The following is a 144,179-nucleotide window of genomic DNA, read 5'->3' on the forward strand; positions in this document are numbered from 1 at the left end:
AAAAGGGGTGGAGCCAAAATACGGAGGGAGAAAATACAAATGCCTTAAAAATGCAGAAAATCCCAGCATGTTTTAGCTTAAAAGTCTTACTGCCAGTAATGAAGCCATAGGAGAAGCATTTCAAGCATTTGGAAAGGGGAAAACATTGCACAAAAGCTGGGAAGCCACCAAAAGATGGATATTGAGAGGAGGGTGGCATTCTGGAGACCCCTGGGGGAGCTGGACTGGGAATCCCAGCAGGCCACATACTCACTCTAGGCAGAGTCCTGTGGCAGGGGGGTCCCTCCAGCCAGAGGTCCACTCAACCAGTCTTAGTCACCAATTCTTCAAAGAAAAATGGCACATTTTGCTATTGAAAAGTTCTACATTTTATACAGAAGAATTGACATGAGACCCAGTAGGACAAAGCACTAGGACAATCCTGCTAAGACTTGCAAAAGATGCTCTCTTGCTGAAAATAGTGGTGCTTGCCTTGAGGCAAAGACCTGGATGGCTCTTCCTCCCACAGCCATTTGCACAACAAAAGAAAGTACTTGGTGTAGATAGCTGTCTTAACAAGGTGTGTTAAGAAAATCTAGTCAGCATAGTTGGAGCCTATTGAAAGTCATTGGCCATGTTCAAGAGAGATAGCACTCTGTGTATGAGACATAGGCCCTACACTGGCTCTCCCTGCCCCGGATCATCCCTGTGTTAGCCAAAATTGCCAGGTTCTTTTCCCTAGGAGTCAGCCAAACTCTCCTAAGAATGCACAGAGTCCTTGGTCAGGTACAACATGTCTTTATTCTGGATATATTCAGCTGAGTGGGTGTCTCTCTCTAGTTCTGCACCAGGAAGAAAGCACACACTTTGGTTATTTTGCATCCCCTTATATAGTGCGGCACAAACAGCTTACATTGTGACATCATGATTTTACATTTCAGCATAAACAGAATACAGTTGCCTTTGTGATTAGCTCATGGTGAGGATTAAATGTCAATTTAGCATCTATTGAAAGGTTACAGAGTAGGGGCTTTCCAAACATAGGTTATACAGAAACTAATGGTTATATAATTACAGAAGGGGGACTTTCCAACCTAAAGGTTATAGAACAAAAATAGAGTTACAGAGAAGTAGAGTGCCTGCAGGTTACGGAGCGAACAAAGATGGAGTCACTCTGGCTAACACCTGGATCATCCCTGTGTGTCCAAATGCACAGGGGATCCCGGGAGCAGGGAGTGATGATCCCTCCATTTCCCTGGGATAACAAAGATCTCAGTTATCCTGTTTTTTCCCACGATCGAGGGACGATCTCGAGGAGTGCAGGTGGTGTAGGCGCCCATCCCAGCTTCTTCCCTCCTCCCCACGAGTAGCAGGGATCGGCAGAGGGAAGAAGCCGGGCCAGGGGGAGTCCAGGGATATTGGGGGTTGGGGGTGGAGTCAGGGCTTTTTTAAATGTACTTTTCCACTCAAGTGCAAGTGCACTCCAGCGCTGTCTTTTTTCAAAACAAAAATGACGGGCACAACATCCCTCTTCCCTTCCAGGATGCCATGCTTCCATATAGAGACCCAGGGATGATCCTGGAAGCAGGGAAGGCCGGGATCGTCCCCCCTCCCTCCCCCCTCCCCGAAGGCCCTTAGGTGTAGAAAGGGCCATACATAGCTTGCTTAATTTTACCCCCTCCTTTGCTTTGGGGCATATGCACATATGATTAGAACTTGATGATGCTTGACGTAGCCTTGCGGAGGTGACAGATCTTCTGTCTGTGTTTTACTGCCTTGCCCAAGCTGGGGGATGAACACTTTCAGCTTTCTGATTTCCAGCCAAGATGAGTCTGTTTGGTTCATTCTGGAACCAAGCTACTTGGTTACATTATGTAGGACTCTCTGATGTGTTGATTTCCTTGAGTGATGCTGCCCTCTGGAGGACATTTTATGCTTACCAGAATTCAAGGCTCATTTGATTTGTTTCCAGTCCCTCACACAAGTAATGTATGTAGAGTTGTGAGGGCTTTAGAAAATGGCCTAGTTCCACTTCAACAGATTTGGAGACTCTCCACTTTGAGTTGGATACTGAACGAGTTGGAGTTGAGATTCACAAACCTGAAGCTCTGTGCTTCCTATTGACTCTCATAGGATAATTTAAAAATAAAAACAGCTATAGCTTTTTTCTGTTTGGCATATGTTGATAAAAATTTGTAGCTAGAGTAGCGTCTTAGAAGAGGATTATGCCTGCCAAATTTCAGAAAACTAGATATTGGGTTTATTTATTTTATTTATTAAATGCATATAACCGCCCCATAGCCGAAGCTCTCTGGGCGGTTTACAAAAGTTTGGTGCAGAGACAAAAGCAGGCACTTGTGCTATGTGAGCAACCAATTAATAACTGAAATATTTATCTTTCTACATCAAGCCTATGTTTATAATACTGCTTGTTCCCCCTTAACAACAAAAACCCCTTCTTCTAACATTTCCATTACTCCAGACGGTGTACAGATGACAGATTTTAAAAATGCTATTATTTGGCCATCAAACTCCTAGGTGTTTGGCTACCGGAAGGTTTTGCACTACAAGGTAGTGTTGCCCAAGCAGACAAACACTATCAGCCTTTACTAAAAGCTCAACTGTGTGTACTATGCACCTTTATATCTTGATTATTGTTATTTTAAGGAACTGATTATTTCTGAGCAGAACTGGATGAAATTTTCAAGGATATATGCCCTTCTGAGTGAATTAGGCTTGCCAGGTTTTAGATTAAAGGGCCAGGGATTGCGCAAGAGCAGCTTTTACATTTTGAGGGTATCCAATAAAGAACATGTTTATTCCCCTGTGTCCGTTTTAGAACATTCTAATTTTGTGTATGTATGATGTGAGAAGAAGGAAAGCAAGTGACTCATCAGATCTGATATACATGATAAACTCTTATATACTAAGGGAAAAATAATTGACCTAGAGACACAAGGGTCATGTGCACAAATTTTAAAACCAAACAGGGTGATTCAGAGAAAAGAAAGACCGTATTTAAGAATTAAAGACATATAATTAAAGACCACATTTAATTCCTCCCCCCCCCCGATATCAAATCAAGAATGCTTACCAAAAGGGAAGAATTTAAGGAAAAAACTGAACAGCTGAGAAAATACCAAATCGGTGGGCTTTTCCATTTAATTTATTAGTCCATTATAAAGGTGTATTGAAGTACTTGGCCACATAGTGAGAAGACAGGATACCCTGGAGAAGAGGCTGATGCTAGGGAAAGTGGAAGGCAAAAGGAAGAGGGGCCGACCAAGGGCAAGATGGATGGATGATATTCTGGAGGTGACAGACTTGACCTTGGGGGAGCTAGGGGTGGCAATGGCCAACAGAAAGCTCTGGCATGGGCTGGTCCATGAAGTCACGGAGAGTCGGAAGCGACTGAACGAATAAACAACAACAACATAAAGGTGTATATCTATATCTCGAAAGAAGGAAGTAGACTGTTAAAATAGATAATAAAAGAACTACAGAAGAAATTTAAAGATAGGGGCGGGGCTATAGAGGGATTGAGACACAAGCAGTGGTTAGTTATAATAAGATCAAATCAAGATGATGATCGGGGAATGAAACAAGATAAAAGTAGGAGATGAGAAAGAACAAGAACTAAGCATTACAGACTGTGGAAATAAAAATGGATTCGACAGGGCGAAAGAACTCTTTAGTAATTTATTACAGGGATTTCTTGAGAGATAATAGAATAGAATAATGATAATTTTAATCAGATAATATTGAGAGGCCTAACAACCCCATTTAGAGATGGAATTGGATAAATAGTCTAATTTAAAATGGTTCTGGTATAGAAGAATTACAGCTATCAAGATGAATATCTTGCTTAAAATGAGCTTTCTTCTTTAACATATTCCGATAATAATGACAGAAAATAACCTACGAGAAGTCATGCCTGATAAATGCTTTCATTTGGAGACAAAAGAGTGCTGAAGTAAGTTTTATGTATTCAGGTCATCTTCTCAGGGCCCTCTCACTGGCCCACTATTAAGAAACCGTAAAACTGGTCTACGAGAAAGATTTCCTGTGGCAGCTCCTGGCCTGTGGCATTCCCTCTCAAGAGATATGCAGCTGGTTCCGCCTCTTCTTAAAAAACAGGATTTTAAAAACATATTTTTTCATAGCTTTTAATACCCAACAACAATACCTTTATTGCTCAATCCACAGATCATTGCAACACATACAAACTTGACATTTTACTATACTACATATGGAAAAAAATACATGTGGTTAAATTACAGAGCTATCAGATACGTAACATGCATTATTATTATTATTATTATTATTATTATTATTATTATATTTATTTGTATCCCGCCTTTTGCCCATTGCTGGGCCTCAAGGCGGCCTTCGTTCAGCATTACTGAAATGATAGTAAAATGGGAGCACAGCAGACATACAGAAACCTTTAATCACTTCTCAATGACATTTTATTTATATCTCTGAATCTTTATAACAACTCACACCAATAGTAACTAAAAACTTTGCTCTACATCTATTTGCTTTTACTGCAAATAGTGCAACCCTTTGTACCACATATGGGTCGGTTGAAAGTAATAAATAACTCAGTTTTTCCTTAGCACCCTTGTATTTCACTTTCTTTTAAAAAAGGCTCCAAATAACTTTTCCTTATATCTGTATATAAGGGACAGTCAAATACACAATGTGCTATGTCCTCTGGAACTGGATCTCCACAAACACATGACCTGTCTTCTACTGGTATGCCGTGGAATCTCCCCCATTTCATCATAGTATCCGTTTGTTCAAACCTTAAACATGTAAGGGTTTCCGGTGTTCCATTTTCATGTGTACTGATAGGTATTTCTCAAATGGGTGCAGATATTTTGTGCTAGCTAGCCATTTCGCTGTTCTTAAGGATGTGAGCGCTGTTATATCAGTTTTTAATAGAAAGGATTTTCTTAGATATGCTGGGGGGTTTTCTTACTGTTCTATCTTGTTTACAAGTAATTTATGATGGTGTGAACTTGTTATAATTGATAGGGAACCGTGTGTTTTATATTTTAAGCCATTTTAGGAAGACTGTAATTTTGAAAGGTGAATAAGAAATGTACTTAAATAAATAAATAATAGTAAAAGAAGAGGATTGGAAACCCCAGATTTAGTCCTACATTGAAGGAACTGTATATTTTAATCCTTGACAAGAGAAAATTGAGAGGGGACATCATAAACGTTTGAAGTACCTAAACGGTTGTCTCACAGAAAAGGTTGTCTGTCATCCAACACTGTAGGACACAAAATGACAGGCTTAAGTTACAGGAAGGCAGATTTCAGTTGACCATCAGGGAACATCAGCATGGACAGACAATGGAGCTTAGGGAGGTGGTGGGCTCTTCATTGCTGGATGTATTCAACCAGACAACCATCAGTCAGGGATGCTTTAAACTGAGCAAGTGACTGGACTCAATGGCCTAAATGCCCCCTTCTAATTCCATGGGTCTATTATTCTCTCAACCCCTGCTCCCTTTGAGGCATTTTCAGTTTGCCCCCAACTCCCATCAAATAGTTGGGAAAAGGGCCATCAAAAGCTTGGTCCAGCATTAGTTTGAAGCGTCTTTTCAGAAAAAGAAAACCTGTATAATGGTTATTATCCAATCCAACTGAAAAAGTAAGAGCCGTTTAAGCCTTCGAGCACAAGGACTTTGTGGATTCTTTTGCATTACATGGGGAAGTGCTTGAAACACACTTTGTTGTACTACCTTCCATTTTCAGCACAGCAGTACTCTCAACCTATATGAAGGAATCAGAGTCTGAGGACATGAGGAAGGAACTCATGAGTACAGGATGGAGATACTCTTTGCTCCTCATGCGTTTCAGCAGGTATTTCCAGAGATGGCTGAAATAGAGGGGTCCTTCCCCACAGTATCCTCAGGGTCCCAGGACTCCTCTACTAATGTAGAAGTGTCTGAGTTCTATCCTGGACCGCAATAGTGGCATCTATGCATCTTCTTATGACATGGAGCCCCAGTCCAGCCCTCTGGATCTTGAGGTCCACACGTCAACCAGGAATGCTGTAGGTCAGGGGTGCAGAACTCCTGTTAGTTAAAGGGCTGAATTCACTTCAGAAGCTCCTGGAGACACATTCCAGTCATGGGCAGGACTGAAGGCAAAAGGGGTGGGGCCCAAAATACAAATGTTACCAGAATAGTTTGGCCTAAACCTCTTACTGTCAATAGCTAAGCCATTGGAGAGGCATTTCTGCCATTTAGAATGTGGAAAACTGAAGAAAAGCCTGGAAACTACCAAATGATTAGTGACTGAGAAAAGGGGAAGGAATTGTATAGCCAATGCATCAGAAGAGCCATAAGTTGTCCATCCCTACAGCTAAGGAGCAGGTGCTGTTCTGTGTTACTAATGCATTCACATCATTTCTCTTTGATGATTGGAAAGCTAACCTATATATACATCGTATAAGTGAATATTTGAAAATGTCAGTCCATGTCCTGAATAGGAATTGGCTCAATTTATCAACAGACCTGATCAATATCCCACAGAAATATCTTGGATTAATTTTCCACAAATGTTGCTGCGATGCTTCAGGTTTCTATAACTAGGATGAAGAGGGGCAGATTGCAATCACCTCAGAGACAGACAAATAAATATTCAATGGTGTTTAGTTTGTTTAAGAATGTTTGGTGAATAATGCAATTAGTAGAGTTGGGAACTGTGGGTTGAAATCGAAGAGTTGGGAACCAAATACGTTCAACTTCAATTTCAACCCACAGTTCGCTGTGAAGAGCAGTGTTCTTGTTGCTGGACTGACAAGAGTGGCTTATCTCAGTTCTCTAGTCCTTGGTTGCCTGTCCCTGTGATAGACCCAGGGAGAGATTTCTTCTCTCTGATGAATGTCATGTGCCAAGGGTTAAAGATGGCTTCTCTGCCAAAGGGTGGCTACAGGTGGCTACATGCCAGATTTGCATTCCTTAATGGTGGACATCATGTCCTAGCAGACAAAGGGGAAAACTTTCAACCAGTAGAGCATCGAATGTAACCTATGACTCATTGAGATTGTGCACCTTAACTTGAAAATTGAATGTAACTTAACTTGCTAATCCAAAATTGACCAATAGAAAGGTTAGAAAGAGACTAACACCCTCTTGTAGTCAGGGCCTATACATACTGTAAGATTCCCTTATTCTTGGTGCCCCCATTTTGTGGAATCGGAGCGCAACCCCATACTGCAGTATCAGAAGTAAATGGATTAAGAGGGCTTCCACACACAGTCTTCGGGGTGCCCTGAAAGCACTTCAGGGTGCCCCGAAACTCCTAGTGTAGCTACCTGGTCAGAAGAGATGGAGGAAGAGCCGGCGGCGGCAGCGGCAAAAAGTTCCCAGGGCTCGGCGGCTTCCTTGCTGCCGAGCCCAACTCCCCGCCGGCCTCCTGCTGCCGGCGAAAGAGCCACCCGGGTTGGAGAGCTCGGCGGAAGAAGGCGGGCTCTTCCGCCGAGCTCTCCAACCCGGGTGGCTCTTTCGCCAGCAGCAGGAGGAGGCCGGCAGGGAGTTGGGCTCGGTGGCAAGGACTCACCAGAGAAGCCGCCGAGCCTTGGGAACTTTTCGCCGCCGCTGCCGCCGCCTCTTCCTCAGTCTCTTCTGACCAGGTAGCTACACTAGGAGTTTCAGGGTGCCCTGAAGCACTTTCGGGGCGCCCCGAAGACTGTGTGTGGAACCCCCTTATGTGTATTCTCCAGCCTCGTGTGTTTGATTGGCTATTAACGCGCCGGGATAATGGGCCTTTAAATCCCTGGTTGAGGGACAACACCTGGGTGAAGGTGCACTCCTCATTCAGCTACAGACAGTCTCTCCCTCACCACTTACATTGCTGGTTTGTGCATCATTTCTTCTCTTTTCTCCTCCTTCACTTTCTTTCTGCCTCTTCTCTGCCCCCACCCTCTTTTAACAGGCATTTTGCTCTCTCCTCTGGCCATTCCACACCCCTCCACTTTATACAAACCACATGCCAAGGTTCTTAGAGGCAGGCATTACACTGCACCTGTTTGGGCATCTTTCCGTGAAGGCCTGACCTTCTCTCCCTTGGTTTCCATGATGATGATAGCAGCTACTCTGCTAGGCTCAGCTGTTGTACTTAGTCATCCACACCAGTGTTTACTTGTTTTGTAGTAACAGAGATGTGGATATTGGGCCTCCAAGGCAGCAGGTTGTTGCTCATAGGGAACATAACTGCATTTGCTGAAAGTCAAAATCCCAAAGGACCCTTCATCATCATCAGCCTCCCACTGACCAGCTTCATGCCATGTTTCTTTGATTTCAACATCGTTTGATTGGATTTCATCATGCTCATCTCTGCATGACCTGCCAGCTGAATGTATCGTTCTCAGTGCATTTGAATTCTACTGTGTTCTATGGGATTCCCAGCCCCGCGCCCTGCTGTGCTTAGGATTGTAGTCTAACTGGATTTATGGTACATTATGTGTACACCCATTGTCTGGAAAAGGGCAATAGAGCCCCAGGATGGGATGGAGGGAAGCAAAACACTATGAGCAATATCCAATACTGTCCACACACGAGCTGGATTTACCAATAGTGCAATGGGGAGCTAGCGGCTCCTGAAACAAACAGAAGCGAGTGGAAAACACTAATTTTCAAGAGGACACAGATTTCCCAGAAGGGAGCTCTGCTAGCAAGTGCCATTCTGAAAACTAGTCTTTCTGATTGTTTCCAGGGTTCCATCTGGAAGTGCCACTTCCTGTTGTGCTTGCAGCAAGTCCCACAAGCGCAATGGAACCAGCAGAGATGGATTGACAGGATTGGATGCTCCCCTATTGCTGGCCATTGTTCCAAGCTTTTATGGGCCCTGTGTAATATGTTTATCTGTGCATGAAAATCTTACACAAGGAGCCTCTGAAACAATGAGTTATTATATTGAAAATAATTTCTTGGAGAGGAGAGATCTTAACAGATGTTATTGAATGAGTCTCGCTACAATAGGAATGGAGAACATTTCTCAGCCTAAATTGGTTCTGGGCAAGCACTTGGAGGGGTGCATGCTAGGGATGTGCTCCGCTTCTCCTCGAACTGGAGAAGCAGGAGCGGAGCGGGGGGCTTCGCCTACCCTTAAGGCAGAGGCGAAGAGGATTGGGGGGGCAGCGGATCGAAGCGAAGAGGATCGCCTCAATGGGTCCATCCCCCCCCCCAGCTGCAGAGATACAGATAATAAAAATTAAAAAGGGGTGTGGAAGAACGAGGCAGGCAGAGGAGGACATGAGGAGAGGGGGCAGGGACTCGGAGTGAACCACCTCTACTTCCTCTGGCTTCCTGTTCCTCCCCCCTTATTTATTTTTATTATCTGTATCTGCACAGCTGTGGATATACAGATAATAAAAACTTTTAAAAGGGGGGAGGAACAGCCCTGTTCCTCTCCTCCCCCTTTTTATTTTATTTTTACTTTCTTTGAAATTTTTGCAATCAGAAATGGCCACCTTAGGGTCATTGATAGTGTGTCCTGGTTTAAAATGTTACATTGAGATGTAGAGTCTCATCAGACAGGTTCAGGGTGTGTGTGTGTAATTTCTTTCCCTTCCTGTTGCTTTGCCTCCTGCTTCTGTCCCACAACAGATGAGCAGCTTCTTCTTTCTTCACATGGGGAAGAACCACCTGGCCTATTCAGTGGCTGTTTTATCATGCTGCTTCTCCTGCACACTGCAAGACATGGTGGCAGTTCTCATTATAGTCAAAGAAATTGGATTTTCCAGGTCTTATTTTTTGATGGGAAAAAAAGCAGAAGGAGGGGGGAGATGTGCGGGAGGCAGACGGCGCCATCAAAAGGACCTGCAAACATCTGTGAGTGGCCAGTAACAAGTGTGCTATAAAACACTCACCTGACGATGCTTGTAGAGTTATTCCTGGGACGTTGGGTTGTATCCACTGCTGGTTCTACTTAGAATAGACCCACTGAAATGAATGAGCCTTAGGTTAGACTAACACTGGAGACAACTTGTTGGGTACAACCCATCGCCTGGAGGGTAGACAATGGCTGGCTCCCCTGGCCGGTGAGAGCAGCCATTTCCCCAACTCACCCCCCGCCACACACATACACAATGCCCGTAGAATGATGTTACACCAATATATTTATTTATGTATTAGTAATACTTATATACCGCTTAATATGAATGAATGAATAGTTTATTTGTTTGTAGCACAAAGATCATTACAAAATACAGAATTGCTCACATGTAGCAACACACATTATTTAAAATATTCAAAATATTCGAGGTACAATCCTTTCTCAACCAAGGAGTCAGTCAGTGGGTCACTCTAGGGGTGCTCCATTTGTCTGCAGCACCCACCCTTTGCTATCACGATGGTGACATACATGCCAAAGTCACAAGAATAATTCCAGTGATTACATTATAACCTAAAATGCTAGCAGTCAATATCTGGCACTATCAGATAGGTGGGATTTCTGATGATAGTTTATACAAAACTATTAAATCAAATGGTCCCCCTTACAATCTACGCAGACTTTGTTTAGAGAGTTATTTCTGATTTTTTTGGGCTGCAGCCGCAAACTTTGCTACCTTAATTGTGATTGCTTTGCTATGGTCCGCCAGCAGATCGCAGATAATGTCTCTAGTGTGCCAACCCGCTCTTGCTAACAGTAGTTCCTTTAGAAAAAGCTCCCTGATTTCTTTGTACAGAGAGCAACACAGAAGATAATGCGCTAGGTCTTCGATCTCCCCAGAGCCACAAAAACAGATCCGCTGGGCATGGGGGACTTTTTTATACTTCCCCTCCAAGAAAGCAGAGGGCATTGTCTGAAAACGAAGGGCAGTAAAGGCCTTTCTTAGGGCAGGAAACGATAGGTCAAGCAAATATTGTGAAAAGTACTGTTCTTTCTTAATAAGACTAAACCATGGAGAGAAGGCCTGTAATTGACTAGCTATTGCGTTTCCTTGGGCATCAGCCTCATAGATTCTATCTCCAATACTCCTTTTGTTATTAGCTAGCAGTTCCTGCACCTCCTTGGCATAGAGCTGGGACATAGTTAACCAGTTATGTGCCCATCCACCCTTTTTCAACTGTTCATTGAAACATTGGGGGAATCCTCACGTCGTACTGAGGACGCTTCCATGCGGCCCCAGTGCACCCCGAAAACGATCGTGTAGCTTGCTTGTAAAAGAGACGAGGAAGAGGCGTCCTTGCCGGCGCCGGCGCCACCCACCTCCCTCCTCGCCGGTCGGCGAGGAGAGCTCAGCGGAAGAAGGCAGGGTGGAGAGCGGAAGAAGCTCTCCACCCCGCCTTCTTCTGTCGAGCTCTCCGAGCCAGCCGGCGAGGAGGGAGGTGGGTGGCGGCGCCGCCGGCAAGGACGCCTCTTCCTCGTCTCTCTTACAAGCAAGCTACACAATCTTTTTCGGGGTGCACTGGGGCTGCATGGAAGCGGCCTCAGTACGGTGTGTGGATTCCCCCATTGTTTAGCTAAGTTATTTTCAGCTAGAGTCATTAACTTTTTCCCATAAAGTATAATACTCTCGTGGATTCTTGACTTGAAGGAGGGCAAATCCACCTCCATTCTTAATAAGGCAGTGGGAACCCCTACTGGAAGGGCTAACAATTCCTTCAACACCATGTTCTGTACGGTCTCTACTATACTGCTTAATATAATAAAATCCCTATGCCGTTTGTATATAGATATTCTTGAAAATCACATTTCAAACACACCGTCAAAACAATTTCAACTTCAGTAACAATAGAAATCACATTTCAAATACATTATTGAAATGCTAACAATAACCAAATAATACATGGGACAGTAAGATGGAGCAGTATTTGATTAATTGTAATTAATTACAAGCCAGGGAAAGCCTGGGTGAACCTATGCATATTCAAGAGGCATTTGAATCATGCCACATTTTCTGCCTCCCGAACTGCACGGGAGAGGGTTTTCCAGAGGATGGGTGCCGCTACAGAGAAGGCCCACCTTCGAGATATTATGTGGCACCATTATAGTTGTTTTTAGATGTATGTCCTTGTGGAATGAGCTCCCCACAGAGGTTCGCCTGGCACCTACACTGTATTCCTTCCATCACCAGCTGAAGACCTTTTTATTTTCTCAGTATTTTAGCACCTAATTTAACTTAAATTTAAACTTGCTGTTTTAATTCCGTATTTTAATCTATAGCAATTTCTGCTGTGTGGTTTTATCCTGGTTGTGCTTTTTATATTGTATTTTGTATTTGTGTTTTTAGACTGTTGGTTGTTTTATTGTGCTTTTCATGGTTTTAATTTTTGTGAACTGCCCAGAGAGCTTCGGCTATTGGGCGGTATAAAAATGTAATAAATAAATAAATATACCGTACGTTTTTATAGTTTTAAATTTTGTATATTGTTTTAATCTTATGTAAACTGCCCAGAGTGCTTCGGCTTTGGGGCGGTATAGATGATATTATTATTATGTTGGTCACAGTATGACCAGCAATGCCTCCTCACAGGTCAGCTGTGTAAATATAGGGAAATCAGCCTGCTACATTACATCAGTGAGGGAGGAAGCAGCAGCCAGGCACCTCTCCACCGTGCCTGGGTCCAGCTCCAGCTGAGAGCCCCCTCCCTCCTGCTACCAACTGTCTCTGCAGAGGCCACCAGTGAGGGAGGAAGCAGCAGCCAGGCACCTCTCCACCGTGCCTGGGTCCAGCTCCAGCTGAGAGCCCCCTCCCTCCTGCTGCCAACTGTCACTGCAGAGGCCACCAGTGAGGGAGGAAGCAGCAGCCAGGCACCTCTCCACCGTGCCTGGGTCCAGCTCCAGCTGAGAGCCCCCTCCCTCCTGCTACCAACTGTCTCTGCAGAGGCCACCAGTGAGGGAGGAAGCAGCAGCCAGGCACCTCTCCACCGTGCCTGGGTCCAGCTCCAGCTGAGAGCCCCCTCCCTCCTGCTGTCAACTGTCTCTGCAGAGGCCATCAGTGAGGGAGGAAGCAGCAGCCAGGCACCTCTCCACCGTGCCTGGGTCCAGCTCCAGCTGAGAGCCCCCTCCCTCCTGCTACCAACTGTCTCTGCAGAGGCCACCAGTGAGGGAGGAAGCAGCAGCCAGGCACCTCTCCACCGTGCCTGGGTCCAGCTCCAGCTGAGAGCACCCCTCCCTCCTGCTGTCAACTGTCTCTGCAGAGGCCATCAGTGAGGGAGGAAGCAGCAGCCAGGCACCTCTCCACCGTGCCTGGGTCCAGCTCCAGCTGAGAGCCCCCTCCCTCCTGCTACCAACTGTCACTGCAGAGGCCATCAGTGAGGGAGGAAGCAGCAGCCAGGCACCTCTCCACCGTGCCTGGGTCCAGCTCCAGCTGAGAGCCCCCTCCCTCCTGCTACCAACTGTCACTGCTGAACTTTCCAACTAAGATTGTAGTGCCTGAATTTGCTTTCCTTTCCCCCCTCCTCCTCCTCCCTCCCAATCCCCTTTCCTTTTGTCTTTTAGATTGTAAGCCTGTGGGCAGGGACTGTCAAGAAATACTTTTGTAAGCTGCCGTGAGAACCTTTTTTGGCTGAATGGCGGCATAAAAATCCTCAAATAAATAAATAAATAAAAATAAAAATTACATGGCATCCTTACAGTAGAGGTATGGTGGGTGGGTGTGGAATGACTGCTGCCATGGTGGCAAACACTTCATTAAAGAAAAGAGGGAATAAGCTTGCTATAGTTACGTTTGCCTGTAAGCCCACCCGGCCTGATGCATCAGGCATTTTCTTTTTCTTCTTTGCTTGAATTGCCAGTCCCACCGTCTGTCAGCATGTGTGGTTATGCCCCTTGGTCAGCCTTGCTGTCAGTCCGACTTCTATTTCCAAACAAATGGAGCTTGGGATTTCCTTGCCTTATAGCAATGTTCAGCTCATTCCACAGTGTGATTTATAAGATCAGAAGCAGAGGTTATATAGCGGGGGAGCGGCTACTATTAAATCAAGTGTATTCCCATCAACAGATCAGCGCACCGTGAAGCCTACATCCTGAGGTTCAGAGCACTGACATTCACCCATCCATCACCCTCAGAAAAGACATGAGAGTATTAATGCTGTCCTGTACCATCGCCAGTGTTGCAGAGATACTACGGGTACATTAATTATCCATGATGCATGTTGCACGCCGCTGGTAAGAGCTGGTGTGTGCAGACAAGTTGCTGGCCAGAGCTAAAACGCTAGATGGCAGCATGACACCACACACCCATTCTTTTTCTAAATTGTCGTGTGTTGTGCTGTGGTTTTACCCTTGATCCAAACCACTGTGGTGCTTTATTTCTGGTGGGTTGGGCTGAATATGAGCAGAAGAACTCTGCTTACCTAAGTGTGTGTGTGTGTGTGTATGTGTATAAATCAAATTGTATCTTCATTCACTGCAGAAACAGGGCAAAAAACCTGTGGACATTTACAAGTTCCAGACTGCCCATATGGAAAATAAGCGCCAAAACTCCATCGCCTTCCACAGTGTAGATGTAAACAATTTAAGAAATGTATAACCATCTTTTTGGAAGAATACAAAGAAACAAGCAATTCAAGAAAATTCCAGCTAAAGTCTACTATTACGTCTAAAGCTGCAAAAATCAAGATACCCTGGTATCTACTGGTTCCTAACAAAATGGCCCCTTGTGACTTGGCTTCCAGGTTGCTGAAAGTGATAACACTATATCTGTTTTGCACATTTATACTCTGTAGGACACATGGTGACATTTCTTGCAGTATTTGGGATGATGTGGAATAAAAAGCAGGAAATAACACTATGAAAGTGGTATATGGCAGGGGTCCCCAACCTTTTTGGCACCAGGGATTGGTTTCGTGGAAGACAATTTTTCCACGGACCGGGGGGGGGGAGGGGATGGTTTTAGAAAATCCCCCCGCCCCGCCCCCACTCCAGCATCCTCGTTTTGCTTTGGCTGGGTGGGCACCCAGCCGAAGCAAAGCCAGGACGCTGGGGCGGGCGAGCGGCTTTGGAATGGCGCGCCCGAAAGTCGCTCTCCCAGAGCAGCTTCCGGCCGGGCACGCCGTTCCAAAACCGCCCCCCCCCCCGCGTCCTGGCTTCGCTTCGGCTGTGCAGGCAAGATGGCGCCGAGCTCTATGACCCGGGCAGAAGCCGGCGGTGGCTTCTTCTGCCAAGCTCTCCAACCCGGGTGGGCCCGGGTGGCTCTTTCGACGGCAAAAGGAGGCCGGCGGGTAAGTGGGCGGCAGCTGATTCCCCGGCGAAGCCGCCGGGCGCGGCAACTCTTCATCCCGTCCCTGCGAGGGGCGATGCGGGGCCTCCTCCTCCTCCTCCTCCTCCTCCTCCGCCTCTTCTTGGAACGGTTAAGGTAGGGTCTACATCATCGATTTCGGGGCGCCCTAAAGCACCTTCAGGGCGTCCCGAAGCCTGTGTGTGGATCTGGCCTCTTTCTCCCTCCAGCCTAACTCTGAGTAAATCTTGCTGGCTTCTATGTTTTGCCAAAAACAAATGCATCCAAATTATCTGTGTAAGAAGAAAAGCTTGAAACTAAATTGCATCACCAAAAGGTTTAGTCTGAGGCAGGGCTCAGTTATGAAATATATATCCTTTAAAAAAAAAAAAGCAGTTTTGAACATGTACAGAGTAAGGGCAGGTTTACTTACTACTAAGAACTAGTCAGCCTGCATAAATCCTTGTGTGGGCTATTTCTTAATGGAAACAGGGTTTTCAAGCATTCATCACACGTTGTTCCTACTAAACATGGGAGAGATAGTGTAGTGTAGTGGTTAGAATGCTGGACTGGGGAGACCAGGGTTCAAGTCTCCACTTACTCATGAAGCTTGCTTAGGTGACTTAGGACCAGTCACTGACTCTCAGCCTAACCTGCCTCACAGGGTTGTAGTGAAAATAAAATGGAGAGGAGGACCATTTAAGACACCTTGGGTTTCTTATAAGAGGAAAAAAGCAAGATATAAATGTAATAAATAAATAATAGGGAGGTAATAGCATGTACAACCACTTTCAAATCATTGATGTGCTGTGTATGTCAAATATGTGTCATTGCTGACAGAGAGAGGAAGTTTTAACAGCTATAAGCTATATCAGGAGTCCCCAGGCATTTTATTTACTATTTATTTATTTTTATGTATTGCATTTTTATACTGCCCAATAGCTGAAGGTGGTTCAGTTGGCACATTCTCGAATTTTGAGAGAATGTTGTGGGCACTTTCACAAAATGGCTGCAATGGGGGGGGTGCCCATTCATAAAATGGCTGCCATGGTGGGCACGGCCCACCATTCATTCCCAGAAGGAAACTGGTGTGACTTGCAGAAAAGGAACCTGCCCAAGAACCTAAGTGCAAGAGCCTTTTGGTTCCATATTGCCTCCATCACAAGGCTTCTAATACTAGAGGACAAGGAACAACAAAGGAGAGGACCAGGGAAAAGAGTTAAGCCTATGGCAGTATATTTGCAGGAAGCTAATGGTTGCCAACAAATTTTCATGGATTGAGTTGCCCTGACATTCTCAAACACAGTGGGTATGTCTGCTGAGGAATTTGGCACTTGAACTTCAGAGCTATATAAGAAGGATGGGATGTTCCCATGCAAGGAGCTTCTAGCCTGGGCTAAAAATAAGTAAGTGCAACATGGTATGGGGATTCCCTGTGCTGCTATATCCATGGATCCCGTGTCCCAGCTACAGATAGGCTGACGTGCATTTGATGCACTGACAGCCTGAGCCTGTACGTGTTTCCTTAAAAGCAAATCCCGCTGTGCTCAATGGGATTTGCTTGGAAATTAACTTCAATCAGTGGCAGTTACTTCCAAGTAACCATTCACAGGTTTGCAGGACATATGCAGATCTCGGAAAGATCACATCTTCCTTCTGCACTGTTTAGTTGATAGTAAAATTTCCACCATTTTGGCAAAACATTTGTGTGAAATAAATATTAGAACTCTTTCTAGAGCAGGGATGGGGAAATGCACGGCCCTCCAGATATTGCTGGACTGCAACTCCCATAATTTTTCGTCATTGGCTATGCACGCTGGCAAGAGCTCATAGGAGTTGCAATACAGCAACATCTGGAGGACCACATTTTCCTCCATCCCTGTTCTACAGTCATTTGCTAGCAATTTCGAACAGGGTCCTCAGAGTGAGACAAAGGGCAGGGATTTACTCTGGAAAACGCTGCCAGACATTCTTCTGCTGCAGTTGGCGGGGTTCTCCAGAGCACCCACTGTAGTGCTGCCTTGCTCCAGTAGGGGAACTCCTGGTGGTGGTGGTGGGGAGTACACAATTCCACAGCCCTCCTGCTCTACCACCTGAGGCAGGGGATTCACCCCACATCATGTGGGGTGACCTTGGTGCTCAGGAGCTCCACCACACTTGCCTCACATGTTTTCATTATAGCTGTAATCACACAAGCTCCTGAGGTGAGCCAGATCTAAAAATCATTGCAATCCCATCATGGTGACACTATATTCCTCTTGCCCTACCTTGTTGGACACACAATGATATCTGTTGTGATAGTTTTGGACAATGTGGAATAAAAAAGCAGGAGATAACACTATGAAAGTGGTATATGCGATGTGCCCGAACAATTATCAGAGCACTTCAATACCACTATAAAGCAGTGTAGATCCACCAATGCTGCACACCTTTCTGCCCCACTTGCTAAGAAGAAATCCCTAAATCCACACATTCTGTCTTCTGGCTGCCATTAGGAGTAATGCCTTGTCTATGCTACCAACTCTTTTGGTAAAGCATAGCTCTCTGTCCCTTGTTTAGCGCTTAATTTCCAGAGGGAGAGATACCAGGCTTCAAGACTGGCTTGGAAAACTTTGCTCCAACTAAGTATCCCAGATATCCAGCAACCTAGCTAGTTGTGGTTACACAGCAGAGACGGAAAGGTAGTCCGCACGTGCTCAGAGGCAAACATGTTTAGTTCAGAATTTCCAGGTCTGAACCATCGGTATTGAGAAGAGGTTCCATGGCTCTTCTCAAGGCTCAGGAAGCCTGAGAGATCTTGGCCTGGGTTCAAGCCATTATCTGCAAAATAGAAAGAACAGTAACTTACCATGCAAGTTTGTTCCAAACCAGACAAACACAGTTTTTAATTCTGTCCACACTCATCTGACATCAGAGACACTTATTTCTGAAAGAATACACATTATCATAATCATCCCAATCAGCCACTGAGGAGGTCCAGGAGAGACATGTGGGACCCCCTTTAACTTTACAACAACCCTATGAGGTAGGTTAGAGTAACAAAGTCACCCAGTGAGTTTCATAGCATGCTATATTTATTTACCATTTATTTACAACATTGGTGAATAGCACCTTTTGCCCAACTGGGGTGATATTCAGTGGCACCGTAAAGAAGACACCTTAAACCATGGCTTTAACCACGGTGGTTAAGCAGAAAGCCGGGCTGTGTTCAGAAGAAAACCTTAAACCACAGCTTTAACCTTATTCTCCGTGGTTGCAGCCATGGTTTAAGGTGTCTTCTGAACAGCCCCAATATGGGGCAGTTTGGGGGACAATTGAAATTAGAAAAACAGGATGGTGGAAATGGTGCCCCATAGCACTGCCGTTGGTTTGGGGTCCTGCAGCTGATTTGACCTTTGGGGAACTTCCCTCCCATTGGAAATCCAACCATGGATCTCCCTTCATCATATGAGTGAAGTTTTGAGACCTGGGTTGCTTCCAGACTGCTCCTTGATGCTACCAATCTGATAGACGTGTTTACTTCTTCTGTTTCTCTCTTTGTCCCTCTGTTTGACAGATTTTCTGCAGTAAGTACAAAGCCGGTCAAAGTGGTTGGAAAACAAGTGTGGGTTATGAGTGGAAAATGACACTGTCGACCTCCTGTAAATTCTATGGATGAGGCTAGGCACAGCAAAGCCCTGTTCAGAAGACATCTTAAACCATGGCTTTAACCAAGGTGTATAAGGCAAAAAACTGTGATTAAAGCCATGGTTTAAGGTGTCTTCTGAACAGGGCCCAAGAGAGTCACCTGGAAGCACCTCCATACTGTAGCCACTACAGCATAGTAGTACGGCAATCCTATACATGTTTATTGGAAATAAGTCCCACTGAATTCATTGGGGCTTAGTCCCAGGTAAGCTTGTATAGGATTGCAGCCTAACTCCTGCGGCCCCTCTGTCCCACTAGCCAAGAAGCAGACTATAATGTCAGTGTTTTTGCTTCATTGGTATCACATTCTATCCTAACTCCAGACTCATTCAGCACAAACCAGACTAGACTAGAAGGGGTCTATTTTGCAACGGAAAAATGAGCAGAAGGAGCAGCAGGCACGTGGGAGATGGCCGTCATCTAAAGGATGCGCAAACATCCATAAGTGGGCAGCAGCGAGCGTGCGATAAAACGATTGTCTGATGATGCTTGATACCTACACCTTGTGTCATATCAATACGATATCATTTTAGTGACGCTCCATCCCTCTTGAGCATTTATACCTTATAGCGCACACAATGGCATCTGCTGCAGCATAATACAGAATGAAAAGTGGGAAACAATGCTCAGAACGAAGAACTATGGACCCCGCCATAAAATTCTATGAATGTGGCAGGGCGATGGGGCAATCAAAGCCCGCTCGCCGTAAGCATCCTTTATCATCGCTATTGGGCAGTACAGAAATTTAATGAATGAATACATAAACTATCAGTCTAGATATATAGGACTAGAAATCTCTCTCACACACCTTTCTAAGAACATAAGAACTTCCCTGCTGGATCAGACCAAGGGTCCATCTAGTCCAGCACTCTGTTCACACAGTGGCCAACCAGCCATTGGCCAGGAATGAACAAGCAGGACATGGTGCAACAGCACCCTCCCACCCATGTTCCCCAGGAACTGGTGCACACAGGCTTACTGCCTCGAATACTGGAGACAGCACAAAACCATCAGGGCTGGTATCCATTGATAGCCTTCGCCTCCAGGAATTCATCCAACCCCCTTTAAAGCCATCCAAATTGGTGGCCATCACTATATCCTGTGGTAGTGAGTTCCATAATTTAACTATGCGCTGTGTAAAGAAGTACTTCGTTTTATTTGCCCTGGATCTCCCACCAATCAGCTTCATGGATGGCCCTGGGTTCTAGTATTTTGAGAGAGGGAGAAAAAGGACTCCTTATCCACATTCTCCACACCATACATAACAGTGCGCTCAACATCTAAGGTCCTCCTCCGAGTGCCTACTCCAAGGGAAGCGCGAAGGATGGCAACAAGGGAGAGGGCCTTTTCAGTGGTGGCCCCCCAATTATGGAATGATCTCCCCAACGAGGGTCTCCTGGCGCCAACATTGTTATCTTTTCGGCACTGGGTTAAGACTTTTCTCTTCTTCCAGGCATTTAATAGCATTTCACAACATATGCTAAGTGGGTTTTTTTTTAATGGACTGCAGAACTGTTGTTGTTTAAATGGATACTGTTGTTTTATATTGTTATATTTTTGATGGTTTTAAAATTTTGTATGCTTTTAACGTTCTCTGCTTTTAACTTTTGTAAACCACCCAGATAGCTTCGGCTATGGGGCGATATATAAATTTAATAAATAAATAAATACACCTCTATTAGCCTCCTTTTTTCCAAGCTCAACAATCCCCATTGATGTAACCTTCCCTCCAAGGGGAGACGCTCTCTATCGTAGTTCTGCTCCTCATTCAGATCCTGATACTACTTTGGGTGCGTCAGGCTTGCAAGTTGCAAGGTAAGGAAAGGAGGTGGAAAGGAAACCCAGCCACGTCCATATGCACGGGCTCGGATGAGCACGGGTCCCACTCGCCCCTTCTCTGCACCTTCTCTGGGAACTGAGACGGAGCGAGGCTTGCCCGGGCTGGGCGGGCGCGCGCACGCCTGGGCTATTTGAGAAAGAAAGTAATTTAATCCTCGAAACGGGCGGGGTCTCCGACTGATGTAACAGGAAGCGGGGATGTTTCCCTCCTGCTGCCGATCACTTACAATCTGACAACGCTTCCAATTCGATTCAGACCAGACCAAGCCGTCTTCTCTCTCGGTGGCAGAGCGGGCGAGCGAGCTCGTACCGTGTAAGGGCGTCTGTTCCCTGGATTGTACACAGCTCTCGGGATCACCCTGCAAATATATACATTTTAAAAAATAAATAAATCCACTTCTCTCCTGGTTTTTTGTTTTTTGTTTGGAGTGGGCAAAAAATCTTCCGAAACAGGGAAGAACAAATTTCAATTGAGAGTTTCCGATCTCATTTCTTAAGGGTATCACAGAAAGGAACAGCTCTAGGTGAGTACAGATCCGAATAAACTGTATTTTCTTTTCTTTTAAAGAATGCGATCTTCCTAACATCTGAAGTTTTGCTTGCTCCAAAAGGGTGTAGGGTGTTTTGTTTTTTTTAAGTGCCAGGAGGAATTTACTTGAGAAACAACAGCCTTGGTTTTTTTGGAGAGAGGGAGAAGGATGGGTGCGGAAAAGTCCCGTCCCCCCCCGACCCGCAGAAAAGAAAAGGAACTTAACATTTCGCATGTATATAAATGGGTGCGATCGCGTTGCGTGTTAGAAAACCGATCCAGGCTTGGCTTCTGCCAGCAGGGGATGCGTTCACTTTGACACATGCTCGTCATTCTGTCGGAGAAGCCGTAAAATAGAATATGGGAATGAATCAAGTTTCACTCCGGGCATCTGGAAACCTTCAGCGTCTTTAAAGCGTGAGAAATAATCCTTTAAAGCAAATTCTGAGTTTAAAAAAGAAAGAAAGAGAAATAAAAGAACTAGTGACCAGTAGAACGGATTGATAATCTTGAAAGTGTAAAGTCTTTTTTAGTTTGGTTCTCTCCTCCTCCCCACCCCCCGCGCCCTGTCTCTCAATCCGGATTGGTGGCTTCCTAGGCGTGAGAATTTGCAGCGGTGCGGTAGTTCCCGGGCCCCTGTTGGAACCACGATGCAATTGATACAAGAGTTTGCAAAAGAGAAAAAAGAAAAGGTAGCAGGTTTGCAGTCTCGTGTTGTAGATGTCAGATCAGTTTAGCGGGACTGAGTAAATTGATCCTTATGCACAATTGGGAATAAGCCCTGTTGAACTCAGTGGGGTTTGCTTCTGAGTAAGCTTGCATGGCATCAGGCTATAAAGTAGCCTAGTACGAATGCCTTGTGTAACTCCTGTGTCGCTGGCTGTTTTTGCTTTGAAATTAGCATCCCCCATTTGATTTCACTGGGATTCTCCCCCAAGTCAATATAGATAAAATTGTAGCCTTACCATAGGATTCTGGGCATGTTGAACCCAAAGAACGTCTCCTTGAATTAAATGGAGCTAACTCCCAGGTAAGTGTTTACAGCCTAAACTGCTTAGGTTTCCATGACTTTTGACGAAATGTGGTTAGAATGGCTGCCTCAGGTGGCAGTCCTGGGCACACTTACCTGGGAGTAAGCCTTGCTGAGTTCAGTAGCACTTCCAAGATCTAGAGCATGCCTATTTCGAAAGATCGCAATGGAATACACAGAACATAATTCTGAGTCCACATGGTTAAAATTGGGATACTAGTGGATCTTCCAGTCATGGGACAATATAGATACTGCTGCTTTTTCTCTTGAAACATCTTTCACTTAAAAAGTGTTGCAGTTGTCAAAATGTGGAAGAGTGTGACAGTGTACATCAGGAGTAGGCAGAAAGCAATTGGACATTTATGAGTAGGGTTTTTTGAGTGAGTTGAAATAGACTGGAAAGTATTTCTGATTCAGTTGTTTTAATTGTGGCAACAAAAAGTTGCTCCCCTCCCCCCAGTTTAATGCTGGAATGAATAAAGCTGTGGGCAGGAGGCACTGAGGAGGAGTGGATTTCTCTGTGGAAAGTCTTTGATAATAAGTCCCATGACACCGGGGGTTAACACGCTCCCTACATCGCTTCTCCACCCGTGTTTTCCTTCCTCAATTTCCTTCCTCTTTCCAAAGAGGAAGTACACAACGAGCACTCCGCGCTGCTTCTCCTGCACACAGTAGGAGAGAGCAGCCATTCCAAGTTTAAAAAAACATCTGACTTAATGAGGGTTTTTTTGGTTATTGCGCAAGGAAGGCCAGAAGGGGTGGAAGGCGCGCGGGAGGCAGAAGACATCGTGTGAGGGACCTGAGCAAACTCTGTGAGTGCCCAGTAACTAAAATGCTCCTTGGATGGAGCTTTAAGTTCTTGCACTCCAGACAAATTCCTGGGTTTATACCATTTTAATTCAAAGTGTGTGTTTTGCTCCTGGCTCCAGTTGGCAAAACTTTGGGTTCTAGTAAAAAAAAAAAACTCTGCAAGGCTGACATCTTCTCACCTCTGGTGTACTTGATGGGTTAACCCAGGGCAGCCTCCCTTTCCCTAGTGATTTACTTTTCTGATTTGGATGTAGTGTTTACATGTAAGTTGCATTGCCATGACAGTCAGCTTCGGCGCTTGACTTTCTGTGTGCAAGTAAGCAAGTAGGGTGGACAGAAGTGATTAACTGTTGGTGGCAAACATCCCAGGAAGATGCAAGACATTGTGAGTGGAGAACTGTCTAAGAAATGCCCACTTCTTGAGTGGTTGCCCAAACTGACCGGCAGTCCTGCAGTAAATTAGAAAGTAGTTCTTGGCCTCTGCATGGTTTGTGGGTACAGGATGTGAAATCCAAGGGACGCCTTCACTGTTATTTTGGCCATTGGGAATTCACCCTTAAGTGCCTGGGCTACAACTCTGCTTCATTTGGGATACCTGGAAGTCAATGCAAGGCATTTCAAGCAAGCCCACAAAAAATAGTTGGAGCTTGAGGAGTGGAATTAAATGGTTCGGTGAGACTTGGTTTTGCTAGTTATTGGAAAGTGCAAACAAAGCCCCTGAGACAAGACCAATTTTATGAAAGTAATGGAGTTGAGCTTACTTACTGATAATTTGATATGCCTTTAGTATTCAAGGCAGCTGTTACTCATTTGGAACTAAGTCGGCACAGGGTTAACTTACAGTCATGTACCTTCTGAGTTAATTCAGTGGAATCTTTGGGGTTTACGGGGCATCCTCAAGCCTAAAAGCTCCCAAGTTGCTTAATAAGGTGCTCACATTTCTTGCATATGCATATAAATTCCAGTCAATTGCAATAGTTAGAAATTGTGTTGCTTGCAAAGAGAGCCACCCTGTCACGGATTCTTGTTCTATATTTCAATATTTTTTATTTTTGTCTGTTTGACATTTGTCATATGCATGCATTATCATTTTTGTGTTTTAAATAATAGCTAAAAAGGAATTGGATGTTTTGCGATTCACCAAATAAAATTCTACTCTTCATTTTTATGATCCAGATGGGTGCTGACCAGTATCTATTTGATCAATTCAAGACAGCGCACTGAAGAAATTGACCCTGTTCTGCATAAAGTAACATTCAAGCCACTAGAAATTGCCCATTTAATAATCTGTAGCAATGATGCAACACCTAAACAGTAATCGTTACAAGCCTGTAAGGCAGGTCAGTACTATTAACTCCATGTCACAAATGGGGACCACGAGATGGAGATGGAGACTAGCTTATTCTCAAGAGCTGGGTTTGAACCAAGGACTTGCTGGGCCAGATGATAGCTCAAGCTCTTAACTACAATGCTACATTCGTCTTGTATTTCTTTATTATATGTTGTGTGGAATGGATGCAACCAATAAGACTATCCAAACTTTATAGCATGGAGCAAATGGAGTTTTAGTGAGTAAATATATTTCATGGTGTCACCCAGTTATTGCTGTCTTTAGTTTGGTATCTGTTAGTAATGAAAATAGAACTGGTCTCAAACACTGCTTCCTACCTCAGATAAAAACGTATGAAGAGCCATGCTGGAACAGATCAAAGGCCTATCTAATCCAGCAGTCTTTTCCAATAATGGCCAACCTTTGTGGGAAACCCACAATATTTGAATGCCATAGCACGGGTCTGCTCATGTTCCCCAGCAACTGGTGTGCGCAGGCATACTGCCTCTGATACTGGAGGTAACATAAAGCATCATGCCTAGTTGTCATTGATAGCTTTATCCTCCATGCATTTGTCTAATCCCCCTTTAAAGCAGTCCAACTTGGTGGCCGTCACTACATCTTGTGGAGGCAAACACAGTTTAACCAGTCCTATGCATGTTGACTTGGGGTTGGATAAATTCCTGGAGGCAAAGGCTATCAATGGCTACTAGCCCTGATGGTTGTGTGCTATCTCCAGTATTCGAGGTAGTAAGCCTGTGTGCACCAGTTGCTGGGGAACATGGGTGGGAGGGTGCTGTTGCACCATGTCTTGGTTGTTCATCCCCGGCCGATGGCTGGTTGGCCACTGTGTGAACAAAGTGCTGGACTAGATGGACCCTTGGTCTGATCCAGCACGGCTCTTCTTATGTTCTTATGTTGTCCATTGTGCTGAATGTACCTTACTCCCTACTAAGTGTACTTGGGATCACAACCATCCAGAGAGCTTCAGCTATTGGGTGGTATAAAAATTAAATAAATAAACCTAAACAGCTTCAACCTGCAAACTCTGGAATTCATTTTGTGGAGCTGAATTCAAAGCGCCACTATTTAATTGTTTCCCATAGTTAAGGATGCAATCCCAGACTTGCTCATGAAGGTGTAAGTCCTACTGAATTTAGCGGGACTTATTTCTATATAGACATGTATAGGATTTGCCCTGTTAGATCCAAATGTAGCATCATAAATTTGTCAAGCCACATGCAGCGTTATCAGCTTAAATCCATGTGTTTGCTTTTTCACACATGACGTATAAATCACCTTTCATTTACATCCCTCAATAATGTGAGTATAAAGCTACTTTTGAGAATAAGGTGGCCAGATGCAAAATAGGACAGGGCTCCTATACCTTTAATAGCTGTGTAGAAGAGGGCATTTCAGCAGGTATAGAATTCCTACACAACTATTAAACAATTAAAGGAACCTGGTCTTCTTTTAAATCTAACTGATGGAAATCAATATTTGATTCCCCTCCCCTGTCCTTCATTAATAACATTTCCATCCTGCTGGATCAGACCAAAGGCTATCTACTCTAGCATCCTGTTTCCCACAGCGGGCAACCAAATGCCTGTGGGATGCCCACAAGTTGGACATGAGGCAAGCAATTCTCACATGGCACAGGAGGGAAAGAGGCTCAAAGAGCATCTCATGGGAAAGTGCTGTATAGTGTGCTTTTGTGGTTAAATCCCTGGAAAAACAAGAGAAAGTGCAAACTTCAAAGTATAAATTGAAAGCAGTGGACAGTTCAAATGGGTGAATATAAGAAGTTCTACAATTCAGATTCTTGTGGATTTGTAGCTTGTTCTGCTCTCAGTTCTTATGTGGTATAGACAGTTGTGCTGTGGTATCCTACATCAGCCTTTCCCAATCTGGTGCCCTCCAGCTGTTTTGGACTTCAACTCCCATCAGCCCCAGCTAGCATGGGCAATGCCAGGAATTCTGGGAGTTGTAGTCCAAAGGGAATCAGGTTGGGTAAGGCTGCCCTAGAGAATGAAAGTGTTCGACAGCAGCCGTTGGATTAAAAATTGACCCATTCACCCGGAGAAGGAAGTTCAATAAAACATTTTGTAGTTATTTGGTTTAGTCATTAATACCACTGTACTTACATTCTTTGTGGTGGTGTCACTTTAATTTAAAGCAGAATATTTTTGAATATCAGCAATGTAGAAGTCAGTAAAACAATTGCTTCAAGCTTCTTCAGCCTGCTCAATTGAACGTCAAAATGTATAGCAGGTACCTCTGATCATATTTAATAGAATCTCCGTATGTGAGTAGTGCTTGATTCTCCTGAGTTGTCACAGAGAAATAATGGTGGTAGAATTATTCTTGAGTTCCCAAAGTTAAGACGATGTATATGGAGTTCAACAAAACCACTGATTGGAAATAAATAAGGTTCCCAAAGACAAGCCGTTTCTTTGACCCCTCTAGTAATTTCTGACAAGTTACTGACCTCTGTGTCCCCCCCTACCAATGAAGATTCTACATTTACTATTTTTGAAGAAATCTATGTTGCAACTTGCATCATTCATTATATTGTTACATTTATTTATTTATTTATTTATTACATTTCTTTACCGCCCAATAGCCGGAGCTCTCTGGGCGGTTCACAATGAAAGATTTCAAAACTTGTTGTGAAATGCACTATCTACTCGACATGCAGTGCACACAATGTGGTGAATGGACATCTTGAGTGCAGACCCCCTCCCATCAGTACACATAAATGCCACCTTAAGAGCAAAAAATTAGGGGAAATCATCATTAAAACCCACAGCACTTAATATATTGCGATGTTTGAGGCTCCATGATTGGCTTTGCATGGTGTGCTACTTGCCGGCTCCTTCAGATGATCTTTGAGTGATGCCTAGGAACCTGCACTGTTGGGCATGGACTGTGGAGGAGAGTAACGGAGACTGTGGATTGGTTAGATGCTAGTTTTAGTATCTTTGCTCCAAGAACCCTAGGCTGGCATGTTTGCCTCCCAACGATCTTGTGAAATAGGTGAGGCTGAGAAATAGTGTCTTGTCCTTCACACATGTTTACATCTACAAATTGTTTTATATAGACATTCCTAAATATGTAACGTATGAATGTAACACATAGGTTTCATATGGCATAACTAGGGAGATGGGGTTAAGTCTGAAAAAACTGGGTTTCCTACTGTATAATGTGTAACGTGGGTCCCGGTGAGCATCAAAGATGAGCAGGGATTTTACCCTACATCCAAACTACAATTAAGCCTTTGTATCACACTGGCTTTTAATCACTGTTAATAGCCGTAGTTTGGGGACAATCCTGAAAGCATATATATATATCGTAATTCCCCAGTGCAGTTGTGTTAACTCCTGTGGGAAAAGAATGTTTCAAAATGTTTATTTCAGTTTCAACTCAGGATTATACATTCAATGTGAGATATAAATATGCCTTGGAAGTAAATATTTCAACGCCATTTCTTTCCCTTCATATTCTGCTAGCGTTCATAATTTCTGAGTGAATCAAATGGGAACAAGTTTCTGTTTACAGACCTCACAGCGATTAGATCTGATGTTCTGGATCTCATTGCCTGTCTAGCTTTGGCACTGATTATAAAAAGCCCTCCCTGCTTGAAAACTTTAGACCTCCTGTTTTTTTGCGTTGAACAGAACAGATCTGTAGTGTGTGTTTAATAAATTAACAGGTTTAAATGACTGCTGTGAATTTGCGTTAATTCAGTAGGAAGGAAAGATGGGGTTGTCAGATGGCATATTTTATATTTTGAAGAGTTTGAAGAACCCAGATTGAAATTGGTGGAAGCAACAGATATACTTAACATCGCTACAGTAATTACAAGTGTTCAAAGAGCTTCATGTGTATTATTGTATTATATTGTATTTAGTGTTGTTGCCCACCTCAATCCAGAGGGAGAGGTGGGTAATAAATTTATTATTATCATCATCATCATCATCATCATCATCATCATCATCTATTTACAACCCTTAAAACAACCCTGCAAAGCAAGTCGATGTTACTATCCCCCCCCCATTGCAGATGGGGTGGGCTGAGGCTGGGAAAGAGTGATTTACCTAAGACTACCTGTTGAGTTCATGACAAAGGGAAGACTTTAATCGGAGACTTCCTACCACTTAGTCTTTTACATTACAATCCTATAAACATCTACTCAGAAGTATGCCCCATTGAGTTCAGTGTTGTAGCCTTAGCCACTACACTACCAAAATAAAAGTTCCCTAATTTTTGATGGTTTCATCTTATAACCATAACCTTCTCAGAAAGTCTGTTCCAATGCTACTTTTTTAAAATTTAGATCTGTGTAATTGTGTGCATTACATAAATTTTAGTAAGGAAGCCCAAATTTAGACCACTCCATAGCCAGCTGAAATAGACCACTCAATGCTGCAAAATAGTCCACTGCGCCCGACAGACAACAGGCTAACCAATGGTTGTGCAGATAGTCAACTCTGCAGAGTGTTGGTTATCTCAGTTGGTTATTTTGGGGAAATAGTCGACCATGGGGTGTTTTTTGCCTGACAGACAACACAATAACCAAATGTTGACAACTCAACTGATGGTTGACTACCTAAACCACCGTTGGTTAGTGTGTTGTCTGAACTCAGCCTGTGTGAGTGAATCACGAAATGTGTTTGAGAGGTGATAAAATATATTAATAAACCCAAAATTATTTAGCAAGACTAGCAACCCGAAGCTCTTGTAAGGAATTCACACCTTTGGCTTCCCTGCTATAGTATTCAGATCTCTTTTTAACTGGATGTAAAAGAAGTGTCCCTATTTTTGACTGTCCTATATTGGGACTGAGGAAAGGGAAGCTCCAGTTGATAGCATGAAAAGTAATCAGAGAAGAGGGGTTATATGGGTTCAGTGGTTGTTGCATGCTCCAATCTCACTCTTAAAGTTAAATATGCTATTCCAGATTATGTGCATGTTTCAAAACAGCACCAGTACACCTAGCTTTTAGGATTGGATCTCAATGGGATATTAGGTGCTTGGATTCAGATACAAAACTAAATGCACATGCCTCATAACCGTTGGGGTGAGGGATTAGTAAACAATTTTCTTGTCCAGATAAATTGAAGTGCCAATCAGAGAAAGCTTGGGCTTCAGTTTATGTGTACTTTCTAAAGAAAAGTAGCAATTTAATTGTACAAGGCCAATGTATTTTGTTTGCCGGATTCCATACTGAGTGCAAAATGCCCCTTTAGATTTTGCCCCTGACTTCAAGTCCTTACTACCTCCACCTAAATGTACTGTGCGATATATGCATTTTGGATCAAGATGCCAAAACTTTCCTTAATTATGTTGTAAATCTTGCAGATCAAGCTGTGATTATTAGTGTTTTAGGAAAAAGGATAAGGCTAAAATAGTTTTGTATAATGCAAAAGACATAAATTAGTTTTCTTTTACGGAAGTTGCACTTACTAAGTAATTTAACTCCAAAGACTTTGAACAAAGAGAAGAAAAAACATTGTCACAGCTCCAGGGTAATAATAATAATAATAATAATAATAATAATAATAATAATAATAATAATAATAATATTTAATGGTGGAAATAATATAATACTAGTAGTAGTAATAAATATTTCCCTAGAGTGGTGACTATTTTTTAAAAAATCTGTTCAAAGTCATTTGAGTTAAATTCTTCTTAGCTGCGGGACATTTGCTGCTGCAGCAAAAGAAGAAGAAGAAAGAAGCTATGTTTCTGTCACTCCTAATGGTGACCCTACCCAGAAACTGTTGGAGAAGTTCTTCTCCCTCTGGAAAAAAAAAAAATCCAGAAATGGTCCCCCTGTTCCTTCATCAAATAGGATGGAGAATTTCAAGAGGCCATTTGCTCACAGCTCTAGTTTTAATAACAGCAATAACTGAAATGGATCCAAGGAACTGTGAAACTAGTTTTACATAAGGGGGCTTTCGTCTTCTGTTGTTTCCTCCCACCCCAATGCTAGATAGTAAACTGAGAGCAGTTACAGAAGCAGTTTTGTGCTGTGATATGGAATTAAGACATACAAAAAATTCAGCTGGATTCCATGAACCTAAGCAGCTCTGTAGATCGCAGCTACTCCGTCTAGCAGTCCTTAGTACAGTGATAATGGGTTGGATCTAGTTGAAGTTATTGAGCTTGGGTCTCAGTGGAATCAATGGGACAAGTTTGACATGATTTAAATCCCACTGATTTCAACAGGAACTCGTTGCAGCTAATTTCATCAGGATCCAACCCACTGAAAATAGCTTTTTAAACTCCCAAAAGAAAATTTCCCTCATACAGTAGGTGAGTTATTGATATGCAGAAAACATATTGCTGAGCAAACAGCCTTTATCCTTACATGGAGATTCTGTGAGTGGAAATTTATTTCGTGTCTGCTTTTTGTCCATAGAATCCAGCAGGTGTCACTCTGGGGACTGAGATTTTACAACCAAGTGTGTTTGAAGACCAGCTGTACCGAAGTAATATATTTCCTGTAATTCATTCTTTTAAAGAATATTTTGATTGCCCCCCCCTCTCTCTCTTTTAACTTGGTATTATCACCTTCCTATCTGCTGCAGATTTTACCCAGTGCCTCCTTTGTTACTAACTGCCATAACTTTGATGTATGATCTACTTTAAGAATGAAACCCCCTCCTGTGGGGCTGCTGTTATGTTTGTCTCTGTTGATCCCAAGCAGCTGCTTTTACTACGCAAAAGGGCACAGTGGTTTCCTGTAGTGATTTTGGCTACAGTTTATACCTTTTATTCTGCATTACTAGTAGACAAAATAATACTGCCCCAGAATGGTAAGAGGAGTAGTTACGTCCTGAGAAACTTCAGCTACAAAGGAATGTACAGAGACAAGAACACTTTTTGTGTCTGATAGCAATAACAATGGGTACTTTCTCGGTTTGTCAATAATATGCCTATAATAGATGGAATTGTACTCTACAGGCATCGTAAAACAAGTTTGTACTGGTGTGTCAGGATTTTTGTGGGAGAGCGTGTTTGTTTGCTTAAATGTCTTGATACGATCTTTTGGACTCAGTGAGGAACTGATTTACAATGATGCTGAAGTGAGGAAGCCGTTCATTTCATGTATACAAGTAACTCACTTGTACTAAGAGGTACTGCTCTTGGTTGTTCTACAGGTCAATTTAGCACATTTGAGATCTGTTCCTTTAGCTAAAAGAAATAGCTTGTTAGCATGGCATTGCTATTATTGTTTTTAAACTATTGTGTGGTGTGGAAAGGGGATTACACAACTGACAATTTATGAAGATATAAGAAGCAACCATATTCTTTTTTTAAATAAATAAATGGATTATATACTGACAGAACTTGGATACAGCCAGGGGAAATACAATAACTGAAAACTAATGTTGATTATACGAGTCAATATGGCCCATTAGGTCAAGTGACTGAGTGAACACACGCTGGGTTCCATTGAACTCGTTGGAACCTACTTCTGCATATATAAGCATAGCATGTTCCGCTGAACACCGTTGATATGCATTTCCAAGGATATTTGCATATGATCTAGCTATAAGATCAGCTCATGCTCCTCCTGTTCTTTGGAATGAAACGTATCAAAGACTTGGTGTGAACTTCTAAGGTATATGATTACATTTAAAGTGGTACACCAAACACAAACAGTGCTGTAAAAACAACAACACAAAAATGCTTTCAGCTGGCCTAACTGTAATGTGGCTAGGTGATCTATGATACTCTGATACAATATGAAGATATTATTAGAAATTCGAACCACTCTGTCACCGAACTAGAGAGAAGCAGTAAATATAATTAATCTTGTGCATGCTTCCAGAAGTTGCAACCTCAGGCCACATAAAACATTCCTGTTTCCTTTCTTTCCTCTGTAAGTCCATCCTGTTCCTTTCTTATTTTGTTCCATTTCCTCTCCAGCGACAGTGTTGAATGACTCATTTTGGCAGGCGTTAAAAATGTGGCCGTGCAAATTTCCCAAAACCTTTAATCTGTACTGGTTTCAGCTATATGGTATCATCAGCACCACTTCAACCTTCTCTTAACATGTCTGTAACACTAACCTGTGGTTCAACCATTATTCTTGCACCTCTCCTCTGTTTTTTCCCCCAGGTGGGCTTCCTGCCTTCTAAATATTAAAAATATTAAAATACCACAGTTTGTTTTATTAGTTTCATCTACCAACATTTTTTTTTTTAAAAAAAATGCACTTACTTAAAACAGTGGCAAGTCTGCTCCAGGGATTTGGAGGCAGAGGTAAGCAGATTGGAAGTGAGGCAGGTGGCTACTAGGAGGAGGGTTTTCTCCGCTGTGGCACCCCGGTTGTGGAATGAGCTCCCCAGAGAGGTCCGCCTGGCGCCTACACTGTACTCCTTTCGTCGCCAGCTGAAGACCTTTTTATTCACTCAGTATTTTAACACTTAATTTTTAACTTAAATTATACTGTTTTAACTCTGTATTTTAACCTTATATCAATTTTGCTGCGTGGTTTTATCCTGGTTGTGCTTTTTATATTGTATTTTGTATTTGTGTTTTTTAACTTGTTGGTTGTTTTATGATGGTTTTAATTTTTGTGAACCGCCCAGAGAGCTTCGGCTATTGGGCGGTATAAAAATGTAATAAATAAATAAATAAATTGCGTGATGTCATGGGCATCTGCCAGTCAGTGCTATCCTAGGCAGGTTCTGATGCATATTTGCAGAACAGGTGCTGTTTTATTTTTCATAGCTCATCCCTGGAGAGCAAAGGGTATGTTTTTGAACATCGCAAGGATGATTCTAAACTGACTCTACAACTCTGTAGATAATACATCTGTCTTTTAAGGATTTTATCTTCTTTATCTTCCTCAGAGGCTTGGCCATAACTAAAGTGGAGATGTTTGGCTATTGCTAAGGTTTTACCATATTGTTGTTTTTAACATTGGTAAAGTTTTGATGGATTGGTTTTGTTTAACTGCTCAGATCTAAGGATGAGTCTAGATACTGGGCTAGGTCCAGATTTTTGCTCAGTGGAGTTCTACTCACCCTGGAAGAAGGGGACAGAATGCCAATTTCCACTGATTCCTCCTTCCCTCATTGCCCCTCTGTGCCCCTTAAAGAGATGTTTCAGACTGTTGTGCTAGGGGAATCACAAACGTCACTATCTGATTCTTTCCTCCTGTGGGGTATCTCCATGGAGGGGTATGTCTTGATTCATCCCAGTGACTTTTTTTTCATAATTTTCCCATGGGTACTTGTTAAAAATGTATGTAAACACGCAAACACCCAGAATGAAATTAACGATAAAACAGGAGAAATGCATCATTTCTTTTCAGTGATTTTCTTTCCCATTTCATATCTGAAAACTTTTTGATATATATAAGACAAAAGACAGCTCTTTTCTGTGCTTGTGCAGAGGAAAATCCTGGTATGGACCTGCAGAGCTGCACCTGACCTGTTTTATTTAAAGACCCAGAGATAAGGCTTCAAATCTGCTGACACACTAAGCTTCTCCTGGAGTCACATTACAGTGCATTGAAGGACACAGATGTAGAGACAGGCCCAGTTGGACAGTAGTAAAAACCTGCATAGCACATTTTCTACTATTGGCAAGCAACCGGTATCAGAGGCACCTGACTCTTTGGAAGAGTAGCTGCTGTTTTTAAAATGATTCTGGGGATTTCAGCATCTGAAAGCCCATGAATCTAAGCTCTGATTTAGACCTAGTTTCTAGTTAAGTTCTTGGCCTAAGAAATAGGTTATTATCAACCACAAGCAAAGCATGTGGTTCAGTGAGATCAAAAGGCTTGATATGCAACTTCTTGGAGAACTGGGGCCTTAGCTAGACCTAAGGTTTATCCCAGGATCATCTCAGGGTCATCCCTGTTCATGTAAATGACACACAGGATATCCCGGGAGCAGGCAGGGACAACCCCGGGACGACCCCGGGATAAACCTTAGGTCTAGCTAAGGCCTATGTCTTCTGTCATGATTTCATTTTTGAAAATAATAGAAGCCGATAAGGCTGGTGTAGGAGAAAATCGCAGTCAGGAAGAAAAATAACTGATCCTGGAGCTAAAGCAGTTTGTTTCTGGATGGGCCACTGCCAGAGAGTTGGCAGCTGTCTTGGCTCTGTGGGATTCACCATTGTAGTGATTCATTTTGCTATGGTTTGTAGCAGGAGTGTCGAACCTCTTTCAGGCCAAGGGTCAAATTCAATTTCAGAGATGCTCTTGGAGACCACATTCCAGTGGTTGGCAGGGCTTTTGGGCAAAATGGGGCATGACCAAAGGCAAAGGGGGGGCAGGGCAAAAATGCCAGCATGGTTTAGCTTAAACCTCTTACTGCCAGTAACTAGGCCTAAGCAGAGGCGTTTCAACTTCTTGGGCAGGATCTACACTACTGCTTTATAATAGTTTTTTGACAACTGTTGGGGCCCAGGACACAATCCGTATACCACTTTCAAAGTGTTATATCCTCCTTGGTGTAGAGCTGGCCGTAGAGTGGGGTGGGGGAACTCTGCGGGAAAAGTCGAGAAACTACCAAATGCTCAGGAGTCAGTGGAAAGAGGGAGGGGGAGGGGGAGGGGCATGGCTATCTAGGGAATCCTAGGGGGCTGAATTTGGCCCCCAAACAGATTTGGCCCCAAGGCCTGGGGTTCTGCACCCCTTGTCTATAAGCTAGTTTGGGGATTAGCGTGCAAGAGAGCAGTCTGAATCTGGTGGTAAGGATCAGACTGGGAATAAAGTGAGAAAAGTCATACTCCTCACAGTGGACCGGGTGGAATGTCAAGCACTGGGGTGATGTGACCAAAGAGATTCACCACCCCCTCAGATGTCTGGGATGGAATCCTGTTAGGACCTAAGAGATTCTGGAAACCACAAGAAAATCTAGAAAGTTCCTGCTGCTGCCCAGACCACATACACTGTCTAAAAATGACTTGTTTGTTCTTCTCTGGCCCTCTATACTCGGGATTTGGCATCCAACAGGGCTTTTCTGGGGAAGAAAGTGGTGAGGAATATATAAATTCAGTCCCGGAATCGATCATTGTAAAGGCCGTCTCCTGCTGGGCTCCTATTGAACCAGCTGCACTTAGCAACACACAAGAATTCTACAAACGTTCTTTCAAAATGCAAAGCAGTCTAATGACTTCTTAGGATGTGGTAGGCAATTTCAGTTAAGGGAACGGGACACCTGGTGTGCCCTGTTTAGTAAAGTCCTTTTGCTCAGGTTGTCAGGTATTCATTTATCAAGTATAGCTGCCAGCTCACTAAAACTCTGAATACTTATCCAGGACTCCTGTGCTTTCGGAGCCAATCTGTTTTTTAATTAAAAAAAATAAAAATAATGTTAGTCTATTTTTTTCTTCTTCCCATTTTTCTTCGTACTCTTCTCTTCAGGTACAAGCGTGCACTTTCCCCCCTCTGATTGCAAAGATTCGAACGACATCTTAGCACTTATTGGGTGACAGCAATTAGTGCAATGAAATACCTGGAGCTGTTTTGCTCAGATTATCAGTCGTACGATTAACTTCTGTAATTTCTTTTGTTTTTCTTTGTTGTTGATAATTGTATTGTTGTTTGTTTTATGCAAAGGCCATTGGCCAAAAGCAATAAAAATTTGACTGACTGACGGTAGCGTGTAGCGTACTTGGGAATTCGGCTGGGCTTGCCGTCTCCAAGGAGCGCTGAAGCAAAAGTTTGAATCTTGATAGCAGTAGAAAACTATGTCTGGGTGTGACCCAACACCACCATCTTTAAATAGGTGAGGAGTACGGGGGGAATTTTGTTTGGTTCGCATTTTGGTTAGAACTTAATACATTTGCACTTCCCAAATCGCCGTGTGAACTGCAATGCAGGTGTTCACCCTTCCTAGTCCGAATTTTGTGATATGTTTCTCTGAACAAAATGGGCCTGTTCAGAAAACACTCTAAGCCATATTTAGGCAACTAAATGGTGAGTGAATATGATTATTATTCTTACTATTATTTATTTATTGTTGTTGTTGTTGTTGTTATTATTATTGTATTTCTATACTGCTCATCTCTGGGCAGTTCACCACAGTTCACACGTAGAAAAAATATCCAAACTACAACATTATACAGCGTTACAACATTATAATAAAATATAGCCTAAAAATTGTTGATCATACAAAATTTAAAAACCGTTTCAATAGCTGTTACAGTTTTAACTTGGCTCCGAAAAGATGGCAGTGTTGGAACCAGGCGGGCTCATTCCATAGTCGGGGAGCCACCACTTGCAAGTCTTCGTTGTTGCCACCTTCCAAGCTTTCCTTGGAGGAGGCACTCTGAGAAAGGCCTTGGTTTTTTTTATCATTGTGTCCAGATAGATTCATGTTGGAAGAGGTTTCGGTCAGGTATTGCAATCCCAAGCATAGTAACTGGTGAGTACCAGTCACACATAACTTTAAGGGATTGATGAAAGAAGCCACAAACTGTCTACAGAAACCACGTTTCAATAGCCATTCCAGCCAATAATCCATATTCCACAAAACAAGCCATAACAGCAACTTCCATGTGAGCCAACTCAACCAAACTCACCAGGGTTAAACCAGAGTTATGTAGTTACCATGCTTAGGTTCACACGACATGCTAAGCCATAATGTTTTGCTCAAAGTGCTTAACCACCGTGGCTTAGCGTATTGTCTGAACAGGGCCACTGCTTATATTAAGGGAACCAGCACACAAAAATGCATATGTTCCTGGGTTGAATTGTTTTTAAGGCTTTTTGTAAGGGCAAATGACTTGTAAAAACGGACACATACATTTGGAAAAAATGGAAACAGAAATGCATATATTAGGACAAACGTGCATGAAAATGCCTATAGTTTTCATCTGTGTGTTTTTTAAAACCATAAACCAATACGGAACAGGGACAAAATGAACTGAAGATTGGAAACAATGAAAAACTGAGAGAGACCAAAATTGACAGACTCATCTATCCCTATCCTTACATTGTTATAATGATGCTACAGGGAGCTCTTCAGTTGGTGCTGATACTGGCAGGATTCCTTGGCATAGTATTGCTTACCTATCCAGGAATCAGAACCAGTGCTACAAATACGCTTGACCAATGCCGGGTACCAGGATTTCTTGTGCTGATAGCGCTTCCTTCCACTAGCATAGGGTTGTATCCAATGGTGGCCATCAGGCAATGCCAGAGAAACTGATGGCAGAATGGATTTCTCTTCCTCATTGCAAGTGTGCTCCAGAGGGTGGAGTGAGGCAGGGCATGGGGAGAACAGCAGGGAGGAAGTCCTGTTGCATGAATGAAAACTTGCCCGGGTGGCATTTAACCCATAATCTGCATGGGCATAGAAATGGAAAAGGGAAGGGAAGCCTTGGTCCTGGGAATCCACGTTCCAAGTCCCGCCTCAGTGGTTAAGCGGATTACCAGCATATTTTTGTTTAAAGCTCTTTTCCCCAGCTTTAGGAGAGGAATATCAACTGTTTAGAATGGTGGGAAAAACACGCAGAAGCCACAAACCATAAAACTGTCAGCAGTCAGGAGAAAGAGGCGTGGCCAGGGGAACTGGGGCGTGGCCTTCTTGATAAGTAGAGAGGACCAGGTTGGGATGCCAGGTGGGCTGGATTTGGCCCTCGGGCCTGAGGTTCAACACCCATGCTTCATAACGTTACCGAGAAATGGAATCTGGGATACATTCATGCCGATGGAGCTGACCTCAGTTCTTAATGGCACAACTAGGTTCTGTGGCACATGTTAAATTGGCTACATCTGGGCCAAATTTGGCAGGGAAGGGGGAGCATAACTCATTGGTAGTGTGTGTGCTTTGCCCACAGAAGATCCTAGGTTCAGTCCCCAGCATCTCCAGGTAGGGGTGGCAAAATTCTAGCCTGAAGCCTTGAAGGGCCTCTGCCAAACCGTGTCAACAATACTAGGCTAGATGGACAAGTGGTTTGCCTTGGTATGAGGCAGTTTTCTATGTTCCTAACTTCTCTCTCCCCCCCCCCCAATATCCCTGACTAATTCCTGCAGTGTGCAAATCTTCCTTCATACCTGTCATAATAATGGACATTTTACCAATATTGTAGTATGTCTTTTTTTAAAAATAAACCCATTGAATCTTTGGAGATTTAGCTGTCTCGTCGTCCCCCCGCCCCGCCCCCGGCGCTCCTTTGGACCAACCTCTGTAAAAGCATGACTCTTTGATTAGACAACTGTTTCATAAACAGCTTGGTAGGTTCCAAATGTTTGCTAGTTTGTATGTTTGACACTAGACTAATTTAATGGGTTTTTAATTGGGTGGAAACCAAGCTGTAATAAAAGCCACTTCTCACCTTCTCCCCCACACCCTCTGCCTACAAACACATAACTGGGAAAATGTTTGCCGCAGTTTGCTTTTATTTCAGACATTTCCATTCTTTTGTACTTCCTACTCTCAGGCCACAAATGGAAACAGAGCTACCAAAAGGCCTCGGGGGCAAAGCAAATGGCCCTCCCGCCCTCCCTTGCATTATTTATAGTTTGCTGATGATTATAACGTATAAAATATCTATAATCTTAGCAGAAAGGCCATTCTAATGAGTTCCCCATCCCGACTTTCTGGCCAAAGGCATTTGGAACGGCATCTCAAACAACGTCAGCTGTTCTACCTGAATGGAATAGAACCGCTGAACCCCACTTCGTGTCCTGTTCCCTGCCTGCTTCCACCCCCATCCCCCCACTGTCATTTTCCGTAAGATCTGCACATTTGCAAGGAAATGTCTTTCAACTTCCTTAGCTCCTGGGCTTTTACCCATGGACAAAACAGCTGTGTATACCAGCTTCCGTTTCCTTTCTCAGACCCCAGCTCGATAAGATGACTAACCCTTTCCATAAAGTAAATATTTTTTAAAAAAAGTCAAAGTTGAGGCGTAAATAAGTGTATGGTAGTCATCTGTTTCGGGGAACCAATTTCCAATGGTGAAAGGTGTGTAAATGTTTTAAGCTTTACCAAATGCTTCTCCGTTCAACCAGAAGATGTATATACTACAGAGAGAATAAAAACATACTATTTCTTTATCCATTCAACGACTTGGTAGGGTAAATTAGGTTGATGGTGGCAGCACTTGAGCACCATGCTAAACGATGGTTTAGAGAGATGTGCCTCTTCCTGGCCTTGCACGCTCCCCCTCCACTCCTCCAACACAGCTCGGAAGGAGTTGTTTGGATGCTTTTGACTATCAGCTGCTTGCCGTGTTGTCCATACCTGACCAACTGTGGTTAATCTGCGAAGGAGCCATAGCTCAGTGGTAGAGCACGTGCTTTGCATGCAGATTGCCCCAAGTTCCTTCTCTGGGATCTACAGGCAGGTTGGGCGAGGAAAGAATCCCGTCTGAAACCCTAGAGGGCTGCTGCCAGTCATTGTTGACAATAGTGGGCTGGATGGACCTCTGTCTTGGTTTAAGGCAGCTTCCTAGGTCTCTAACTATAGTTAGTTTCAAACAAGCCAACTTGAAACCGTGATTTATGAAACTGGCTTGTCTAACCAAGATTAAGATTAACAACAGTTCTATAGGGGGACCACATAAGGCCATGGCAATGCCAACCTCAGACACGTCTTGCTAAACTATAATGCCATTCAAATGCAATGAATGAGTTGTTGAGAACGCAAGAGCCTTTGTTGCATCGGACTAAAGGCCTATTCAGCATCCTGTTTCTTACAGTAGTCAACCACATACCTCTTGGGAAGTTGACATGACGGGCATGACGGCAATAGGCCTCCTCCACTGCTGCTCCCCATCATATTGTTACTGAACTTGATGGTAGCATATAGCCATCATTAGTAGTTGCCATTGATACCCTTGTATTCCCTGGAGTATGTGACATACCTACGGGTCCCCCATAAGGCCCTGGATCCTAGAGTCTCAAGCCCCCTTGTGACATATCTAGGGGTCCTCTACAAGGCTGTGGCTCCTAGAGATCTCTAGGTGGTTCACTGAGTTCCACCAACTCTCTCCAAAATTATCTGCTACCTCCTGCTCTGCAGGAAGACTTAATTTATATTTTCTGCTATGAAATTCAAAGCCAGGTCATGGGGTGAGATATGCTAACCTTAAAATCCATTTAGACCAAGTACTTTAGACAGTAAACATATATTTTATTTATGGAACATAATGTCCAGCATGAGTAGTCGTCTGATAAGGAACCATAAATAATGGTTCCATCTAATAACCTAACCTAGCTTCACTGACACCTCCTTACTTACCATTTCTCTCTGTGATCCCATTTACTCAGCTGCCAACGTTCTATGAATGCTGTTGTATATCCAGGACAATTTCTTTGGCCAAGCAGGGCCCATTTTATATATATTAATCTACAAGAGCCATGTTTTTGTTATTTCATCTCTCATGTTGGTACAGTCTTTGTCTTGAGACTTGAAACAATTCCAACAATTCCAACACAAAGTCAATGTATTCTGGAAAGCATTTTGTCAGCACATCATGTGTCCGTGTAACCACTATTATTTCTTTTCAATCTGCTTTCTATGCACTCTAAAGCAAGGATGTTAATACAGGATTTCTAGAGGGATGCACAGCAACGTTATCTATTTACAAGCACATAACTTCTCCTAGTCTCTTATGTAACACGATGTTTAATTGTGCTTCAAATTTTAAGTAATATCAAATTAGTCCAAATAAGTCCAAAACCAGATTTCAAGTTCTGTCCACTTAAGTCAGACTGTCCTTTGCAGTTTTTTCTCTCTCTCCCCCTCTCAAAACTCTCTCTGCTGCTTTATCTTGCTGCTTTATGGAAACAGGATGGATCTTTGCTGTACTCACTGCCTTTCCAGAACAATTTTCTGAGCAAAGTGGATCTGGGAGGGATAAGTGCCTATTTATTGGCCTGCCATTAACCCCTCCTCGTCCAGTGGCACCACTCTTAGTCACCCAATAAAATTGGGCACATCTCTTCCCTTACCCCGACCACAATTTCCTCCCCACGCCCAGGCTTTGCTGGGCATGGCAGAATGGCCATTTTCTGAGAAATGGGCTGCCGCTCATTCCCCCTGCCTGTTAAAATTAATGCTTCAAATCATTTATAACACAAAAGAACGCATCCAGAACAAACTCTTATAAAAGTTCAAATATTCCGCACATATAACCCATCCTAGGTTACACCAGACCCAATCCTGAACATCCTACTGGCAATAATAATTTTATTGATTTTGACCTTTTATACTGTTAGTTTTTCTCTCCCCTGTGCCTGTTTGGTGCATTCCCTTCCCTTTCTTATTATTTTATTAGAATGTAAGCCCATGTGGCAGAGTTTGGCTATTTTATTGTTTTACTCTGTACAGCACCATGTACACTGATAAATAAATAAATAAATAAAAATAATAACTTGATGCAACTCAGGAGCAGTTTGTAAAATTGGCATAATCAAAGTGGTAAAGGCTTTCCTGGACTATATCAGGGGGGATCTACACTACTGCTTTAAAGTGCTTTAAAGCGCTTTATAACAGTTTTGACAACTGTTGGGGCCCAGGACACACTGCATATACAGGTTTCAAAATGTTTTCAAAGTGCTTTAAAGCTAGGATGACCAACTGTCAGGATTTGCCCGGATTTGTCCTGGTTTTTGTTCTTTCCATGGTGTCAGGGGGGATTTTCTATAATTTTCAATAATGTCCTGGAATGACACACCTTCCCCTTTAAGGCTGCCATTAGCATGGCAGGAGGGAATGACATGCTTTCTTGAGGCACATCATTCCCCCACCCCGAGCTCCAATTGAGGTCTTAAAGGGGAAAGTGGGTCATTTGTGGACATTATAGAAAAGGCCCCAATTAGAGTGGATGGTGGTAGTGCAGAATGAAATCCTTTCCCCTCCTCCACTCCAATCAGGTTCTTTAAGGTGGCGGGGGAATAACGTACTTTCTGCAGGACTCAGAAAGCTGCTTCCCCACACACACACTAGGTGTCCTCTTTTTTGGTTTCCCAAATATGGTCACCCTATTTAAAGCTCCTTAAAAGCAGTAGTGTAGATCCCCCCCTCCAGTTCATTCTTCAGGCTGGGATTTGATTGTTTTGAATGGTTCCCCACCAAAAGAAAAAGAAAAAAGAAGAATCCTGCACATAAAATAAGGGGCAAGGCATAGGTGGGTCTTTCTGGATTATAAATTAGGCTAAGATATAAACACACACGGAAGTATGCTACCCTCACTGCTTCTAGGTTCTCTCTCTCTCTCTCTCTCTCTCTCTCTCTCTCTCTCTCTCTCTCCCTTTTTAAGGAACAGAGAGGGGATGGAGAGAGAAAGAAAACATTCTCTGATGTTTTTAAATTCACTTCCCTTAAATCTTATATTCGGTTACCCTTTATTTGACCTGCATGGCTGCAAATCTTACTAAGAGCAATGATATTAATCAGCACTATTTCTGAACCTTTGGTCACAGCAAGCTGCAGAGATGGGCTTATTTTAAACGTAGCATCCCAATGTCTGGAGGATCAAAGGGGCTGCCTAAATATCCATCAAGGTTTTGGTTTTCCGACTTCTTAGATTTTCTTTTGGATTATCCTCAGGCTTTTAATTTAATCTGGCTCCCTGTTGGTTATTAGTTACATTTTTATCTTTTGCTCTGATATATGTTTTTCTGTATTGATAGAATTACTGTTGTTTTTAGGGTTGATTTTTGTTTTTCTACTGATGTTAGCCTCGTTGGATATCTCTGCTGGAAGGGAAAATCAGGGAACACGTTTAATTTTATTTCTTTATTATATATGACACAGCACATCCAGTTTTTTAATTTAAATAATCCCACATCTTTAGCTGCTCTCTAAACTGCTCTCTTAGCTGCTCTCTAAGCCAGAAAAGAGCAATGTTCATAGAATCATAGAATAGTAGAGTTGGAAGGAGCTTATAAGGCCATCGAGTCCAACCCCCTGCTCAATGCAGGAATCCACCTTAATGCATACCTGACAGATGGCTGCCCAGCTGCCTCTTGAATGCCTCTAGTGTGGGAGAGCCTTACGACCTCCCCTGGTAACTGGTTCCACTATCATACTGTTCTAACAGTCAAGAACTTTTTCCTGATGTTCTACCAGAATCTGGCTTCCTGTAGCTTGTGCCTGTTATTCCGTGTCCTGCACTCTGGGATGATCAAGAAGAGATCCTGGCCCTCCTCTGTACGTCAACCTTTCAAGTACTTGAAGAGTGCTATCATGTCTCCTCTCAGTCTTCTTTCAGTCTCTCCTCATAGGGCTTTGTTTCCAAACCCCTGATCATCCTTGTTGTTGTACCCACTCCCACTTGAGAATAAGCGTGCATAGGAGACAGGTACAGATGACCACGTGATGATACATGTGACCAAGCTACTCTGGTTTGAGCTTTCTGTTATAATTCTGGGCCTCTCTGCAGATATTCACTGTGTGCACCTCTGCTTTCATGTTTGCTGTCAAGAGAGGCTTAGGTTGTCTCCCTCTCTGTTGTCCTTCCTCCAACAGGCAAAAACGTTTCTCTTCAAGCAGGCCTTCAGCATGTAAGCTGGTCTGTTTTCATTATGTAAGTTTTGTGCATTTCGCCTGAGTTTTTAATGTATTGTTATTGCTTTTAACTAAGGCCACAGCTAGACCTAATGTTTATCCTGGGATCATTCAGGGTTCGCCCCTGCCTGAGCACTGGATCCCCTGTGTGTCACCTCGATGAACAGGTTTGACCCCTGGACGATCCAGGGATAAACCTTAGGTCTAGATATGGCTGATGTTCTGGACTTTTTAAAAGTTTTTGTGACTGTTAGCTGTCTTGAGCACCATTTTCTCGTTGGAAAGGCAAAGTGCAAATCGAATAAATAAATAAATAATGAACGTTGGGATAAGTGTTATTCATAATGCCTGCTGTGCGGTCTTTATTAATTGTGTCTACAGTGTCACTGGTTTCATATACATAAATATATTTATGGTGAAGTGACAGTATGGCACATTATAACCAGCTGAGAACAGGAAGCTCTTCCTCGTTCGTCAATTGGCTTCCTGCTATAATTTATTTTTGACACCTTCTAAAATACTCACTCTTCTTTTCATTAGTAGTAGTAGCAGTGATGGCATTTATATAAAAAGCTTTTTTAAAAAGCTTTTAATAGCTAATGTACATAGTTAAATTGTTCTAGTTGTTTTTAATTTGTTCTAAATTTGTTTTTAGCTGTGTATATTTATTGTTTTATATTGTGTGTATGGTTTTATCTGTATGCCACCCTGAAATCCTTGTGATATAGGGCAGAATACAAATGTTTAAATAAATAAATAATATATACACAAATCAGACTAATGCAAAATAAACAACTACTACAAAAATATACAAGAAAAAAAATCCACCACAATAGGGGAAAGGAAGTGTATGGTCATATATTGTCCTGATATTTACCGCTCCAGAACATTGCAAATAATGTCCCTCTTTCCACAGACTTATTCTGATCTTGTGTCAGTTTTGATGGAACTGTAATGTTCCATGCTGTATTATACCAGTAATAATTCTGACATCACAAAAAAGTAAATAAACTCCTTTCCACTTGTGCAGCAAGTTATTATTTTTTTGCTTGATATTCTTTGAAGGCTCTCACAAAGTTAGCTATTCAGTTACACAACAGATCTGAAACTTTTAAATAAAATACATGATTTTGAATGGTCCTCCTAGGTTGTTAGGAAAGAATAATGATGAATGATGAGGCAGTCTAGGATCAGTAATTCTTTTTTGTCTCCAAACAATCTGAGGCCCACCAATTGGATTTTATCCTGGGGATCACCTCTCATTAGTACCTTCTCAGCTATCCATGCTATTCCGTGTCTCCATGCCTGTTGTACTGTGTACTGACCACTTCCCACTGGGATGATCTGATCTACCATTTTAGAATTGTTGCCTTGAATCTGGTAACTCGTCCCTCAGAAGGCTTTTGTTCCCCAGAAGCACCTAGTTCTGAGTGCTGATAGAAGATACATTGAACCACTCAACTGTCCTGTCTTTTGAAATGTTCTTTCTATCTATCTGTTTATATTCTAATCTAAAAGGCAGTGGACATTTGCTAACTTACAAGAGAAACTTAATATTGACATCATGTACTGGCAAATGCAATTGCTAGGACTGTTAAGTATGAAATTGCTATTCTTCAGCAGAACCTAGATTATTTTATTTTATTTGTAATCTAGAGTTACCTCCAAATAGCACACTTTGATTGATATCTATGGGAGCAATCCAATCCTTAGGTCCCATGAATGTGCAATGCCATGGGAATTTTATCAAAAGGCAAGGTATGCGTCTGAAATAAGGAATAAGGGGGGAAGGCTCTATGCATGCAAAATAATTATTGAACTGGGTATGTCGATTTTACTGAAATTTGCACCCATTGGTTCTAATTCTGCCCTCTGAGATCCAGTGTGGTGGGTGTAGTGGTTAGACTGTTGGACTGGAACGTGTTAGATGACCAGGGTTCAACTTACTCAGCCTTGGTCCAAGTTAGTAACATGATTCAAAATGTATTTATGCGAAATGTGGCTTCCTCCTGGGCATATATGCCTTATGTTTCCACTTCAAATAAATGTATTGCTGGAATTGAAGGGTTTTCTTTGTTCGTTTCAAATCAATGCAGTAGATAGAATAGGAACTATTTTGTATCTGCAAAGGAATATTTATTGCAGGATTTCACATCGTGATGCTGCCAAAACTCAAAATTAGTCAGTTTGTAAATTGGATCTTTTAGTTTTGTAATTTCAAAGGCATAATGAGGCTCAACTTCATTCCAATGGACTTGATTTTATTTATTTTATTACAGAATAAAGGCATGGGGAAGGGGAGGGCTACCCCCGCCCCCCCCCCCACACACACATAGGCCACAGCTAGACCTAAGCTTTATCCTGGGATCATCCAGGGTTCGCCCCTGCCTGAGCACTGGATCCCCTGTGTGTCACCTAGATGAACAGGTTTGACCTCTGGACGATCCAGGGATAAACCTTAGGTCTAGCTATGGCCATAAAGTCAACTATTGCTTGCTGAAGTTTATATAACACCTAGTGCTTTATATAGATTGCTTGTACACTAGGACCTTAAGTGCGGTTGTGGTATTGCTTTACTGAAGTCAAAAGGAAATGGAATTAAAGTATTGATTACACCCAACACTTAATATAGCACTACACCATCCAGCAATGCCTCTTCCCTATAACCCCAAATCTTGCTACAAGGCTGAACTCAGAAGTAAGTCCAGTTTAGCAAATAACCCCAAATCTTGCTACAAGGCTGAACTCAGAAGTCCAGTTCAGCAAAGCTCCCCTGCAACTTTAATTAGCAGCTTCCTCCTTGCACCTTCCCTCTTTATTGTTGCTTCATGTTCAGCAAGACAGCCATTTTACTGATAAGTAGCCTCTTATTTACTCCTAAATTAGCCAGTTCCAGGGATGAGGCATTATTACAAATTTCCTGTTTTGTTCACATTTTAAAATTGTAAAAAAAAAAAAAAAAAGTGTTCTTTTGTAATTTTAATAATGGGGTGAAAGAACAAGGGGAGATCTACTGGGAGAAAATCAATAATCAAAGCCCTACTAACAGTGCTTCTTTTTGTGGTTCTGGCCCGTTTCACCCTTCGAAACTCATGGAGCCTGCAAAGAGCTGTTTGCTCCTGAGTGTCACAAGCTACAGGGGGCTTACATAGAATTATCTCACCTTCATAACAACCCTGTAAAATACATTTGGCTGAGAAATGTTGACTTGCCCAAAGCCAATCGATGAATCTGAACCTGGGTTTCCCAGTTACAAACCCAGCACTCTTTTACCACTTCAATACAATATGGGTCAAAATGATTTCAACTGAAATAAGGCCAATTTCAGAATGTTAAATTGTTTCCGTTGGTTCTTCACATATTTCGAAGTAACGGTACATAACCATTTTGTTAACCTAGCCACCCAAGCACCTCTGTTTATAACTAAACAGAGCATTTATGCTATCAAGAAGGGTATCATTTGTATAATTATGTAAATATAACATGATGTCTTTACTAATGTTAGGAAACGTTGTGTGGTATGCTGCTCTGTAAATGAATGTATCTGTTTAGCAGGGGCCATTTGCAATGAAACCTTGTGGTAATGTTGAAAGAGAGCCTTTCATACTCCATGCAACTAGGGATGGAAGAGAAAGAGCCAGTGTGGTGTAGTGGCTAAGGTGTTGGACTGGGAGTCGGGAGATCCAGGTTCTAGTCCCCCCTCAGCCATGGAAACCCACTGGGTGACTTTGGGCCACTCACACACTCACAGCCCAACCTACCTCACAGGGTTGTTGTGAGGATAAAATGGAGAGGAAGAGGATTATGTACACCACCTTGGGTTCCTTGGAGGAAAAAATGGTGGGATACAAATGAAAATAAATAAAATAAAATAAATCCATTTAGTTCCCATTTTAATGCAAGCATGCCTAATTTTGCACTTTTGAACCACTGTGTGTACTTCCAAAGTTTGCAATGGACTTCTCCAGTCAAAACAATGCATACAAAAATGCATCTGTTGGAGGAAATAACATTCAAATATGCATTATATGAAGAAAGCTGCCTGCGAGAAATGTGTATATTTAGCAAAAATGCTTGCAAAAATGCATGCATTAGAGGAAACATACACAACAATTTCATGATTGTTCATGGAATCTTTAAAAAAAATAAAATCTCAGGTCAAACCAAAGTGAAGACTGGAGAAATTCTGAAACTTGAGATGAGCTGAATTTAAGATTGGAAGCATAAGAAATAGAGAGAAATCAAAATTAACAGATCTGTCCATCCTGTCACAACCACAACTATTGGGTGAGAAGGCAAGTTCCTCTGAACCTCTGATACATGCCTGGACCACATTTCTTCTTCCTTCCGTATGTGCCCTGTAGATGGTTCATTTTTCCGGCATCTTCAGTTGGCATGGTTGGGCACCTGATGAAGTCAGTACTCTAACAGGGAGCTCACCACCGAGAGCCCCCTAATGCTGTTTTCCCTCAATATTGCTGGTTTTTTGGCCCACCCATTCCCAGAGAAGATGAATGAGTAATGGCTGCCAAAAAGGAAGAGGAGGGTCCGCTGCCCTCACTTGGTCTTCTGCCAGCTCTCTCTCTCTCTCTCTCTCTCTGGCAGCAGTTGTGAGGAGAAGCAGCAGCAGCAGCCAATGGCAATGGGAGCAAGGAGGCAGTGGACCCAATCAGAAAGGGGTCCCACCTAGGGCGTCTACCCCAAGGTTCCCCAAGTCCTGAAGCCAGCACTAATGACAAAAAGAACATACTCTTCTTCCCCTGCTTCCCCCCTTTTTCTTTTTCATCTTCAACACAACATGGTCTTTAAAACATAGTGCTGCAGAGAGACACTATCTACATGAGACAAATCTAAGTGCACTTGGCTGTATTCCTCTGCCCTAACAATTGTTTTAATAGCTTGCAGCTGCTGGAAACCACACAGCTTAGGTTGCCAATTCTTCTCCAGATGTTTTCTGAGTTCTGACATCCCTCCCAGTCATGTTACTTCAGCGTCGTTGCTGGGCTTTCGCCGAAAACTTTCATAATAATATTTCTGGCTATTCTCGCCTGCTTGACTTATATTTTATTGTTTAGTTGTGTACATCAACCCCATTGTGTGTGTGTGTGTGTGTGTGTGTGTGTGTGTGGTGGTGGGGGCAGTTCTTAGATTTGTTCCTTTTGTTCTTTTCCTCATCCACATTTGTCCTTCAGGGTACATGGACATAGATGGAAGCTTCTGTCCTTTTACAGTTTAACACAGAAGGGATATTTTAATCAGTAGGGGCTAGCATTATGAGTGCTTCCATTAAGTGAGCCTGTAGAGTGACCATATGAAAAGGAGGACAGGGCTCCTGTATCTTTAACAGTAATGTAGAAAAGGGAATTTCAGCAGGTGTCAATTGAAGAGGGTGAAATTCCTGCTTCATCACAACAGTTAAAGCTGCAGAAGCCCTGCCCTCTTTTGTATCTGGCCACTCTACTATAGCTAGTGTAGCTTTAACTGTTGTGATGAAGAAGGAATTTCACCCACTTCAATTGACACCTGCTGAAATTCCCTTTTCAATACAACTGTTAAAGATACAGGAGCCCTGTCCTCCTTTTCATATGGTCACCTAGCCTGCTCATTTAACAGGTTATTTAGGCCGAAGAAGATGCTGATATTTCTTGATTCTCCAATAGGCTTCTCCTAAGATTCTAATATAATTCTCTTAATCAATCTTGATTAGCCTTTGTGCTGAAGGAAACATGCTGAGTATCATGTTTATACCGCACATAGGCCGTTGCTAGACCTACCTGATAATCCGGTGGTGAGGAGGTGCCAGCCTGCACTAGAAGTAGCACAGGTTGTCGCTCCAATCCACACGTCAGAAGCGATGGGCTGCAGAAAAGCCCCGTCGCGTCCCCCATTTTGTCTGTAGTTTAAAGGGCCAGGTGCGCAGGAGCGCACCAGCGGCAAAGGTAAGTCTTTTTTTTAAAAAAATCATTCTCCCTCCTCCTCCCCCCCCGGCGCCGATCTCCCTTTCCCCCGGCTCCGATCTCCCTGCCCCCCGGCTCCAATCTCCCTGCCCTGCACTGATGGCTGCAGCACTCCTGCGGAGTGCTGAGCCCCGTCTGTCACTTTTCCAGGCTACTCGTGAGTAATTGCAGTAGCCGGGAAAAGCGGCGGACTGGTCTACACGCTCGCGGTCTCGGGCTCAGCCCAAGACTGCAGGAAATACTGGGCTACAACTGTAGCCAAATACCCCTGCCAGGGTTACCTCTGCCTGACCCCGGGATCCCTTGTGCATCACCTGGACGCACAGGGGCGAGCCCAGGGTTTACCCTGGGCTAAACCCTGGTCTAGCAACGGCCTTAGTCTCACTAAGTTCAGTGGGATTTTAGCAAGTGTGTTTGAGATGACATGCTTATTTCAGCCTGACTTATGCTTATATCAGTGCCTGAATCTGTAAGTTGAATTTGGGTTGAGTTCTGTGTTTCTGAATATTCAGGATTATTGCTCTTGAAATAACCACTACCCATTGTGATCCAGTAAGAAACCTAGACGTTGCCATATTTTAAAAGTATCAAGGAGCATTCTGTAATGTCACCTGATTATAACCCTTGTGTATCAAATGGCCTCCTATGATCTAGCTCATTTTCTAAACCAGGGGTTCACAACCTGTGAATCCCCAAGGTCTTTACCGTGGCCTCCCATGGATGCCATGACCCTGCCACCAAATTTAGCCTCCTACCACTGCCTTGCAAAGACCCGTACACCGATCACTCTTCCCCCAGTGTTGCTAGCAGCATGGAAAGAGCAAGCTGGGTGTACATGTGTGCATCTGTGTGCATGCCCCCCATGAGCCAGCATCATATGTGACCCATGGAACAGAAAAAAGTGCACCCATGTTTTGCACAGAATAGTATTCTAGAATACAGCATGAGTTTGACCAAGTGGAATAAGGATTTGACAGTTTTATATTCTTAAACACCGTGGCCCAGATAAACTCTGGTTGTGCACTAATTGTCTTGTATAACAACCAATGGCTCTGAATTGTGATGTGCACTCTTATCCATATGAAAAGACACTTCCAGCCTTTTCACATCCAGTACATCCCATATGAGCATTGTAACATGGATGCAAATGCACACCCAGTTGCACATCTGTATCTGGCATTGGCTGTACAGCATTGGCTTCCACGCTCCACATCTGGATCTCCCTTGCTGGATCAGGGCGAGTATTTAAGAATAAGAATGCTTACCCATACTTGAAACATGCAGGCAGAAAAAAGAATAGTCCTATCAAATTCCAGTGCGTACTTGAAAATTCCAGATTATATCTTCTCAGTAGTTTTGGATGGATGTCATAGCATAGAGTTTCTCAGCATAATACATGTTTTTATGCAGTACCTCTACCCAGAACATGCTACTGTACATCTCTCCCCACAAGATTATTTCAGTGTTATGAAGAAAATTCCCTGCCATGTGATGTCTTTAGACAGACATCACATTTCTGTTATGTGCTCATTGGACTATCTCCTTGTTGATTTATTTTAGTCTTATTTGATCCATAGTTACAATATTTTTCAGAAACATACAGAATCCTAGAATAAGAAAGGACCTTGGAGGTTATCTAATGCAACCCCCTGCTCAATGTGGGATCTACAATGCAGTAGACATCTAGGGCATCCTTGACACTCGGATATCGCTCTGCTTAAATACCAGCAGTGAAGGAGAGTCCATCATTTCCTGAAGCAGTCTGTTCCACTGTCAAACAGCTCTTTCCATTAGGAAGTTCTTTCTAATGTTTAGCCGAAATTGTTTCCCTGTAATTTTCACCCATTTGTTTTAGTCCTGCCCTTTGGAGCAACAAAGAACTGCTCCATCTTCTGCAAATCAGATATTTGAGGAAAACTACCTTGTTCGCCCATCATTTTCTCTTCACCAGTCTAAAAATACCCAACTCTTTCAACTGTGTCCTTCATAGGACTTGGTTTCCAGACCCCTCACCATCCTGCTCACTCTTGTCTGGAGATGCTCCAGTTTGTCAGTGTTCTTCTTGCATAGTGGCACCCCAAGTTGGAAGCAAGTGTTCCAGAGATTCAGCCTGATCAGTCCAGAACAGAGTGGAATTCTAGCCCTATTCAGTCATGAATTAAAGTGGTAGAACTCACACACTAGCAGGAATGGGCCATACCAATTAGCCCCACCTGCAACATTGCATCACAACAGAACTCCTCCCATAGGCATCTGCACAAATGGCTGCAGTGAGGAGGCATCTACGTGGTTCCAAATGCCGATTGCGCAGGGTTCTGAATCGCATAGAAGCCTGCGTGGGTAGAGCTTTATGCGCGAAGGACTTCTTGCTGCAGGCGTTCACACTGTACACATGGGCACCAATGGGAAGAGTTTCATTATAACATGGCATCAGGGGGCAGGAGTATTCAGAGCACTCCATTCCTGCTCAGGTGGTGAGTTTCACCATTTTTAATCATGCCTGAATAGGGCTTATTACTTCCTTGTGATCTGTGCACCAAGCTTCTGTTAATACAACTTAAGCTTGCATTAGCTTCTTTAACAGCCATATTACATTGCTGGCTCAGTGTGGGTTGTATTATGTTTATATTTCTTCTTTTCTGCAGTTCCCAGGGAGTTGACCTTATATGTATGTTGCAGGAACAGCATTAAAATGGGCTTTTATGGGTAAGCCTTGTCATACTCTCAAGATTATATGCATTTTCTTTGGGAATTTTCCACTGTTTAATTCTAAACCTTTTTAGCTAACGTTCGCAAGGAGATTGGAGTGGGAGTAGGGAACTGTGAGGGAGGGGCATTTAGGAGCAGGTCACTGCAAGCAGTTGAATGTTGCCACCATTTCCAAAATGGTAGGCTGCACAGAAAGACCAGCGGAGTAATCTTTTCAACCGTGAGTTTTATTCTTCCATCCATTTTGATGCATTTTGTCCAGTTTCATCCAAACCCACTTCACCCCTCTTCAGACATTTATGCCACTCCTCGTGAATGCACAGATGGCATTAATTTTAATATTTATTTATTTGTACATTTTTAGTATAATATCCTAAAATCTTGAAGGGAGTTTATATCAACATACATATAATGCAATATGAAAACCCAATATGAAATAATAAATACAGTACATTAAAATGTTGCCACATGAAGGAAGGTAGAACAGAGCAGCATCATAGTTGATTATTTTAAAGCTCACCATACACTCACTTTTCAGCATGTTGAGAGATGTGTTGGCACATTGGAGACTTGCTCACGATGAATGTGCATACAGCAACCATGGCCATAGCTAGATGGGGCTTTATCCCAGGGTGATCCCTGGGATTGTCCCTGTGCATCCACATGAAGCACAGGGGATCCCAGGATCAGGGAGGGATGAACCCTCCCTTGCCCCAGGATATAGCCCTCCCCTTTGGACCCAGTTTTTCTGTGGTCCCGGGTTGAGCCTGAGACCGCAGAATGTGTGGCTGGTTGCCGTGGGAGCTGGGAGCGCTGTGTCCATCCGGGGTAGGGTGGGGTGAGCAGGAAAAGGAAGTTAAATTTAAAAAGGGACTTAATTTTTGTGCACAAGCGTTCGTGCGCTGCTGGCCCTTTAAAAAAAATGGTGGGCACGACGCCTCTCCTTCTGAGGTCATCGCGTGTAAGCAGAGGAGGGATCTCGCGTTAAACACAACACAAGATCTTCCCTCCTCTGTAGCGGGATAACAGTTAGGTCTAGCTAAGGCCCATAATACAAGCGTATGTTGAAAAAGGGCACAACGGCTTGGGTGCCTTTGCAATTAACTAGGTGCAGGATGCTGAGAGTTGTAGGACTTTTTTTTCTGCCGAAACACACATAGGATTTCACCTTTCTTGAGGTGTGGTCTCTCTGGGATAAAATGCTTTCTCCTGGCCATTCATGTGTATGTGTGTAAGAACGAGAGAATGAACGGGGTAAACATAGAAAGGCTTTCTCATTTTGACCACAAAGCGAAATCACGGGGAATGGAGGCAGTTGCTAAATTTTCCTATGTGTCGTGTCAGTCATTGGAGTTGACCTACAAATACTTCTGTGCACACAGACAGCATGGCTTCCTTAATCTGAACTAAGACTTCTTGTTCTTGTCCTTTTTTATAGCCGTCTAAAGGAATAATGCAAAGTACACCCGGGGTGGGGTGGGGAATGGCCCAATGCATTCTTGGTGTCTGTTGGTATTTGTGGTAGTTCTTCTGGCAAAATCTCTTCTTGACAGAGTATCTCTTGCACTGACTAATAAGGGCAGGTTTCGGAATAAGCAGCTCCTTCAAAAGTGCTTGAGTAATACTTGGCTAAGAACAGGCTTTTTTTTCTATTTGACCATTGGCATTGGGAACATGGTCACCTATGGTATATTTTAGAAACTCAATGTTGGTTTTCTAAACACACACAGACACACACAAACTCTCTCTTTCTCTCTTTTCTGTTATGTGTCCCAGACAGTACTCTTAGATCCAGACATTTGCCTTTTGCCTTTCCAACCCTCTGCTTCACATTTCCAATAACAGTAATAGCCAGTTTGAAAACTCATTTCAGAGGCAAAAGGACTGCTAGGCAAAGCAAATGTTTAATTCTTGTGTCCTATATTAGTATGCTTCAATAGAGAAATTAGACAATATTTATGCTGGAGATGTCAAATATTTGACTTGCTGACAAACAGCTTTTAAAATGGATTAAATTAGGAGAATTGGAGTGTTTTAGATACAACTTTAAATTTTAAAATTATTCAGTCCATGGTGAGTTAAGGGGCACATTATGTATTTCAATTTATTTTATTATCCTAATACTCTCTGGGTTTTTTATTGTGGCTATAGTATATCTGGAAATACTGTACTTTTCTAAATGCTAAAAGATGAAAATGTGCTGGTTATGAATTAATGTTTATGGTACTCTGTTATCTTGTATATAGGAACATGAACAAATACACATTTTGTCTACTCATATACATTAGGTAAATTTATATTCTGAGGTGTGCTATGGCATCTTGTAGAATCCAAGCCCTCCTTCAGTTTTATGTGAAGATCTGTAAAGATCACAGATATTCTCGCTTCTAAAAAGCAATTTTCCATAATTGAAAAAACACATGTCCGAGTGAACTTTTAGGATAGCTCTATGATCATGGCAGCTTGACACAGAATATCATCTCATTTTCTATAATGATTAATCCAAAAGCACTCAGACTGCTGACTGCTTCTGTAAATATCCCACTCCATCAGCACTGAAAGGAAGCTGATGATAAATGATAGGCTGTCACCTTAAAAAAAAATTGGCACGTGGTTTACCGGAGGAAGTGAATTCAGGAGAGCTTTTAGAGTTCTAGTCACATGGGATGAACATTGGGTGATACGTTTTCAAGGCCATTGATGATGAAAGCTTTGTTGTAATGTTCCCATCACTGCCTGGAAATTTTTCACAATTTCAGAAGGCTGCCAAGCTAGCAGCTGCAAGCAAATGTGTTGGCAAGTGGAATTTTGTATTGCATATGGCCTGTTAGATAACAGGAAACACAAATGCAGCTCTTAGCAGAAGTGAGGCTGAGGTAGGCCAATTCAGAACTTGGAACCAAAGGCAGCCATTTTGTTTCACTACGGAGCATTGGAGACAGCTGCGTAAACTCTAATACATAAAGGGCCAGCTTTGTTTAGGTCGAGGATGGTTTAAACAATATGGTTAGTGACCTCAGTCCTAGATTGGGTTTTCTTTGCTAATTTTCCTGACCAAAAGAGAAGGTAGGATCTCCTTATCTCTCCTGACATAATGTTTAGTCATGAAACACAAAAAAAGCAATGCTAAGGATGAACACAGGATGAATATTATAAGGATGAACACAGACATACCTACCTATAGAAGCCACCACCACTACCAACACAAACACACACACACACACCAGTGTCTTGCTTCAGGCACAAACTGCCTTCCCAATTTTTGAGTCATAATGAAGCAAAGGTGTTCCAGCCCTCATACCTTTTGTTATGACCCCCTTTAGCTACTCTTCGAAGGCTGCTGGGTGGGGGCATTATTTGGCTAAAATTGGCATAGGTTAAGGTTTGTGGATTTTGGATTTCATCAACTACCCTCCTATTTTCCTCCTATAATTCAAGCAGAGGCTTTTCCCACCTTTGATCCACTAATGACACACATACCTAGTTTTCAATCCGGTACTGATCCAGGCAGGCTCTCAGCTCAAAAAAAATTAATCAGGTTCCCACCATGTTTATCAAATAAAAAGTTTATTTATCATCTCCCCCTCCCCCCTTTTTTTTTAATAGCCAGTCAGGTGAGAGGAGGCTTCCTGGTTTGTCTGCATAGCTCACTGGGATGGGGAAAGAGAGATAGCCTTGTGATTGGCTGGCTCTTGCGACAATCATCATGCTACGCAGCCAGCTTCTGCTAGATATAGGAAGGACCTATTTTCCTAAGGTTGAATCACTGGGGAAGATTGTATATCTAATTAAAACGGGATGAGTGCTGCTCCACAGAGGGCTCACCAGTGATACTGTATATGCACCCTTAATATATAACACATGGTAAGTTGAAACAGACCAAAGGACCATCTAGTCCATCTTTCTTTCTCCACAACCAGACTGTGCTACAGATAGCCATCCCAGATGTTGTTTACTAACATCTAGAAATCAAATGAATACTGCCTCTGAAGATGGAGATTTCCTTTCCAACTATTACAGTTAATGGATTTACCCTCAATTAATTTGCAAAGTCTTTTTAAACATCTAACTGATTCACCAAAATGGCTCCTTCCAATGATGCTCCAGAATTGTTTGGCAATAGGCCCTGTGAGGAAAGAACTGGACAAGTCGCCCTGTCTAATCAGATCATCACCAGGTGGGAAGGAACTATGCAATGGCCCTGCCAACTTGGCTTTTGTAATCCCAAATGGCTTTGGGAGATGGCTCACAAGCCAGTAAAAGGTGAATTGGACCTAAGCCAGTGGTCATCACCACATCTTGTGACAATGAAAATGTTGATTGAGGGTTGCATGGAGAAATTCTTATTTTTTCTTGTGGATCTACCGTAAATCTTCCCCACGTCAAAAGCTTTTACATGCCTTCTCACTTAGTTCATCCCATCCAATAGCTCAGATCTGAGCCTCCCTGATGCCTGAAAATAAAAGGAGAGCCCAAGCCCTAAAAATTCAAAGGGAGAAACAACCATGCTATACTTCCCCATATATCATGTATTGCACCACTTTGCACTCTGTGTTCAGCTGATAATCCCATTTCTTGCACTGTACAGATCACCTCAGATAGGGTGACCATATTTTGGAAACCAAAAAGGAGGACACCCAACATGGCCACCCTCAAGAGGGCGTGCCCACCCCAACATGGCCTTGGTCACATGTGTGATTCTACAGCTCACAATTAAGACAAACCTGTTCTATATAGCTTAATGCTAAAATCACAGAAATAAAGAACAAGTATCTGAAATTAACTTCACTCGCTCCTACTTTTGCAGCTTTTGCTGTACTTTGAAGCTTTTGCTATGCTATATGTGGTACAGTCTCCCCCACCTTCAAATATCTTTTACCGCAAATCCTTCCCTGGATGACCATAGTCTCACCTTTCCTAACATTTAACAGACTTTCCCCACCACCTTTTTCATAGCCATTTTAAGTCAGGATCCTTACTCACAGATGCAGCACACTGCTGATACTTCCATTGGTCCACTTTGAGTTGTTTTTTCCACCACTGAAAGAATGTCCTGCCCAAGTTTCAAGAGAGACTGGCTACTTGTGTGGGATTCTCCGCTGAAATATTTGTCAATTGTTCATTTCCAGTTTCATGTGCTTCAATATTATTGTTTTGCATAATCAGGTAGTGCGACAGGGTGGAGTAATGCTAAAGGATATGGGGGGAAATGTGTGTGTACTTAAGAAGAATGCAAATTGGGCTTTAGGGACTAAGATGTACCAGACTTTCCCACGGCCACACCTTAAGCATGTGAGCCTGACCCAAATTCATCAGTGACAGAAGCTGGCATTCTGTGTTGCATGTTATGGAGTGGAGGAAACATTCTGTGTCTCCGCGTGGACGTGATTCACACATACATGTGTTCTAGGGCTGGGTTGGAAATTTCTCCCAGTTCTCCCCCCCCCCCAACCATTCTCATTCAATTGGATAGAAAAGAAATAGCTCTTGAAAAGAAATTCAGCGCAGAAGAAAATGTTGGAGAAATTCTCATGGGTTTCTTTTGCTTACCTTACTTAGGAGGTGACCAAGGAGCATTGAGCAAAAGGCAGGATACAAATAAAGATGATGATGATGATGATAATAATAATAATGATGATGTGTGTGATTTTCCTGTCTTCCACTGCTCCATCATCTCTTTGCAGCCTGCAGCCTGCTCAGCTTGCCACAATTCAATTAAAGCCCAGGGAAAGATATCATGAGGTCGTTCCTCCCAAAGGGCTTTTTCACATCAGGAAGCGCAGGCAGCCTGGGGGGCTACAGAGCAATGAAGAGATGTGTAATAGAAAGAAAATGCACACACAATGCCTTGGCTGTCTCACAGTGCTCCTGTAAGCTCAAAACCACCATGAAAATAAATTGCAAAACACCCTGATAGAGAAGCAAAACAATGGAAGCCTCTTTTGTGGGGGAAGAAAATCTTTCAGGAAATTGGAGGACAGATTTTGGCACAATCTTCTCTTCTCCAGGCTAGACATTGTTTCAGTCTCTCTTCATAGGCTTTGTTTCCAGACCCCTGATCATCCTGGTTGCCCTCCTCTGAACACGCTCCAGCTTGTCTGCGTCCTTCTACAACACACTACAGCCTTTGCTAGACCACAGGTTAGCCCAGGGTGAACCCCGGGTTCGCCCCTGTGTGTCCAGATAATGCACAGGGGATCCCAGGCTCAGGCAGGGGTCAACCCTCCCTTGTTCTGGGGTAACGGGCTCCAGTTGTAGCACAGTATTTCCCGCGGCCTCAGGCTGAGCCTGAGACCCCTAGCGTGTAGACCATTCCGCCGCTTTTCCCAACTACCACAATTACTCACAAGTAGCTGGGAAAAGCGGCGGATGGGGCACAGCGCTCCTCAGGAGTGCTATGCCCATCGGGGTAGGGGGAGAGATCGAGGCCGGGGGGGGGGGGAGATCACGGCTGGGGTGGGGAGATTGGAGCAGGGGGAGAGATTGGGGCAGGGGGGCAGCGGCGACATTTTTTAAAAAAAATACTTACCAGTTTAGTAAGTATTGGCACCTACAGGGACAGCAGCCCCTTTAAACAACAACAACAAAAGGCGGACGTGACGGGGCTTTCCTGCAGCCTGTCGCGTCTGACAACTTGATTGGAGCTACTTGTACTGCAGGCTCACCCCTCCTCCTGCACAGATTCCCAGGTAGGTCTAGCACAGGCCTACATGACACAGCAGGTAGCAATAGGATCCAGATACAGAGTTATACAGGGCATCGGTAGCCTGTATCAAGGCCATGTTATGTTATCAGTCAGCAGATAATAGGAATTAAAGTAATTTGCCCTTCGAACAAATCATTGGGAAACTACCTAATGCAAACTAGCATTTCGTAGGGAGAGTGACTGTTTTTTTCCATTTCTTTCACATATAAAGGGCAGCTCCTGCAAGTTTCTAATCCTTTAATCCCTTCCTTCGGGTTATTGATCCTTTGAGTATATGTAAGATTTTCAGTTAGTTTGAGTTAAGAGCCAAGGATGTACTTTAACATGGGAACAGTGCATTAGCTAACTGCTTAAAAGAAGCGATTGTGTAAACCACCATGTCTACAAGCATGCCTGCATTTAGTGCAATTAACAACTACAGAGGAGAACCAGACTGAGTTGGGTCAGTGGTGTCATTTCACCAAGCTGAGATCTTCCTCTAAGGCCTTAGCTAGACCTAAGGTTTATCCCGGGATCGTCCCAGGGTCATCCCTGTTCATGTAAATGACACACAGGGGATCCCGGGAGCAGGCAGGGATGACCCCGGGACGATCCCGGGATAAACCTTAGGTCTAGCTAAGGCCTATAGCAAACTTTTCAGTTCTCAGGTGTGTTCAGTATTGCTCTCACTTCCCAAAATCCTCTTTGTCTTCTTTCCCCCTCTTTATTTTTATTATTTTTATATTTTATTTTTATTTCTATTTTTATTATTTTCACAACAAACTCTCTTACCCATTTTGATGACAGTACAGTGCATCCTATCTCTGCATGATGAATGGAGAAATTCTCATCTTTCTTTGTGAAATTCAAGATTTGGTGGGGATGTGAACAGGCTACAAAGGGTTAGAATTTTCATAGGTGGCTTCAGGACCCATTTGGAATACAAGAGTTTTTTCGTCTGCATATCTGAGGTTACTGTCAAGCAATTTGCTTGACCGGTTATGTCAAACAAAGACCAGCTAGGAATGACCACGAGTGGAATTAAACGGTCATAGCAAATTTGAATGGAAAACTTTCATCAGGCATATTTCATTCATTCATTTAATGTGTATTTCATATCCATATATTAACTGAGAGTGCAATCCTTTATGTGTTTACTCAGAAATAAATCCCATTGGGCTGGTTCATACGATTGCAGCGAGAGAAATAAGCCACAATGGCTTATTTCCTCCACCACATATGCCAGGTGCCATTTACCATCTGGACATGGGTTGTCATGGCATCCAAATACAGGTGGTTTGCCTTTTTGGGGTGAGGGGGGTGGCAGCAACCCTCAAATAACTCAACAACAGCCCATGGGCTATTTGAGGTTTCCCACCTCCACAAATAAGACATGCTGCCTGGGTTCGCATGACACAGCAAGCCATTCCAGCAAGGATAATTAGGGAAACCAGACCAACATATCACCATGGCTTGTTAATCACACCACAATCACGTGAACTGGGTCATTCAATTCCCAACTAACATGGGAAACCATTTGTGAACTTATTCTACATGATGGAGGGTCACAAGTTTCAAGGTTAATAAGAAATCATTGTTATGTCTAAGTATTAGTTCTTGGCAGAAAGATTGCAAATACTAATACTAAACAACAACAACAACAACAACAACAACATAAAGAAAGAATAGCACCCAGAAAAACTAGACTTGAAAACTGGAGCGTTGGAAAGAATGGGAAAAATGTGCCCACTCTGGGTTTCCTGAAATTGCCTTTGGTTTCACTAAGCTTGGATTGCGAGGGCATCAAAAGATAACTTGTATGTGTGAATGCATAATTGTAGACCAATTGCCACTTTTGAAACACTTCACATCACTTCAAACACAGTGCTTCTCAGTGGATTCATAGTTCACACAGTGATATATGTGTATGTGTGAGCAAGCTCTTCATGTTAAAACATTCTTGACTACACTGCTTATTTTGTTAAAGTCTGACGAAAGTCTAGATTAGCCCTCCCCAGCCTGGTGCCCTGTGGATTTTTAGAACTCAGCTCCCATCCGTCCTGGCCAGCGTGGCCAGTGGTCAGGATTGTTTGGAGGTGTAGTCCAAAACATCTGGAGGGCACCAGGTTGGTTTGAATTGTCCCTCCTCACTCCCACCTGGCACATTTAACACAGGCCACAGCTAGACCTAAGGTTTATCCTGGGATCATCCAGGGTTTGCCCCTGCCTGAGCACTGGATCCCCTGTGTGTCACCTAGATGAACAGGTTTGACCCCGGACAATCCAGGGATAAACCTTAGGTCTAGCTATGGCCACAGTTTTGTGTATGAAGTGGTGACTAATCTGTGCTATCGATTTCTGAGGATGTGGCTTTAATTTGATTACATACTGGCCCTCATTGTGTTTGAGTACAAGTAAGACAAATCAAACAACATGAGGATACTTAATCACTTACCCTTGCTTAAGTTTATTTAAGAACAGGGTTGTTAATCATCGTAAGCAGATGTAATAGTGTTCATAATTCAGTCTGAACTTTTCTGGTTTCTTAGTCACATTCAACAGTTTGCTTATCTGACTTGATTATTATTGTTGTCTTTTTTGATAACATAGAACTCTATTTTGATGCTACTGATAAAGTCTTTGCCTCTGTGGACTCCTTTCCCCAAAATAACATGTTTTAAGCCCTTGATTTCAGTGAATTCAGCATATTTACTATTTCCCACATTTGATTTTTGTGTCTTCAAAAAGAAGATTGCCTATTTATTATTATTATTATTTTGTACTATCAAGGGCCTTGGAAACATTTATAATAGGTTGGAGGTCAGTACGCATCAATTTTAATCTTGGCACACATTCTTCCTCTGAAATCTTCAAGCAAGTGAATCCGTTCATAATAGACAGACAGACGGAGATTACCTACTTTGGGAGGTATTTTAATGAATATTGAAATATCATGGCCACCTTGCCCCTTGTGTTGAGCAACAGTCTGCTATTATAGAGAGTCATTCTGGAACCATATTTGCTCACTTTGGATTACTCCCCCCACCCCTTTGGGAAAGGAATCCCTTGAATTCTTCCAGAAAAGCAGTTGTTTCACATTTAACAAGCCGTATGATATTTTCAGATGCAAAGCTGTATATACAGACCTGTTATCTGTTCTCGTTGCTGATTTTCCTGCTCATCTGCCTTAACCCCCTTCCTGCTTTGAATTCTCATTTCTTAAGGTTGCCTTTCTTGTCATCAGTTTTACTTTCAATGAAGTGCCCTGGTCTGTTATTAAGGGGGTCCATGACCTGAAATTGTTGCATTAAAGCCAATCAAAGTGCATTTTGCCGAATAACGCTTGCTTCAATGTAGCAAGCTTGACTCAAGGACCTAAACAAGCTTTGAAGAACCAAGCCTACTGAGTTAAAGTAGAATTACTTCCAAGTTGTCTGCTCCTTTGTAAATTAAGATTCAGTTTTACTACCTTGCTCAGATCTAAAGTCTTGGAAATTTAGATCTTTTTGCACACAGGGCAGATAATATAGACTCTTATGTTACCAGCCATAAATCATAGCAATATGAAATATTTCAATCTTTTTACATGATTTAAGATTATGAAAAGAGTAAATGCAAGCATTCTCTCTCTCTCTCTCTCTCTCTCTCTCTCTCTCTCTCTCACACACACACACACACACACACACACACACACTCAAAACACACACACACACACACACACACACACACACACACACATTTTGCTTGGGTGGAGTACTTGGTGGAAAAATTTCAGAACGAGTAGTTCGAGGCTGTAATTCCCTTTGTTAGGGTTATAAAGAACTGCTAGGTATTCTTTTTAGCAAGTTCTTCTGGTGCTCACATTTATTTCCATGGTGTTTTGGGGGTATTTTTCCCCATGTGAAATGAGGATCTTATTTAAATGAGCCAGTTGGTTTTTTAAAAATCCCTTCTAAATGGCTGGAGAGTGAGATGGCCTGATAGTTAAAAGGTGTCTCTTTAGAAATTGACCCCTTTTTTGCCTGGTAATGCACGTGTGCTGCCTTTAGGAACAGCACATATTTGGGAAATGCGCTTTTGTACTGTTTAAAATCTCTCAAGCATGACGGTGCATTTCGTTTCTAACAGGTCTTTGTTTTACATAGTGTTTTTTTTTAAAAAAAATGCTTGGCACCAGGTTGTGCAGGAAAGAAAGTTATTTTAAATGTCTATTGAGGACATGTTTTTAAAACAGGAAAAAACACAGGGCTGAGTTGATAATAGTTCGCTGGAAAGGTTAGCACAACTTAAACGGTTTTGCCATCTCTTTTAGATGGAACATGATGTCCTAAATCAATGCTTGGTTAAAGTGACAGAGTAGGGGAGCAGGGGTTTCTTTCAGTAGAATTCTGGGTCCACTTTAAAACATATTTTAGCTCATTTGCCACTTGTGAGATCATGCTAAAAGAAAAGGCTTTGTAAGGGGGAATGATACGAAACCATCTTTAGGCGAAGAAAGGCTTGTTCTTTCCCAACAAAATGAAAAGCGATTCCACTCACTAAGAACAACGAAGAGTAAAAGTAAACAAATCTTGATACCCTTTAGAAAGAATGGCCCCGTTCAGAAGACACCTTAAACTATGGCTTTAACCACAGTGGTTAAGCCAGAAAGCCAAGCTGTGTTCAGAAGACACCTTAAACCATGGGTTTATGTACAGTGAATAAAGCAAAAAGCCTTAACCACTGTGGTTAAAGCCATGGTTTAAGGTATCTTCTGAATGTGCCCAATGGAAGCTTGTATAGCAATCCTTGCCACATACCATTGCTTGCATGAACATATACTTGTAAGACAATATTTTTTATGAACACTTATGAAAGCCCTTTCTAAACTTCAGCACCCTATCGCAATCTAAAAACTTCACCGTAGCTAAGCGCTTCAGGAATGATCTTTGGGCAAGCCTTCGGTTCATGTGCTCTCCCCTCCCTGCCATCCTCTGTTGCAGCCATGAGGAGAAAATCGGAATAGAAGGGCTATCAGTGGTTACTTGTCATGGTGGCTATATGCTATCTCCAAGGTCTCAGGTTGTTGGAGAACAATAATGGGAGAGTGCTATTGCCTTCACATCTTTTTTGTGGGCTTCCCATAGGAATCTCATTGGTCATTGTGGGAAACTGGAAGCTGGACTAGATAGGCCTTGGGTCTGATCCAGCAAGGCGCTTCTTATGTAAGCATTCGTTTCCATTTTCAAGTAACCATGGTTTGTTGTTAACTTGAACAAAAGGTGGTTAGTTTTAACTATGGTTGGTCCAAAGAAGCCTACTTCAAACCATGGTTTATGATGGTAGCTTACTCAGATAAATCATAGTTAAAACTAACCACAGTCCTTGGTTTGTCCATAACAACAAACTGTAGTTGGTTAAAAACTGAAGCAGATGCATCCAAATATCTTCCTTGTGGCCACAGCAGAATTGGGGAGGGAGAGTTGTGTGTGTAAAAACATGGCTCACCAAGTTTATTCCTGTGTTGCTATCAACCAGCTCTTTGTAGCCGCTTCACCACTATTCTAACTACAGTGCTATTTCTGTAGTATCAAATGCCTATTGTTACCTCACACCATCCCTCCTGCTCTGGTATTTTTACACTCTTCTCTCTGAAACATTTCACCTTTCGCCTGTGGTAACTGGGCCTACAGCCACCCAAAGAGTTTCATGGCCCCAGTCCATACAGTCAGTAATCCTAGGGTCATGGGGCCTGCACTTGGGGAAAATATGAGTTTTGGCTGTTGATAGACCTATTATTAACAGCACATGCAAAATGGCTTGCATCATTTTCATGGAGCGGAGTCACACACATTATCATCGCCACATTGATCACAGCACCACTGTGGGCATCTCCTGACCCCTTGGAATTTTGTTTCTGAAAAGGTTGCTTCCACCTCTCCTCTTTAGCCTATATTTTGCATGCTCAGTGTGCAAAGAATCCTAGTATGTGATGTGAGCTGCTGCAACCAATATCTGTTTTGGGAAATATATGCTAGAATAATGTAACCAAGTTGTGCCAATGGTGCTAAATACCACTGGCAGTAGACTATATAGTATGTGAGTTGTAAGAAATAGATTTTAAAAAAATATATGGCAAAAATAGCAGCATGACCACCAAATCATGAGAACATGTAAAAACCATGTTCATAGACCAGGGTTTGTTTGTTTTTAGTTTATGCTTATAATATTCAAACATGCAAATAAGGGAGCTGCATTGGGTTGGTCTTCTGGCTACATTGTCACTATGGCCTTTGACTGCACTGAGTGAGCCTTTTCTTTACTTCTGTTCTTAGAGGGGTGGATCATTTGGGAACTGTATTATTTATGAAAGGTCGCAGGCTTTCTAATTCAGTGTCCTTCTTTCCCATCTGTCTCAGCTTTCTGCCACTACTGTTTAGGAGGAGACGTTCAACAGTGTGTAGATCGACATACTTGATTTGTAGAGAAATATGTACTTTGAAATTAATAGTTAAAAATGAATTTGCAACATGCCATGGGGCCATAGCAAAATAGAAGCAGCCAGCTTGCTGGTTTGTGCAGTGCCATATTAGGAGTCTTCTGTTGCTTAATGTCAAAAGAAATGTAACTAATATCAAAATATGTCTTTAGGCATGGATAGACTAAGGTGCTGCTATTAATTCTGCAATGCCAGAATTATCTAGATTTCTATCTGATTTTTCAAAATGTTCTCAAAACATAAACAAGTCTGATAGATTTTCTCCCAGCAAAGGCAATTCTATAAATCTTGCCAGCTCATGATTTTTTTGAGCTCAAGAGAAGGTATCAAGTAAAATATTTTGTAAATGTGATCCCTTTTTCCCTCAAGCAGAAACAATAGTCAACCTTGTTTACAGGAACTATTGTGGAGTTATTCTGGATGCATTTTTGGTGATCGTATCTTTCTTTTCTCTGAACACCTTAAAAGTCAAGGAACTTGGTCATAATGAAATGGTAGATATTGTATTCACCCAATAGTAAAAGAAGAATACTACTGTTATGAGGGAAGGTTGTTTTTTAAAAAATATATAAATAATACTTTTGGGGGTATTTTCCATCCCTCTATATGTGTATGATATTCATGGAGTGTTGTAAGAGAATTTGGTGTTTTGACTTTGGGTGGTTGAGAGTGGGGTTGATTTTTCTTGATCATTTTTTATTGGTTTTGTGATGTACCTGTCTGGATTTATATAAAATGTGCCCAAGAGACCAATCATATGGGATATTTCACCTTCAAATAGTATTTTATTTGACACAGGAAAGTGTGTCTGTCATCTGTAGGAATCTCTACATGTTTGGATTACACACAAAACCCAATACAAGGATGTGGGTTGGACCCAGACTAACTTAGGGTTCATCTACACCAAACAGATATTCCACTATGAAAGTGGTATGAAAGCAGTATATAAAATGCAGGAGCCACACTACTACTTTATAGTGGTATTGAAGTCCACTGACAACTGTTGGGGCCCACGACACATACCATAAACTGCTTCCATACCACTTTCACAGTGTTATATCCTGCTTGGTGTAGTTGTGTCATAGGCCCCACCAGTTGTCAGTGCACTTCAGTACCACTATAAATCAGTAGTGTAGATCCTGCAGTGCATTTCAATATCACTATAAAGCAGTAGTGTGGCTCTTGCCTTTTATATACCACTTTCATAGTGAAATATCCTGCTTGATGTAGATGAGCCCTTAGCTGCACTTAAGACCCCAATGAAATGGGACAAGATAGCCATGACTTAACTGGATTGGGAACTAAATGCAGCTAACTTAGTCTGGAACCAGCGCTATGGAAATAGGTGTGAACAGTTGTGCCCACCTTGGTCATTAAAAAGCCTTTAAATCCCTCTTTGCTTTGACAAGATAGCAGTGCAACACTGTGCCAGAACTATAGAAATGGGCAATCAACAGCCCTGGACCACATTCCATCTCCATTTCTACTTGCTCTAGAAAAGTACCATGCACAATTTCAAGTGTGAAGGGGATCCAGAATACTAGTGCATGTGACTCTGCGGCCCAATGCTTGGGTGGAGTACTTGGTGGAAAAATTTCAGAACGAGTAGTTCGAGGCTGTAGTTGGCCCTTTAGTTTTAAGCGATGTCCCAAAAGTGAAGACAATGGGCTTCTCCTCTTGATGGCACTTGTGGGAACATGATGGAAACTGAATCTGACGTTTTCTTTAGCATGGTAAGTTTCTGGCATTTCACAGGATGGCAATTACTCCTGGGAGGAAAGGAAAAGAGTGAAAGCAAAAACATCTGTTGGTGCTGGCAGGGTGGCTCTGTGCAGCACCGGGAAGGAGAAATGCAAACATGTGTTCAAGCTGTCACACTAAAGTTTAGGTAGTATAGAAACTTTCCCCCATTGTTGACCACTGCCGTCTGCCATGGATGCCACTTACATTCTGCATGAGAAATGTTGCTAAGAGGAGTAGAGAAAAGAGAAACACACACATTTTTTTTTTGCCTGCACAGCCTTTGTAGTTAATAATGGAACACCAAAAGAAAACTCATAACACTAATCCAAACAAAATTTTCATTGCCACATTCAACTATGACTGGGTTCAGATGACACGATAACCAATGGTGGGTTAAATAATCAACTATAGGTTAAATAGTCAATGATGGGTTATTGTGTCGTCTGTTGGGACTTCTTCACACCATAGTTGGTTGTTCGGCCCAAATAACCAATGCAAATAACCAACACTGTGCAGTGTTCATTATTTGAACAACCATTAGTTATTGTGTCATGTGTCAGGCACTGTTGACTATTTAGTCACACACAGTTGGTTATTTTCGGCAACTTCAGAGGCCCCTGGCAAGAATGGCCAAAGTGGCAACTGCTGCTCTAGACCAGTTGGCAGAACTTGCAATAGCTGATGGGATACCACTGGAAGGACTGAGGGTGGGAGAGAGGGCAGGGGATGCATCAAACAAATATACCATTGACTCATAGTCAATTTGATGCTGGCCTTAATCCACACCATGGCTGATTATCGTCGTGTCGTGTGGGGAGTACCCCCTCGATAATCAACCATGGAGTTGGCCATTAACCCACCATTGACTATTGTGGTGTCCGAATGTGGCCTATATGTCAAAGATATATTTGTCATACATCAACTCTACCCTAGAATCATGCTCTTATTCTTCAATATCCAACATTTTTCTCTCTTATTCACTCCTTTGTTTTCCTCTTGTCAGAAGTATAAAATCATATAGTCAAGAAATCAATTGAGGGCAAATCAATTTTTCCAGTGTTCAGCTACTTGAATTTTGATCACAGATGAACACATTTAGAACCGCTACCCTCTGTGATTCCAGACAAGCGTGGTTCTTCAAATAGTGGAGAAATTCCAGCAATATTCTAAGCACCCTTATAACCTATTCCCCCAACAAAGACATCACTTACTTTGGCAATTGGCAGTTAACAGATTTCTCAAATCATCCTTGGTGTTGCTACCTTATAGCACAATCCTATACTTATCTACTTGAAAGCAGGTCCTGTTGAGTTCGGAGGTTCTTACTCCCAGTTAGTGGGTTCAGGATCGCAGCAACAAACCATTTGTCAGTTTATATACAATTTTGATCTTCCATTGCATGTGATTTTGGAAGCCATTGATTAAACAAACTATGCTATCTTGAACAATGCCCTTATTTGGAAATTGGCTAATAACAGTTTGCCATATCAATTCCCAAAGTTCCATTGAAAGTTGCCTGCCCAAGTCTTTTATAATTTCTCATCCCATCCCTATTTTGGACCAAATGCCAATATGTTTTAGACAACAGTTCTTTTCTCTCCTGCAAGAGGAAGGCAAAGTGTACACTGTGCTACAATGAGTGATAATTGGAAAAAGGGATGTTGAAATGTTCCCCTCTCCATTTTATTAACTTATTCCAAAGAAAGGCTAAGCTCTTGGCGGGGGGCAGGGGGAATGCTTTACATTGCAATACAAATGTGTGTCTAGTCCTGTACTCTTCATAGAGGTTACTCTCATCTAGGGCAGGATCTACACTATTCATTACACCGCTGTTTAAGTGCATTGTTGCGTCCTCCCTTGCTACGTTACAAAATGCAACTTGAGCCCAGTCAATCGAAATACCTTTTCTTCTATCGTTTTACCCCAGCACACTCTTCTTTAGACCGTTCTTCATTATGCTCATACCGGCTCTGAAGTAAACCTCCTTCTTCCGGTGACTCTGAGCTAGACCTGCCGGGATAAGCCGGCAGGGAGGCGGGGCGAGGGAAGCCCTGTAGCATCTTAAAGGGGCCATGTGCGCCCCGAAAGATTAGCGGTTTTTTTAAAAAATTAAGCCTCTGTCCCCTCTTTCACCGCCCTCCCTCCCCCTCCCCCTCCCCCTGGTCGCGTTGTGCCAGCTCTCCCTCCCCTAGAAAAGCCCTCACTTGTCCTAATCAGGAAGCAAAGACCATGGTCACGAGACATGACTTTGAAAGACGGCATTGAATACAACGAAAGGTTGGGGCACATTGTTAGTTTTAAAACGATTTTAACAGAAAGTGGAACGGTTTTAAAAGTCAGAAGAAACGTAACAACAACAGCATCACGTGACTGCTGACGTCATCTCTGCCAACTTGTTACGTTTCATCTAGACAAGTGTAGATGGGCTGCAGGTGTGTACAGGATTGCAAACCCTGTCATTCATTCTGAAATGCTGCATCTGACGTTGGCATTAATGCCACAGCCAATAATAAATTCACAATGCACAGAATAGTCAGGCCACCTTATTTTGTAAAACAAAAATACTTATCATATACTCAAATATGTTCTTATCAACCCAAGCACATTTTAGAACACTTTTTTTAAAAAATGTAACATTCTAATAGTAATATAGATAATTGCAATGTTGTAAATACAAATAATGGGCAGTATGCAATGCTGCCACTCTGCTTTTGCCATTACCATAGCACTAGTATAAGCAACCTCTAACACAATGCCAATAGCCCATGTGGTGGGTTTCCCTGAAAAAAGCATAGTGCCAGCATATGCTTTTGGCTTGGTGCTGAATCTTGCTCGTACTATTGCTATCAGTGAGTTCACAGGAGCGGCAGTGTTGGATACTGCCCAATGACTTTAGTAATGTCAATCATAGACATATATCAAACTAAGGCTGCAGTTCTACACAATGTCTACTTAAATCTCATGGACTTCAGTGGGATTTAAGTTGAATAATTTAATGCACAATTCTAGCCCAAGTCTGCAAAGCAAATCTATATGGATAAACTTGGAGTGGGACTCCAAGCAAACATAGTTAGAATTGAACTGCAAGAAATGCATTTTCCCCATTTTTCTAACAGTAATTTCAAAAAAAATGGATTCACATTTTTGATCAAATAAATGCCCACATGTTTTACAAGAGCTTTTATTCACTAAGCATCAAACATCTGACAGGTTTCTCTGCATTTGCCAGGAATCTTTATTAACAGCTATGTGTTTAATTTTACAGTTTAATCTGACTCATTTAACCAATCTTCATAAAGAATCTTAAAGTGTTGTGAGAGGTATCTACATATAACAGGCACATCTATAGACAATAAAATTAGTGTAATCACTTATGCACTTATTTGGACATAAGCCCCATTAAGGTTAATGGCACTTCTGAGTAAACATGTGTAGGATCAGGGACCATGCTTCATATTCTGACTCCAGTCTGGTGAGAATGCTATCATGCCTGTTTGTGGGGGGAAAGTTGTGTTTGTCAGAAATAGTATCCATGGAGTCAGTTGTTTGTTTACTGTCATAAATCTATCTTGTAGGTCATGGCTGTTGGAGGGAAAAAAGTCTGAAGATTAGAGGGAATGGAACACATGGGGTAATGCTGTTTGAGTGTAGACAGAACTGTACATGTAGGTATTTAGTTTTCCACCATGTAGGACTGGGTTAAAAAATGTAAAACAAGTTGTCAGAAAGGCAGAAAGTATGGGTAACCATCAGGCAGAAACACCACAACCTTGCTGACAGAGCTGGCATAAAGAGTAGGTATGGTTGGGCACCCTCAGAGGGCCCACACCTGAGTGACAGGCCACTGAAAACAGCCCCCGGAACTTGTTCCTTAATTATTATTATTATTATTATTATTATTATTATTATTATTATTATTATTATTATTAGACTGTGACTAGGTGTCCTGCCCAAGTTGCACATGCTGGTATTCAGTGGCATTCCATGCAGCCATCATGGCTAACTGATGTTAATAAACCTGCCCTCCATGAATTTGTATGATCCTCTTTGAGAGCAGTCTCAAGCCAGTGGTCACCATCAAATGGTTTCCTCCTTCACATAGATCATTTGTGAGCAAGCCAAAGAGCTGGGTGTGCTGGATTCTCTAGGAAAGGTGCAATGTCTCCTTCTGTGCTATTTTGGACTGCAGGGTATGGGAAGGGAAGGGCTCAGAAGAACATTGGAAAGGAACAACAGACTGTTAGTGGGGAAAGGGAAGCTGAAGGGAAGAAACTTGAGGGGTGAAGACTCTAAAGGAGACCTGAAGGAGGATAAAGAAAAAGAAGAGAAGAAAGTGAATAGGCAGGACATAAGAAAGTAGAGGAAGAGTCAACGTGGGCAGCAGAACTTTTTATGGCATGCAAGGACTTCTCCAGCTATGGACAGACAGCTGTCTTATAACTAATAGTGGTTTGTAGGTTGGATAATTAGTGGATGTTTTGTTATTCCATTTTAAAGTTGTTTGTTCATTGTTCATGTTAATCATTTTTAATCTATAACATTAATGGGTATGAACGATATTTCTTTACCTCAAGAGTGATTGTAAGTCTGCCTCTCATTGTCCATAGTTGAAAACTGTGTGCATTACAGATGCTTCACAGCTGGATGTTTGGAGTCACAGCAGAAAAAGAGGAGGCACCTTTCTATTGCCCAAGTGAAGCTCTGGCTGACAAAAAATGATATATCTGAATGAATTATCCCACTGGGCAGCATTTGTGTTCCTTGGCCTTACTTTTCTTCTATCCAAACATGCATAGGATTGCACCCTAAATGTATCTAGGGGCTGTATCTGATGGCTGAATTATACATAATTCATATGTAATTCTTGTTTTTATTTTCCCTAAAGTGGAGTGGTAGATTTGGATCAGTTTTGTGGCAATAGAGAAAGGGGGGTTTAGCTTGGAAATAGACTTGCCAGTGCAAGATGTTGTTGCTTGAGATATCTGGGCAACCTTACTTAGCCCCAGTACTTCTTTTGGGGTGGAAAAATCCAAACGTAATCATACCCCATCATTTTTAAATGCAGAGGCACTCCATTAAGATACCTGAAGTTTCCACTTCAGAGACAATATGAAAGAAGCACATATGGCTACTCCCTGTTGTTAATGACCCATATTTCCTGTAGTAACTGTCTCCCAATCTTCTCCAAAGCTTCCTCTTCAGAACTAAGGAAAAAAAAGAAAACCAAACAGTGGGTTAAAATAATATGCAGTTTGCCTATATTTAATTATTCTATCTAATAAAAATTTAGGATACAGTCAAGGCAGCATTGTGCATTTTTACATTTATTTATGTATTTATTTATATGCAGTATTTATATACCACTTCTCATTTGTTACATTGAGAGTGTTAACCACATACTTGAATCTTTCCCACTAAAATCAAGTTCAATAGGACTTTCTCCCAGGGAAGTGGGTATAGGATTGTAGTCATAAAGTTGTTGCATTTTTTTTTTAAAAAAAAACAACTTTAAAAGCATTGTAGTATGTATTCATTCTTTTGCTCTTACAGAGGAAACTCCCAAAAGATAAACAAAAGAAAACATTTCATCTTATATTGATGCATAAATACAAATAATAACAAAGGGTTTTATATTTCTTTCTTTCTTTTTAATTTCAGCTTCCCCTTACTGAAGTATAGCGCAAAACTAAATTTCATATATTTAGTGATGGAGACCTGTTGGATCACACAGCTGCTGCTTGTCCTAGTTGCTTCGTTGGTGAGTCCCACACTCTCCGCTCTGGAGTTGCTTATAAGAACATAAGAAAAGCCATGCTGGATCAGAGCAAAAGTTCACACTGTGGCCAACCACTGCCAACCAGGGACCCACAAGCAGGACACAGTGCAACAGCACCCTCCCACCCATGTCCCCCAGCAACTGGTGCACATAGGCATACTGTCTCTGATACTGGAGGTAGCACATAGCCGTCAGGATTAGTAGCCATTGATAGCCTTCTCCTCTAGGAATTTGTCCAGTCCCATTTTAAAGCCATCCAAATTGGTTGCCATCACTACGACTCCCAAGGAGTTGCTTTGAACAGAAATGTTTTTTAATTTATGTGTTTTTATTTTTTAATTATAAGTTTGCGTTTTATCTGTACTTTTATCGTTAGCCCTTTTGACACTCTTTCTAGTAGGAAGGTGTGATATAAACTTAGTTTAATAAATGAATTCATACATTCTAAGATCATGGCTACAGCTAGTGAATTTGTCAGGTACTGTATTAAAATGATTGACTTCTTCAAAATTCTGCTGCCCAGTTCGTTGGAGGGCACCCTTTTTTTTAATCACTCCAAACTGTTTGCATGAATTAATCTAATCAAGGAATCAACTTAGACGTTGCAGCCATCAGCTAGACATTGCTGTATATGCTGTTTTCTGTTCAGGTTTTTGTCACAGCAATTCCGGAAGAACCACTGAGCAATATGACAGAAGAAATGGTAGCAGAAGATCACAATTCACTAGGTGTAACTAAAAATAAAATCATGACGGCCCAGTTCGAATGCTACCAGAAAATTACACAAACTTCATATGAGAACGAAGGTAAATATATATATATGTTTTTGTTAATTTTCTAAATAAGGATGTGAGTAGAAGCAAAACTCTAGCTAGTCAAAGTTCTCCATGTCTGTTCTGTCTCATATCTGTATCAGATTGTGATCTCTGTTTTTTCTTCTTTCATGAAAATTTGTGCCTCTTTTTTCCAAGTGCACGCATCTATTGTGTGCCTCTCTGAAATGTGCACGTTCTCTTTAAGGATGGCATTGGCATCCGTTTGGGACTCAAGGCCCGGTGAGAAATTGCCAGCTCGGCCTCCCCATGGATGCCAGTCTGTGGATCCCCAGGCTTGTCCGCCTTGCCTCTCGATGGAGTCGGGCCGGCTTGTGGTTTTCCACCACCCGGCAACCCTTCATGCTCCCCTTCCTTAAAAGGGGAGCATGAGGGGTTAACAGGCAGCAGCAGGACTGTCGTGAGGGCTGCCAAACCCTTGCACTCTCCTTGCAAGAAGGGAACGAGGGCTTGGCTGGCAGCAACGAGAACTCCTGCTGCCCCCGCCCGCCCAAGTGTTCATGTTCTTCTTCCTTGCAAAGAACTTTCAGCAAAACCAATCCTTAGAGCAGAGGTGGACAGCATGTTGCCCGAAGGGCCTCACCATGGCATTTGCAGTGGCTTTGAAGCACCGCTGGCCACTACAGAGCGCCAAAAGGGTTACATTTAGCTTGAAAATCAGCTAAATTTAACCGTTGTAGCACTCTCTAGCACTTCGGAGTGCTACAGATTAAATTTAGTTTATGGGGCACTACAGAGTGCTTTGCCACTGGATTTCGGCAGCCAACTAGCGATTTCGGCCCTTTAGTGAGGGCTGCTCCGTGAACTATGGACAGCAATAGAATTCCGAGGGTGGGGGGAATGGTTCCCAGACCTCTGGAAGTTGCCCACCCTTGCATTAAAGCAAAGGAAATATGGGTGAAGGGCCTCCCTCTTAAGGAGAGCTGCTAATTTCAGGCAGTATGGACCTTTGAATTTCAAAACTCAGCATCCAATCCTCTACACTGTTTTCTGTTCCAAACTAAAAGACACCCACAGACAACAACATCATTGACAAAGGCTCCACTTTCTAAAAATGTTCTGACTTATGCAACAAGTGGACGTCGGTAACACAAAGAAGCGGGAGGAAAGATACAAGTGACCTGAAAGAGCCTACTGCTATGGCACACGGTGCACGTTCCAATTCCAGAATTAGTTTTGGAGATTTTGCTAGTTCAATTGGAATTTCGAAGGTGTTCAACCCAGAGGAAATCAAAGGAACAAAAAATGGAATGGGACTGGACTGGTAGCATTGGGAGCTACTGTGAATCTGCATAGCTCTTTCTTGCATTCTGGTTCTTGGTTAGCCGGGATGTAACACTAGAATGCACTGCTCTGAAATGTGACAATGGCCTTAGCTAGACCGAGCTTTATCACGGGGCGAACCCTGGGATCGTCCCTGTACGTCCACATGATGCACAAGGGATGCCGGGATCAGGGAAGGATGATCCCTCCCTTGCCCTGGGATAGAGCCCTCCTCTTTGGGCCCGCTTTTTCTGTGGTCCTGGGCTGCACAGAACGTGTGGCCCATTGACACGGTTTGACACAGCTCCGCACCCATCAGGTTTAGGGTGGGGGGAGCAGGAAAAGTAATTATTTTTTTTTAAAAAAACTTACCTTTAGTGCATGAGCTTTCGTGAGCTCCTTCCTCTTTAAGAAAAAAAAATGGCGGGCGTGACGCCTCTCCTCCTGATGTCATTGTGCCTCATGTGTAAATGGAGGAGAGATCTCATATTAAACACAACGCGAGATCTTCCCTCCTCCATCCTGGATTAAAAGGTAGATCTTGCTAAGGCCATGATCTTCAGTGCTGGCTCTTATATATGTAGTAAAATGTAGCACCATCAGTTGAAACTTGAATTGAACCAAGTGTATTGCGAGTGGAGTCTGTGGACATGTAGCCATTACAAATCTAAGGGATTGGATCCAAAGGCTTGCCTTCTTCCAATGGAGGTAGCCTTTCCATCAGAGGAAGCTCGTTCTGTCGAAGGAAGGGGTCCTTTTCCATCCAACCCATGGAAAATTCGGACCAAATAGTTGATCAAGTTCTTCTCCCTTCCATTCATGTAGGTCCTCATTGCAATAGAACATGGGATGGCTGGTTGTGCTGGGACGATACTGCTGTGGGAGAAACAGTAGTGCAGAACTGCCCGGATTACTTTCAGGACTTTGACCCCTCAGGTAAGTCTTTATAATTTCTTTATGTATTTATGGGCAATGTAAGTAGTTCTCAGGAAAACCATGAGGAAGATGCATTTGATGATGGTGCTTTCCTTAGGGTGACCATATAGAAAGGAGGATAGGGATCTTTAACAGTTGTGTTGCAAAGGGAATTTCAGCAGCACCTGGCAAAATTCCCTCTTCATCACAACAGTTAAACCTGCAGAAGTCCTGCCTAGGGACCAAATTTAAAAGAGGGCAGGGCTCCTGCAGCTTCAACTGGTGTGATGAAGAGGGAATTTCATCAGGTGCTGCTTGCTTACGAAGGATACCTGCTGAAATACCCTTTTCAATATAAGCATTAAATATACAGGAGCCCTGTCCTCCTTTTCATATAGCCACCCTGGCTTTCCTGTTATGCTAAAGATCACTCTTACACAATTAAGACCAGGCATAGGCCAACTTTGGTTGGCAGCAGAAGGAGCACATACAATGTGCTTCCCATTCCTCCACATCATCATAATGCGTGTATCCTCCTCAACAGGAATTACAAGCTCCTGTTGTGGAGATACTTCGGAGAGAGCTTCAGTTATTGGTCAGTATAGAAATGTAATCAATCAAATGTTCCCAGTGCTGCATTTCAAACATGATAAGGATCTGAAGGAACAGGAACTGTGAAGCACTTGGGGTTTAATTTTTGAAACTCTTTTGGAATTGTGTTGAACTGTGAAAGAGTTTTGTTTTGTTTTGCGGCCTAAACAGTTAATGGAAGAAAGCTAGAAGCCTGATAGTTAGCTTTGTAGATTGTAGTGGAGCAAGTAAAAGAAAAGCAACTTGTCCAAGAAGCTAAGCACAAGGCAGAGGTGGGCTCTGAGCTCCAAAATGCACCAACGCTTTGTTGAACCCAAATAAAGTTGCTGCTGAAGGACAGCATGGCAACCTCCCACCTATTTTTTTTTCTAAATAACCCCCCAAAAACAAATCTTAAAGAAATAAAATTTAAATCAGAAGGGGCACAGAGGTTGGTGTGTGCCAGTCAGGTGTCCGTAGGTATGTTGGTGCCCAGAGGCACCACGTCGGAGACCCCAGAGTGAGGAGAACCTAGCAAAATGCTCCAAGTTCCTTGAAGTGTATTGGACCCTGCAGGTGGAGGTGTCACGCAAGAAAGACTGATTTGTGAACGAGATTCACAACTCATTGATTCCTCACTCAGGTCACAGCTTGACCTTCTCGTCAGCAGCTTTAACAACATAGTTTGAACCTTATGCTTTAAGTCTGCACTTACTGAACTTTCTTGGCATTGAATCTATATTAGAAATAGTTTATTATTCAAAATCATTCTTACCGCTACAGGGAGCTTTCATTTTCTTTAAAAAGTTCCATGGGTTGTAATCCAGCATACAATGATGTTCATTTAAGCTCCATTTTAATACATTTCAATGTGAGTGAAGAGGACTTAACAATGTACTGGGTTGTTGGGACCATAAGTAATATTTTTTCACATAAATTTCCCAAGAAAAATAATCAGAGAGTAAGAACTCTTGTTGATATTACTGTGGACTTGTTCAAGCAACATGCTAAGCCATGGTTAGTCTGTTAACTCTTTTGCAGCAAATGGTGAGTGAACATGTTTAAACCGTGTTTATGAGCCACCATGGTTAGAAATGGTTCACACAACACACTAAGTCAAAATGTTTAGCTGAAAATGCTTTACCGCCATGGCTTAGTGTGTTGTCTGTGGTCAACATCTGGATGTTTTTCTTCCTTTGTTATTTTTTTTTTAATTTTAAGAAACAGATTATTGACCAGATGTGTGGTGTGTGTTTTTCTCCTTAATTTTCCTCAACAAGAAAAAGTTTTCAAGATTTGCGATGAAAATGGACACTGGTTTGTACACCCTGACAGTAATAGAACATGGACCAACTACACTAAATGCAGTTCAGGAGTAATTTCTAAGCTGCAGGTAAATTTTTTAAAAATGAATGTCATCCGGAAAACAGTGATTTTGAAAGCTGTGTAACCCCTGTCAGTTTTGCATCATGCGTCTTCTCATATTAAACCTTTATTTTTCATTGTCATTCCATTTGAATTTTAGTGAAGTTTAAAATGTAATTAGACATTCCAATACCCGCTTACCTGGAGTAATCCCAATTGAACTCAGTGAGACTTATGTCTGAGTAGATGTGTGTAGGATTGTGCTTTTAGTATTTAAGTGCCTGAACTACTATGTCTTTTCTATTGTCTCTGTTGTTTCTATTGTCTTTTCTATTGTCTCTATCCTCTATCCTATTTATCACTGCTTTAAGCCAGCCATAAATTGGGGTTCACAAACACACATGGCAGGTATAAACGGCTGGTGTGGGAAGTAGCCGCAGCATGTTGCTCTTTTGAGCAGGTTTCATGAGGGAGCAAATATAAACATATATTCAAAACATGTTAGGGACTTTCCAGTCCTGGCATCTGTTCTCTTGTGTTTACTGTTCTCTCCCCAGCAAATATTGGGGAGGAGCCAACTCCTTTTCCCTCTCCTTCCTCCCCACCCCACCCCACCCCCAAATCCTGGGGCTATTGCATCTTCTGGCAGCCAGCTAGCAAATACTGGGGAACTAAGACCGCATAGAAGCAGGGCCGGTGGCAAGAGTAGGCATAATTGGACAGCTGCCAGAGCCCCCAGAACTTGTTCTTCCTCTTCACCATTGCAATCTGCTTGTCCACCTGCCCCTTCCCTGGCCCAGACGACAAAGTTGGTGAGATGAAGGAGCAGTAGAGGACACTGCCTAATTGCTCCTTGGTCCTCTGTCTGTCAAGCAAGCAAGTGGTAGCAATGATGAGAAAGAGGTTGAGGAACCATAGCTGCTGGTGACCGTGGTGGTGAGAAGGGAGTTGTATTGAGGGAGGGGCCCACTGAGGGTGCCTTACCCAAGGGCCCTCAAAAACCTGGAACTGGAAGAAAGGGAGGGGGCTCTTGTAGACTGGGCTGCCCTAGATGGATGCCTATTCCACCCAACGTGGCATGCCCCTTTGATCCTCATGCTCACCTTCTCCATGGTGGCAGAAAACAGAGAAAGCTGCTATGAGGGCACTCCAGTGCATGTGCTCACTGAGCCTAGTGAGCCAAGTAGCCTTGCGACAAGGATGACAAGAGGACTTCTGAGTATTTTGTGCCAGCTTCAAGGAACTGAACGTGCTTCCTAGACTTCAAACCAAGATTGGCGGAACAGCTTGAAGATTAGGCTGCCAGGGGTGGGAAAAGAGCTTTACTCTTGCATGTTCATTGGCAGGATTCTTCCCTTGACAGTCTTCTCCAGTTCCTGCCCTCTTGCTAACTATTTCTTCTGATTCCTTCCTATTTGGGAGGAAGTAGTCACCACTTCCAAGACATTTCTACAACATGTGATCTCCTATCCTCGCGTCACATGAAATAGGCAAACGTGTGGCAGGAGCCAGGCAAAGGCCGATAAACAAGAGCCTCTGTCCTACCCCTTGTATGTTCACTTCCGGGGCAGGGGGAGCTGTTACTTAGATTGTTTCTTCCTTGAAACGAGACATGTACTGTGGCAGCGAGCAGAGCCGTTTGCATTGTCGACATGAGCAGCTCTCCGTGAAATTATATCTGCTCAGAACACATGTCTGGCATTATGCTTTGGATCAAGCAGAGACATGGTCGGTGTCTGGTGGAAGGTGACCTGCAATTGGTTGCCTTCCACCAGGAAGAGGGTGGGGGTGTCTCCAGTCCCTGGATGGCTGCCCAGAAACCCTGATCTCCCTCTGCTGCATTGAGTTTAGCTGACACCAACCCAGGGAAGGGAAAGCACAAGGTTTACGAGGGATGCAGTGCTAACTTGGCATGAGGGACGCGGTGCTAACTTGGCTAACCCCGGCTCCCCCTTAGAGCGTATCTGGGATGACTGAACGCAGATAGAGAGGGGATCAGGATCATGTTGGTAGTCCGTGCCCCCAATCTGTGTGCATTCACTATCTACACAAAGAATACATGTATCCGACTGTATGGAATGTACAGTTGGGAACCCTGTGCAGTCAGGAACCTTGGGAAAGCAGGGGAGTGACCTCTGCGTGTATAATTCTATATGTGTATACATTTCCCTTAGGCATTCCATTGCATGTGCGCAGGGCTGGGTCCAGCTCTTGCATGAGCGGAAGTCTGCCTGCACAGTGGGACTTCTGCTCTCACGACAAGACTTCCCTGACTTCACCTCCCCCCTGCAGCTCCCTGCACGTGGTCCAGACCAGAGCAGTTCTAGGGGACACATGGGGGGCTGCAAGGGGAAAGGGGAAATCCGTTCTGCCAGCAGCTTCCTCCCGCTGCTGGAATGGCACAACTGGATACAACCCATACAGCGCCCTTCTTTGTGTGTTGACTCAACCTGGGACATGTCGTGAGAGCACAGCTAATGTCCCTGGGCCTTTGTGATTCATGAAAAATGAGGTGGGAAGGAATAGCTAGCAGGAGGGCAGAAACTGGAGAAGACTGTCAAGGGAAGAATCCTGCCAATGAACACGCAAGAGTAAGGCTCTTTTCCCACCCCTGGCAGTCTAATCTTCAAGCCATTCCGCTGAGTGGAGCATGGCCAGCCAACATTTGTTTGAAGTTTGGGAAGCACGTTCAGTTTAACGACAGCTTGAGGCCCGCGAAGGTCCTATTGAATTACAGTGCAGTTGGTCGCATGGATTTTACGAAGTCTATTAATACAGGCCTTGATCACCCATGTGGCTCCCATCCAAAGGTGGTGGTGGTGGGGGAACAGTTTAACTTGCTGACTGCTTAGGATCCCTGAGTAACATGAAGGCCTATTGTGAAAGAAAGAATGGAGCAGCAGGTTGGGAATAATAGGCACATCTCATGACCTATGAAATTCACACACAGGCACCCATCCAGTCCATGTTTTTTGACCTGCTGAGAAATTGTCAGCAATCTCTCAGTGTTTAAAGCCCCGTCAGGAAGCAAAAGTAGGAGGCAGACTAGGTTTGGTATAGCAGGGGCAGCCCTGATTTAAAAGTTAATGCATTTTGAACACTCTGCTGTGCCTTTTGGACTTGCATCGATTGATCTCGGAAGCACACTTGGCTTCCTGTATGAAGGGCCAAAGCAACCATCCGTGGAATTGTATTTGTGCTATAATGCAGCACCGCCCAGAACTTGAGCTTCCCGTGATGTGGAGACTGAGCAGGCATGAGATTTCTCTCTCTCTTTCCTACCTCCTGCTCCAAATGCCCTCCCCCATGCTGAGAACCATGGGGGAGTCCTCTAATCATTCCGTGCCAGGCCAGATCTACACCAAGCAGCATATATCACTTTGAAAACAGTATGTGGAATGTGTCCTGGGCCTCAACAGTTGTCAATACCGTTATAAACCATTATAAAGCAATCGTGTAGATCCTGCCCCAGCCAGTCAATGTGTCAATGAGGCAGAAATGGCTGACAGACACAAACAAAGGCAAGCTTGACGCCTGCACGTTTATTTCAGAAATGTATTCTGATTTTTGTAAAGTCTGTCAGATAATCTCATCTGTATTTACATCAGCCTTTGTTTTGCTTCTCCTTCTCCGAAAAACCACTGGTAGGAAAATTAGCCATTCACTGTGTAGATTGCAGTTTATTTAGATGTCTTTCATATGCTGCTCTGGAATCCTCCCATAATACACATGGATTTCATAAAAGCACTTTTAGAAGCATGCTCATTTGTTGGGTGTGTTTAATAAGCCCAGTATGAAATGAATCAAGTTGGATACATAAATGTGTTTTAAAAAGCAAGTAAATATTAAGCAAGAGCAGGGGAGATTTCTTCTTCTTCTTCTTCTTCTTCTTCTTCTTCTTCTTCATCATCATCATAAAGTTTCAAGTTATGGAGTAGCCACATTATCCTCAAAGAGACTACTCTGCAAATAAGCAAAGCTGAACATTGGTGGTCCCCATGTTGTTGGGCTCCAACTCCTGTCATCCCCAGCTAGCCTGGCCAATGGTGGGGGATGATGGGAGTTGGGGTTCAACCACATCTGGAAAATGACAGGTATGCTTTATGGGAAACTCCTTAAGTCCATTGAGATCTGATTGAGCTTTATCATTTGACCCTACAACATACTTTTGTTATAGTGGTGGATTGACAGATAGTTAGAGATATATAGGTATAGATATATTAAGGGCAAGTCCTCCCAAGGTAGTGGGTAAGACCAATGTTGGAAAAGTACAATAAAACCACATAATCATTTACTAAAAAATAGCAGCAAAATAAAGCAGGTTAAAAAAAAACAGCAAAAGATTGATCAAAGGCCTGGCAAAAGACCTAGAAAGGTCCCTTTAAAATGAGGGAGGCAAGTGAATTTCTTGAGGGGGGAGGGGACTCCAGAGGTGAAGGGCCACTAGTGAAAAGGCCCTATCCCTGGTTGTTCTTCATGGTGGGCCAGTGAGCAAAGCCTCTGAGGCCAATTTTGGGCTCTAGATAGGTTCATAAGGATGTAGGCCAAGTTCCCAACAGCTGGTGCTTTCCAGATGTTTTGGACTACAACTCCCATCATCCCTGACCATTGGCCATGCTGGCTGGAAGTGGCAATCCAAACATCAAGAGGGCACCACAGTAAGGAGGGCTGGTTTAGGCGGTTACAGTAACAAGCTGAATTCTAGCTAGTGTTCTATTTTTGATTAGTCCAATCTTAGGTGGGATGTTTTTGGGGATAGAATCTGCATTGTACTTACTTCGCAGCATTTGAGGTTTCATCTTTATTTCTTCGCTTTCTTGCAGACAGCTCTGAATTTGTACTATCTCACTATCATTGGCCACAGCCTTTCCATCGTTTCTCTTTTGATTTCCCTTGGGATATTCTCGTATTTTAAGTAAGTATAATTCTTTGTATCTGGAACCCGCTTCTTTTGGTTCCAACTTCTATATGTAATTCCATAATGTTTGACATCTGGCATTTTACGTGGAATACTGAAGTACAGCAATAATTGGGCAGGTGCTATGAGTTAAATCTACCATAGGATTTCCCTCTGCAGACTAGCATGTGGCTCCCAAATCTGTCCCTGAGGACCAGATTTAGGGGTGCATGGGGGCTGCAAGGGGGGGAATCTATTCCCCCAGCGGTTTCCATCCCACTGGCAGACAGGCAATGTTGGATACAACTCCATGTGTTTTTACTGTATGCATGTTGAATAAGTATTGATACTATCTTATCGAAGTATTGATACTATCTTATCGAAGGCAGATCATCCATATGGTTTCACAGAAGCCAACCCCCCCTTTCTTTTCTTTTCTTTTCTTTTCTTTTCTTTTTTTACAATTTTGACATGGTGGGGGCCATAGCCAACGTTAAAACAAAAATAAGTTGGCCAAGAATCTAAGTTCAAGGCAGAAATGGAGCATGAGGCCCACAACACAAAGTCCCTCTTTTCAGCCCAGAAAAGATGGTGCCGGAACCTCCCAGTTTTTTGTTTTTTGTTTTTTAAAAAAAGTGTAATAAAAAATCTTAAGAAAAACATTGAAAATCAGGAGGGGCAGGGAACCTGGTGGATGCCAAGAGAGGGCACATTTGGAGGCTCCGTACTAAAGGGCTACGTAGGTGCATGGGCAAAATGCCTGTTTGTATCTTGGCTTATTAAGCCAAACTATGGTTGTCTGAACTGGATTGTGCCATGAGGGATTCCCCCCCCCCCCAGTCCACACAAGAGTGAACAGCAGTTTACTTTGCAAATGGCAGATCTCCCACTTTCCATTGCATTTGCAGCCACCAAAATATTATTACTGAGCTACTCATTGAATAGATGCTGTTGGACAGAGGAGATAGTCCACCGTGAGGTGGACCATGTTCTGCATCATCTGTCTGCATCAATAGGCCTATATTGCCACTTTCCCCAATCTTAGGCCCTCCAGATGTTTTGGATTACAACTCCCAGACGTCCTGGTCATTTAGCCCTGCTCGCTGGGGCTGATGGGAGTTGATGTGCAAAACATCTGGAGTGCACAATGTTGGGGAAAAGCTGCTATATTGTCAGCTCAAGTGATGGGACACTTGCCCCCCCCCCAGGCCCACAAGAGGAGGAGTCCAGGCCTTAGGGATCAGGAAGATGTCCGCAGCTGGGGTATGAATATTTTTGACAGGGATGGGCCACTGGATGTTGTGAATCCAGGCAGGATCAGGAACAGGAATTCTGTGACATGCCAGTAAACGGTCTCTACGCATAAGCCAAAGAAGCAGTCAGAAACAGAGGGTCATGCGGCACGCCTAATCCTGCCATAAAGTCAAACTAGGCAAAGGGCAGTACTGGAAAATCCATCCTTGGAGGACTCATGTAGGAAAGGGGAAAGCTGAAGAGGATGGATACGTACAATCAGGAGGGAGCCTAGCTGACTGAGATAGGCAGGAAGCAGGATGCTGATACAGGAAGGCAGAACACGGACAGCTAGACACAAAAGGAAGTTATTCATTGCACTACCAAGAGCTGGCCTGAAAGATCATGTCCAGCCAGTGCCATCAAGTGCTGGGGGTGGGGTGGGGGAGGGCGTTGGAATCTAGCCCTCCTAGGGTGACTATATGGAAAGGAGGACAGGGCACCTGGATCTTTAACAGTTGTATAGACAAGGGAATTTCAGCAGGTGTCATTTGTATGTATGCAGCACCTGGTGAAATTCCCTCTTCATCACAATAATTAAAGCTGCAGGAGTCCTACTCTCTTTTGTATCTGGTAAAGAGGGCAGGGTTCCTGCAGCTTTAATTGTTGTGATGAAGAGGAAATTTCACCAGGTGCTGCATGCATACAAATGACTCCGGCTGAAATTCCCTTTTAAAGATGCAGAAGCCCTGTTCTCCTTTTCATATGACCCCTGTAAACCCTCCTCCCTGTGTCCATCAAATTGGAATGGTGGCAGCAGCTAGTGAGAGCTTTTCTCTCTTACCCTGCAGTGATTCTCAAATGCAATCTGGATGGGACTAGGACATCTGTTTAACTCCATCTGAAAGCAAGTGTGGTGTATTTGGGTTGGGACTCGGGAGACCCAGGTTCTAGTCCCCATTCAACCATGAAGCTCACTGAGTGACTTTGGGCCAGTCGCAGACTCTCAGCCCAACCTACCTCGCAGGGTTGTTGTGAGGATAAAATGGAAAGGAGGAGAACTGTGTAAGTCACTTTGTCTTCCTTACCTGATGTAAAAAGACGGGTTATAAATCTAAAAATAAATAAATCTAAAAATAAATAAATTCTGTACCAAGAAATGTTAGGTGCTGTGGCCTGCTTGTCAGTGAATAGAAAGGAACCATGTTTACCACATAGAAAAAAAGACTGATGAGTACCAATAGCACGTTCACATATCTAGTAGCCAGAATGCCAATACAGTTATTCCAGAGGGCCTAACCTTTTCTAGTTATGAGTGAATCTGTTAATTAGCCGGTCTCCTTTCTAACTTTCTTCAAAAGGTCCGGAAGGAATACCCCTCTCTCCACGAACTGTTATAATTCATGCTATGTGTTTGCACTTCTCTTCAAGGAAGCTCAGCATGTTTGAGCTTGCTCAGCCGTTCTTCGTTTGGAGCACGTATTGGCACTGGGAGCTGCCACCAATCCAACACAGGAAGTGGCCTGGTAGTGGCCTGAGGACACAAGCCACCATTTTGTGCTCTTTGAGCAAAGGAAAGGAACTGGCAGAGAATCTCTCGACCACCCGCGTTAATTTTCTCATGTGTTTACTTTCAGGAGCCTGAGTTGCCAGAGGATCACTTTGCATAAAAACCTCTTTTTCTCTTTTGTTTGCAACTCCATCGTTACAATTATTTGTCTGACAGCCATTGCCAACAACCAACAGCTGGTTGCGGCTAATCCAGTAAGTGGGCATAACCTCCGGTTGTTTTACTGCTTCATAAGAAGCTCCATTCCAGTGAGGGAAACAGTAATGCAGGCTGCAATTCTACACACCCAGTTACCTAGGAGTAAGCCCTATTGAATTCAATGGAGCTTACTTCTGAGTGGAGATGTATAGGTTTCGCTGAAAAGAAGGGATATATAGTTAATAAATGATATATGACAACACCAGGGTTTGATCACAGGAGACGTCTTAAGGCCTTCCTAGACGAGCTCCCTGCTGTGCATGCAGACAACGCACAGGGGATCCCGGGGTCAGGCCAGGCTAAACCCTCCCTTGACCTGGGATAACCGGATCCGCTTGTAGTCCGGCTTTTCCGCAGCCCCGGGCTCAGCCTGGGGCTGCGGAAAGTCTAGTTAGTTCCGTGGCTTTTCCAGGCTGCTCGCTTATACCTCTCCCCCGGATTTTCGACTGGGTGTAGCAAGGCCCATACTCTACACTCATGTACCCGGATTTTCGACTGGGTCTAGCAAGGCCCATACTCTACATTCATGCAGTCTGGATTATTTCTCAGTCTATATTTCATGTGGACAACATCAGCTGAGAACTGGACAGTCACAGATACACAATCAGTAGTTGATCTCATGACTGAAGCAGCTATAAAATATGTCACTGCAACTGGGAATTCTTGCCAACTGTGCCCATGAATGCCTACTTGGCATCATATTTGTGTACAGAAATTTTTATTTATTTATTTATTACATTTTTATACCTCCCAATAGCCGAAGCTCTCTGGGCAGTTCACAAAAATTAAAACAGTAATAAAACAACCAACAGGTTAAAAGCACAAATACAAAATACAGTATAAAAAGCACAACCAGGATAAAACCACGCAGCAAAAATTGATATAAGATTAAAATACAGAGTTAGAACAGTAAAATTTAAATTTAAGTTAAAATTAAGTGTTAAAATACTGAGAGAATAAAAAGGTCTTCAGCTGGCAATGAAAGGAGTACAGTGTAGGCGCCAGGCGGACCTCTCTGGCGAGCTCATTCCACAGCCGGGGTGCCACAGCGGAGAAAGCCCTCCTCCTAGTAGCCACTTGCCTCACTTCCTTTGGCAGGGGCTCACGGAGAAGGGCCCCTGTGGATTATCTTAAGGTCCAGGCAAGTACATATGGGAGGAGGCGTTCCTTCAAATAACCTGGCCCCAAACCATTTAGGGCTTTGAATGTCAATTGGTGCCTAACATTGGTTGAGGTCTACGCACATGTAGAGAGAAACACCTCGTATGCATGATCCCTGTCTCAGCCGTAGAATATTTGAGCTCTGAACATTTTCATTCATTATAGACACAGATTGTGGTTGACACTTTCACATGCTGTTGCTTCAGAGGATCTAGGAAATTATGCAGTAGCAGTGGTGCAGCTATGGCCAATAGTGGGGCTATTGACTGAGAGTGATAGCCCCCCAGTCCAGGGAGGGAGGAGGCACAGAGAAGCAGGGGAAGGGGGGAGAAAGCCAGCATGGGCAAGCTGAGGCCCTTTGGGGCTGACGCTGCTTGCTACACCTTTCTTTCTGTCTTTTTGCTTATTGCTGCCCAGTAGTTTTAATTAAATAAATAAATACAATTATATGAGTATAGAATATAGTCTTGAGAGGAGTTAGCCGAAGCAACTACTATGGTACTTCACTCCCAAAAACCCGAAACGATGTATTTCAAATTCTCTAATAAACTCATCCTATTCCATTACATATGAGGAGCACCTAGGTAATAAATCTATTAGTAAACAGTAGACATCTCTTTCTTATCTAAATATAATTTTATTTTGATTACCAACTCTTAAGATGGGCGATAAATTAAAGTAATTATTCTGTTGTAGCCTCGCTGCTTGTTTAACTTGCCATGCTAGATCACAGACATTTGGGCCACAGCTAGACCTCAGGATTATCCTGGGATCATCCAGGGTTCGCCCCTGCCTGAGCACTGGATCCCCTGTGTGTCACCTAGATGAACAGGTTTGACCCCTGGACGATCCAAGGATAAACCTTAGGTCTAGCTATGGCCTTGCTTTTAAAAAATAATAATTTCATACTTCTAAAGCTTGATCACAGGCATTTGTGGGTAGTCTTTCTTTTTCAAGTTGGTAGAGGCTTTCCTTTGTAGTGGGTTTGGATATTTTGAATGTCCCCCCTGGTTGTGCTATGTTTCTAGAGGTTAAGAAGGAAAAGGAAAAGAAAAGACCCTTCATCAGGTTTTTTTTCTTTTTATATTGTATTTTGTATTCATGTTTTTAAATTATTGGTTGTTTTTATGCTTTTCATGGTTTTAATTTTTGTGAACTGCCCAGAGAGCTTCGGCTATTGGGCAGTATAAAAATGTAATAAATAAATAAATAAATCAGGGAGACTCCAGAAAAATGCAACAAAATGTTTATTTTAGTGCATATTATTTTCACTAAGGGTGCAATCCTATGATTAAGACAGATAAAAGTCCCAGCACGCCATACCCAACCATGCTGCCTAAACATGCATAGGATTGCATTTTTCTGTCTAAACATGCGTCGGATTGCACCCCAAGACATTGTTTTACGATACTATTACAACAATGCTTTTACATATATGTATTCCTCTACAATGAATTAAATGTGTCGATTTGTCCTGGAAAGATTTGCTGGGAGTCATAGGACTTTTTTCTGTCTGAACATGCATAGGGTTTTACCCTTAAGACTGAAGTTTATAGCATCAGTGTGACATTTTGAAGAGGGAATATTTCAAAACATGGCAGTTAAAAGAATAAAGTATTTCCCATCACATTTAAATTGTTGTTAAATCAATTCATATTTAGTTTAGTTTTGGGTTTTTTATCCTTAACCATATTATAGAAAGATACGCGATTTGAATATGGTATAAAGCTATGGCATTTCCCCCCCAATAGGTTGGATGCAAAGTTGCTCAGTTCCTTCACCTATATTTAATGGTTTGCAATTACTTCTGGATGCTCTGTGAAGGCATTTACCTGCACACTCTCATTGTGGTGGCTGTGTTTGCAGAAAAGCAACACTTACTGTGGTATTATCTTCTTGGATGGGGTATGTTATTTTCCTTCTCCCCCGACCCCACACATGTATTATCAATATGATGTGGTCACCAGTACATCTAGGCGTGACCACATTACACCAGTTTTAAAATCTCTTCACTGGCTGCCAATTAGTTTCCCGGCAAAGTACAAAGTGTTGGTTATCACCTTTAAAGCCCTACATGGTTTGGGTCGAGGCTACCTGCGGGATCGCCTTCTCCCGTACAATGCGCCCCACACACTCAGGTCCTCTGGGAAGAATTTACTCCAGCCAACAAAAACAAGGCTGACAACTACTACCCAGAGGACCTTTCCTTCTGCCGCTCCCAGTTTGTGGAATGGCTTGCCGGGAGAGACTCATCAACTTAACAGTCTTCCAGAATTTAAGAAAGCCATAAAGACTGATCTCTTCTGGCAGGCCTACCCAGTTGAATTTTAAGATGCCTTTTTTTAATAATAATGTGCTGCTTTTAATAATGTATTCGTTTTAAATGTTTTAATTAGTTATATGTATTTTATGGTGTTTTCATTTGTGTTGTACCCCGCCTCGATCTGGAGGGAGAGGCGGGTAACAAATTATTATTATTATTATTATTATTATTATTATTATTATTATTATTATTTGAGGGCACAATCCTGATGGTGTTTTAATTTAAGAGAATTTTGATAACATTGTTCTAGAAACCACGTCAACAGTGGGTTACCTCCATTGCTTTACTCTCATAACTAAGAAATAAAATACGAGATAAATTAAACATTATTCTTATTTGCCCCTTTGTTTATTCACTGGGGAATAAACTTTTCAGCATGTACCATTGATGCAACAACCTTATCTTAGCTAAAAGAGACATGCATTTAGTAGAGTCAGGAAGTAACCCCTCCTTTATGTAGAGAAAATAGCCTTCTATTATGGAACGGCAATAAAGGGTCATTACTCATTGTTTCTCATCTTGGAGGTGTTTATACAGGAATGGCTGTTTGTTTTCAAAGAGGTCTCGCCATTCCTAGGGTAGGAGGTCGAACCACCGTTTATTTTTCCAGCAGTTCCTTTTGACCTGCTTTGTTCGCCGAGCAAAGCGTACGCTACTTGAAATGAAAAACCTCAACTGGAGAACAGTACTGAAGGCAGCAAGCCGTTCATCTCTGATGTAGGCTGAAATTTTCTAGAGTTGATCCGGTATCGGGATTTTTTTTAAAAAAAGGTTTAAACCTGTTTGGATTGCCTTAGCCCTGTGAGAATGAACACTGGAGAATCCAATTCACAAAAGAGTTTCATTGAACTTGAATTTAAGATATTTTACATTTTATGGTCCAATCCTATGAGCTGCGGAGCTGAAAAAGTGGACCATAAATAAATAATAATATATTTCTTACCCGCCTCTCCCTTTGGATCGACTATGGTGTAGCAATGGCTTATGACACTCTCTGTGTGGATGTTATGATTTTTCTCAGGGGCCAACACAGCTTCCTTTGCTTTTTACTCACACAGAAAGCGACACACAAACACACACTTCCTGCTCACAGCAATTATCATCACCCCACTCTAGCAAAGCATATACAGGGACACAGCAGCAAGATGTAGTAGGGAGTAGCTTCACTTACAACACTATGTTTAAACCGATTGACATGGCAGGCGCCCAGGAACCCACAAGTGCTGACCCATTTTAGGGGAGGGGGCGAACCTTGCTTCAGATTCGGTTCCAAAGCAAGACAGCCCAGCCCCAAAGCACCCCGAGTTGAATCGGGGCCATTTTGGAGGCTCCGAAATGGCTTCCAAGGTGGATGGGCAGCACAACCCTACATTTTTGCTATAGTCAAAAATGTAACCTTAGTTTAGGGTGACCATATGAAAAGGAGGACAGGGCTCCTGTATCTTTAACAGTTGTATTGAAAAGAGAATTTCAGCAGGTGTCATTGGTATATACGGAGAACCTGGTGAAATTTCCTCTTCATCACAACAGTTAAAGCTGCATGTGCCCTGCCCACTTTTAAATCTAGTCACTCTAGTATAGCTCCTGCAGCTTTAACTGTTGTGATGAAGAGGGAATTTCACCAGGTTCTCCATATATACAAAAGATACCTGCTGCAATTCCCTTTTCTATACAACTGTTAAAGATACAGGAGCCCTGTCTTCCTTTTCATATGGTCACCCTACCTTAGTTAGATATATAGGCCCCACATGGTAAAGTTGTCATGAGAATCAGCCCTTACCTTGTATAACGTTTGGAACATCCATCTTAAAATGTGTGATGGGTTTCTTTCATCTGAATGATTTAAAAGTATTTAATGCAGACATGGCTAACAGCTTTAAGTTACGTACACAGGTAGATTAATGTCACTTTAATTAGACTCAGCAGGGATTAATATTAGTTTGATCTATAGTCTTAAAAAGTCAGTGTTGTTAAATTGTTTAACGTTAAATCTTTCTTTGTTGATAAAGTTTACTCTAAGCTTTCTTTGGCAATATTGATTCATTGTCCCAATTAGTAGTAAATTGTAGCTCAGTCACTTATAAGATAAGTTCCAAGCCAGGAGTGGGCAACTTGTGGCCCTCCAAATATTTTGGCCGGCAATTCCCATCAGCCCATACTATTAGCTATGCTAATGCGAGTTGTAAGCCAAAACTTCAGGAACACCACAAGTTGTCCATTCTTGTCCTAAGCAAATCGTGTGTGTGTGTATGTTTTAATCCTAGTATTGTAAATATATCAACAGGTAGATTTATATACCCAATACTAGGGCCCTTTCTACACCTAAGGATTATCCCAGGCAAATGGAGGGATTGCCCCTGCCTGCTCCCAGGATCCCCTGGGTGTCATTTGCATGCACAGGGATGAACCCAGGATGATCCTGGGATAAATGGCTCGTGTAGACATGCCAACAGTCTTATTCTCTCCTTGTTATTTTTCAAATATATAAAAAAATTAAGGTGCAAAAGAAATTAAAGTGAGACCACTAAGGAGACATGCCTCTGGCAATGTAGCCTGGACATTATAATGTTTCTTCTTCTGCAAGAGCTACCATCAAAATGTGTCAATTTTAGCATACTGTGACTACCAGTCACTGCCAGTTTAGGATTTGTCAATAATCTCATGGCATCCGTGGCCACCCACTAGAACCCTGTTGTATTCACTGCCTTGCACCCCCATCCTTTTAGTTCTGTTCCATCACAAAGGCTCAGGGGATTTGTTCTCTTTACCTGTTTCTCCAGCCACATGGAATTAATGCAAGTTTTAGTATGACTGGAATAAGGAGATATTTCAGGAAAAACAAATGCAAGAGTATGTTTGGACCATGCTTAGATTCAAGGCCAATCTACATTGACTTGAGTAAGAGCAAAAAGGATGACATCCAAACCGAAGCACGTGCATCTTTGTAATAACCTCCTAATGTCGGTAGAGCAGTTCACACCACATGCTAACCCACACTCAGTAGTTGAGTGTGGGTTGTTCTTGAACCATGAATTGTTCGTTGAACCGTGGGTTAGTGTGCTGTCTGAACCCACTAATTTTCTGCAAGGTGGCTTGTTAAATCATCCAATGTGTTTTGTTAACCACCCTGAAAAACACAACAACAAACCATGTTGGGTTGTCAAGGGGAGTTGTTTGAGAAAAATAAGCCACACCTCATGGTTAACAAGCCACCCTGAGGAAAATTGTCCTGGATTCAGACATCACACTAGCCTACGGTTCAACAAATAACTCACCGATCAACAACCCACACTCAACCACTGAGTGTGGGTTAGCATGTTGTGTGAACCCAGTCAGTGTAGCATCAAGATTTGGGCCCTTTCACAGATTCAGCAGTCATCGTTCGCCTTTCCCATCACTGCTGGGGTAGCAAACTTCAGGCCATTCGTATTTTTTGTGTGTGTGGTAGGAAAACAACTTTGAGGACAAAATAAGTTTCTTCGTGCTCTTCTTTTGTGGGCTGTATTCCAGCAAAGCACTTTAATGTTTGCCTAACTGCATGTATTTGGTGGCCTCCCTGTGAAATCTGGGACAATTCATGCCCTCAGCAATAGATTTTTTTAATGCAGTGGTCTTATACATCCAGCCAAGTTCAGGCCGAAATCACATTTTTAGTCACAAAGTAACAGAAACAGGCTTATTCAATCAAGCAAAGTTTGTTAACTTTAAGGATTCTTTGTGCCAAAATTGGATCTTGAACAAATAACAGCTTTTCCTTTCCCGAACAAAAACGATTTTGTGGTCCATTGACGAAATCCAGGAAGACAACTGTGGAGCGTAACCAACAAAGAGTCCTAGAACACCTTAAAGCAGCCTTGCCCAGCCGGATGTCCTCCAGATGTTTTGGACTACAACTCCCAGCATTCCTGACCATTGGCCATGCTGCTGGGGGCTGCTGGGAGTTGGTCCAACACATCTGGAAGGCACCAGGTTGGAGAGGTCTGGCATCGCATGACTTAGACGTTGTGGCCATACTTGCCAAACAGACTTATTTCTTCCCTTGAGGACGGGACACCACTATCCTAATTTTACACATCTGAAAATTGGAGATCCAGTGACACTTGCTTTAGTCTATAACTAGAGCCCCTGGTTGAGATGGAATGTGAAATCGGACAGGAGGCCATTGCCTAAATTTGTGACACCCTTTGGTTCATAATGACCCTTTGTGCATGCTCACCCATGCATGTGTGCACACACAATGATGATGCCTTTTCTCTTTCTCTTCTGACTGCTGCCTCTTGTGCTTTTTCAGGAGCCACTCTCAAAACTCCTCTGAGTTTTGGTTGTGATTTGTCAGGCAATTGAGGAGTCTGTGTTGGTCTACATGCTACACTAAATGTATAGCCTGTAGCTGATCCTAACTTCTTTTTTTACTTTAGCGTAAATGTGTGGGGCCCTAATCCAGATTGGGACTACTGCATATGTGTGTGTGTGTGTGTGTGCATAGGGACTTTCAGTTGCTTTCCACTTAAATCCCTCCATATCCAGGCAGAGAGTAAAAGAAAAAAAATCCATTGGGTGCCAATGGATTTGTTTTAACTCCCCCCCCCCCCGGCTCAGTAGGGTGATGAAAATGAATGGTTGGGAAGGTTTCCATCCCATACCCCTACACGTAGGTCCCCTTATGCTTTTTCTAAAGCTTTAAAAAAAAGCTACATGGTGCACTTTTAACATAGCTTGTAGGGAATTTGGAGAAATCAGTAACGTAATCAAATGAGTTCAGATTTCTATGAATCAACCCCTTAGAATCCACAGCAGCCTGGCTTTTCCCAAGTTGCATGGATTCTGGGGACCTGCGGACCAGGTTTTTTACTGTCTGGTAGTTTAGGCAAATAATAAAAAAGGGGGTCAAAAATGTGAATTCCCTCCGTAGGCTAAAGCATGAGAAATGTGCCGTTTGGGAGGGGGTTGTGCTTTGTGGGGGTGGATTAGTGCATTTTTGCAAGTGTGAATTTGTGCAAATTCAAATTTGCGCAAATTCGGAAACTGGGAAAGATCTGATTTCACCAGTGAACGGACGACAAAATGAAAGGCACCTGACAATTCAGAAAATGCCGAAGAAACTGATTTTACAAACTCCGTACATCCCTAGTGGTTTGCCGTTTGGCTATGCTGCGTGCATCGGGCTCATTCCACACAGGCATGGGGATTGCAGTCCTTCCTTTTGGCATTTTTTTCTGACAATCCAGAAGCTGAGGAAGCATCCCTGAAAACAGCAGTTAGATTTTCTTCCTAGGACACCCTTGCCACAGTGCCAGGAATTTAGTCTGCAGTTGCTCATCTGCTATGTGGACTGGCAAGGGGTTGTTCAGGACAAAATCCTTCAGCACGGCCTGAACTGCAGAGATGGGATAGGAACACAGGAAGCCAATTGGCTATGGTTGCCCAGGGTCTTAGGCAGAGAGAAGACTTTTCCATGATCTGCTACATGACCCGTTTAACTGGAGATGCCAGGGAGAGAACCTGTCTTTTTGCAGGTGAGGCATGTCCTGTGCTACTGATCTTTGTTCTGAATTAGGGACGATGGAGAAATCTGCAACAGAACTAAGTGAGTTTGGATTTTTATGAATCCGCCCTATGGATTCTGCAGAAGAGTGTTTTTTCCCCTTCTCGGGCAGAGTCTGCAGACTTGTGGACTATTTTCCGAACCTTCAGGAATTTCCTGCAAATTTTGTTGTAGAAAACTTCAGATTTTTTTTCCTTTCAAAAATGGCTATAAATGTGCACTTTGGGAGAATGCACACTTTGGGAGAATTTGTGTATGTGCAAATTTGCATAAATTCATATTTGTGGGATTTCATATTTGCGCAAATTCAAAAGTGAAAAGAATCAATTCCATCGATCGGTGCATGATGGAATTAAGGGCACCTGGCAATCTACAAAACAAAAACAGAATGGATTTTGCACAATCCATACAGCCTTTTCCTAAATGCATCTGATCTCCAAAATAAGTACTCTGCACATGGACCACCGGGCAATCTACTCAAACCACTGGGGCTGTTGCCAAGCTTCACCATTTTATTGGGTTGTTGCATTGAGTTAGTTACAATATCCCATTAGGTTTATGCTATCCATGGGGATATGATTTCCTTATTTTGGAATACCAACCAATCTAAATCTGCTTAATCTAAACTTAGGATCATGTGAAGCCTTCCAACACTGAAAAGATTTTTCTTCCCAATACCAAGTTTGATTATAGGTATTTGAAAAACTTCTCTTTGTTTCTTCTGGCTAAATACATAAAAATCCATCCCTAAGTTATTTACGTATGTATTGTATTATATTTGTCATCCTGCTTTACAGACAAACAATCTCTCCAAAAGCAACTCACATCAGTTACAATAATAATAATAATAATAATAATAATGATGATGATGATGATGTAGGCCCTGCCCTCAAGTGTACACATTAAAAAGGCAGGATATGCAAGAGAAGGAGATTAGAGAGGCAACGTAGAAAGGGGTGCGGGGAGAGATCAGTTTGACAATGCTAGAGCAAAGAAATATGTTGCAACAGGCATTTATATCCAATTTCGTATTGGTCAAAGCAGTCAGTCAATGGAACCAATGGCCCGGGGGGGGGGGGGGCATTTTCGTGAGCTGTCCATCCCTAAAGGTATTCAAGCAAAGACTAGATAGCCATTTGTCAGAGATGTGTTAAACTGAATTCCTGCCTCGAGCAGGGGTTGGATTCGATGGCCTAAGTGGCCCCTTCCAACTCTGTGGTTCTATGATTTGGGGCCAGGCTGGTTTTCCCTTGCTGGTGGTCTTGCTTGGATAGAGGTGCTGCACCTGATGCCCGGTGACAGAGGCCATGGTGTGCTTTCCCTCACTTCTACATTGCAAATGTAGTGGTTAGAGCTTCCTGGCTGAGAGGAGAGGGGAGCAAACTCTCTGCAGTTGTGCATTCTCTGGCCAGTGGCTGGGACCAGCGTGGGCTTCCCCTTGCCACAGTGTTCTTCCTGGGTGGGAGGGGGGTATAACTTCCCAGTAGTCCTTGATCCTGCATGAGCAGAGGCCCCCACCACAGTATCCCGCTCCTTGATTCTGCAGTCACAGAATTTAGACTTCTAAGTAAAAAGCACCTCATTTCCTGTTCACAGGATTCCCGTTGATTCCTGCCTGCATCCATGCTGTAGCAAGAACCATATATTTCAATGACAAGTAAGTCAAAACTAAATTCACCCTGCTCCCTTTAAAACAGTTCCTTGAAAACACCTCCTACGAGAGAGAGGTCAGATGATGATTTTTCTGCCCTAACTTTGTCTCTTTCTCCTTCTTCTTTTCTCACTTGCAGCTGCTGGATCAGTTCAGAAACTCATCTATTGTACGTCGTCCATGGTCCTATTTGTGCTGCTCTATTGGTATGAACGTAGACATTAAAACGAGGCAACCAGGCGCATTCAATTCAGTTTGAATTCTGGGGTTTCTTATGGGCTGGGAGTGTATGTTTTAATGTTTGGATTCAATGCTATAGAAGTCAAGTGGCTGCAATCCAAACTTTTGCACAGGTGTTGTATTCATACTCAGCGGCAGGCCTGGCACCAGCACCCAGCATAATTGGGCAAATGCCAGGGCCCACATATCCCAGAAGGGCCCACCAGGGCTGATATCTTGCCTGCTGAGCCCCCTGTTGGTGCTGCTAACACCAGTCTCCCCCTCCTCCACACAAGCAAGCTGAGTGGGAAACAAGCAGTGCCATTTCTATGGCTGACAACGCAGTGCCCGCACTGCAGGGAGGGGTGCTGAATGGGATTAATGGATCAATCCTATGGACGTTTAGGCAGAAAAAAAGTCCTATAACTGGGAAATTCTGGGAGTTGTAGGTCTTTTCCTGCCTAAACTTGCATAGGGTTGCACCCTAACGTGTTTACATGTTCTTTCAAAGCCTTCTACCACAAAAGCTCTCACAAAGTCAGCAGGCCCTCCTGAGTGATACTCTGTGAGGCTTGAAATTTCCCCCTTTCCCATTAATGGAAGAGAAACACTTCCCTCATCATGCACCCAGGAAAAATTGGGCCTCGGCAAAAAGTTATAGCAAGACCTGAAAGAAGACACAGCAACGGACAACAAAAATGTCTGGAGTTGTACCATATGAGGATTTTCAGTTTCCAAAAACAAAAGATGGCTGGCAGCACCACACATGTTTCCTAGGAAGTGCATTCCAGTGGGGCATCCCTCCAGCCAGGTCTGCATAAGACCATAACCTCAGGGGTGACGACGGAGGTTTATACAATTAAGATACAGACGCAGTGTTCAATGGTGTCAAATTTTGTCAAAACCTCAGGATGATCACACAGGGCATGTCTAGACCAGAGCCTGGAGGGGGGAGAATCTCACGATATGCTGATCGCGAGATCCTCCCCCTCAGTCTACACGCGGTGCACAACGTCCCGGGAGGAAGAGGACATAGAGCCCGCCATTTTGTTTTGTTTTTTATCGAAAATGAGCGCTCCAGTGAAAAGGTGCGGGGTTTTTAATATATATATTCCCATTCACCCTACCCCTAATGGGCACGGAGCTTCTCAGGAGCTCCATGCCCAGTTCCTGGCTCCTTGCAGTTACTTGCAAGGAGCCAGGATGAAACCGGGACAGAAGCCCACACCTCCCGTGGTATCAGGATCATCAGGAGACCATGGGAAAAGTCAGGATAGAAGTGTAGGGCCATATCCTGGGGAAAGGGAGGGATCATCTCTCCCTGCTCCCAGGATCCCCTGTGCATCATGTGGATGCACAGGGACGATCCCCGGGATATCGCCCCGTTTAAACATGCCCACAGTGGCAGGTTCTACATTACTGCTTTAAAACAGTTTATAACAGCAGTGACAACTGTTGAGGCCCTGGACACACTCCATGTACCATTTTCAAACCATTTTCAAAGTGCTTTCTCCTGCTTGGTGTAGAATGGGTGTTTCCAGCACTAGGAAAGCTCTTCCAGTCAAATTATATGGTGAAACTTTTCTGTCTTTCCCTCCTTAATGGATTTTTTTTTTTTTTTTTTTTTTGGTGCAAAGAAAAAAGATAGATGAAATAGTGACAGAACATGGGGTGGGGGCTACAAACGGAAGAGAGCATTGTCTGGACATCCCGTAAAATTGCATGAATGAGGAAAGGCAATTGGACCATAAAGGCCTCTTCTGGAAACACCCACCAAGCGCTGAGGTCATAACTGCTGCTGCTCAGACCCCGTTCAGACCCTCTCCTGTGAAAACTGCAGGACTGTCTTTTAAAAATATCCTTCTGTGACAACAATGAGTCAAAAGACCAAAATACTTGGGAGACCTCTAAAATACATGGGGTGGGGGGAAGAGAGAGAATTAAATCTACCAAATAACGACATGCTGCTAAATGTATACTACAAAATTAGGTGAGGTAGATAAGTGTCCTTGAATCCCATGTGGAAGAACTAAAGGTCTTGTTCAGCGAAACCACCTGAAATGTTGATCAAAGCTTTGGGGAGGCAGGAGATGTTGCTCCTGTATTTCTGGTGGCCAAAACTTACTTAGTTCAGGGTTCACACACACACACACACACACACACACACACACGCGTATGTCATGGCAGGATGAACCTATTTGAAAGTATGGAGTCATTTTCCTTGTCTCTGTGGGTATGCAGACCCAACTCCTTGCCTGAGTTTGTTTTGAGTAGCGATAGTCCCACCAGGGATAGTCCACACCCCTTTCCTGTATTTTCAACTTTTTTATATAGATATTCCAGTCCTTATATTCTTATACTTCAGGAAATATAAGGGACAGCATGCAAAGACTATTCTATCCAGTTGTTAAGTCAGAAGGAAACCTGGTCCCATCTTTCAGTGTTATGGCCAATGGGAGCAAAAGTCCTGTTGGTGGGTGGGTGTGTTTTTAAATGTTATTAAATAATTGCAAACTTATTCAAATATTGAGTTCAATTAATGTTAGTAACCCTCTTGAAAACACATTAGTCTGCTTGTATTTAGGTTTTTTACTGCTTTTCACAATAAATTTATTTATTTCATTTATTTATTTCATTATTTCATTTTTATACTGCCCAATAGCCGAAGCTTCCTGGGCAGTTCACAGAAATTAAAGCCATTCAAAGTATAGAACAAACAGTATAAAAACATGATATAAAATACAATATAATGAATTCTGGACACCCCACCCCAACCTTAGCGTAGTTTCAACTCCAACCCCGGACCGACACCAGCACTTCCTTCAAACAGGCCTGGGTGTTTGGGTTCGTGTTTGCAAAACAAAATCATCAGCGTTAACCCTATCCTTTTCTTTTTATTGTAGGTGAATCTCTTTTTCTTGTTGAACATTGTTCGAGTTCTCATAACCAAACTAAAAGTCACCCACCAGGCGGAATCCAATCTCTACATGAAGGCTGTTAGAGCCACCCTCATCCTGGTGCCACTTCTCGGCATTGAATTTGTACTGTTTCCGTGGCGACCAGAGGGCCGTATCGCCGAAGAGATTTTTGACTATGTGATAAATATCCTTATGCACTATCAGGTATCAAGCCTCAAGATGCCTTTGCAATTGAGAGTGTCTGGTACAGGAATGCTAGCAGAATGAGTGATAGGCACATTTTATTCAATTCTTTATCGAAACTTGTTTTCACTTTATTTCATTTTGCTTAAGTACTCTGCCGTGAATTCCCATGGTGAGATCTGCAGTTTAGTTCATTTATTTAAGTATACATACATGCATATGTGTTACCTTTCATTGGTGAGAGGACAATTTGTTGAGCATTTTCTGCTCCTTAGAAATGTATCCTTTTCTTGCAATTTTTCAAGAGCTATGAAAAGGAGCACACGTGTTTGTGTAGCTGAACCATAGCCCATGACACCCATTCAGCTTTTGGACAGTGGCATGGATGAGAATGAGCTCTCTGTAGTCCTTATTGGATGCTTCTTTGGAACTTTTTCGTTTGTTTTGTTTTTTAAAAAGCCCTTCTTCCTAATGTACAGTGATGTTAATATGTAGCCAGCTGAATTTGGCTTTTTGATGACATCATAGAGGGCAAGTGAAGCAAATTCAGAGTGAGGGCATTACTAGGAAGAAGAAGGGCATTTCTTAGCAATTTTTAAACATCACCAAAAAAAAAAGGCACCAAAACAAGGGCCAATCAGCAGACAGCCATTGCAAAAACGCTGGCATTTGGTATTTTAAAAACTGCTTTGTTTTTCTGCCAAAAATGTTCCCTCTAAAGCTTTTGGCTGTTTGAATCTGACTTTAAATGGGTTGTATTCAGAGAAGAGTGAACAAAATTTCATTTGTGCACCGCTGGTCCTCCTCCCAGTACACCCCCTATGTCCCTCCCAAAAATGCACACCACAGGATTGATGGACCCTCTGGAAGGGCATGGGATGGGGCCCAGGAGGCTGCAGTAGGACAGAGTATTTCAAAGAGTTTAGTGCCTTTCTGCTCACACAAGACATGTTTGGATCCAAGCCATTAAGTATAATATTTTTACACAACCGTGATTAAAGGCAATTAACAACTTCCTTTTTTATTCTGCAGGGCTTGCTGGTGGCAACGATTTTCTGTTTTTTTAACGGAGAGGTACAGCAACTGATTTACTTTTTTCTTTTATGAATGATTTGAGGGGGGATTGATTTTTTTTTTAAAAGTAGCTTAAAACTGGACCCAGTGTTTGGTCTGAAAGTAGGCAAACCTGTAGTACTGAAAGGAAAAGGGAGGTAGAACTAATCTGTGACTGAATGGGAGAATGCCAAGCTTTCTAAAATAAGGCTGTATATAATAGTATAATAGTAAATAATAACCAAATCAAGTCGATTGAAAGCAGGGTGGATAAAAATCAAATGACTTCCTTAGCAAGAAAAAGAAGGGAAGTTGGATATTTAAAGTTAAAGCTCTATTTTAAAAATTTCATCTGTTTTACAATCCAATCTGTTTAAGAGAGCAATCCAATGATCCTTGGGAGAGCATTCCAGGGATCATGGGATATTGCAGAGTTCCCCCTCTGAGGCCCAAGAAACGTCTATGAACTTGGGAGAGGAACTTCAAACACAGATGTTTCCCTCCTGCTGCTCCTCGCAGCCACAGGGGAAAATATCATGGCGGCATCCTCACCCAATGTCAGAACTCCAACCTTGGGTGAGGATGCAAATGAGCAGGAATGGGAGGCACTGAGAATCTGCGGGATCCTAAAGTCTCCCATGCCTGTCCACCCCTCCTGACTCCACTGGATGCACCCAAAAGCTCACTGTCACCTTTGACGGCAGCTAGGCAGGAAAGTACACAGCGGGGACTTTTCTGCAGAGGCCCCACATCTCTGGAATGGGTTGCCATCAGACGCCTGCTAGGCCACATCATTGCAGGCTTTTAGGAAGGCCCTGAAGACTTCTTTGTTTACCCATTTCTTTGGAAGGATGTTCCCCTGAATTTATTGGACTGTTCTGGTCTGTAGTTGCAGTTGTGTTGTAGGTTTTGTCTTATGTTGGTGTTGGTTGTTTTTTAGCAGTATAGAAATGTAATAAATGAAATTAAATGAAATTCAGTATAGAAAATGGATGTCAGTATGAGATGGAAAGTCACTAATCAAGAAGAAGGTGCAGTTCCTACCATTCACTCCCTTATTTATTTATTTATTTATTTATTCATATTTTATTTTTAATCTGCCCAATAACAAATGTCCTCTGAGCATATTACAAATAGTTAAAAGTCTAAGGGTGCAATTCTATGCTTGTTTAGATGGGGGGGGAATCCTACAACTCCCAGCATTCCCCAGCCACTGTTTGTATGCTATTTTAGGGTACAGTAGGATTGTGCCTTAAAATACTGTGCAAACAGTCAAAGGAATAAAATACAGTAACAACAGAATTAAATACCATGCCGTGACTCACAGAAAAGAGATAATACCATGGATGACCTATTATCAATTGATGGATTCATGGAATTCTGTGGCTTGGATCCTAAGATAAATTAACTTAAGGAAGTTCATGGAAGGAAAATTTCCTGTTCTCTCCTCTTCCCTACAACCACCTGTACCCTTCCCAAGAAGCCTTTCCAGAAGGTTTGGGGCTGCAAGGGGAGGAGAGGACAGGATACTTAGGATCTACACCCATATAACCAGCTTTAGAAGCACAGAGTTCCTGTTTCTCTGGAACTACTTAGCACCAAATAACGTGATTATCATACAGCAATGGTATTCAGGAGCTGATGACTTTTAAGCATGTTCTGCACCCTTCCAAAACCCCTTGTAACCTTTGACAAAGCAGATTTTGCAACATTTCACTCCTGATGTCAACTGCTCTTGGAAGAGATGGATTCCATTTACATTTCACCAAGGTCCCTAGTAAATCAAACTTCCTGTCGCACAGGTGGCCTGCCACATTGTATGAACGGAAACTATTGTAAAACAGAACATCCTTCCAAAGAAATGGGTAAACAAACACAGGCCTCATGTGCCTTCATCTATTTTATCCCATGTATTTTTAACCAAGGTAGAAAAGCACGCTGAACTCTATTCAGGAAACCGTTTTTCCACCAGCTTGATGGAAATGTGAATCAGGTTTACTTATTGAAAACTCCTGCCTGAGTAAGCCAACACATAACTTTTAGAAGGATTCAGTGCCTTGCACAGCCTCATGAGCATCTGACATTGACCTGTATATTTATGGAAAAATTATTATTTGCATTTGTATGTTACCCATCTTCATGGTTGCTCAATGTAATGTACAGAGGTCCCCAGGCAATCTCCTACCCAGAGATCACCAGGCCCAGGCCTGCTTAATTTCAGAGATTAAATTCTTAGGCCTGTATGTGCTTTCCTGCTTTATTAGAACGATTCTATGTTAGGCAGTTGTCATTGTACTTTCTGCATGTTATTTCCATCTGTTTACAATCCCCCCACAACCATGTGCGGTATGCGTGTGTGTGCATATGTCCGTGTAACTCAACATAACAAAAGGTTCTGGGAGAATAAATGTGTTCGTCTTTAAGGTGCCACAAGAGTCTTTATTGCTTTTCCTTCAATGGACTACCATGGTCACCCCTTTGGAAAATGGTTTAAAACCATTTCGTTTCATGTGGCATGGCAGCCCCTTTCTCCATGTGTCTATACCTGTAAGCACTGAAATAAAGGATTCCCTGAAATTATTGCAGACTGAGCCAAGAAGGGATGATTTGAGCACCCCCAAGTGTAATTAAATTAAAGGCTCAACTCGCCATGCTTGGTGTAGATTCTGACCCAAGGGACAGGCACATCTGTGACAAATAAACAGGGAAATGAACTGTGTGCCCATGACAGTGTTTAAAGTCCACAAGGAAAGAGGTCCCAGGGACTCAGTGTCAAAAGCCAGAGCACCATGACTGAGGCCAGGACAACTGTTATGGAAACATGCAGCTGTCCAAGTCTCAGGGCTGTAGGTATGGGAAAGCAGGTAATTGAGGGGCAGGTCAGCGAGGAAGTGACACCTCGCTTAGCAACTGGCTAGGCCTGCTTAAGGTGGCTCACTCCAGAGTTTGAGAATACTGGTTCTAAATCACTTGAATGACCAAAACACCTAGAATTGCAAATTGACTTCCCGAGCAATCAGGAAACACATTGGTTGACATACCATGGGGCAGTATTCCAAAGGGTCTGTAACTGAAGGATTTACGAACTCGGTAACCTGCTCCTCTTGAATGTGAACAGCAACAAGAGAAACTTTGGCAGAGCGCTCTCGCTCTCTCGCTCGCTCTCGCTCTCTCTGCCTTCATGCAGCTCAGCTGCTCACTACCATTTGCCTGGGGTCAGATCATAAGGGGAAATTTCTAGCCCTACCTCTGTTGTTGGCATTGGGGAGGGAGAGGACAGCCAGTAGAGTCAATGCTCCTTGAGCTCTGGCTCAACTAAACACATATTCAGCGTCATCAGACAAGCATTTTATCTCACGCTTGTGACTGGCTACGTATGGATCTTTGGTTATTTCAACGACGTAGTGATCCTACCACACATCTCTTGCTCCATTTCCCTGTTTTTGCATCTTAAAACAAGACAGAGAAAACCTGACTTTATTAAAATAAGTCAGAATTTGTTGGGATTTCCTGCCATGTGCAGGGAAGTTCCTCTATAAAGGGCACTGCCCCCATTGTTCTGTAAGGGCCATATGGTCTCTGCACGCTCCACTGTGTAATATGAGCTCGTCCCTAATGGGAAGTGCATCAGGGAGCAGAGCAACAGTACTTGATGGCAGAGAAATTCAATTTCCCCATCTGATAATTCTCATTACCTGTTAAAAAGAAGTTGCTGACCAGGGATAAAAGGGGCTTGTTCAGACAACATGCTAAGCCATGGTTAGGCTGCTAACCCTTTTGCAGCAAATGGTTAGTGAACAAGTTTAAATTGTGGTTATGTAACCACAATGGTTTGGAATGGTTCACACGACACGCTAAGTCGTGGATCACACAACACACTAAGCCATAGTATTTATCTCAAAATGCTTTACCACCGCGGCTTAGTGTGTCGTCTGAACAGGGTCACGATGAAGGAACTACACACGTTGTGCTTCCTTTTTTTCTATATTGCAAAAGAGGACCATCTTTTACTTTTGACTTATATTTATTCTTTGTTTCCCTCTTCACTGCAATAGGTCCAGTCTGTTCTAAGGAGGCACTGGAATCAATACCGTATCCAGTTTGAGCACAGCTTTGCCCACTCCGACGCTCTTCGCTCAGCTTCCTACACAGTCTCCTCCTCCCTGACTGATGGTCAGAGCTTCACCTACAATCATGACTGCAACAGTGAACATTTAAATGGGAAAAGCTTTCACGACATGGACAATGTCGTTTTTAAAGCCGAAAAGTTGTATGGTTGATTACAGAAGACTTTATTCCCACCCCCATAATATTTTGAGTGGATGACTACGTGAGCAGAGAGGACTTTTTTTGGTCAAGCTCTGGAGTTGGTTGTTCTTGAAGGATACAATGAATTTCAATGTCTTTCTCACATGTGCACATGCATTAGCATATCTTAGCATGTGGGTGTTCATGGTTGTTTGTACACTGGAGCTGGTCATACCCATCAACTGAAATTTGAAACTTCAACTTCTGGATTCCCCACATTCAGAGAAATACTGGTTGAATTTTTTATTGGGATCAATCATGCTCTAGCTATATGCATTTATATGTTTTGTACATATAAATATGTTATCAAGACAGATAAACTTTGCCTCTTCAGTTTCTACTGTGTAGACCAAGTGGGCAGATATTTTGTATGAAGGGAATCAAAGAAAAGTTCTGTATTTTTTCAGCAGTTTGTATGATGACTGGGTTGGCTTTGAGGCCATTTCGTTTGCTCACAAAAAACCCTGTAAATATAGTATTTATCATATTGTGTTGTCTTACGTGCAGCCAACAAGTGCAACCTAAATATTGAAAAGGGATGCAATAATTGCAAAAGCGCTCTTCATGTTGACTGTGCAACATTTAACTCTGACAAAGATAGATACAAATCCGCAATATTTTAAACTGAGCATGTTGCAAAGCCATTAGAAATCTTAGGGCAAGTATTTTATGATATAATTTTGACTCTTTTCTTCCAGCTCCTACAGGGAAGCTCTCATAAGAAAGAATGGATTAGCAGAGCCACATCCCACCAGTCTCTTGCAGGCACGGGGATCGTGATGCTTCCGTGGAGTTTCCGTGCTTGCATGAACTTCCCTTTCCTTTTAATGGGGGGGGGTCCATTTTTCCTGTGCATTGATGTAACTCTTCCAGTGAAGTGAATGCTTGTGCAGTAGCTCTGTGCATACATTGGAACACATTGTGAGATAACCTTCATGGGGTCTATACCAGCGGCAATGGTTGATTTGTATTGAATAAAGAAATTAGCCACAACTCACCTCAAGGACCTTAGATAATCAATAGATGATGATGATGATGATGGATGGTGACGATACAATTAATAGTTTCAAGCTGTGGTTTGTCTCCTTAGTCAGATGTTTAGTTCACAGCACAGTTTGAGAGATACTCAGCAGCCCAGTCTTCCTGTGGTACAGAAACCTAAGGGACTCTATACAGATGGGAAAGGCAGTGACCGGAAAGGTGAATGAACTTTGCTGACTCTGTGGAATAGAGTGGGTTTCCATCCCATATATAGGATGTGTATAAGAAGCCTAAACCTTTCATAGCCGACTCAGCAAAAAATAAAGTACAATGAAGTATCCAGGAGTTTATATCTGCATAACTGCTTACAATTATTTGGTTACTAAGAGGGTATGTAGAAGATTGAGCGGGGTGGGGGACTGAATTCATTATTTGACTACTTCCACTGAGTGGAAATGCACTTGTGGGGGGGGGGGCAGTTCTGGAAGGCAATGCTTGGCAGTGGTGGGGGCAGAGGAAGGACAGGGGCTGCATGGTGCAGGCCCCACACGTGGAGAGCTGCTAGCTACAGCCTCAGAGGCTGCAGTCAGCAAAGGCCCTATTCACAGAACTAGAAAACCGGGGCTAGAAGTGAGGAGTTTGCCCGCTTTTTGGTTCTAGCAATAATTCTGGTGTGAGCAGAGACCAAATGGTGACCAACTGATAATGGTTGGGACCGCTGTTCAAATACCTAAGTTAGAGAAGACTTTTGACTTGGGGGGGGGATCTACACTACTGCTTTAATGCGCTTTATAACAGTTTTGACAACTGTTGGGGCCCAGGACACACTGCATATACAGTTTTCAAAACGTTTTCAAAGTGCTTTAAAGCGCTTTAAAAGCAGTAGTGTAGATCCCGCCCCCCAGGATAGTGGCCAAGGGTTTGTTGTCTTCTTAGGGCTTGATTTAAAAGTAATTGGTTTCGTTTGCTATTCACCTGAAATCGACAGGAGCTTTGACTGAGATGTGCATATTACGACGTCTTGTGAAAAATTCTCAAGGGCCTACAACCCGCTGTTTGCATCAGAAAAGGTGTGCAGTGCCTTCCAGTCTTGTCTGAATACTGTCTGTGATCCTGCACAGTCAGGAATCCAGTGGAGGTCAATGGGATGCAAGTCAGACCAATTGTGTACGGGATTGCACCTTATGAAGTAAGCCTCTTGAGATTTTTACGTAATGGCTGCTTTATGGTATTCCTTACAACTTCACGTTGGCTGGCCTTACTAGGCTCCATTCTGCTGCCTCTGCTTACACTGAGACATTCTGTTGCTGTATTTTTAACTTATCAGAGTTGTGGATAAGATTCATCGTATAAAACGCTTTCAAGGAAGTCCAATAAGAATGTTTTTGAAATGCAGTTTGCTGTGCCTTTGTGAATTTTTTTGATTATTATTATTATTATTTTAAAAAAAACATGGCTTGCATAACGAAGCACAAACTAAAGATGTGAGAGTACATGGACTTACGTGAAATAAATTCCTGAAAAGGCCTAGGAAAGAAAGAAAAGATGTTTTCAATCTGTAGCTTATTTAATGTGAAAGGAGGACATCTGTCTAGTCCCGACCACAGTTGATACGATGTTCTTGTACAAAAGTCCTTCTGACTTGTGGAAGCCACTGGCAAGGGATGAAATGAAACTTCCTTCATCTTTCTCTGAACAATATCGGCTTCTTAAATGTTGTGGTGGAAGCTGAAATGTTGTACATTATCATTGCACAGACGTCTGTCAGTTGGCAGCTAATTTGTTAGCCTTTATGACACTTTGAAGGCTTTGAATGAATGGGTAGTTTTTTTAAAAAAAAATGATTGTCATCAGAATAATATCATAATATCAGGTGGGCAACATTAGGAAATGCTCAGAAAAATGCTTTTTTATTTTGCTCTTTCATTCAATATGCTCCTGGGTGATATTTGACTGGATAATGAAATGGCTACGTGGTGTTATAAAATTAAAATCTTTGAATTCCCAGCAATCAGGGTGGTGTGTAGGCTGTGATTCCATGGCAATGTAGAAAGTCTACAAAATTCTAAGGCTAGCTTTTTGAAAAATGGTCATGTTTTGATGCGAAAATTTATCAGAACCACAATCTTCTTTATTGTCCCTCAAATGGCTCCTCCCCAAGAATAGGAGTGGAATAAATGATGCAAAATAAGATAAATTGGGTAATTTGCATAGTGCATACAGGTCATGGAAATCAGCTTTTTTCATAGTTTTTTTAATAGCTTACTGTTCACATACTGTGCTGGCATCATCTAGAACCACATCTGGATCCAAGGCTGCACAACAAAGTGTTATGTTTTAATTATACTACATGCATCTTTCTTGGAGACATGACCCACAAACTGTGCCGTTTGCTCTACCCATGACATCACTGAAGGGGCGGATGTTTATTTTACAGCTTTTTTCCATGGATCTTTGGTCCTGGGTGTGGTACCTTAAGAGTTCCTCCCTGGCTTTCGAAAGTAGCACAAGATGAGGCCCTCTGGTGTATTGCAATGCTCTCGAATATCGTTCTATTTGTAGATTTTAATCTTGCCGTCGGATTGGTTGGCAGAAATCTGACAAAAAGTCAGAATCAGTACATTGCATCCAAGGCCAAGTTGTAGATTTCGGCACATGCTGTGACTTTCTTCTGTGAGCAGGGTACATGCAATGTGGAATATCTGTGTGCATCTGGAATATTTCTTTCATAGAAGACAGTGGAAATCATTGGGATCAGGACTGTGCCCATCTCACGCATCCTACAGCAGCCATTCCCATATTTATTGCTAAGGAACCCACTCAAACAATTATACCTTTTTTTTGAGATCCACCTAACATTTTCCTACACTGGCATGGGTATTAGAACCACTTTTAGTTTCGGTGCTGCACTGGCACCAGGCAATCAGTTTGGAGCTCTTTCAAACATGCATGGGCATTACATTGTCTCTCATCGCTGGATTCTCAGGTGAATATATGAACTATCGCCATTGGAGGGGGGGAATATTGCATTTGAGTGGATATCTGGTGATAAGAATGTTCCCTTTGTGGTGGTTCATTCCGATGTGTATGTCATCACTTGATATTGGAGTCACATGACAAACATGCCTGTGTGAGCATATAGTAGCTTTGAACCCATGCACCATTGCACCAACCAGTAGGTTCTAACTCACTGGTTAGGCAAACACTATGGCGTTGTATGGATGGTGTTGTATCTTGTAAATATGATTAGAGAAGAATGATCTTGGAATAAGGTTTTTTTTCAAGGTGCTTCAGAGTTCTTTTAAAGCCATCATTTCAGTTATTCGCTGAAAGTATGTAACATAAGGAGGAGCCAGGGGAAAAAAGGAATGTTTTGTAAGGCTCTCACCTTACTTTTGGTATTTAATAAAAACAAATCTGTAAAATGTGATGTTGATGGATGTTACTTCAAATGAACGAGTATCTATTTCCCCCCCTGTTTTCATTCAAGTCAATAGTAATGACCATTTTGTTGTGATCCCTAAAAGGCTGTTGGTGACTTCTCATCTTCTCCAAAGTTTGCATACACTTCCGTCTTTTTTTCTTTTTCAAACTTTCATTCCCATTCCTAGTTCGGTGAGGGCCAAACTAAACATTACACTAATCACGTAGTGTGTAGCTGAGGCTTACTCTCGTGCAAGTGTCTCTGATTCCGATCAGGACCATGGCAATCCAGGAGGGGAAGGTTAACCCTTCCCCCATCTGTTTTTTTTTTCCTTAAGTTGCCCCACCCCACCCATGAGGTGAGGGAGTTTAAAAAAAGGAAAGAGCCTCCACAAGTCAATGGAAACTTTATCTTTTTTAAATCCCCGGTGGGGGGTTTTGTGGGGGGGGGAAACAGGTGAGGGAGCTTTAATCTGCCCCTCCTGGAGCCCCAGGGCCATGATCTGAATTGGGACTGGTGCACTTACACAAGAGTAAAATATAAGACAATCCTCAGTTACAGATTATGCCATTACCGTAACATAGAGTAATCGCGCGGAGCCAGCTCAATTATTATTTTTATTTATTTATTTACTTATATAGCACCATATATTTATTTATATAGCTTAAGGCGCGGCAACGGTGGGCCCAAAGTGTAGGGGCTGTATCCTGGGACCAAGGAAGGTTGATATCTTCCGGATCCGCTGTGTGTCATCTGGATGCACAGGGATGATCCCAGGGTTCACCCTGCAATAAACGCTGGTCTAGGTAAGGCCAGAGTGAGGCTGTCAATGATGAACAGATTGTGTTATATCCATTCCATCCATTTCGCAGTTTGTCAGGCGCCTTTGGTTCCGCCATCCACTCACTGATGGAATTGGAATTTTGCATAAGAATTTCATTCCTTTGCAGATGCACACTTGCACTTATGTGCATGAATGCCAGTGTGTGTATTCACGAACGTGTGCATTTTCAAATTAATGAAATTGCTAAATTCTGCCCACTCAAGTAAAAAGAAAGAACGGTGGCGGTGGGGAACTGGTCCACTGCAGATTCCACAGGTCAAATTCACAGAAATCCAAACTCATCTAAATCTGTTGCAGATTTCTCAAACATCCCTAGTCTCAATGTATTTATTAACAATATTTATATACCACTCCCCATCCAAAAATATCAGAGCAGTGAACAAAAAATAGAATAAAAGAATAAAAACCACCATATTAAAAATTACTATTTTTAAAAGAAGTTCTGATAAAACTCCCTAGTTCTGGTAAAACCACAGCCAGTCATTCAAGGAAAGCTTCCTGAAACAATGATGTTTTCAGGACGTGCCGGAAACAATGTTGGTGCCTGCCTGACCTACAAAAACAGGGAATTCTATAGGAAGGGGGCCACCACATGGAAGGTTTTTCTCCTGGTAGACTCAAATCAGACCATAGGTCCATATGAAACCACCAGAAACATGCCCTCGGATGACTTCAGAGATTGGGCAGATTGGTACTGAGCAGGGGGTTGGACTCAATGGCCTTATAGGCCTCTTCCAACGCTACTATTCTATGGTAAGGGAGAAGGTGGTCTCCCAATGTACGCACTCTGGTTCAGTTTAACCTTTGCAGCACTGGAATCTAAGCTACTGTGGGGGAAATGTAAAAATAAGAGATGGTAGGGCAACATAGCTTAGATCCAGAGAAATGCCAGCAGAAGGGGGTGGACAGAAGGGTGATGTTCCCACACCTTCCTCTGTCTGGGAACTCCCTGGAAGGAGACCCTTCTGAATGGTGTGAATTGTGGCATGGGACATTGAGGGGGAATCGCCAAAAATTGGGCCGAGGCACCTTGCACGAGTGGGAGCTCTGCTCATTGAAGATGTCCCTTCACCCGAGGTTTCACAATCTCCCCCCTGTTCCTTGGAAAAGGCGTTTCCAGTACAGCAGTACAACTAGCAGGGGGAAAATGCCTACAGAACAGGCTTGGTTTGTTTGATGACAGTAATTACTGCCTGGAGGCACATTGAGATTTGGGATTTTGTAATCAATATTGTTCCAATAGTACAAATTCAGCCTTTAATCAGAAAAAAATATAATAATAAAAACCAAAGCTTACCAAGGATGCTTCCAGATGGAGGGCTCCTAGCACTAATCATCAACAGGCATCATTCCATCTTTTCATCCTTAACAGATGTTTCCCAGTAAGAAAAAAGATGGAAGGAACCATGGGGAAACATGGGAGGGCTACAAACTGGAGACAATGATGTCTGGACACCTTTGCATCCCCAATCCTGGGAACACTGAAATGTGTGTGTAAGCAACACAACAGAAATTAGATGCAACACGAGAACTTGTTTGAATACACCTCATTTAGGGTGTAATACTCTGCATGTTTAGACAGGAAAAAAGTCCTACAGCTCCCAGCATGTCCCAGGTAGCATGGATGGCTGGAGTATGTTTGGAGTTGTAGGACTTTTTTTTCTGTCTAAACATGGAGAGAATCGCATTCATAAAACACTCACATCCTGTTGATGTTTGCACAAATGAATGAGCACATCTATTATAATGGTCTTCCTTTCTGACTGATGGGAAGTTTTCTTAAAGCCTGAGTATAGAGTTCATTCCTTTTGGAGGAGAAACGGCTGGAGATCTTGTTGTGCCTTTGTAAAAGTCTCTTTATTTAAAGATGCACCAGATAAGAGATTTATAGGGTTGCAGCCCACAAGAACAGGTCGTGTCAGTTCCAAAGCAACCCTTCCAGGCATAAAACATAAGAGGCTCAGCATAGGAGGCCAAAAATCTGCCTCTTGAGCCCTTTCTGACCAACAGCTAGAACCAAAAACATACATGTACACATCTGCAGGTCCTCTCCAATTTCCAGGGAAACCATGTGAGTCATATGGGATGGTCAGTCTCAAACAGGTAATAATGGGCAGCATCCCACTAGGTTGCAAAACTATGCACAAAAGGAGAGTCCAACTAAACTTACATTTGCGACAAGCACATGAACAGTAGAATGATTTGGTGAAGCCCCGCTAGGACTATTTGAATTTGCAACATGACACCATTGGACTCTCTCTTTCTTCTGTCAGTGGCTGTTAAATAAATCTCTATTGTCAAATTTAATACATTCACATTGTCCGTCCATTAGCATAAGGTGATGTATCTGGGTGAAGATGTTTGCTTGTTTTTAGTATAGTTCTTGTTTTTAGTATAGTTTTAGTATGCTTCTTGAAAGTTAAAGTAAGGAAGAACTGCTGAAGAATTGTCTCCACTTTTCCATTGAAGTCACTTTCTGCTAATCGGCCAAATGATTCTTTTAACAAAACAAAAAACAAAAAACGCACAAGAGCTTGAATAATCCAGTCTTTTTGGCAGGTCACAGAGATGGGCTGCTTTAACACAAAGACATTATTTGTTGATTCCTTCAAAACAATAGAGCGGCATCTAGATGAAAATTAGAGATGCACTCTTCTGCTTTTACAATTTATATTAAGTGAGAATATGTTAGTAGGATGTCTCAACTTTGTTACTCAGTTGGATATTGCAAATGGGAGCCGAACAAACTAATAGGATCAAATATTCACTTCTGCAGTCCTGTTATTAGTAATGGGACGAGTGGCTCAGTATTCACGTTTCTATAAATATTACTATATTTTCCTCACTTTCCTTTCATTAAATTTGTAGATGTGGCAATACGGAAAATATTAAGTTCAAAATTATAGAAACAGAAAGAATATAAAGGGTTGGATCCAGAGTTGTGCAGAGTGGGACTTTGCTGGCAGAAAGGGGGAGGCATTTTCTGTTAATTCTCTATGTCTCCTAAAGCCTCAGCTGCCCCTGAAAGTCTGCTCTGGAGGATGGAGGAACTCTCTGGAACAGTGTAAGTAAGGTAGCTGCAGGGCCAAGGACATATCAGCAAAAATTGCCATTCCGTGTTTTTTCCTCCAGTGGGAGACCTCCAAGTCACCCTGGTTTGCTTTGCCAGCAGGAGTCTTCCAGTCATGGAGAGACAACTCTGGATTTGACCCAATATATTATAAAAGGCAATGATAGACGTATAAGAAACAAATGGGAAGTATAACTATACTACAAAGGTTGATATACTCTTAACTGCACCATATAACTGTATCTATTTATAGATGTGAATAACTAATCTCGAAGTTAACACAAAAAATCTCACACACAACGTTTACTAATGCCATAAGGACATATAAGCATAGTTCTGTCCCAAAACCATGTAATGAAAAGCTTCCTCTCTGTTTAGAAAAGGGGAACAAAACCTCAGGCCCAGAGGGCAGGGATCCGTCTCTCCTGCAGTCCCAGTCCAGCTTTCTGGGATGGCCCTTCCCCTAGCTACAACTGCTTTCCTCCGATAGTTTGTTGGTTTTCTACAGGTTTCCCCTCATTTCAGATTGAAATGCCTTTCCTAAGGCTTAGTTACTGGCAGTAAGAGCTTTAAGCTAAACTATGCTGGTATTTTTGGTATTTTGGCCCAGCCCACCAATGAAATGACACACACACACACCCAGCCTCTCGAAACTGAAATTTGATTCTTGGGCTGAAGGAGATTCAACCTCCCTACTTTAGGGCTTTCAATCTATTTTAATATATAGAAACAAATGCAATCTTTTTGTGCATGCAGTATGGCACTCTACTGAAAGGAATGGGGAACTCCACCCATGCCGGAGCTTTCCATGTGCATTGGAGCATTTATGGAGCTCTGGATCTGGACAAAGTAAAGGCCACTGAAATCCTTTCTAAGGGCCTTGCTAGACGAGGCCTTAGCGCGCTTTGAGACCCGGTTTCCCTGCTGTGCGTCCACATGACGCACAGGGGAATCTGGGCCCAGGCCGCACTGAAGCCTGCCTTAATGCGCCATAAGTGAATTCGCTTATGGCACGCCTTTTCTGCAGCCCCGGCCTGAGGCCGGGGCTGCAGAACGTCTAGCAGGGTCCATGGCTTTTTGCGGCTACTCGCTTACTCATGAGTAGCCGGGAAAAGCCACGGACTGGGCCCAGCGCTGAGCGCTGTGCCCATCGGGCCAGTGGGATCCCGGGGGGGGGGGAGATAGGGGGGGAAGGCCGGACCGGCAGGAGAGGGAGATGGCGGAGGATGACACGGGACACGAAGGGAGATGGCGGAGGATGACACGGGGGACCCGGAGGGAGATGGCGGAGGACGACACGGGGGACACGGAGGGAGAGGGAGGACAGGCGAGACGGGACACGGAGGGAGAGGGAGGACGGGCGACATGGGACACGGAGCAAGAGGGAGGATGGGCGAGACGGGAGCGAGACGGGACACGGAGCGAGAGGGAGGACGGGTGACACGGGACATGGAGCGAGAGGGAGGACGGGTGACACGGGCGACACAGGGGATGGGGAGGGAGGGCGGGGAAAGAGTAGGCAGGAGGCATGGGAAGGGATCAGGACCAGATGGGGGGGTTTCAGTAAAAAAAAGGCTCTTACCTTCTCTGGAGTCTTTGGGCGCACGTGGCCCCTTTAACAAAAAACAAAAAAATGGCCGATGCTACAGGGCTTCCGGAGTCCTTGCCGTCAGCCGTCTAGGAGGCGGGGCGGCGTGCGTTAAAGTTAGCGCACCGTTGCCCCGCCTCCGGCCTGGTCTAGCAAGGCCCTAAATCAGTAGGAAATCCTTTGGGACAATTTCAGTGGGTCTTAAATGAGATTCACTCTCCATTCCTGTTACTTTTTCCCCCTGTACATACCCCAAATAAGCAAACTGAACCAACAGGCGAACCAACACTAAGTCTTGAAGGTGAAGTGTAGGCTTACAACTTCTCTGATGTAACCACTTCTGCAGAAGCACCGCTGCTGGATTGCCCGTAAAATGCCATTTGCAGGAATGGGAAACTTGCAGCCCAAAAACTGAACTTGAAGGACATCAGGACAGGTAGTCCTAATTCTGTTCTGAGTGGGAAAACCAACGTGTGCTTGAGTTTGTGGCACGGGGTGGTGGGCAGGATAGTGTCTCCTATGCCGGCATTTTGTCCAATCAGAATTGGTATTGAAAAAACATCCCGTTAATACTAGCCACTCAACTGGCTGATTTTCCTGAACAGCCATGTAGGGGGCTGAGGGACAGGAAGGAGATGAAGTGGCAATGGAGGGAAGCCATGACATGAATTGTGTGTTTCGCCCTTCCCTGCTTGGCTTTTGTTTATGAAATAGCATTTGTTGGTATTCTGATCTAAATTGGGATTGTGGCACAATCCTTTGCCCTCAACATGATTCCCGTCCAGATCCCACATATGCTTGGCTGCTGTTTACCTCAGGAAGGAAAAGTGCCACTGACATTGATAGTAACTTTTCTTCTGGTCCGTGGGGGAGGGAGGATAACCCAGAACAGGAGCACCGGGGGGGGGGCAGTGTGGTGAAGGGTTAAATTCCCTCAGCCTACACCATTTATTTGATGCAACACACACACACACACATAACGTATGCCCACTTCCCTCAGCGGTGCAAAGAGCCTCAAATGCCATGTATGGCAGAGATATTATAATATGTCTGAATCTTTCTTGAAAGAACCACAGAACATTTTCTGCTTTAATTTTATGCCTTTTGGCACTCAATCCCATGTGCATCATTAAAATGTCTGCATGCATCTGCCGTCAAAATGTAAAAGAGAATCTAAAAAACCAAAACAAACAATAATTCCGTTTCTTTTTCTAACTTCAGTAGCATTGCCTTTAGGCAAGGCTGCTTAAGCATTTCTGTTGGTGGCAATGCACTGCTTCCCACCAGTTTGTGGAATATAACTTGCTGCAGCATGAGTCAATGAGAGAGCCTATTCCTAGACATGACTTACCCCAAGTCAGACCTTCTAGCTCAGTAGGTGTGATTTTTCAGGCAGTGAGTCAGCGAGAACTGAAGCTGAAATCTTTCACCACTCTCCCACCTGAGATCCTTTTAACTGGTGGGGCCTCCTACATGGAAAGCTAGGGTGGCCAGGTGGCCAACTTAACAGAGGGCAGTCCTCTATTTGAAGGTGTCCTCTTCTTAAAGAGCAGCTCAGCCCAAGCCTGGTTTAAAGATAAACACCCATAATGAGGGAGAGCTTAAAACAGCCTTGAAGTTGCCCGTCAGCTATTAGGACCTGGATTGCAGATGGAGCAGGCACACGGGCCATCTGGTCAGCCTCTCCCAGCATGATGAGATATACCATATTTCTATCTAAATTATAGAAATTATTTCTACATTTGCATCTATACATATCAATCGGCACACACACTTTTGGCGCAACCATGCACTCTCTTTTTTTGCTGTGTGTAAAATAAAGCATGTACTCTATTACGCGTGAACCAGCTCTTCCTCAGGCACAAAATATCTCTACACATCTGATTTGAATGTGTTACTCCTTATGTTCACCTCTCTAGAATCTGTTTTAGATATGGAGCGGTATGCAAAATTTGTAAATAAATTAAATAAATAAATAAATAAATCAGTTTATCAGTCATTCCCACGGAACCCCAACAGCTAGAGGGTTGTGATGGTTTGTGTGTCTGAGAGTCTCAAGAAGGATTGTTTCCTTCTTCGGTGGTTTCATAGAGGATATGAATATTCTATTTTGGGTTTATCTGCACCACACATCCTCCAAGCAGTTTTAGACCACTTGGAGGATTATGCTGTCTGGCAAAGAATCCTGAGAAATCTGTTAGAGATTCCTACATGCACACACACGTGTACAAACACATACACACACACACACCAGAACTACAGTTCCCAGGCTTCCCTGCTGAGAGGAAATTGCTACTACACCCATCTAAGTCTGCTGCATAGATACACTGTATGCATTTCCCAAGCCTTGTTATGTTTGGAAAATGCCTGCCTTTTTTTCTTTCTTCTGATCCTCACAGGAAGACAAATCTGCAGCATCTTCCAATATTTCAACTATTGTTCTATGTGCCTGTTGGAAACTATTGTGTGATTTTGTTCCAGGAACTGGCAGGAGGACTGGTGGGAAATGTATGAAAAAGTATTGACACAGCAGAAGTGTCTCACATTAAGAGTGGTGCTTTGAATATTAGAACCGCTAACTAGACAGAAACCTTTCATATAACTACATGTAGCAGTGACTTTGACACTTCTTTATTGCTTTGTGTTGTTAGGTCAATAAACCTCTGCGGTTATGTTTTGACATCCACCAAATCCCAAACAAAATGTCCTTCTTTATTCTTTGCCACATTTTCATAATTAAGTTGGTAGTATCTTGGCTTTATGCCTCAAAGCTCCTGGGTTCTGTTTATTTGCTTTTAATTGGAAGATGGCATTCAACTGATAGCAAAAAAAGAGGGGGGGGAAGGGAGGAGTTCTGTATTTAACTTGGAGTGCTTGAATATGTACCAAAAGCAAGAAATACTAGTCTCTGGATGTGTTGGGAGGACAAGAGCCTCATTATAAAGGAGAAAGAACAGCAATGTTACTAGCTCATGATCAGCAATGCTAGAGAGGTTATTCTGATGCATAGAAACAACTGAAAATAAATCCGGATTTAATTCCTGGTTTAACTAAATATGAAGCAGTGTCAATTGTAGTGATCACCTATTTCAAAAAATATCTCAGTGGGTTCAATCTGGCAGACGTTTATCTAAATCAGTTCAGCAGGCCTTTTCCCCCAGTAAATGGCAAAACACGAGGTGGCACCTCCCTAAACCATGTACAGAAGTTAATTGGACTGGTAATTGGAAATACTTTAATGCTGATGGTAGGACACTAGGACAGCATCTTTCGCAACATCTGTGGGCAACAAGCAAGCTTAGAGGTGTAGGGTAGGCTACTTCGCAACACACACAGCTCTGCTCTCTAACACCTCACTGCTGCTCCCCACTCCCCAGCTTCTGCCGACTGAGGCAGCTGCCTCACGCTGCCTAATGGTAGGGCCCTGGCACATGGAGATTACAGCAGGGACAGGGAACCTCCAGTCCACTAGCCTCCCCCCAGGCCCCACCCACTTTCCTCAGTCCCCTTACAGAGAGCTTCAGCTATAGGGCAGCATAAAAATGTAATAAACTAGGGTAGGGTGACCACATGAAAAGGAGCCCAGGGCTCCTGTATCTTTAACAGTTGTATTGAAAAGGGAATTTCAGCAGGTGTCATTTGTATATATGGAGAACCTGGTGAAATTTCCTCTTCATCACAACAGGTAAAGCTGCAGGTGCCCTGCCCTCTTTTAAATCTGGTCACTCTAGTATAGCTCCTACAGCTTTAACTGTGGTGATGAAGAGGAAGTTTCACCAGGTGTGACATGCATGCAAATGACACCTGCTGAAATTCCCTTTTCAATACAACTGTTAAAGATACAGGAGCCCTGTCCTCCTTTTCATAGGGTCACCCTAAATAAATAACTGGCTCAATTAGATCCATCTCTATAGTAACCTTAGAAAGCACAGGAAAGCCTTTCAGACAGATGGTTTATCTTGACATTGGTCTTTGCCCCAGGGTGGCTCCATATACGTGCTGCACCATTTATATGATGCAGCAGCAGATTCAAAGCCACCCTGGGGCAAAGGGGCAAAGACTTACCCCAAATTTTCCAGCCAGAATGAGGTCAGCCTGGCTCTTCCGCTGGTCTGTCCTTGCTCAGAGCCACTCCAGGGGCATTCCTGGGTGGAAGGCAACCTTCCTGGGTGGAAGCCACAGGAGGGGGAGGGGTGGGCCTTGCAAGTGTAATGGCCACTGGAAAGCCCGCGCTGCCTCCCCTCATAAGGGCAACTTGCCATCATCATGAACCAACGATAGTGCAGGGTTTGGCGGCGCAGCGGTGACAACCTCACGCTGTGAAGACAGCCCCCAGTTACCCTGCTGTGTTTACAACATGGCTGCCCATTCCAGGCACAGGAGTTCTGGTGTATGCATGGACATACAACTACCTGGAGTTATCCATTCATTTTTAGTGGAGGCAGCTGATCAACCTATTCCTCAAAGACCAGAGGTTTTCTTCAGCCAAGGTTCTGCTCCATATATACAAGACAAACACACAGTGAATGCATTTTTTAAAAAAGTAGTAGCAAAGCTGCATACCTCTCTATGTAGCCTCAGTATAGCATGATCCAAAGTTTATTATTGGTCCTGAAGTACACTGATAACTGTTGGGGCACATTACACATTCCGTATACTGCTTTTCTATTGCTATTTCCCACTTTTTATTCCATAGTATCCATAATACTGCAACAGATGTCATTGTGTGCCCTATGAGATATGAACACACAAAAGGGATAAAGCGTCACCTTGATGGGATTATATCAATAAGACATGAGTTGTAGATATGGTCTTGGACTGCAAATGTGCTTCCTTCACAGCACCTTTAAGTTTACAAGGTGCTTCCTCTCTTACCATCTTCTCAATTGTAGAGAAACTCATTTTTTATTTTTAGATCCAGTCATGAGAGACTATAACTGAATGTAGACCACGAAACTGAAGCAGCTCTAGCCTGCTGTGGGTACTGCTCTACGATCAGGCTAAGATCCTACCATTTCTATGAGGCCAATTCAACCCAGAAGCTTCATATGTGCTGGAGAATTACAGGAACTAATGTTGCACACCACTACTGAGAGGCCTGAGAGGTCTCCGAGTCTCTCTAGCAGACCATATAGGGCTCATCTACAAGCAGGATATTCCACTATGGAAGTGGTATGAACGCAGTATATAAAAGGCAGGAGCTACACCACTGCTCTATAGAGGTATTGAAGTGCACTGCAGGATCTACACTACTGCTTTATAGCGGTAATGAAGTGCACTGACAAGTGTTGGGGGCCCATGACACATCTACACCAAGCAGGATATAACACCATGAAAGTGGTATGTAAGCAGTATATGGTATGTGTCTGTGCACTTCAATATCGCTATAAAGGAGTAGTGTGGCTCCTGCCTTTTATAAACCACTTCCATGCTGCTTTCATAGTGGGATATCCTGCTTGGTGTAGATGAGCCCATAGACTGTCTCACCAAGGTAGGTAACACCACAGGATTTGCAATTCATGATGGTCCTTTATAGAACAGAAATTATGAAAGCGAGCCCTACTGCCATTACTATTTGCAGGGAATTCTCAGAGAGTCTCCACTGTTTAATTTCTAGTATCCCATGGGCCAGTTTTGTGCAATGCTTGGAAGAATCAAAATAGGGGAGTTCAACTGAGGATGGATTCCCCCCCCCTTCCTTTCCTTTCCTTTCCTTCTTTCTTTTTTTGTAAAAAAGGAGAAGCTGTTACTAGTTTTGGCACTTACACATGACCTGACTAATGTATCTTTGCTAATGTTGAGTAATAGTATTATGAAAAATTGTAGCAGATATTGAGACAATATGTTTTGAACAATTACTTTTTGGAAAGCATTTCTGTATTTTTTCATTATAAATGGGGTGACAAACCAAACTGTAACATTTATTATGTAAGTGAAGGGGCGTTCTTCTTGTGAAATAGAATTGCTGTGTATAATTTCAATTGCCTGTTGGACAAAGGAGAGTGCAGACATCACAAATAGGCAACAGGCTAACTCTAGCTAGCATTTACATGGTGCCTTCCAGTGACATTTGTTTCCTTCTTAAATTCATAGAGTACCTAAAACAATAGAAAGGTTTCTTTTTGTATTTCATCTTTAGCTGACCTCTAGTATAACTGTAAGATATTGAAAAAAGATCATTCATGTATTGAGTTAAATGTTCCAACAAGATTCTCTCTTGATGCAAAATTTTGTTCACTGAACTTTCTAAAATGTCGTTCCTACCAATAGTCACAACGGTTTATAATGGTTATGACAACTGTTCAGGCCAAGGACACATTACATATACCGTTTTCATAACATTTTAAAAGTGTTATATCCTGCTTGGTGTAGATCAGGCCCCGGTTACAGCTGTAAAATCTGAGGGGCTGAAGAACATATTGGATTTATTAATTGATGGCTTATCAGAAACCAATGTTTCAGAAAATCTGTGAGATTTGGACACCAATGGTAAAATATATCACAAGGATTTCAGGAATTCCAAATGTAGATTTCAATACTGATTCTTTTAAAGTTTGTTGCAAAAGTGATGTAATGTAATTATTATTATTATTATTAGGAGGAGGAGGAGGAGGAAGAGGAGATTTTTAGAGTGTGTTCAAGGTAGCAGATGCAATTTGTATTTTTCTATTTATAGAAAGAAAGAAAGAAAGAAAGAAAGAAAGAAAGAAAGAAAGAAAGAAAGAAAGAAAGATTTTTTAAAGTTTGCAGCATAGATATAACCTGAGTACAAAAGGGTACAAATTACTATATGTGCATATTTTTGGCAGGGCAAAAACATTTGCAGAAAGCCATACATAGCGTTTTCTTGATGTCTGGCAAATTTTCAGTTCATCATTCTTTTAAAAATGTTATAGACACACACACACACACACACTTTTTAAAAAAGAATATTTTTCTCTCTTAATTATGTTTTTTTCTCAGTTATCTCTTTTTCCACTCTTAATTATCTCATTTTCTTTCTAAGGGCAAAAGTTCACAACCAGCAGGGCTATCCCATCTGTTTGCAAGATGCCAGTTTCCTTTTAGTTTACATAGTTTTAGCTGCAAATAAATTCCTTCGAGAATGCAGTAATACGGTTTTACAGATAACTGAATCTTCCTAACCCCAACCTAACCTTGGCACAGTACTTCATCATTGTGGTAGAGATTAGCAGAGCTTAAATGGCATTAACAACCGCTGACCTGATGTTAGTGAGCTAAGTCACAACGAAAGGTGTTATAAGCAGTACCATGCACTGCAAGGAGCTGGATGACTCCACAAGCAGTCACGGTTCAACACTGGTGAACTGAACAACCACGTATGGCAGTAGGCTGTTATACATTGTAATGGAGATCCCTCTACAGTGTTTGATATTCATTAAGGCCAGATCTACACCAAGCAGGATATAAATAACACTTCAAAACTGGTTTGAAAACGGCATATGGAATGTGTCATGGACCATTATAAAGCAGTAGTGTAGATCCTGCCCAAGACTGCAATCTTAAACACAATTATTTGGGTGTAAGTGCCAAGCTACACGTTACTGTAATTAGGACTGCACACAGTTACACTAGATTGGCCTGGTTCAGACGACGCTCTGGGCTTTGTGGTTAGCCTAACCATGTTCAACTGTGGTTAATGCTAACAACATGCGGAATGCTTGCAGACAACACTTTTAACCCTTTTGTGGTTAAGTTTTCCTTAGTGAGCCTAAGCACAATGGCCCCGTTCAGACAACACACTAAACCATGCTGCTAAATCACAAAATGGTTAACGGAATGCATTAACCTTAATGCATTCCATTAACCATTTTGTGGTAAGGATGCATGGTTTAACGTGTTGTCTGAACGGGGCCAGTGTGGTTAACAGAGCAGATGGTTAGGGAAAACGTGTGTCAGACGACACCGTAAACTATGGTTAAGCATTCCATTAACCATTTTGTGGTTAAGCAGCATGGTTTAGTGTGTTGTCTGAACGGTGTCAATAAAACAAATCACAGCTGCACGCTACATGGTTAGAGTGGTGTGTAGTTTGGCTCTACGACCCATGGATCCTACAGTGGACTCTACTTCTGAGTAAACACCAGTGGGATGGTGCTGCAAGTTTCTCTACACATCTGCCAAGCCTAGGGTGACCATATGAAAAGGAGGACAGGGCTCCTGTATCTTTAACAGTTGCATAGAAAGGGGAATTTTAGCAGGTGTCATTTGTATATATGGAGAACCTGGTGAAATTTCCTCTTCATCACAACAGTTAAAGCTGCAGGAGCTATACTAAAGTGACCAGATTTAAAAGAGGGCAGGGCACCTGCAGCTTTAACTGTGGTGATGAAGAGGAAATTTCACCAGGTTCTCTCTCTCTCTCTCTCTCTCTCTCTCTCTCTCTCTCTCTCTCTCTCTCTCTCTCTCTCTCTATATATATATATATATATGACACCTGCTGAAATTCCGTTTTCAATACAACTGTTAAAGATACAGGAGCCCTGTCCTCCTCATATGGTCACCCTACCCAAGCCTTTCTGACAGAATCACTTGACTGATGTCATGGAGAAGGCAGGTACTACTCTGTGTTTCTGGAGCCTTTTGACATTTCACTTGGGAGGAAGACACACACACACACACAATCTCATGCCCTGCATTCATTCATTTCATGCATTTTTATACTGCCCAATAGCCAAAGCTCTCTGGGCAGTTGACGAAGATTAAAAGCTCATCAATATGTTATTTAAAAAAACCATTTACATAAAAACAGACAGCATGCACAGAGACACACATATATTTTAAACAATAAGGGAAAAAAACAGGACCTGATTAAAACCGTCATCTGCTGCCAGATGTCTGCAGTGGGTAAATCATAGTGAAATAGTCTTAGAGCATCGTGAGACAGGGAGGGGGGGAATCGTGTTTCCTTACCATCGCTTTCCCCCCGCTTCTGTCTCATGATACGTCCTCTTTCTTCACACAGGAGAAGAAAGAGGATGTAAACCATGACCATGTGGCCCAATCAGTGACCATTTTTATTGCGCCCCTTTTCCTTTGCATATGGGCCTAACATGCTCGCCTATGTCTTATCCACAGTTTAGGCCTCCTCAAGCGAATTCTACTTTATTTTTGCATGTGATGAAATGGATTCTAGTCCACAAAATCATCAACGTTTAAGTTACCTTAACGTTGAATTAAGCTTTTTTAAGCTGGTTGAGCTTTTTTATTGTATTTTATATTATGGTTTTATACTGTTGTTTTATATTATGAATGGTTTTCATTTTTGTGAACCGCCCAGAGAGCTCCGGCTATTGGGCGGTATAGAAATGTAATAAATAAATAAATAAATAAATAAATACCTCATGAGTACTTTTTCTTGCCTTTAATAAGACACATAGTAGCTGAGAGGGATCACTTCAAGTCACTGTCATTGCCTTTTCAGGGGAAACCAAATGTGGCAAATAAACCCAGCCAAACCTTTAAACATTATCTTTCTGCATTTGAACTTTTCATCAGTATCTCTTTTGCCTCGTGGAGCTGTTCTGTATGAAATGTCTGTATCTAGTGGAGCCAGTGAATTATAGATGAATGTGGCAAGCTAAAATTGAGAAGAAAAAGCAGCATCAACATATTTCCCCCCTGAAAGCATAGCATTTGCAATGGTTCAGAATTATCTCAGAACGTAACTGGCTTACCTCTGGGAATCACTATTTTTGCTTTGTAAAATATCCCTGCTTTCATTTGGTCAAAGAATAAGTGCCTTTCAACATAATCTATTCCCTTCAAAAAAAATACAGCAGGGATATGAAATGTGAACAGTTCTTATGATAGGGAAGCATGCTATGTTCAACAAGATTAATCACCAATATGTGGGAGATATTTGAATATTTGATATTAGTATTCTCTTACAGCATTTTTCAACACAAGAGTTACATAAATGTAGTTAACACCATTATTATAATGTTGCAGTTTTTAATTGCCCCCATGTTGATTCTGGGAATATTTGAAAAGGAGAAATACTCAGGACTTACATTCTGTAAACCTTATTTTGAAAACAGAACAAGGGAGTTCTCTCTTTAGAACACTATAAAAATATTACAAGCATGGTTATATTGTAGTACTAATCTGAAGCCACCAGGTGGTGTTAAGGATGCTGCTAGAAAAAAGAAGGCTTCTTTCAGAAAATGAAAGCCCAAATGAGGAAAAGAAAAATGAACATACACTTGCACAAAGGAAACACAAGCAGACATTAAGGGACATAAACCATGCCTCCCATGCCATCCATTTTATGGATGTATCCAGGGCCAGATCTACACCAAACAGGATATAACACTAAAAGTGGTTTGAAAATGTTATATGGATTTTGTCCTGGGCCCCAACCATTGTCAATACTGTTATAAACCATTATAAGGCAGTAGTGTAGATCCTGCCCAGGACATTTTCTTAAATATCTGAATGTGCCCATGGACCCAAAACATTACAGACACTAGTTCCAGGTTCTAGCCTATGTAGCAGTATGGAAATACTATTCTTTTCCTAGGCGCATAAAAACAAATTAAAATTCTTCAAAAAATGAAATTATTACCAACAAAAACAGATGTATAGAATCAATATCGGTTTCACATTTAGAGACAATGGGATGAATCTCCTAACAGACTTGCACTTATCATGCATTTCTTATTTGACTGTGGAAGAAATGATAATGGGATGTTTACACGCTCCTCTTCTAATTTCAGCCATGGAGTTTCTTTGTTATTATTTTTCCAATACAGAATGGACTTTAACACAGCTGTTTAATAATAAAATTTGAGATTAGGAGCTCATAATCCACCCCACCCACCCCATAAGTAGTTCTCCTAAAGTACTTGCCTTTCATGACCTTTGAGTTTTTTATTTTCCCAATTAAATGTCAACTGTGTGTTCTGCCAACTGCTCGAACTACTTTCCATAATCTTCCCAGGAACGTTTTAAAAGAGGAGAAGACATCTAGAAATGATATTCATTTGTATTGAGGCGATCCTCCCTTGTTACAAAATGCAACACTGGGCTGAGTTTCCTGCACACAGAAAGTGACTCTGCCCAATTTCCCACAATCTCTGCCCAATTTCCCAAGATCTGTGCCCAATTTCCCCACGATCTCTGCCCAATTTCCCCAAGATCTCTGCCCAATTTCCCCACGATCTCTGCCCAATTTCCCCACGATCTCTGCCCAATTTCCCACAATCTCTGCCCAATTTCCCACGATCTCTGCCCAATTTCCCACGATCTCCCTCTTCTCCCTCAGCTCCCTCCTCAGCCACAGCACACTCCATTCACCAGGATGCTCCAAACCTTGAGGGAGCATTTTCAGGCAATTTGGGGGTGGGAGTGGTGGGGGTGCCAGAGAGAAGAAGGTTTGTAAACGCCACTTTCCTCTCAGCCCCTTTTGTTGGCAGTGATCTGAACCCAATTCACAGAATTTAATATCTTGCCACTGACCTAGAAAATGCTACATGGTCCACTTATGTATTACCATGTTGTAATAAGACCTTCTGTCACCGAGACCTCACTGTAGCTAGCACCATACACATCCTCGCAACTGTAGGCACATGGAAGGGGTGGAGACAACCTAATTTTTCCTGCTCAGTTCACTGTGAATATACTCCCACCCAATAAGAACATATTTCTGTGACAGTTTCTAAGCTTGCATAATGTCCTAAACGTTAGTTGCATATTTTTTTAAGGGGACATTTAATTTTCATTGGGCTCATTTCATGTGTCATGCTCATTATCAGGTAATATCCTCTAATTAGCAAAGAAGAATAAAAGGAATTTAAATTTTCAAATCTGTGGAACAAGAGAGAAAGAGAGAGAGAGGCCAGATCTACACCAAGCAGGATATGACACTTTGGAAACTGTATATGGAGGGTATCCTGGGCCTCAACAGTTGTCACTGCTGTTATAAACTGTTTTAAAGCAGTCGTGTAAATGCTGCCTGAGAGAGAGAGAGAGAGAGAGAGAGAGAGAGAGAAGTGTCATTAATATGATCTTCCTCCTGAGCTACAAATTATAACATTGTGATGCTTTGAGACCACCAGCAATAATGTCGGAAGTGAATATCCTCTACTTTAATAACACAAATAAACTGAGAAACCACACTATGTTAAGAATGATTTATAGATAGTGGGTTTTGGACACCCAAGGAGAACCAGCTTTAAAATGTTTGTTTTTAAGAATGCATCCCCCTCTCCATTATTCTTGTCATTCATACCTCTTGAAGACCTTTGCAGACTGATATCTCCCATTACCCCAATCCAAATTCCCAATTCCAAGAGGAGGAAGAACTCTATATCTATCTATCTATCTATCTATCTATCTATCTATCTATCTATCTATCTATCTAATCTATCATCTATCAAATAAATGCATGGCTTGCACCCAGGCAGCTGGGGTGATATGCAATAAAATGATAGTGAAAACCATTTCCAGAAAACAACAACAACAAGGAAAACAGCAGTTAAAACATTCAATCCTCTAACATTACAGAGTGACAGCAAAGAGCAGCATAACACAACACAAAACACCACTAAAAGCCTAGCAAGACAGTCTTCACCTAAAGTGTAATAGAAAGGTCATCAATCTCACATCTCTAGGGAAAAAGTACCAGAACTGGAATGCTCCTAGAGAGAAAGCCATCTCTCAAGTATCCCACCACCCTTTACTATCTTTCCTATAAGGAATGACTGAAAGAACTAGTCTGGAGAAGAGTGAGGGAAGACACAATAGCACTCTTCAAATACTTGAAAGGTTGTCACACAGAGGAGGGTCAGGGTCTCTTTTCGATGCTCCCAGAGTGCAGGACACAGGCTCAAGTTACAGGAAGCCAGATTCTGGCTGGACATCAGGAAAAACTTCCTGACTGTTAGAACAGTATGACAATGGATCCAATTACCTAGGGAGGTCGTGGGTTCTCCCACACTAGAGACATTCAAGAGGCAGCTGGACAGCCGTCTGTCAGGTATGCTTTAAGGTAGATCCCTGCAATGAGCAGGGAGTTAGACTTGATGGCCTTGTAGGCCCCTTCCAATTCTACTATTCTATGATTCTATGAGTGTATTTTTATGGGGGGTTTTCTAATGACCAGAAATTGTTTTGAAGTTGGGTGGGTCCCAAGTGGTCTAACGGTTTCCTTAATCAAATGGGTTACATTATTCCCACAGATGTGGTAATATATACCTAATGGTAGGACAGGATATTTGTTTATATGCTGTGTTTCCCCTTGTTAACCTTTACTGTTGAAACACATGGCTTAAGCCCAAAAAATGAAAAGGAAGATTAACAAGGCCTAGGTTGTATCCCTCATATAATGAATGTGAATGGGCCCGGTATCTTCTTAATGCTTACAGTGACTAATCTAAACCGTACAGACTACGAACAAGCATTTTGCTCTGAAATGGATGCTTTCAGCCTATTAAACACAGCAGTTGCCAGTGTTACAAGGTAGCTTCTGTGAGCAGTACTGACTCCATTTTGAAGCGACACAAAACCCCACCTACAGACTGAGAGCATTCACAGAAAGTCTAGGTCAAGTAACCATTTCCTGATAGACTTCTTCAAATACATTCCCCAGAGACAAAGCTAGGGGTAAAACTAAGCAGAATATGAATGCTGGATGGCAAGAGTTTTACCTGGTCATACACATGCTAATGTAGCCCTGTTGCTGAACTCCAGGCTGCATCAAGTACAGCCATCATCCCAAATCACCCTCTTTTGTTCCCATAGCAAGTAGATCTTTAGATAAAGATCACACACAAAAAAAACCCCTCAAGTTAGGGGGAAGAAAAAGGCTAGCTAGCTCTGGCTCCCTTTTGAACCAGAAGCACAGAATAGACTACACATTCCAGCTTGCGAGAGCAAGCTGTCATGGGTGAGTGCTTTGCCTCGCTGTCTTCTTTTCCTCTTCACCTAAGACTAAGAGTTGCAATGCTCTCCAGTTCTGGTCTACAGGAAAGGGCTGCAGCCCAAGGAAAGGTATATTGCCTTTAAAGATTCCCTCTACTCTTTCTCCTGCTGTCTCTGTGTGCATACTCTTAAGTCTCAAAAAGTCTATTTTTCAGTCTTGAAACTGCTTCTAAGCTTCTACTTGCTCAGCTAATTTCCCCAAAACTAGCTTGTGCCTTTGTATTTGTTTCAACCTCAATAAATGTGCCATTGTGACATTATCCCCTTCAGTGCTGTAAGTTTCTTGAGTAAGGATCGCCTTACTTAGCCACAGACGCTCTATTGCCAATGTCAAAAGATTCCTTATAAGTGGGTGTAAGTCTCATTAGAACGTGTGCAAGTTTGTACATAGGTCTAATGAGAGCACATCACGTAACAAGGCTGTTGGCTCCAATTTCGTTGGGACTGTAAATCCATTCTGGGTTTCAGTCAGAACCAGCCCGAACTCTAAACGAGCTAAACTAGCACGGATAGCTCCTTTAGAGTTCTGGCTGCTTCTGACTGAAACCTGGAATGGATTCACAGTCCTACCGAAATTGGAGCCAACAGCCTCTACTAGCAGGTGCAATGCTATCCATCCCTCACTGAAGCCAATGGATATATGGAGCTGCCTCACCCCAGATCAGAGCATTGCTCCATCTAGGAGAATCGCCCAGTGCTGTCTGATCAATGCTGTCTTTCCCCTCACATACCACTACCAGATCATTTACCTGGAGATGCTGAGAACTGCCGTTGGTACTGTTTGCGAACGGAGAAGGAAGTTACAGAAATAAACACACGGACAACAGAGTATGGGATTAAATAGGGCCTCTTTATTTACTCATGGAGATTCTCCCCTCCGTGGATCTGTGCGTGACCGTGCAGGAATTAATCTTAAATTTTCAGGCAACTAGCCTGACCCCAGGGCGAGCCACTCTGCTGAAACAGGGGGTCAGATAATCCGCCCCCCTTTTTCCCACCACACTTGCGTGTTTGGAGAAACCAACCTGCATCATCTCCACTCGGGCTGCACAGGCGAGTAGATGAGACAGGAAGATCCCCAAAGGCAAACCATATACTGGCACATGAGCTGCGTAGTCCCCGAGGAGCAGGCCTCTGGCTTGCCAGTCACCATAAAGATGCCCGAGTGCTCACCATCCCTATCCTGACTACCCAAATTTCCACACAACCCTGCCATTATAATCCACCTAGTTAACCTCCAAATCTAATAATCAGCTCCAGTATAGAGTAGGCGAAAACCTGCAGATTCCTAAATGGCAGGGGAAATTCCTACTCAGCCCCTTCTGCAAAGAAGATGACTGGATATTCCTACACTGGCTTATTGGGAGGGAGGGTGGGGCCGAAAACGAAGGAGGCCAAGTGCCTCGTGGGGGCGAGCCTTTAAAGCCTCGGCTCCGCCCCCACCTCACGAGGCAGCACATGCGCTGCTCGAGCAGCGTTTCTTTCTGCCTCCTCCCCGCCCGCAAAAGCCGTCCGCCGCCCAAGATGTTCCTGCTGGGCGGAGAACGGGCTTGTATGCAAAGCATCTGCTCTACTGCTGAGCTATGGCAAATCTCCCATTCATTTGAATGGAGCTTAATTGCATCGCAGCAGGGTTGAATGGGAAAGTGAAAGCTGTACACCCTGACCTGGGAGCGAATACCATTGAACTCAGAGTGAATTATTTCTGAGTCGACACGCTCAGGATTACACTGTAAACCTTGTTTATTTTTGTATATTTTATACGTTTATATCCTGCTTACTATAGCCTTGGCTAGACCTACCTCATAGTCCACGATGGAGGAGGGATGATCTCGTGTAGTGATGAACGCGAGATCCCTCCTCCATTTATATGTGAGGCGCGACGACCTCAGGAGGAGAGGCGTTGTGCCCACCATTTTTTTCTTAAAGGAGCGCACGAACACCTGTGTGCTAAATGTAAGGTTTTGTTTTGTTTTGTTTTTAATTACTTTTCCTGCTCCCTCCACCCTACCCAGGTGCAGCTCCTGGCTCCGTGCAAGGAATCGTGTGGAGCAGGGTCAAACCGCAGCAATGGGCCACGCATTCAGCAGTCTTGAGCTTAGCCCGGGATGGCAGAAAAAGCAGGCCCAAAGGGTAGGGCTCTATCCTGGGACAAGGGAGGGATGATCCCTCCCTGATCCCAGGATCCCCTGTGCATCATGTGGACGCACAGCAACGGTCTTGGGGTTCGCCCCGGGATAAAGCCCGGTCTAGCTAAGGCCTATATCTAAAATATACATATTGAAGTGGGACACAAAGCAAGAATTAACACACACATTAAACATTGAAACCAAATACTCAGAACACCCATAATTAACAACCAACCAGGGCAGCCCAACCAGTCAGGAAGTGTGTGAGCCTGGTAGAGTCCCCCAACATGCTGGAACTGGGAGTTCTCAGAATCGGGCACCACCCTCATTTCCCATCTACTACATCACTGATCATGATGTCCCAAGGTCACTATTGAATGGTTATTGAATTATACAGTTAAATGAGCCTAGTATTAGCTATGCCAGGACATTGTAAGAAAAAGAAAAAAGAAAAGAAAAAGGAGTGTGCCTGTTCATATTGCATTTGATAACACTGTTGCAACTATAGCACACCATTTTAAAATACACTAACCTTTGTCATTTAACCTTGAGTGTATCCAAGGGGGCTTTTGGGTGTTGCTGATTTTAGTCCCCTGCTAGCTAACATCTAGTTTTTAAATAATTGAAAACGTTTTTTAAAGTGCTTTTAATTAGTATGCATGTTGCTTTGTATTGTTTTTAACTGCTGCTGTTTAAATGTTTTGACTTTGGATTGTGTTTTTTTACTGATAAAAGATTAATTGTGTAGTGTTGTTTTATGTTTTTGATGTGAGCCACATTGGGAGAGTTTTGCCTCAAAAGGCAGAATACAAATTATCTTTTTTAAAAACCAACCAGTCCATCACTAAAGACTGTCCCCTTGCTTGATGGGTCTTGATTTATGTATTTATTACATTTATATCCCACCTTATTTCTTCCAAGAAATCCAAGGTGGCGAACGTAATTCTCCTCCTCTTGTCCATTTTATCCTCACATCAACAACCCTGTGAGGTAGGTTGGGCTGAGAGTCTGTGACTGGCTCAAAGTCACACACGGAATTTCCATGGTGTGGGAATAAAAACCTGAATCTCCTGACTTCCAGTCCAACACTCTAGCTACTACACCACACTGTTGACCGAAAACAGTATCATCTCAGGGGTGACTCACAAAGTCAAATCCTTCCTCCACATGAAAATGAACAGAATGGATGTATTCCAGTCTGGCCAAACTCTGGGTTTGTTTGTTGTTTGTTTTTTAACTGGTACATGGAATATAAATTTGATAAATAAATAAATAATATAATTATTTCTTACCCGCCTCTCCCTTTGGATTGAGGTGGGGAACATCATTAGTACAATAATACAATATAAATGAAATCCTTAAAATTAATTAGAAGAGCATTTAAAACCAAGACAATATCAAACAACAATCAAGACATCTTAAAATTCTTGTTTTAAAGTTCATCTGGGTAGGCCTGCCAGAGGAAGCTAGTGTTTATAGCTGTCTTAAACTCGGAGAGGGAGTTAAGTTGATGAATCTCCTCCGGCAAGGCCATTCCACAGTCTGGGGATGACAGAAGAAAAAGTCCTCTGAGTAACAGTTGTCAGCCTAGTTTTGGCTGACTGAAGTAAGTTGCGAGCAGAGAATGAAGCCTAAAAATAAAACCACAGACATCAGAGCTTGGGATAAACTGGGGCCTCTTTATATAAGTAGGGTAATTCACCTCTCCCTGGATCTGAGCGTGAGAGCGCGGGAATTGTAATAGCTCTTTCTCCAGGCAACTAGCCTGCCAATAAGGGTGAGCCACTCCACTGAACACAGGGATCGAGTAAACTCAGCCCCTTATTCAAGCTACACTTCAGTGTATGGAGGGACTGACTCCACTCAGTGCTACACAGCTCCAAGTAGACGAGACAGAATGGTCCAGTCCCCAAAGGCAAACCATATCCTGACATGAGAGCAGGACCTCTGAATTGCCAATCACCATAAAGATGCCAGAATGCTCACCATCTTTATTCTAAACTCCTGAGATTCCAGCACTACCCACCACAGGAGGGAGCCAAGCTTCAGCTTCAGCTTCCTACCCCCACCTGTCCAGGATGAATTCCATCAGGCTCCCACGCAGATCATGGGGGGAAATATCATTCCCTGCATCAGAGAGGTGAACTCCATCTGCCCTATAAAGATCCCCTCTGGAAGGGATAATAGCAGGATGGGGAATGACCATTTCCTGTAGATCCTGTAAGGAAAGCTGACTCTCCTTGTTTACATTCTTGACCACCCTATTTAAACTATGGGCATCCCATCCCTCTCGCCACTGGCATCTAGAGGCCAGGATCCACTCTGAGCCAACCTATATAGGCTTGGCCCCGCCTTCGCCTAAAGCTACACACGTGTTTGACACGTGTATAGGGTTTATCCAGCTCATTCCTTCCTGCAACTACAACCCCCATCCAAGCCATTTCTGCTGGGAAGGCATCGGACTTCTCCCCAGAAGACCTGAGCATGTGGGGCTGATTGTATGGGAGAAAGCAATGCTGTAGGTAACCTGGACCCAAACCATGTAGGTAAATAAATAAATAAATAAATAAAAAGGCATAATGTCACAACTAAATCAAAAAAATGACATTGACAATTGTGTTATTTCCATGATACAAGAATGTTTCATATGGATAATACAAGTTTGAAATACCGTTTCAGCCAGACAGTAAATGGATTGAGATATCTAATGCAGCTCTGTTCAGTGTTTATTTATATGAATTAATAAGGGGAAAATGTGCTGCATGACAAATGGCTTATAGCTTTGTATACACATACCATTGCAGAGGAGATTTTTACCATTGGAGTGTGTCATGCAAGGGTGAAATGCCTTCTTCTACATCGACCTTTCCCAACCTTGTGCTCTCCAGATGTTTTGGATGATGTTTGGAGTTCAAGAGTGTTTGAAACCGTAAAAAGGTTACCTGTGGGTGGTGTGTGAGACTGGTAGAGTCCCCCAGCATGCTGGAACTGGGTGTTCTCAGTATCAGGTTGCTTTTGAATGTAGAACAAGAGAGACGGCACAGTCCATCTAAGGCCCTAGCTAGACCTAAAGTTTATCCCGGGATCGTCCCAGAGTCATCCTTCTTCATGTAAATGACAAACAGGGGATCCCGGGAGCAGTCAGGGACGACCCCGGGACAACTCTGGGATAAACCTTAGGTCTAGCTAAAGCCTAAGGCAAAATAGTAGGACTTGACTGATAGTCAACAACTTTATGTTCTTGGTCCATATGGTTTTCTGCCAAGCATTCTGCTCTTCTGTGTGCCCAGATCAAAACAAGTAGGCAACTATTGTATGCTAAAGGGGGCTAAAAGAAAAGAAAAGGTCATTCATACCTAGCTTAAACTGAGTTATCTCTACAGGCTAAGTGCATAATATCACTGCATGGTATCAGTGACAGATGCTTGTTTGTAAAAGAAGGTGTTCACATGGATAAACAGATTTATTTTAAGATTCTGGTATATTCTGGTGTTCATGGTGCTTCACAAAGTAACATAACTTTCCATGATTTGTACTCTCTTTTCTCTGGACTGGATTTCTTATGTTAGCGTTCTCAGAAGAAAGAAGAAGAATATAGAAAACTTGGATATCAAGGACCATGTGCCAGAGATTCCTTGATTATTGAATAAATGAGGGGGGGGGCATGGCCAGTGCACGTATCAAGAGCATAATCTCCTGACATGGGAGGGGGCAGGCTAGCCTGCCTGGTCTGTAATCCCAAACACAATTACTCAGGAGAAGACCCCACTGAACACAGGGGCCTACCCAGTCGAATTTTTAAACGTCTTAAAAAGATTTTGAGATTTTAATAATGTATTGGTTTTATGTTTTTAATCAGTTTTATGTATTTTATATTTTGTATTCGATGTTGTTTCTCACCTCAATTCAGAGGGAGAGGTAGGTAAGAAATATATTATTATTATTATTATTATTATTATTATTATTATTATTATTATGTATCAACGTGCATGGGGTTACAGAACACATTGCATCATATAATTGTCTTTCCTTTTAAAATCAAACCCTGGCTTCACTGAAATATCAAGAAAGCTACTGAAAGCAAAAGAGAACTAAGCTGAAACTGTCAAGGAATGAACTCTGATCCTTAAAGGAAACAAGAGTGGGAAAATATAAGAAAACCAACATTTATTTATTATTTGTGATATTTATATACCACTAAATATAATAAAATCCCTAAGCGTGACAGCAACAGGGGTTGTCCAATTGTATTACTTCTCATTGAGCAGTTGGGTAAAATACTACCTGTGTGCTTTTTCTTAAATCTCCGCAAGTAGAAGGCAGCGGTGCAGGTAGGTAATTTTAGACCCTGGACTTAATTTGGTGGGAGGGAGGTGGAATTTAGTCAGTCATGTGTGAAATTTCAAATGTACGAAGCACACCGCTAGTATTTTTCTTCCCAGCCACAATCACCAGCCTGTGATTTTAAACTGTATCTACATTCCTGATATGTTACAACAACAATAACAACACTGTTTGTCATTCCCAATTTTTTTAAAAAAGGGGCTCTGGGGGCATGTGCTTTTTTGCATCTTAAATTCACTTAAAGCAGCAGCAGCATGACTACAGGAATGAAGTGAGGTTTGCTTCAGCTGTCCTGATGCCCTTATTGCCCACCTCCTTTTGGGCCCCCTGCGCTGCAGAGCTCTAGACTTTGTTTCCAAGGTCCAACCCTGGCTGTGCACCTGGTTGAAGAGCTAGGGACTTATGTTTAAATGAAAGCCAAACATTCCAGGATGGGGGAGTGAGAGTGATGTTGGGAATATTGCAACTTCGTCTGCAAGATACTGGATGGGGGTAGTGTTGCAGTTTATCAGGATTTTGACCACAGCTAGCCTTAGGATCTCTATAGCCTACAGTGAGATTTCCTGTGATTTCTTCCTTTTGCTCCTCTCCTTCCTCTTCTCTCCTCTCTGACTTATACCTTTGCTGGAAGCATGTGTATTTGTTCTCTCGCTCTTGCTGGTCTAATGGAACACAAAAAGGTTTGAACAAATTCCTATTGAAACTCTGCTCTGTACCTGCATTGCATATGCAGGAGTATTTGTGAGTAAAACTGTTTTCTTTTCTTTTTTTTACTGAAGAAGAGTGTGGTCTCTTTTTATTATTCTAAGACACCCTGGGTGCATGTGAGACTGGTAAACGCTCACTCTGTTTTGCCTTTTGCTTTTGCTCTGTTCATTCATTACCTTTCTAACAGGAGGCATCTTTGCTAAATAATCCCATCAGCTGGAACATCTCTGAGGTGGTAGGCCCCCAATGGCCCAAGTCTGGCTAATGGCCGTGCAATCTAATTTTGTACCATCTAATTTCGTACCATGCTTGGTGACATTGCGGCAAATACCAGTTGTGTACGTGCCCAGAAAGATATACTGTTCATTGCTATTTAATACAAAAACTTATTTGGTAGAAGAGAGCCATCAGCTCTGTATTCTCAATATGCTTAGCACATTCTTTCTTTTGAAATCATCTCTCATATTGTCTGCTGAGATTAAAAAGCCAGAGCAAACTAGTTCCTTTGTTGCTACTAAAGGATTAAAATTTCCTCTATAGACTCTCTCTCTCTCTCTCTCTCTCTCTCTCTCTCTCTCTCTCTCTCTCTCTCTCTCTCTCTATATATATATATATATATACTACATGTTAGATGAAGATGACAAAGCAAACTGGGTTGAAAGAATATACATGACAGCAAAATTGAATTCAATCAAAGAATGCACTAGCGCACACCAGAGATAAACTGTCAAGGCTGTCTAGGAGATATTCTCTCTAAATATGCCAACTAAAGACAGGGAAAAGAGAAATATCTTTAATCGCATTCACAAAGTGAATGGGAAACGATTAGTTATTTAAAAATACAGTTCTGGTATTATTTTTTATTCTTCATTTTTCAGCTCGGTCCTTGGAAGAGCTCAGCCTTCCGTTGAGAAAGGACAGAAGAACAGAAGGTATTTCTTTATTTCACTTATATACCACCACCATCTCGGGAAAGTGCCCTTAGTGCAGTTTACAATAATAATAATAATAATAATAATAATAATAATAATAATAATAATATAATAATAACCCAAATGACAATAAAATAACAACGAACTGCTTATTCTCCCAGTATTTTAACAGTTTATAAATAAATTTTAACTTTGCTGTTTTAAATTTGTAATTTAAATTTGTATTTTTGCATTGCTGCTGTTTTTATCTTGGTTGTTCTTTTATATTGCATTTTATATTATGGTTTTATACTGACCATACTTTGAATGGTCTTAATTTTGTGAACCGCCCAGAGAGCTTCGGCTATTGGGTGGTATAGAAATGCAATAAATAAATAAATAAATAAATGCAACAATGTAAAAGTTAAAACATTAAAACTATTAAAGAGCCAGTGTAATATTCAGAGCGCCAGATTAAAAATTAAATGCCTGCTGGAATAGGAAAGTCTTAACCTAATATCTAAACATATACAGTGAAGATGCCAGGTGGATCTCCCTGGGAAGGGCATTCAAAAGACGAGGGGCCACTACAGAGAAGGCCTTTTTTTCCGGGTAGCCACCTGTTGCACTATTGTGGGCCCCCAGAGAAAAGCCTCCGAAGATTATTTTAGCAATCGGACAGGTGCTCCTTCAGATAGACTGGTCCAAAGCCATTTAGGGTGTTAAAGATCAGCATCAATACTTTGAATTGGGCCTGGAATCTGTCTGGCAACCCATGGAGTTGACTCAGCACTGGAGTAATATGTTTGAAATGGCCAGTCCCAGTAAGCAACCTTGTTGTTCTGATCTGCACTTAGTTAAGTTTCCAGAACATCTTCAGAGGTAGCCCAACATATAATGTGTTGCAATAATCCAGATGGGAGGCAGGCAGGCTGCCTCTGTCCACGTAATGTATATCAGTCAAAGACAGTTAGAAGCACTTCATGCCATTGAGACCACTTGGGCCTCACGTGATGTAGCTGGATCTATGAGTGCTCCCAGACTATGAACTTGCTTGCTCCTTCTAGGGAAGCACAACCCCATTTAGAGCAGTTTGAAATTCATGTTACCAGACAGATGATCCACCTGCTACCCAAAACTTCAATCTTGTCTGTGTTGATTTTCAACTTATTGGCTTCTTAATTTATTGGCTCAATGTATCCAGCCCATTACTGAGTCCAAGGCCTAGTTCAGATTCAGGATAATCACTGCCTCACCTGCATTTGATGAAAAGGAGTTGAGTGTTATCCACATACCGATGACATTTCATCCCTTCCCTCCAAACAACTTCAGCCAACAGTCTCATGGACATGTTAAAAATCATGGGGGACAAAATAGAAACCTGAGGGAAGCCACAAGGGACTCTCCACGAGGCAGAACTATATTCCCCCAGCAGCACCTTCAGGAGTTAGCCATTCAAGTAGGAACAGAGCTACTGTGAAACAGTGCCTCCAACTCCTGATTCGGACAGCCTCCCCAGAAGGATTACCATGGTTGATGGTATTGAAAGAGGTCTAGGAGAACCAATAGGGGTACACTTCTGATGTCTTTCTCTCAGCAAAGGTCATCCCAGAGAGTGACCAAGGCAGAACCCATCACAAAAACCAGGCCTAAAATCGAATTGAAGTGGGTCCAGATAATCAATATCATTCAGAAGTGCCTGAAGTTCTGACTGGCATGTGCATTTGGCAGCTAAATAAGAAAAGGGTGTATCAGATTGAAAACGGTTTATATAAGAATGCCAACCCTTCCATGTCATAAATACCTGATATCCTGTCCCATTATGAAAGTGGGTGTATGTCTGTAATTATTCAACAAAAGGGTACGATTGTTTGTCTAATCTTTTGCTCTAGCTCATGCCGCATTGTTTCATATCATTCCCTTTTGTTTCTCATGGAAACGATGTTTTCATTAAACGTGCCCACTTGAAATGGTGACCTAGTGCTCTTTGATATTTATGTGCATATTCAAACAGATGTTGCTCTCACAGTTACAGGAGGCACGGGCCCAGGTCCAACTGCGTGCGGGCACAGCAGCGGATGCTTTTTAAGACGATCAACAATCCTATGGATCGTTTGTCTCAGGGCCAATGTCACAAGGTAGGAGCCTTAGGCAATTGACCTATGCTGACCCTGATATGCCCCACACTAGCATAACCATCTTCCCTGCTGCCAGAAATCAATCAAGTCTACTCGGTGTGGTGGGTCATGGAGGGAGAGCCCTGGAGGCCATGGCGGCTTTAATTTAAAGCACTGGAAGGGATATTCTGGAGTAGGGGGCAGAGAAGAGAGGAAGCCCCCTGCTCCTGGTGTCACCCTTATAAACTGAAGCATTAAAGGTTTACATGCCAGCAAGGTAATGCTCAAGATCCTGCAAGGTAGACTCCAGCAATTCATGGAGCGAGAATTGCCAGATGTACAAGCTGGGTTTAGAAAAGGCAGAGGAACTAGAGACCAAATTGCCAATGTCCGCTGGATAATGGAGAAAACCAGGGAGTTCCAGAAAAACATCTATTTCTGTTTTATCGACTATTCTAAAGCCTTTGACTGTGTGGATCATAACAAACTGTGGCAAGTTCTTGGTGGTATGGGGATACCAAGTCATCTTGTCTGCCTCCTGAGGAATCTGTATAACGAACAAGTAGCAACGGTAAGAACAGACCACGGAACAACGGACTGGTTTAAGATTGGGAAAGGAGTACGGCAGGATTGTATACTCTCACCTTATCTATTTAACTTGTATGCAGAACACATCATGCGACGTGCTGGGCTTGACGAATCCAAGGCTGGAGTTAAAATTGCAGGAAGAAACATTAACAACCTCAGATATGCAGATGACACCACTTTGATGGCTGAAAGCAAGGAGGAACTGAGGAGCCTTATGACAAAGGTGAAAGAAGAAAGTGCAAAAGCCGGGTTGCAGTTAAACCTCAAAAAAACCAAGATTATGGCAACTAGCTTGATTGATAACTGGCAAATAGAGGGAGAAAACGTGGAGGTAGTGGCAGAATTTGTATTTCTGGGCGCAAAGATTACTGCAGACGCTGACTGCAGCCAGGAAATCAGAAGACGTTTACTTCTTGGGAGGAGAGCAATGACAAATCTTGATAAAATAGTTAAGAGCAGAGACACCACACTGACAACAAAGGTCTGCATAGTTAAAGCAATGGTATTCCCCGTAGTAACCTATGGCTGCGAGAGCTGGACCATAAGGATGGCTGAGCGAAGGAAGATAGATGCTTTTGAACTGTGGTGTTGGAGGAAAATTCTGAGAGTGCCGTGGACTGCAAGAAGATCAAACCAGTCCAAACTCCAGGAAATAAAGCCAGACTGCTCACTTGAGGGAATGGTATTAAAGGCAAAACTGAAGTACTTTGGCCACATAATGAGAAGACAGGATACCCTGGAGAAGAGGCTGATGCTAGGGAAAGTGGAAGGCAAAAGGAAGAGGGGCCGACCAAGGGCAAGATGGATGGATGATATTCTGGAGGTGACAGACTTGACCTTGGGGAAGCTGGGGGTGGCGACAGCCGACAGAAAGCTCTGGCGTGGGCTGGTCGATGAAGTCACGAAGAGTCGGAAATGACTGAACGAATAAACAACAACAATTTAAAAAAATAAAAAGGAACCATTGCCATGGTAGAAGTGAACCAGTTTGCTCCCCCTACACCCAAGAAAAAAATAGTTCTCTCTGCTTTGTACACCATCTGTGAATTGGGTTGGTGAGCCGGGGTTCCTGGTTCTTCCATTAGGGGGAAGTGGATTTAAATGTGTATAACGTAGTCTAGATTATGCCTCTCTACTCTGTATATGTTTGCAACTGCACTTGGTAGCATATGTAGTATATGTAATTCCCATGTTTACTTCTCATGTGGTAAACATTTACCTCATGTACTTCACATGAGGAACATTTCTTAGAAATAGAACCCCTCTTTGGCAATAGCTGGTACTTACTGCACCAAGGCAAAAGCCAGGTTCCCTGACATAACACTTTGTATAATGTATTTTGTTAATGGTTTGTAATTTGTGAACTGCCCAGAGAGCTTTGGCATATAATAAATGAAATGAAATAGTAAGTACCAGCTGTCACTACCAGAAGTTCCATTCATAAGAAATGTTTTCCCATGCAGAACTGGGAATGCAAACATCAACTTTAACTTAACATGACCAAGGTGAATTGGGTGTCAAAGTACCTTATATGACTTGGACCCCCTTGAACAAGTCCTTAAAGATCTCCGCCTCCTTAGGAGTCCCACATTCCTTCTTTTTCCTTCACCTTTCCAGTAACGTGGGGTTTAGGCTGTAGACATGGGGTAAGAGATGATCCAGACAGTTTAGGTTTAACACAACAATTTACTAGAATATTAAAACAACCAAACTGTAAGTAAAGGTATTTAGCCAATACAGCTGAGTGATACAAAGGCACTGAAAGAAAATAAACGTTGCAAAAATGCACATTATTTTACCCTAGCTATTTCAGGCTTTTCCCAGCTGCTGCTTCCTCATGCTCTCACCTTTTCCTGCTCTCTCTCTCTCGCTCGCTATCTGGCTGGCTCTCTCCTTTTATCACCTCTTCCTCCCAAAACTGAAAGTAGTGTTGGAAATCTGAAGAACAGCTTTATCACTCCAGCGTTATACTGTGCAATCACTGCGAATTGCATGCAAAGAACTCAGCAGTTTTTCACCTTATAATCTGCTTTGATTGTGAAGTACTCCCATGCATCCTGCCTTAATTGTGCAATAACGCAAAAAGATTCACCCTATTTAGCCCCTACTTTTTGAGCATATCTTCCGAACCGCCGCTGGGGCGCAGGAGCAGGATTTTAAAGAAATACTTACATCTGCGTAGGCTTTAAGGATAAAGACATCAAAATTGGCAAAGTAATAGATATTAGGGAGAGCTTAAGCATACCAAATTTGAATAGAACATATCCCCCCATAAACTCACTTCCTGGTATGCAAAGGACCACTGTCGCCCGGTAGCAAAAACAACAACCACGAAGGCTTAGTGCTACGGGGATAATCTGAGGGAAGCAGCTGCGTGGGATGAAGCTAGAAATGAAACTTAACTCAGGAATGGAAAATTAACTGAATTTTAACAAGAGAAATAAAACTGCTTTTAGGGTGGATTCCTGCATTGAGCAGAGGGTTGGACTCGATGGCCTTATAGGCCCCTTCCAACTCTACTATTCTATGATTCTAGTGCTGTGCCGAACCCTGAACCCTATTTTCAGGATCTTTTTCTCTCCCTGCGAAAGGGGCATTTCCACATTTAAAACTGTAGCCACTTATTTGAGGGTATTCTTTCTAAATTTTATTTTTTAAAAAACCCAACAATGACGGAGGAGCCTAGCAGTGTTCATGAATGCCTATTGGAGACCATGTGACCTTGTCCTATCCAATAGGCATTCAAGAAGAACTCATGGCCTCCTGCAAGTGCCAGGTGTGTGTTTTTAAAAAAAAAATAGAAAGAAGACCCCCTCAAAAATTTCTACACTTAAACGGGTATGTAGAAACCCTGTCTCCTTCCCCAATGATAACATTTTCCAAAATTCTCACCTCTCCCAGCCTTTTTTGCCAGAGTTCTCATTTCACCCAACCCTGAACAAAATGCCAAAAATGGAATAATTGAAATTTTTGGCACAGCACTACTCTGTAGGCTTCAAATCTTCACAGTGGGAAATGGCCATTCCAGGACAATTCTGACGTGTATTGACTTCTCAAATTACTTCTTAATATTTGACTGCTCTGCCGTTGATGGTTGTGTGAAGTGACGCACCTGAAAAGCATCATCTCTGAGGTGATAAAAATGCTCTGTTGAAGGAAAGAAAGAAGGGGAGTTAGAGGAGGAAGAGATCTCTTCGTGGCATTATTTCTGAGGCCATTCACACGGGAAAATTATCACTTGACATGAACATTGACGTGTGATTTTATAAATCTCAGCAAGAAATGAATGTTGCTCCAGTAGCACTGTCAGGAGCAGAATGTGAGGAGCATACATGTTTACATAGCAGAGCTAACCACAGGTGTAGATGTGTCACTAGTGGGTGTAACTGTCTCACTGAGCATCCTCTTGGGTGCTACAATTACTATGTCTCCCAAGAAATTTTGGTAAGACGCAAACTGTTGGATGTGAGACACAAAGAGAAGCTTTCTGCCAGCAGTTGTTGGACCTTGTTTTTGAGTATGCCTAAATCAATTTGCAAGGAGCATTTTGCAATGTGTCCTCTGCAGTCCAAGACCACACTTGATTAATATCATACATGCTGAAATTTCAAGTCGGTCACTTGGCTTGAGGCTGCAGCAGTAAACTTCTGATTTATTGCTGTCAATGTGGTGGTAAGGGGAATCAAAATTCAGTTCCAATAACATGTGTTTACTCGAAGGTTTTGCTGCTTATGCACTGACCGAATCAAGAACCAGATGCATTTCTGCGAACGTAGGAAACTTTGGACCATATCAGATACATTTCTTTTCATGATAACTCTACCGATTACGGCCAATGTAAACTTTGTGTACTGAATTTGGCTCAGTTCCCTTTTCTTCTGTTTCCCTGCTTAGGAAATAATAACAAACTTTGTCACCTGGTTAGATAGGCTGACCATATGAAAAGAAGGACAGGGCTCCTGTATCTTTAACAGTTGTATTGAAAAGGAAATTTCAGCAGGTGTCATTTGTATATATGGGGAACCTGGTGAAATTTCCTCTTCATCACAACAGTTAATGCTGCCCTCTTTTAAAACTGGTCACTCTAG

At 42.6% G+C, this 144,179-nt stretch overlaps 1 protein-coding gene across 1 annotated transcript; it reads left to right on the top strand.

The window, feature by feature from the left end:
* The first annotated feature begins 21,076 nt into the window (after positions 1–21,076).
* CALCRL (calcitonin receptor like receptor) lies at positions 21,077–106,853 on the top strand. Its single transcript, XM_063118582.1, has 13 exons — positions 21,077–21,219; positions 73,121–73,220; positions 73,888–74,044; positions 76,160–76,270; positions 78,100–78,212; positions 83,008–83,099; positions 85,952–86,078; positions 88,995–89,148; positions 96,708–96,768; positions 96,902–96,968; positions 99,885–100,103; positions 101,115–101,156; positions 105,191–106,853. The coding sequence occupies exons 2-13, from the start codon at positions 73,170–73,172 to the stop codon at positions 105,413–105,415; spliced, it is 1,419 nt and encodes a 472-aa protein (XP_062974652.1). The 5' UTR covers positions 21,077–21,219; positions 73,121–73,169; the 3' UTR covers positions 105,416–106,853.
* Positions 106,854–144,179: the final 37,326 nt, after the last annotated feature.

Source organism: Elgaria multicarinata, chromosome 2 (assembly GCF_023053635.1).
Source record: "Elgaria multicarinata webbii isolate HBS135686 ecotype San Diego chromosome 2, rElgMul1.1.pri, whole genome shotgun sequence".
Lineage (NCBI taxonomy): Eukaryota > Metazoa > Chordata > Lepidosauria > Squamata > Anguidae > Elgaria > Elgaria multicarinata.

Coding starts and splice junctions, on each gene's coding strand:
- CALCRL (XM_063118582.1), top strand. CDS start 73,170: ATGGAGACCTGTTGGATCACACAGCTGCTGCTTGTCCTAGTTGCTTCG. Junction 73,221..73,887: donor TTGTCCTAGTTGCTTCGTTG/GTGAGTCCCACA, acceptor TTTTCTGTTCAG/GTTTTTGTCACAGCAATTCC. Junction 86,079..88,994: donor AGCTGGTTGCGGCTAATCCA/GTAAGTGGGCAT, acceptor CCCCCCCAATAG/GTTGGATGCAAAGTTGCTCA.